Genomic DNA, 120,150 nt, shown 5'->3' on the forward strand with positions numbered 1-120,150 from the left:
CTTCTTTTCTGTCTAGATGATACAGCAGTATTATCTCCCTTTTACAGATGAGGAGACTGAGAAACCAAGTTCTTACCTGACTTGCACAAGTTGCCATAGGAAATTTGTTGCAATTCCAGGAATAGAAACAAGGGGTGAAATCCTGACCTTACCAAAGTTAATGGGAGTTTTGCTATTGACTTAAATAGGGCCAAGGTTAACCCCTGATCTTCCAGCCCCATAAGACATATCCAGTGTAAAAGTGCAAAATAGCTATTAAATTAATGAGAGATAGTGGATGGAATCCTATATCTGTTAAAATCAATGTCAAAACTCACAGGGACTTTAATAAGAACTGAATTTTACCCATTTTATTTTATTAAATTAAGATTGTTTCTTCCTCTTGGTGTGAATTTAAAATGGAACAGTCAAATATGTAAAATGGAACAATCTAAGGGTGCTTTGTTTCACAGTATGAAACACCCTTTGTGTAGACAACTATGAGGTTAAGGGAGTTCAGCTAGTGATCTGACTGGCTTTTATAATAGCTGTGAGTTTCACTTGTGAATGCTGAGGCTGATAGACCCACAGAGCAAAACTCAGTAGTTCTGGCACCCAGCCTAAGGGTGAGTGAAGAGATTTTTATAATCACAAGAGTACTCCCACAAATGTTTAGCAATAGATTATAATCCCTCAGTCTTTAGAATGAGGGCCTCTTCCAAGCTGACAGCCTAATGTATGTGTCAGAGGTCAAATATAATGCCCTCAAAGGGATTAGTGTAATTTCTTTTTCAGTGGTTGAAATAAACAATATTTTAAAGACTATTATATGTCTGTGTGGAAAGCGTAGCACAGAGGAGGTCTACACAGTACTAGGATTTGTACCCTCTCTGAAATGATTTGTATGCACACAAAGACGAACAGCAGATACTGTACAATACGGTCACACTTTCATTCATAGCATTATACAGCCTATAGAAATAAAAGGAATATGCAAAGCCTGAGCTAAATAAGTTATTTATTTATTTATTTATTACGGGCATTTATGTAGAACTGATCTGTAGTATCTGGGTTCAATGTAGCAGCCGTGTTAGTCTGTATTCGCAAAAAGAAAAGGAGTACTTGTGGCACCTTAGAGACTAACAAATTTATTTGAGCATAAGCTTTCGTGAGCATCCGATGAAGTGAGCTGTAGCTCACGAAAGCTTATGCTCAAATAAATTTGTTAGTTTCTAAGGTGCCACAAGTACTCCTTTTCTTTTTGGGTTCAATGTATATAGTTGAAACTAAGGCAAAACCTATTTCCATTTATAGGGAACTAATACACAATGACTCCCGTAAGCATCATGGCTTTAAAAGGATAGAGACAGGACAGATACTGTCAGTAGACCAGGTATGTGTAGAAAGAAGAGCTGGACAAATAGACATGCCTTACAACCTTTTCTGAAAGGTACTAAGCTCAGGCTGAGATCAGTTCCATGTGTTAGTGAAGAATCTGCTATTGAAAACAGTTTAGCCCTGGCTTCCTTGATATACAGTCCATATTCTCTCAGAATATTATATTTGATATTTAGGGATACTTAATGAACTGGCTGAAGCAATCTTGGAACCATTAGCAATTAACTTCAAGAAATCCTGGAGGACAGGTTAGGTCCCAGAGAACTAGAGAAGGGAAAATTAGTACTTATATTTAAAAGGGGGAGAAAAAGGACCCAGGGAATTATAGATCAGTCAAACTTCAGTACCTGGAAAGATACTGTAACAAATTATTTAACAATCAATTTATAAGCACCTACAGGATGACAGAGTTATAAGAAATGACCAGCATGGTTTTGTCAAGAACACATCATGCCAAACCAATTTAATTTCCTTCTTTGACAGGGTTACTGGCCTAGAGGATAGAGAAGAGGCAGTAGATGTGATATCTTGATTTTAGTAAGGCTTTCAACATAGTTCCATGTGACATCCATGTGAGCAAACTATCATAGGTCATGGGTAGCCAGAGCTAGTCGTCAGAAACAGAGTCCACACTCACAAGACAGGAGTCAGCATACCAGGAGATCAGAACCACAAATCAGGTGCCAGGAAATCAAGCCAGAGGAGCAGGAAGCACAAGTCATACAGCCCTGGAAAGGCTGAAGCTCACTTGTACAGACAGCTTCCCATTCCTGCTGCTGGCTTAAGTAGGGCCAACAGGCCAATCAGCTACTCTGGGACTCCGCCAATAGGACTTTAGGGCAGAGAATCAAACTGGTGTTGGGCTTCAAGGGTCCCAGGTAAGCAAGTATCAGCAGGCTTCCAGATGGAGAGTTGGAGTATCACTGCTGCCTGCTCCTAGAAACTCTCCAGACCCACATTTGAGACCTGTAGGGCATAATACAAACAAGGGAAATAAGATCTAGATGAAATTACTGTAAGGTGGATGCACAAATGGGTAAAGCCTGTACTCAAAGAGTAGCTACCAGTGATTCACTGTCAAACTGGGAAGTTGTATCTAGGGTGATCCTGCAGAGGTCCAGCTGAATATTTTCATTAATGACTTGGATAATGGAGTTGAAAGACTGCTTATAAAATTTGCAGATGACACCTAGCTACGAGGAGTTACAAGCACTTTGGAAGTCAGGATTAGAATTCAAAACAACTTTGACAAATTAGAGAATTAGTTGGAAATAAACAAAATAAAATTTAATAAAGACAAGTGCAAAGTACTACAATTAGGAAGGAAAAATCAAAGGCACAACTACAAAATAGGGAATAACTGGCTAGATGGTACTGCTGAAAAGGATCCTGGGGTTATAGTGGATCGCCAAATGAATATGAGTCAACAGTTACAAAAAAGGCAAACATCAGTCTGGTCTGCAGTAAGAAGACTATTGTATGTAGGATATGGATGGTAACTGTCCCACTCTACTTGGCACTGGTGAGGCTTCAGCTGGAGTACTGTGTCCAATTCTGGGTGCCACACTTCAGGAAAGATGTGGATAAGTTGGCTAGAGTCCAGAGGACAGCAACAAAAGTGATAAAAGGTTTAGGAAACCTGACTTATGAGGAAAAGTTAAAAAAACTGGGTATGTTTAGTCCTGAGAAAGACAATGGGGGTGGGGAGGGAGGAACCTGATAAGCTCTTCCAATATGTTAGGGTTGTTATAAGGGATCAATTGTTCTCCATGTCCACTGAAGGTAGAACAAGAAGTAGTGAACTTGATCTGCAGCAAGAGAGATTTAGATTAGATATTAGGAAAAAAACTTCCTAACTATAAGGGTAGTTAAGCTCTGAAATAGGCTTCCAAGGGAGGTTGTGTTGGAGGTTTTTAAGAGCAAGTTGGACAAACACCTGTCAGGGATGGTCTAAGTTTAATTGGTCCTGCCTCAGCACAGGAGGTTGTACTTGATGGCCTCTTGAGGTCCCTTCCAGGCCTACATTTCTGATTCTATGGTTAATACTTAGCATATGTCCAAAGTTACCCAATGCACCTTGTGCTCGGTGGAGAAAGCTGAAGGCATGTTTGCTATATGTTGTTGACTTGCAAAGACATTTATCTGAACTAGGGGCCCTGTTTCTTCAAGTTCAGTGCTATTTACATGGTAGCTGAGGCAGAAAGGCAGATTACATTTTCTGCATCCAGCCAGATGCTCACTGATCAAGTAAAAAATGAAGGCCAGACAGTGAATAGCCCTGCATAGTCATGCATAGGGTGTGGGATGAACCCTCCCACATTAGCAGTCCCTGCACTCTGGCAAGCACAGGAACCACTGCTGTTGAGCAAGTGACTATAAAGGGTCAGAAAGAAGTAGAGGGCTTGCCTCCCCTGCTCTCATACCAGCTCATACAGTAGTGCAGAGTGGAGGAAAGCCTGTGACATCCCAATGTCATCCATCTGATGGATGGATCAGATTAAGTACTCCCCCATGCTCACTAGCAGACTGGGAGAAGCTGTGCCTGCCTAAGGCACAATTTCTACGGTGCTTCTCGTTGGATGGAGCAACTTAGCACAGCTCCCTATGCAGGACTGGGTAGAAGCAGGCCTGGACTGTGATTCAGGAGACCTGCACTCTATTCCCAGCTGTGCCACTGGGTTAGGTGACATGTCACCATTCCGTGCCTCAGTTTCCCCATCTATAAAATAGGGGAAATGATACTTACCTCCTTTTTAAAGTGCTTTGAGATCTGCTGATGAAATGTGCTATATAAGAGCTACATACTATTATAAAAACCACAACCTAGCTCAGAGTGCCCAAATAGGAATATGCAGGCATGGAAGGTCTCATTCTGTTCACAGAAGCCAGATTTTAGGTGCTGAGAAACTGATTTTAAATCATAGTAGAACTTTAATTATTTGTCTTACAACATGGGCTAGGAAAAATCCTATTATTATGGCAGATTCTGGCAACTAAATACAACCAGTCCAGACAAAGTGAAATGTACTTACTCTCTGCCTGCTGGATATGTTGCTGGCAAGCATTTATAGATCTGGACCAACTGGTTCAGATGATCTGAGGTTGATTACACAAACTGGTTCTATCCACCGTGCATCACGTGGGGCACTATGGATGCTCAATGCTACTTCCATGGAAACTGAGGCAGGAAGTCAGATTTCATTTTCAGCCTCAGGACAGATGCTTGCTGGTCAGCCACTGAACCAAGGATTTTTAAATTCAGGTCACACCTGACCAATAGCTTGTCCTTGAAGGAGCAGATCACAGCACACATCACAATACTCAAGACCGGATATATTTATAAAATCTCTGCTCTAGTTCAAACAGGAATTAATTCAGGGAAGTCCAGTGGCCTGTGTTATGCAGGAGTCAAACTAGATGATCACAACGGTCCCTTCTGTCTTTATAATCTATGAAACTGTGGGGGAGTGGGGAACTATTAAATTTAAAACAAACAAATATAAATTTTGGCTACAAATAGTTGTGACAGCCATATTTTCTTTTTGAACGCCCACATTTACGATCCAGGGGTTTAAGATGCTGCAACCCAGATTGTACTGCTTGCACCCATCCTCCCCGAGCCAGTCCTCCGTAAATGGGGATGGAATAACATCAGCTATTCATAATCCATGCTCCACTCAGGGACTTGGAGCCAGCCTGTGGATCCCCAAAAATGGGTAGGATTGGTCCAGGAGAGGGCAGGAAATGCCCCAATTCGGAGTTAGTGGGGCTGCTGTAGAATCCCATGTTAGCATTAAAGTTGCCCCTCTTAGAGGTGAATCCTCTTTTTTGCAGATGAGCTATCCCTGTGCAAGTTGCACCCTGTGGATGGTTAATCTGGCCTGGAGTTGTCCTTAAAGAAATCAATGACTTAGTCTGCTGTTGAAATGTCCTGGGAATACCCCCTCCAGTACAACAGAAGAATAGAGTGACCCCCAAACAATCCATCAGGATATTTAGACAGAGCCTAGTACATTCTAGACATACTTTTGAGAATTAAGTGCTATATGGTTTCTCATGCAGTACAAATACAATCAATAATCATTCTCAGCACTTTGATGGAAAGAGATCTTGGGAACCTGGGGCACAACAGTTATCAGCTTTGTTGGCTGTGTTTGATACCTTTGAATTGCAACCTAGTGACACTGGGAAAACTAAGAATTATTTTGCAGTGCAGAACATACAGTATAAATATACAAAGGAAATATAGTGTTACTTGCCTTTGTATATATACTGTGGTTTGGGGGAGTAGTTTTATTCCTATACCTGCATATGTATTATTGTATAAATCTTTATATATATTTTTGTGTGTATGGATCGGATTTGGTGCATTCTTTTGTGTATCATTTTATTTTTGAGATTAGGATTGGTTTTCATGTTTCTAATTGTTTTATTGAAAATTCTGTTTGTGATGTAAATGAAAAAAAGAAACAATTGAAAAAAAAAATCATAGCTAAAGGGGGAGAAATAATACTGTGTCCAGCCAAATCACACAGACTGCAAAGAGGCCCTAGATTGTCAGATTTGTAACAGAAAGGATACAAAAGTAATTTATTGGCAAAAACAAAACAAAAAGGAAAGGAAAAATCACTATGGGAGGGTATCTCTATGTACAAATGAAGAGATACAGTTTCAACCTGTCAAAAATATTTTCAGATGGGACTAAAGACTTTGGGCAGAGTTGGAAACTTCAAGCCATTTATCAGAGAACAAACGTACAAAGTTAACTTTGCTTCTTTGTTGACACTTCATATTTTTGCTTATCAGTATTTGAATAAGCATGATGTCATTCTGGATTTAGCAAGGCCAGTCTTTGGTTTTGGAGTTCTGTGTCCAGTTTGCTCCCAACCTATAGCCAGGTCCTTAACCTCTGCATATTCACAATTCCCTCCACCCCCAAGATTAATCCTAGTGAAAACCTTATCCATAGTGAAAAAACCCAGCCACAACCCTATGGCTAACAAAAACCCACAAACTGGTCCCAACCATACACCTAAACTGCCCCCAACTATGATCTTAGCTAGCACATGCTTGCAATCCTGCATCAACTCAAAACCTAATCCAAAATTCACTGACAAACATCATCTTAGATCTGAGGCACTATTTACAGAATGGTTCAAAGGAATTTGAATTCGCTTTTCCTCATTGACTTTAGTACTGTACACAGATAATCAAAACTAAGGGTATTCAGATCTTCTTCCCATTTTATCCAAGCTGTTCAAGACAGGGAGAAAGGATAGATGTTGGATAAATGGCTCTGGTTTTGGTCCATATCTTATGGGAAATGTTGGAGTCGTTTGGTATGATCTGAGTCTCATTTCATCTGAAGTTTGGGAGTTTTAAGGAAGTGGCTGTCTCTGTGCACTGTGTTATTGGGTATACTAGTATTTCCCAACCAGAGTGACTGAAGTGCCCAAGGTAGCCCACTTCTGTCACTGTCATCAGTGAGTTTTCTCTTTCCTTCCTGCCACTTGTGCATGAAGTCTTTGACAGTGTATGCAGTGAAGCTAAGGCTGTTACATTTCAAAATGACATTGTTTATTCCCACAGGAAAATTAAACTCAGATCCAGCATTTACTTTTCAGTGAGGTGAAGTCAGGGCCTGCTTTTTTATCCAGCTTTCCAGCCAGATTGTCATGAAGCACATGAGCATCTTAATGATTGGTCCAGTGGCTCAAACTGCTTTGCCCCTACTGGCTCCCCACCTAGTGCTCAGCACTCAAAGGGCTCAGTCTGATCAACACCCACTGTCCAATACCGTGCTGCTCAGCACACAGAGCTCAGTACCCAGTGGCTTTGTCTCATTAAAACCCAGAGATCTCTTGCTCCTAGTCCTTTGTGCTGACCATTAATAAAACTACCTTCATAAGAGGTAGACATTAACCAAAGATGTTCCAAAATAGTTTTATTACTATGTTAGATCTATATTTATTTACTAAAAGCAGATTATTTTATAATTTTATGTGCATTGTACATAGAAAGTACACAATGGCTGATTCTTCTGATAACCATTGTTATTTATGAGTGATGAAAGGATGGGTTGTGTGAAGACACTTTCCAGTATCCCCATCATAGTTAGGACATTCATAACATTACACTGTAAATAATCATATTATTTAAGTAAATGAATACATGCCTTCTTACACATAAATACCAGGGAAGTTGATTCCACAGGTATCCTTGATATTTACCAGTCTGTTTTAGGTATGATTCTCATGTGGAGATAACTTTGTTGTCTATGGTTTGATCAATGTTCTAGCAATGGGCACTGGCAAAGTGTTTGTTCTGGTTTTACTTACTGTAAGAGCTGAGTTTGATAATGAGATTTAATTGGTTTGGTTGTAAGAGTGAATGGAGCAACCTTCATGTTGGTACATTCTCTTTTCTCTGAAAGTTCCCAAAAGGTAGTAACAAATATTTACTTTTCCATCCCAAGAACTTGTATACACATGTTCTTGCAGGGTTTCCTTCTATCACCCCTCTTGTTCAATGTGCATGGACAGCCATTGAGAAGACAACAAAGCCCTATGGTGTGCAAAACTATCAATATGAAGATGCAGGGCTATCTTACTTTTTCATGAATGCAAGTGCTAGTGTCTGTGCTTAGAGAACAGAATTTTGTTCCCATTGGAAATTACAACATTTTGAAATTTGTTTTCCGTTTAATCAAAACAAAAAGTCAAAATAGAATAGAAATTCTGGAATAAATAATTAATTTGGAAACATCAAAATGTTTTGTTTCAATAATATTGAGACTTTTGTAAACAATGTCAAAACAGTATAATATAATATAAACTATTAAATGTAATATATAATATTAAAATAAGAGATCTATATAATAAGATTCCAGGATTGTTATTCTGGGTGTTACTCTGAAACCTAGAATGTCTGACTCATTGCGGAACAATGGAAACAGCTACAAGTATGGCTGAGAGCTCTTTTTTGTTTAAAATACCACCAGGTTCAATCATGATGGGGATTCACGGTAAGTTACTGTCCAATTTTTAAGTTCTCAGTCATTTTCAGCTTTTTTATACTTTATGACTTACACTTGAATTACACTCGGCTTCCATGTAGTATACAATGATGGGTTCCCCCAGCGTGCCACCTGGAACTGGGGTACCACTGAGCCCACCTGGATTCTCTTTATACTGTACTGCTGTGACAGGCTCTAAAGCCTCCTCCAGCACACATACAGGTAGGGACACACCCAGCTGCAGCTACACACAGATGCTGAGATCAGCTCTGTTCAGGAAGGCTTAGCTAAGAAACTGCCCAGTTACTCAAGTGCACACACCCCTTTGGAGGGTAAACCCAAAATTAAGAGGGTAAACCCAAAATATTTGATTTCAAGGTGTTCCTTATGCTCCACAAAGTCTTAAATGGATGGGAACCAGTCATTCAGAGATTGCTTTGCTTCCACTCATGCATCCGATGAAGTGAGTTGTAGCTCATGAAAGCTTATGCTCAAATAAATTTGTTAATCTCTAAGGTGCCACAAATACTCCTTTTCTTTCTTTTTTGCTTCCACTCTGTGTTTTGCATTTCTGGTTACAGTCTACTAAACTGATTTTGCAGTCAGGTTTTAAAATTCAGCTCTGGAGGAGCAGAGGCCGAGCTTTCTCTGTGGAGTACCCACACCTCTGGAATTCACTTTCTGTGGCAGTTCATCACCCCAGGCTTTGGCAGCTCCCAGAAGCAGGCAAGCCTTTTTTTGTTTAGCCAGGTGTTTAGTAAGCCAAGGAGACTGTCCTTGAAGCTGGTTAGGAGGATATTTTAATTCTGATAAAATTTGTGTTTGTCAAGCCAAGCCAGCTGTTAACTGCACGTGGGAAAATATGCACCCGGAATTTCTGTGCACAGTGCCAGGACTGTGTGTTTGCAAATCAGTGTGTATAACTGGCCATTTGCAATTACAGCTTCCACGCAGGGGCAATATGCATATGCAAGTGTGACCATCCAATCCATACTATAGTCAATAGCAATCCTAGTCTGAAATCTTAACAGAGAAGGGGATTCTGCAGGAAGGGTAATAGAAGATTGGACCCAAGAGACGAGCCTGGCTGTTGAAAGAAGAGGAAGATACTGCATGGGGACAATGGAGAGGAGGAAGGGGAAGAGAGACAGATCTCCTGATCTGGGGAAGGAGTGGAGTGGGGTGCACCATGGGGTGGTGGGGAGGGTCCCTGGTCCTGTGGTGGTGGAGGGAGAGGGCATACACATGTGGGTGGTGGGGAAGGACCCCGGTCCAGTGGTGGTGGAGGGAGGGGGATATACATGGGAGTGGTGAGGAAGGTCCCCTGGTCCTGTGGTGGTGGAGGGAGAGGGGATACACATGGGGGTGGTGGGGAGGGTCCCTGGTTCGGTGGTGGTGGAGGGAGGGGGATACACATTGGGGTGGTGGGGAGGTTCCCTGATCTTGTGGTGGTGGAGGGAGGGGGATGCTGCCTGGGGCTTGAAGGAGCAGGGAGGCTGGAGGTGGGCTAAACCCCTAGTACTAGGACCCCCAGGACTTCTCGGAGCATCCTCTCCCTGCCCGAACTACGAGTCCCAGCGTGCTCAGCACTCGGCGCTGGGATTGAGGTTGCGCAGCCGCCTAGCTGGGGAGTGACCTGCCTGTTGACAGCGCTGTCTTGGGGAGGGCTGGCTCCGCGGCTGGGGCAGACGGACTGACGGCTGGCTGCACACCCGGTGACAGGCAGACAGAGACACTGCAGAGGGGTAAGCCCGCGATCCCTTGCCCAGTGCCGCGGGCACGCTGCCTCCCCCTCCCGGGCAGGGATGCATCTCCGCCAGCCTCCCGCAGAGACACACAGGCACCGGTGCGGTCCATCCCCGCGCGCTCTGCCTGGCAGAGCATCTGCCCTTTCCGCATCCCGGGAGAAGCCGTGTCCCGGGTGCCGCGCGGCGTAGGAGGGGTCTTGCAGCGCCCTGAGCTGTACGCAGCCAGCTGGGCGGTGCTGCCCCTCTTAGGATGCTCTAGTTGAGCACCAGCTCCGGCTGGAGGAGACTGCATGGGTGTGATTGATTGCCACCGACCGGCTCGGCTGATTGCATTGCGGGGGAGAGAGAGAGAGAGAGAGAGAGAGAGTGATTCTGCAGGGATGAAAAGGGAGCGATGGTCGGACTGTACAATTAAAGGACCTTGCAGGGACTCCTACCTTGGTATAATTGCCGCCCTGCATCGTGGAGTGGTGTCAAACCCTTTTCAGACATTCCTTCTGCCTGGAGCAGAGCTACAATCCCGTCTCCCTGTGCTGAAAGCAACATGCTTAGTTCCCTGATGTGTTAATGGTGGAGCGGTCGGTTTGGTACAATGAACATTGCAATGTCTTGTTTTTAAACTCCATCCCCAATCCCCTGCAAATACACTTTCACAATATAATGTAATGCTTTCAAATTAGAGTGACTGATTTAAAGTGTTGATTTAAAAAAAAATTAAGGTTCAAATCAGAATGTCCTTCCTTTAAAAATATAGGCAGAATAAGTAATAATTTATTTTTAAAGGGTAATTTTAAAAATAAAAATATATTTAAATTTCCTCCCTGCATGTATCCCAGGTACTAAGTGCCTTACAAAACTTAGAGCAAACAATGTTAAAATATGAAACATAGTGAAGTTTTTTAATAAGTGAGAATATATCTGCCTTTCCTTGATGCTCATATTCCTTTTATACGTAAAATCGGACTGATATACTGTCTTTAGATCTGGTCTCTTAGCTTGGAACAATTAAGAATATGTGTATTTAAAGACAGGACTCAGTAATGTGATATTGGGTTAATGATATTTCTAAGTGTTTGATGAAGGAATGTTTTCCCCTGCTTCGGACTATTCTCCTCATTATCTGGGACTCTCCTGTATTTCTGCTATCTCCTTTTTGAGATATGGTGACCAGAAAAATGAACACGTGATTCAGGTTGAAGTGTACCACTAATTTAGATAATGGCAATATTTTCAGTATTATTCTCCACCTATTTGCATCCTAATAGGCATTTGCTTTTTTGATTGCTGCTGCACATTGACTAGAGGTCTCCATTGGTCTATTCACAGTGAGGCTCAGGTCTTTTTCTGAATTGTTACAGTTAATTAAGAAGCCAGTAAGGTATGTGCGAGTAGTTCAAATAATTCCTTTCACTGTGAATGACTTGCTATTGCCAACATTAATTGCATCTGCTATCATGTTGTCCATTCACCTAACTTGGCTAGGTCCCTCCCCAGAGTCCTCTGAAAATGCTGCCACTCATTTGCTCAATTCCTCTTCCACATCATTTTTCATCTTCAACATTTTACAGTTCCCAGCAGACAAACTCTGTGGACGTTTGCTTACTTACCTTTGCAATTTGTTTGCAGAAATTGTAAACAAGTATGGGGTCAGATTTATTTTCACTTGGTTCCATGTTTCTCTGTGTCTGGTGATCCTCCTGACTTGAGGTTGAGGTGGCTTGGCAGGGTCTTGGGTTGAATGGCATCTGGTAGCTACCCTCATCAAATACAATTGCATATGCTGGGGCTGTGATGGAGGTTAACTGGTAGTCTTCATCCAGTACACACAGCATGCCTCCGCCTGTGAAGCAATGTGATCATAGGTTCTGTTTAATGTGGAGTTTGATCTACATTAGTTTGTAAAAGACAAATTATACTGGGATATTTGTTCATCCATCTTTACTATAATTATCTCAGCGGCAGCTGGATCCGGAAGTCTGACAATTGTAATTATAAGGCAGGGGAATCTGGGGATAGCCATGGGCAAACAAGCAGCACTCTTTAGATAGCTAAGGTCAGTGAGAGTAGAACAATAATTATAATATTATCATGATACATTTTTCATATTAATGTTACTAACACGGACAAAAATCAATAGTCTTGTCTGTCCAGGACCTGCCATCTCTGTTAAAAATTTAAAATTTAATTTAATTTAATTTAAAAAATAAAAAATAAAATTGTAAATTCAATCATTGTGAATTGTGTAATTCAATGCAGAGCTCCTCATGCTATTTATTGCTGTAGTTATCAAGTTGTACACATCACAGATGGTTTCTATTTGGTGATTAGCAGCTAAAATGCACAAAACCACATACAGTAACTTCTTGCTTAATGTGGTAGTTATGTTCCTGAAAAATGAAACTTTAAGCGAAATGATGTTAAGTGAATCCAATTTCCCCATAAGGATTAATGTAAATGGGGGGATTAGGTTCCAGGGAAATGTTTTTTGCCAGACAATACATATACACAGTATAAGTTTTAAACCAACAATTTAATACTATACACAGCAATGATGATTGTGAAGCTTGGTTGAGGTGGTGGAGTCAGAGGGTGGGATATTTCCCAGGGTACGCCTTACTGCTAAATGATGAACTAGCACTCGGCTGAGCCCTCAACGGTTAACACATTGTTGTTAATGTAGCCTCGCACTCTACAAGGCAGCAGGAATGGAGGAGGAGACACAGCATGGCACAGAGAGAGTGTGTGGGTGTGAGAGAGAGAGTGACACACACACGCATTTCCCCTTTAAGTATGCTGACCCCACTCTAAGTACACTGCCTTTTTAACTAGATCAGCAAGTTGAGACAGCAGCTGCTGCCCGGAAGCTCCCTCCTTCTTGAGCCCTGTGGTGTGGTGCGGTGAGCCCCGAGCCCCCATCTCTGTGGAGATAAGGTACAGGAGCCGGGGGGAGGGGGACACCCTGACTTTAGCACCCCTCGTCCCCTCCCCACCGCACATCAAGCAGGAGGCTCCCAGGAGCAGCTCCAAGGCAGAGGGCAGGAGCAGCACGCAGGGAGGGGCGGGGGAGGGGCAGCTGAACTGCCCAGCAATTGATAGCCTGCTTGGCGGCTGCGCAGAGGGAACTTAGGGGAGCTGATGTGGGGCTGCCGGCTCACCCTGGTTCCAAACTAGCTCCAGCGGCTGCACTTTCTGCAAGCAGTGGAAAAAGAAGGCAGCTGCCAAACAACGTTATAAGGGAGCATTGTGCAACTTTAAACGAGCCTGTTCCCTAATTGATCAGCAACGTAACAACGAAACAAAATGTTAACCGTTAAGTGAGGAGTTACTCTAATGAGAAGTGAGCTGTAGCTCACGAAAGCTTATACTCAAATACATTTGTTAGTCTGTAAGGTGCCACAAGTACTCCTTTTCTTTTTGCGGGTACAGACTCACACGGCTGCTACTCTGAAACCTGTAATGAGAAAGGAAAGCACAGGGGAGACACAATAACTTTTTTTTTTAGACGTGATCTGATAGTTATCTTTATCGATGATCACTTTTCTGCTGACAACAATGTATAGTAATAGCCCAGTCTTTAGTTCAGGATCTGTTCACCTTCTCAGATTGAGAAACTTGCTGAATGAGTAGGTCCATTGAAATTACTGAGACTACTCAAGGAACAAGGTACTACTCAATGAGAGGAAGGATAATCCAATGGGTAGGCTGTTCTCCTCGGACTTGGAAGACCTGTTCCCTGCTCTGCCACAAACTGCCTGTGTGACTGCAAAAGAGAGATTATAGCACTTCTCTACATCAAAATTGTGAGAATAAACACACTGAAGGATGTGAGGTGCTATTTAAGTGCTATGGTAATCAGGACCATAGAAGTGTGATAGATAGATAAATAGATAGATAAGAGGAGCAGAATCTGGCTCTGAATTTTTTGACAATTCTTGTTTAAAAAGCTGTTAATATCTAATGTACATGCATTTGGGGTAAGTGTGATCAGATATAATTCTTTTTACAACACAGTTAGAATTTGGAAGATAGGAAACTGGACACCAGAGCTTTTCTTCTATGGATCTCAGGTACTTCAGTGACGAGTGCGGTATAAGAAACTGTATAGAATAGACTAGAATAGTTCAAATCTAGTGCAGACTGGCAGTGACTGAAAGGTCTTAGCATGTTATAGCTGGCGTTACCATGTTTGGTGGCCCATGTGAAACAAGGGATGGCTTTAGTTCAGTTGCTATGGAACATGCATTCACATCATAAAAGCCGCCATCAGAGGTGACACTCTGAGTAGTTCCTCAGGGCTGTGCACAATCAAGCTTGATGGGATTAGTGACAGTGGTTGCAGGACTCATGTTTTTGTGTTTTAGGCTGTTCTGATTTCTCTGTGGTATTTCTAAGAGCCAGGCAGTACGTAAAAAGGTAGATGGGGTAAAGAGAGACAGTTGCAGGGGCTACACAGCGGCAGCCCCGCTTTGCTGTTGTGCATCTGCCAACACAATGTTCCATTGTCCCCCTCCCTCATTTATGGGTTGGAGTAAGAACACGGGGGGCAGCCCGCCCAAAGCAAGTTAATAGTGTTCCAGCACCTGCTTCACTCTAGCAAGCGGGAGAAGTGGCGTAGGGATGACAGACCCTGGCCCCGCTTCCATGACAGTCTGTGAAATCCACGGGAGCTTTGCCATTCGCTTCAATGCCAGCTGCACGTCTCTGCCCCTGCCTGCACACAGCAGGGAAGGACGCAGCCCTGCAGCAAACATTATTTTTCTCCTCTTACAACAGTCAGAGCTACATTGGCTGCAGTGCTGCCCCGGTGTTGTGTGCATGGTTACTATGGGAGGTACAGCAGGGCCGGTTTTTCCAGGTCACCCTGGAAGCCAGGCCTTTGCTCCTCCAGCAGGAATCCTGTGAAAGTAAGAACCTGCAAGTGAAACTGACTCCATAACTAGTCCTAGCCTAAACCCACAGAGCTTTCAGTAGGGGAGCAGATTACCATGAAGAATGACATGGGTTTTCCAAATTCTTTTCCTTTCAATAGTTGATTGATGCTGCATGATCCCAACCACTCCAGGCTGAAGGGAGTGAAGAGTAGCACGTGCATGCGCCGTCCGGAGGAGGGAGTGGTGCGCTCCAGCAGGCCAGGATAGCGTGTTCATCATCACCTTCAGTTTCTGCAGGGAAGTGTTTGCAGCCACTGTCCTGAGTCTGTTGTGTCTCCTTCCTCCTGCCTCCATCTGTGCTGCCTTGTAGAGCTTGAGGCTACATTAACAACACTGTATTAACTCTTGAGGGTTCAGCCGAGTGCTAGTTCATTTAGCAGCAAGTCATTCCCTGGGAAATATCCTACCTGATCTCAACACATTGCTTTAGGAGACGTTCATGAGCCGATCCACAGAGAATCCTCCGATTAGTAAATGCAGGGAGATTTGGGGAAAGGGGAGCTGCTGCTAACGTGTGTGAGCAAGAAACTGAAGGGGCTCAAGAAGCTGACATAGGACATTGTTCCAGTGACCCTGTGCAAGTCTGTTTTAAATGTAATGGTGGAGGACTCATTGTGATCGTACTGTACAGTATCACCTAGCATCATGAGTCAAAAATGCCGAGCAAGTCATAGTGGAGTACCTAGTGGTAGCAGTACCACTAGCAGTAAGAAAACCAGGAAAACCATTAGTTTGGGTACTAAATTAGACGTTTTAAGGCATTTTGATGCAGGTGAGCGTGCGGTAGACATTGGTATCACTCTAGGTCTTACCCCGACCACTGTGAGAACAATTCGGAGTAATGCCGACAAGATCAGAGCTAGTGCTCGGTGTGTAACACCGCTTAGTGCTACTAAAATAAGTCGATCAAGAAGTAGTTTGATGGAAAACATGGAGCGTCTTCTCTCAGTGTGGATAGAGGACCAAAACCAGCGGAACATACCTCTAAGTTTGCCAGTGATACAAGCTAAGGCCAAAAGTTTGTATGACAAATTAAAGAGAGACCAAGGTGAAGGATCACAGACAGAGATGTTCATGGCAAGTCGGGGATGGTTTGATCGGTTCAAGAGGCGCTTCCACCTGCATAACATGAAGATGTCCGGTGAGGTGGCTAGTGCCGATCCTGCAGCAGCTAAAAAATTCCCCGACTATCTCAAGAAAATAATTGAGGAATGTGGCTATTCACCAAAGCAAGTCTTCAATGTGAATGAAACAAGCCTCTATTGGAAGAAAATGCCTGAACGGACTTACATTTCCCGAGAGGAGAAGACAGCGCCTGGATTTAAAGCAGCGAAAGACCGCCTAACCTTGCTTCTAGGTGGTAATGCTGCCGGAGACATGAAGATGAAACCACTGACCGTGTACCAATTCGAAACACCACGAGCTCTCAAGGGACATTCAAAGGAACACCTTCCGGTCATTTGGAGATCCAATAAGAAGGCCTGGATAACTGGAGCTATTTTTTCAGAATGGCTAACTCTCTATGCCATCCCTGCATGGAAGGAATACTGTGCCAAGGAAAATCTTGATTTCAAGATTTTATTACTTATTGATAATGCACCAGCTCATCCAATCAACCTGGACGACCTGTGCGAAAATGTCAAAGTTGTCTTTCTGCCACCGAACACCACATCACTCATTCAACCCATGGACCAAGGAGTCATTGCTGCATTTAAGGCATATTACTTACGCCGTACTTTCGAGCAGCTCATCAGAGGCACCGATGGAGAAGGCAAGCCTACAATTCGGCAATTTTGGCGTGACTACAACATCCTCAAGTGCCTGAATAACATCGGTGAGTCCTGGGCTGAAGTTACTCAGGCATGCATGAACGGTGTGTGGTGGAAGTTGTGGCCTGAATGTGTCAATAACTTAAAAGGATTTAATGATATTGTTCCCGCTATGAAGAAAGATATTCTTGGCTTGGCCAAGAAAGCGGGTTTTGATGAGGTGGAAGAAGCCGACGTTACACAACTTCTGCAGTCACAGAGAGAAGAGCTAACCAATGAAGATCTGATGCAACTAGACATGATGAGAGCAGTGGAAGACGAGGGCCAAGAAGTAAAAGAAGAACCAATCCATCAAAATTTGACTGCCAAACGGCTTTCTGAAGCTTTCCAAATGATTGAAGCTGGCTTGCAAATCCTTAGTGATGACGATCCTGACAGGGAACGCAGCTCCAAAGTTATTAGGGGAGTTGGTCATCTAATGACTTGCTATAAAGAAATTTACCAAGAAAAAAAAAGGAAAGCAAAACAACCATCTCTAGATATGTTTTTTCGAGTTGTGACGGTTAAGGAAGAACAGCAAGAGGAGCAGCCGGACGATCCACCCTCTTCCACGTCTGACTTCACCACCTCAATCAAGCTTAATAATTATCATTGCTAAGTACAGTATTAAATTGTTTGTTTAAAATTTATGCCTGCATTAAATTGTTTCTTTAAAATTGTTTAAAACTTATACGGTATATGTATATAATGTCTTCTGTCTGGCAAAAAAAAAATTTCCCTGGAACCTAACTCTCCCATTTACATTAATTTTTATGGGGAAAATGGATTTGCTTAACATCGTTTTGCTTAAAGTCACATTTTTCAAGACTAACAAATTTATTAGAGCATAAGCTTTCGTGAGCTACAGCTCACATGCATCCGATGAAGTGAGCTGTAGCTCACGAAAGCTTATGCTCTAATAAATTTGTTAGTCTCTAAGGTGCCACAAGTACTCCTTTTCTTTTTGCGAATACAGACTAACACGGCTGCTACTCTGAAACCTGAAATTTTTCAAGAACATAACTCCAACGTTAAGCAAGAAGTTACTGTATAATCATATGATTACCATTCCCTGCTGAATACAACATTAAATATGGAATACATGATGCAGCTCTCCTCTGTTTTACATTTTCTTAATCAGTATTTCTAAGCTGATTTTATATTTTAAATGTACTCTTAAACCTTCATAAAGTAATCATTCCAGATTACTACATATTTAACTCACTAAAACAAAGACATTATTTTAAATCAATCAGTCACAGAGGTTTAGTCTGTTCATAACAATATTCATTGCTTTTAGAAAAAGGGAACACTAATTTACCTTGTGTGATCTCCATAACAATAAATAGACATGTTTATGAAGTTTCACCAACTTTAAAAAATATGTTTCCAAAGATTTTAGGCATAACTAAGGATTTTATATCTTACTAAGGTATCGATTTTGCTAGAGGGTTCTCTTAAAACTACTCCATCAAATAGTCAGAAGTAAAGAAAGGGAAACTTATTTGTCCAAATATCTGGAAGGAAAGGGGTGTTGTCCCTTTAAGGGCTCTCTTCAACAGGGGGGTGAAGAGAGAAAGGGATGGACAGAAAATACAGGAAGATTTTGGAAGCAAGTTTTTGGTACTATAGTAATTAAAATTAAAGTATGTATTTTCGATAAGGGTGGTCTTTTGAAGGATTTATTTTAAAAACTATATGTCTGAAGATCCAAGCATTTAAGGCTAAAGATGAATACTCAGATTGTGCATCTAAAAATCTATGCAAGGATTTTTTAGAGATGTGATTTTATAATCTTCAGCAATCTTCTAATGAAATATTTTAAAGCAAATTTTAAACTAAGGTCCTGTACACGAACATGTTCTGAGTAAATATTACAGTAATGCGCAACGGGTTTTTTCAGTAAATTCAGAAACCAACAGTATATACCTAGGGGTTGGCAAATGCCTATTAAATGACTTCATTACTTGAATGGCTCTTTAACTTGAATGGCTCTTTAACAGTTTGTGCTAATGTTGTGCTAATACAGGGGTGGACAAACTTTTTGGGCAAACCAGAGGGCCACATCAGGGTATGGAAATTGTATGGCGGGCCAAGAATGCTCATGCAATTGGGGGTTGGAGTGCGGGAGGGGGTGAGGGCTCCGGCTGGGGGTGTGGGCTTTGGGGTGGGGCCAAAAATGAGGAGTTCAGAGTGGGGCAGAGGATTGGTGTGAAGGGGTTGAGGGCTCCAACTGGGGGTATGGGCTCTGGGGTGGGACTGGGGATGAGGGGTTGGGGTACAGGAGGGTGCTCCAAGCTGGGACCAAGGGGTTCAGAGAGTGGGAAGGGGATCAGGGGTGCAGGCTCCAGGAGGTGCTTACTTCAAGCAGCTCCTAGAAACAGTGGTATGTCCCCCCCTCCGGCTCCAATGTGGAGGTGCAGCCATGTGGCTTGGTGTGCTGCCCCGTCTGCAGGCGCCACTCCTGCATCTCCCATTGGCCATGGTTCCAGTGGGAGCTGCATGGGTGGCACTCGGGGCGGGGGCGGCGTGCGGAGCCCCCTGGCTGCCTCTATGTGTAGGAGCCGGAGGGGGGACGTCGCTGCTTCCGGGACCTGTTCAGAGCTACAGCACGAGTGGAGTGGGGCAAGCCCCTGGCTGGAGCACTGGAGCGGGGCAAGCCCCGGACCCCACTCCCTGGGGGAAGCTCGAGGGTCAGATTAAAATATTTGAAGGGCCAGATGGGGCCTGTGGGCCGTAGTTTGCCCACCCCTGTGCTAATAGGTCTGGCAGGCTGGAAGATTTTTTCACTTTTAAATTGCTAGATTCCCTCTGGAGGAAGACTCACCAGGCTGCAGCAGCTCGCTGTGAGAAGCCTGCAGGAAGGGTCAGAACAGGGATAGGAAGAGGTGGGAGGGTGGACATTAAGACCCAGGGGTGCACCAAATTTTCGGGTGCCCTACCCAGCTGCCTCTGCTGTGTATGCCTAAGGACGGCCCTGTGTGTGTGAGTGAGAGAGAGAGAGGGAGAGACAGAGACACACACACCATGTGTGTGTCAGAGAGAGAGATGCGCTTTCCTCTTTAACTAAGCTGACCCCACTCTAAGTACAGGGCCTTTTTAATTAGCTCAGCAAGTTTGTGACAGCAGCTGCTGCCCGGAAGCTCCCTCCGTCCTGAGCCCTGTGGTGTGGTAAGCCCTGAGCCCCCCTCTCTGTGGAGATGAGGTACAGGAGCGGGGGGAGGGGGAAGGGGACACCCTGACATTAGCAGCCCTCTTTCCCGCCCCCTGCACATCAAGCAGGAGGCTCCCAGGAGCAGCTCCAAGGCAGTGGGGGGAGGGGCAGCTGAACTGCCTGGCATTGATAGGCTGCTGGGCGGCTGTGCAGAGGGAAGGACGGGGAGCGGATGGGGGGCTGCCGGCCCACCCTGGTTCCAAACCCCCCCCCCCCACACTAGCTCCAGCGGCTGCTCTTCCTGCAAGCAGTGGAAAAAGAAGGCGGCTGCCAAGCAACCTTATAAAGGAGCATTGTGCAACTTTAAACGAGCCTGTTCCCTAATTGATCAGCAACGTAACAAAACGTTAACCGTTAAGTGAGGAGTTACTGTAATGAGAAAGGAAAGCACAGGGGAGACACAATAACTTTTTTTTTTTTAGACGTGGTCTGATAATTATCATTATCGATGATCACTTTTCTGCTGACAACAATGTATAGTAATAGCCCAGTCTTTAGTTCAGGATCTGTTCACCTTCTCAGATTGAGAAACTTGCTGAATGAGTAGGTCCATTGAAATTACTGAGACTACTCAAGGAACAAGGTACTACTCAATGAGAGGAAGGATAATCCAATGGGTAGGCTGTTCTCCTCGGACTTGGAAGACCTGTTCCCTGCTCTGCCACAAACTGCCTGTGTGACTGCAAAAGAGAGATTATAGCACTTCTCTACATCAAAATTGTGAGAATAAACACACTGAAGGATGTGAGGTGCTATTTAAGTGCTATGGTAATCAGGACCATAGAAGTGTGATAGATAGATAAATAGATAGATAAGAGGAGCAGAATCTGGCTCTGAATTTTTTGACAATTCTTGTTTAAAAAGCTGTTAATATCTAATGTACATGCATTTGGGGTAAGTGTGATCAGATATAATTCTTTTTACAACACAGTTAGAATTTGGAAGATAGGAAACTGGACACCAGAGCTTTTCTTCTATGGATCTCAGGTACTTCAGTGACAAGTGCGGTATAAGAAACTGTATAGAATAGACTAGAATAGTTCAAATCTAGTGCAGACTGGCAGTGACTGAAAGGTCTTAGCATGTTATAGCTGGCGTTACCATGTTTGGTGGCCCATGTGAAACAAGGGATGGCTTTAGTTCAGTTGCTATGGAACATGCATTCACATCATAAAAGCCGCCATCAGAGATGACACTCTGAGTAGTTCCTCAGGGCTGTGCACAATCAAGCTTGATGGTATTAGTGACAGTGGTTGCAGGACTCATGTTTTTGTGTTTTAGGCTGTTCTGATTTCTCTGTGGTATTTCTAAGAGCCAGGCAGTATGTAGGAAGGTAGTTGGGGTAAAGAGAGACATGCAGAATCCAAAGGTTTTTTCCACCAAATAACAGTCCTTGGTACCTTGATCATCTCATCATGGTAAATCCCAAAGGGATGGGCTCTGGGTGGTTTCCCTTTAATCATTATGGAACTGCTTGGGAATAGGGCGCTATACTGAACGCTTGTGGAGGCTCCACCCGAGGCTACCAGCCGCGGTTTCAGGGGCTGCACAGTGGCAGCCCTGCCTTACTATCGTGCATTTGCCGACACAATGTTCCATCTTCCCCCTTCCCCCTTTGCGGGTGGGGGGTAAAAAACAGGGGGCGGCAGCCTGCCCAAAGTAAGTTAATAGTCTTCTAGCACCTGCTTCACTCGAGCAAGTGGGAGAAGTGGCGTAGGGATGCACAGAACCTGGCCCTGCTTACTTGAAAGTTTGTGAAAAGCATGGGAGCTTTGCCATTCACTTCAATGCCAGCTGCCTGTCTCTGCCCCTGATGCACACAGAAGGAAGGGGTGCAGCCCTGCAGCAAACGTTATTTTTCTCCTCTTACAACAGTCAGAGCTACGTTGGCTGCAGTGCTTCCCCGGTGTTGTGTGCATGGTTACTATGGGAGGTACAGCAGGGCCGGTTTTTCCAGGTCACCCTGGAAGCCAGGCCTTTGCTCCTCCAGCAGGCATCCTGTGAAAGTAAGAACCTGCAAGTGAAACTGACTTCATAACTAGTCCTAGCCTAAACCCACAGAGCTTTCAGTAGGGGAGCAGATTACCATGAAGAATGACATGGGTTTTCCAAATTCTTTCCCTTTCAATAGTTGATTGATGCTGCATGATCCCAACCACTCCAGGCTGAAGGGAGTGAAGAGTAGCACGTGCATGCGCCGTCCGGAGGAGGGAGTGGTGCGCTCCAGCAGGCCAGGATAGCGTGTTCATCATCACCTTCAGTTTCTGCAGGGAAGTGTTCGCAACCATTGTCATGAGTCTGTTGTGTCTCCTCCCTCCTGCCTCCATCTGTGCTGCCTTTTAGAGCTTGAGGTTACATTAACAACACTGTGTTAACTCTTGAGGGTTCAGCCGAGTGCTAGTTCATCATTTAGCAGCAAGGCATTCCCCGGAAATATCCCACCTGATCTCAACACGTTGCTTTAGGAGACGTTCATGAGCAGATCCACAGAGAATCCTCTGATTAGTAAATGCAGGGAGATTTGGGGAAAGGGGAGCTGCTGCTAACGTGTGTGAGCAAGAAACTGAAGGGGCTCAAGAAGCTGACATAGGACATTGTTCCAGTGACCCTGTGCAAGTCTGTTTTAAATGTAATGGTGGAGGGCTCGTTGTGATCGTACGGTACAGTATCACCTAGCATCATGAGTCAAAAACGCCGAGCAAGTCATAGTGGAGTACCTAGTGGTAGCAGTACCACTAGCAGTAAGAAAACCAGGAAAACCATTAGTTTGGGTACTAAATTAGACGTTTTAAGGCATTTTGATGCAGGTGAGCGTGCAGTAGACATTGGTATCACTCTAGGTCTTACTCCGACCACTGTGAGAACAATTCGGAGTAATGCCGACAAGATCAGAGCTAGTGCTCGGTGTGTAACACCACTTAGTGCTACTAAAATAAGTCGATCAAGAAGTAGTTTGATGGAAAACATGGAGCGTCTTCTCTCAGTGTGGATAGAGGACCAAAACCAGCGGAACATACCTCTAAGTTTGCCAGTGATACAAGCTAAGGCCAAAAGTTTGTATGACAAATTAAAGAGAGACCAAGGTGAAGGATCACAGACGGAGATGTTCATGGCAAGTCGGGGATGGTTTGATCGGTTCAAGAAGCGCTTCCACCTGCACAACATGAAGATGTCCGGTGAGGTGGCTAGTGCTGATCCTGCAGCAGCTAAAAAATTCCCCGACTATCTCAAGAAAATAATTGAGGAAGGCAGCTATTCACCTAAGCAAGTCTTCAATGTCAATGAAACGAGCCTCTACTGGAAGATGATGCCTGAACGGACGTGCATTTCCCGAGAGGAGAAGACAGCGCCTGGATTTAAAGCAGTTAAAGACCGCCTAACCTTGCTTCTAGGTGGTAATGCTGCCGGAGACATGAAGATGAAACCACTGACCGTGTACCAATTTGAAACACCACGAGCTCTCAAGGGATTTTCAAAGGAACACCTTCCGGTCATTTGGAGATCCAATAAGAAGGCCTGGATAACTGGAGCTATTTTTTCAGAATGGCTGACTCTCTATGCCATCCCTGCATGGAAGGAATATTGTGCCAAGGAAAATCTTGATTTCAAGATTTTATTACTTATTGATGATGTACCAGCTCATCCAATCAACCTGGACGACCTGTGTGAAAACGTCAAAGTTGTCTTTCTGCCACCGAACACCACATCACTCATTCAACCCATGGACCAAGGAGTCATTGCTGTATTTAAGGCATATTACTTACGCCGTACTTTCGAGCAGCTCATCAGAGGCACTGATGGAGAAGGCAAGCCTACAATTCGGCAATTTTGGCGTGACTACAACATCCTCAAGTGCATAAATAACATCGGTGAGTCCTGGGCTGAAGTTACTCAGGCATGCATGAACGGTGTGTGGTGGAAGTTGTGGCCTGAATGTGTCAATGACTTAAAAGGATTTAAAGATGTTGTTCCCACTATGAAGAAAGATATTCTTGGCTTGGCTAAGAAAGCGGGTTTTGATAAGGTGGAAGAAGCCGACGTTACACAACTTCTGCTGTCCCACGGAGAAGAGCTAACCAATGAAGATTTGATGCAACTAGACATGATGAGAGCAGTGGAAGACGAGGGCCAAGAAGTAAAAGAAGAACCAATCCATCAAAATTTGACTGCCAAACGGCTTTCTGAAGCTTTCCAAATGATTGAAGCTGGCTTGCAAATCCTTAGTGATGACGATCCTGACAGGGAACGCAGCTCCAAAGTTATTAGGGGAGTTGGTCATCTAATGACTTGCTATAAAGAAATTTACCAAGAAAAAAAAAGGAAAGCAAAACAACCATCTCTAGATATGTTTTTTCGAGTTGTGACGGTTAAGGAAGAACAGCAAGAGGAGCAGCCGGACGATCCACCCTCTTCCACCTCTGACTTCACCACCTCAACCAAGCTTAACAATCATCATTGCTGAGTACAGTATTAAATTTTGTTTAAAACTTGTACCTGCATTAAATTGTTTGTTTAAAATTGTTTAAAACTTTTACGGTATATGTATATAATGTCTTCTGTCTGGCAAAAAAAATTTCCCTGGAAGCTAACCCCCCCATTTACATTAATTTTTATGAGGAAATTGGATTCACTTAACATCGTTTTGCTTAAAGTCGCATTTTTTGAAGAACATTACTCCAATGTTAAGCAAGGAGTTACTGTATAATCATATGATTACCATCCCCACCTTGTTAATTTGGATTCCATGCTATTAGCTTCGGGCATATAAACAGTGCCATCCCCTTTTCGTGATGCTGATCACCCTGTTGATTTTTTGTGTGTGTAAGATTTGGTTTTGGAGATTCCATCCAGTTTGTTTCCTTTGATCTAATTATTGTATAAAATAAGCCTATTTAAAACTCATTATTGTTATTGAATTGTTTCATTTTACAGCATCCAATAGCATATTAGGTGCCTCACAATACAGAGGAGACATGGTCCCTGACCGGAAGAGTTTAGAATCTAATACAAGAGTTTACAGTCCCTCAAGATTACTATAGAAAATTCTTTCCTGGGTATCTGGCTGGTGAATCTTGCCCATGTGCTCAGGGTTTGGCTGATCGCCATGTTTGGGGTCGGGAGGGAGTTTTCCTCCAGGGCAGATTGGAAAGGCCCTGGAGGTTTTTTTGCCTTCCTCTGTAGCATGGGGCATGGTTGACTGGAGGGAGGCTTCTCTGCTCCTTGAAGTTTTGAACCATGATTTGAGGACTTCAATAGCTCAGACATGGGTGAGGTTTTTCATAGGAGTGGTGGGTGACATTCTGTGGCCTGCGCTGTGCAGGAGGTCGGACTAGATGATCAGAGTGGTCCCTTCTGACCTTAGTATCTATGAATCTAAGATTCATTCTTCCAAGACTGAGAGGAGGCGTCTTTAACTAGACTGCATAAGAATTTTACTCCTATACACATTTTACATCTGCTATGTTAAACTCCTTCATACTATGGTATGTTCCCAAAGTGCCTGCTGTGTTATAATCCTTACAGGCTAGTGAAAAGGGTCCTCAACAATAAGCAGTTTTTAGTTTTTGATGGTGCCACAACATTGTCAAAAGTGTTAAAACAGAAACTGTTAACCTCAAAAACTGTGATGTCGCCAACGTCCTGTAGCACCAAGATTCCTACAATGCAGATGATGTGAATCATAGAATCGAAGGACTGGAAGAGTCCCGAAAGGTCATCTAATCCGGTCCCCTGCACTCAAGGCAGGCCTAAGTATTATCTAGTCCATCCCTGACTGGTGTTTGTCTAACCTGCTCTTAAAAATCTCCAATGATGGAAATTCCACAATCTCCCTAGGTAATTTATTCCAGTGCTTAACTACATTGATAGTTGGAAAGTTTTCCCTAATGTCCAACCTAAACCTCCCTTGCTGCAATTTAATCCCATTGCTTCTTGTTCTATCCTTAGAGGTTAAGGGGAACAGTTTTTCTCCCTCCTCTTTGTAACAATCTTTTATGTATTTGAAAACTGTTATGTCCCCTCTAAGTCAGGGGTCCTCAACCTTTTTCTTTCTAAGCCTCCCCCCGCCAACATGCTATAAAAACTCCATGGCCCAGATGTGCCACAACAGCTGTTTTTGTGCATATAAGAGCCAGGGCTTATGTAGGGACAGGGTCTCAAACTTAAATGACCACGAGGGCCAAATGAGGACTAGTGCATTGGTCCAAGGGCCACATCACTGACACCCCCCTTGCGCTGCCCCTGGCCCCGCCCCTACTCCACCCCTTCCATGAGGCCCCACCCTTGCCCCACCTCTTCCCACCCCTTCCCTGCCCCCATTCCAACCCCTTCCCCGAAGTCCCCACCCCAACTCCGCCCCCTCCCTGCCCCCAGGGGGTGCAGGAGGGGTGCAGGGTGTGGCGGGGGCTCAGGTTAGGGAGTTGGGATGTGGCGTGCAGGAGGGGTGAAGGGTGCAGCAGGGGCTCAGGGCAGGGGGTTGGGGTGCAGGGTGCAGCGTGCGGCAGGGGACTCAGGGCAGGGAGTTAGGGTGCGGCGTGTGGCAGGGAGCTCAGGGCAGAGAGTTGGGGTGGAGGAGGGGTTTGGGGTGTGGGCTTCAGCCTGGCGCCACTTACCTAGAGCGGCTCCACGGTGGCAGCAGCGTGCACCGGGGCCAGGGCAGGCTGTCTGCTTGCCCTGGCCTCTGGCCCCGCTCCGCTCTGCTCCACTCCAGGAAGCAGCCGGAACCACGTCCCGGAGAGGGGGTAGGGGGGAGGGACAGAGGGCTCTGCGTTCCTCTCGCTTTCAGGTACCTCCCCCAAAGTTCCCATTGGCCGCAGTTACCCGTTCCTGGCCAAAGGGAGCTACGGTTGGCGGTGCCTGGAAGCGAGAGCAACGCATGGAGTCCTCTGCTCCCCCACTTCCCCAGGGCCACAAGGACATGGTTCCGCACGCCACAGGGGGATGATCCTGAGGCCGGATTCGGCCCGTGGGATGTAGTGTGCTCACCCCTGGTCTGGAGATTGGCAGACGGGCGGGGGGGAGGGGGTGCAGGGAGCTTCGTGGGCCACACAAAAGAATCCAGCAGGCCGCGTGTTTGAGACCCCTGTGTTAGGGGGTATCAAGGAGGGCAATTGCCTGGGGCCCAACACCATAGGGGGCAACGCGAAGCTAAGTTACTCAGGCTTCAGCTTCATCCCCAGGTGGTGGGGCTCGGGGCCCTCAGCTGCAGTCCCACAAGGCAGGACTTTGGCTTTCTGCTCTGGACCCTAGTGAGTCTAATGCCAGCCATGCTTGGCAGACCCCCTGAAACCTGCTCACAGCCCCCCAGAGGGCCCCAGACTCCTGAGAACCACTGCTCTAAGTCTTCTCTTCTCCAGACTAAACAAACACAGAGTTTTCAGTCTTTCCTCATAGGTCATGTTTTCTAGACCTTTAATCATTTTTGTTGCTCTTCTTTGGACTTTCTCCAATTTGTCCACATCTTTCCTGAAATGTGGTGCCCAGAACTGGACACAATACTCCAGTTGAAGCCTAATCAGCGCCGAGTAGAGTGGAAGGAATACTTATGTCTTACAACACTCCTGCTAATCCATCCCAGAAGGATGTTTGTTTTTTTTGCAACAGTGTTTTACATATTACATATTTAGCTTGTGATCCACTATGATCCCCAGATCCCTTTCCTCAGTACTCTTTCCTAGGCAATCATTTCCCGTTTTGTATGTGTGCAACTGATTGTTCCTTCCTAAGTGGAGTATTTTTGGATTTGTCCATATTGAATTTCATCCAGTTTACTTCAAAGCATTTCTCCAGTTAGTCCAGATAATTTTGAATTTTAATCCTATCTTCCAAGGCACTCGCAACCCCTCCCAGTTTGGTATCATCCGCAAACTTTATAAGTGTATGCCATTATCTAAATCATTGATGAAGATATTGAACAGAACCAGACCTAGAACTGATCTCTGTGGGACCCCACTTGATGTGCCGTTCCAGCCTGACTGCAAACCACTGATAACTACTCTCTGGGAACAGTTTTCCCAGCATGCTAAAATCCTCCACTTTTGCTACTGTTCTATAAACAAAGAACAAAACTTAACACAGTGTGAAACATTGCTTTGGGAGAAGGACACATGCACTTTAAAGGAAATAATTCAACAGGATTTTTCAAATTTAGTAGGGAAAAAATGTTGATTTTTATGCTCAGACCTGAGAAATTTTTCATTCATTTTACAAATTCCTGAAAATACATGCTTAAAAATGAAAATACTGCTTCACGCCAACTACAGCAGCACCAAGTAGTCTGTCCCAAGGACCAGAACAATAATATATTTTAAACTATTCCAGTATTATTAGTGAATGTTTCTCTTATGAATGCTGACATATTTGAAAGAGTAGAAACATTCCTTACTTTCTTTGAATACCCTCAGACTGCTGAACAAAAGAGTATGAAACAACAGGTGGAACAAATCAGTTACTTAGATACTGGACCCAATAAATGGGGTTGGGTCCATTATCATTAAGAGCAGTATTCTTGTAACACAAACAGATGTGCAGTAAAACTGGGATGATTGTTCCACAATCATCCAGCAAATGGAACTCTCCAAAGTATACAGTTAATCCGGCTTCAGACAGATTGTTTTCTGATCTCCAAGAACAGCTCTGAAAATCAGGTTGTTGAAAACTGCATGTATTGAGGAATTCTAAATTGACACTTGCTTTTTCCAAATAAAGTTCCTTATTTTGATAATTTTTAAATGTAAACACAAAAAGCAGGATTGAGATTAGTTTTGCAACCATTAGCATAAGGGAGATACACATAAGAGATCACTTTCAGCAGTACAAAGTTGTGCCTTGGTTTTGAACCAGGAATATTTCAGATGCCTCAGGAGAGTCAAAATGGAACCATTTGGCCCAGCCTGTCACAGATGTATATCCCTGATGTACGGGGAAGTGTTAAAAGGAGCTACACCTTTTTTTCTCTGCATGATCAAAAATGACTTTAGTTACAGATCCTGCCACAACAGTAAAAAGCAAGGAGGAAGAAAATGAAAGAGAACCTCAGAAAGGCACCAAATGGAAAAAAGAGAAGGCTGATCATGTGAGATGTCTTTTTAATCAAGGCCCCTGTGGTTCCAATATAATACATTAAGTGAATGAATAATCTAGTATTATACATAATAATACACTAACTTTGTCAGCCTTACCTTTTTTTCTGAGGGCACTAAGGATTGATCCTCTAGGATCCTCTTTGATTTTCTCTTCTGTTTGCTTCCAGGTCTGCAAAAACCTTCCTAGGAATCTGCAAATTAAGGAAACTGTATTGATATTTTCCTCTGGCTCTTCCAGTGTGATTTGTCTTATTCTGGCCCCCATTTCCGACTCCAGTCATTCCATTAACAGGAACAGGACTACTTAGTATGTCAAAAACTAAGCAACTATGTAAGGATTTACAGGAGGATCTGGCTCTTAGAACGCAAGTCCCTCAGGACAGAACTGTCTTTTTATTTGTCTTGTACAGCATGAGCAGAGTGGGGACACTGAGCAAATGATAAATAATGTTGTGTAACTTATTTTTTCCCCAGACTAGTTTTTCCTCAGTCTCTAAACTGATTTATTAGGTATTCCTTTAAAATGTTTATTCCCTTAACACGTGTTCATTGAAGAGAGCTTCTCTGTGCTGCTTCTGTTTCTGTTAGCTATCTTTTAGCAAATGGATGTGTCCCTTTGCTCAGTGGCTACATTTATAGAGAAAAAAAAATCACAGTTAACTACTGCCTTCCCTATCTGAGAATTCAGGTGGATGTTTTAGAGTTCAAGCGTAACCAGCTGAAGTTACATACCTCCTGCACCAATCTCTCAATTCAAAGCAGGTGCTGAAAGTTATCCAGATGTATATAAACATGGCTTTCCCCCCTACAGACAAATTAGAACTAATATGCATTAACACAGTCAGTCTCTGGGCTTGCAACTCCAGGTCTGTGAAGCATTGCTTTTTATTTGACTAATTTATTACAATACTAATTTATTATGTACTAACTTGTTAGGTATTTGAGTATTAGTAAGAACTTAAATCCTGGCACTGTGGCAACAAGGTAACATTTCATGTAAAAAATAAAGGGTTCCTATTTTTTTCTCTGAATTATGTCATGAAAATTTTGATTGATATGTTTAAAACCTGTTTGACGGAAACCTGTTTGTCTTTAAATAGTGTTTTTTTCCCCTTAGGGCAAGTTTAGTGTTAGCTTACATTATCTTCCTAGTAACTGTTTTAGTTCTACCTAATACCTAACTAATGGCTGCATCTGTAATGCAGATGTTTATGGTCGCTCTGGTCTACAGATGACTGGGGCCATTGTCCGCAGGCAGCGCCTTACACTTTTTGGACATGTCGCAAGGATGCCACAAGACGTTCCAGCGAACGCCGTTCTCCACGTGGCTTGTAACATCCAGGATAAAATTCCATCAACCAAGGGGTGGAGGCGGCCTAGAGGCAGACCCCATAGTATATGGGTTCATAAAGTCTTTTCTGATGTTGGACTCTCAGGACATCAAGCCTTTGCGGTTGCGCAGAAACGGACCAAATGGCGAACAATTGCTACGGCGAACTGTCTGGCTAAGTGTTGAAGAAAGAGAGAGAGAGAGAAGACCTGGTAGAACTTGGAGAGTAATTTTGTGGTGATATTAGACGAGGAATAGATTTTTAGTCTGAACATTCAGAGGTCAAATATGCTATTCCAAAATCATGCAGCTGCTTTGTATCCTGGTAATGCATCTGTTACTTTGCAATTTACATGACAATTAGTTTCTTTATGTAGGGCTTGACAGCTCCCATTAAAGTCAAATGAAAGACATCCATTTACTTTAATGAGAGTTGGATCAGGGCCTTGATAAAGAAACTAGCCGTCATGTAAATTGCAAAGGTATCCATGTGAGTCTCTAGCTATTTATAGCAATCAAATTCAAACTTTCTTTGATCCGGATAAGATGAAAGACAATCATTGGGGAATAAAAGAAGGAAGATGAAACATCAATGGATCCTCTCCCTTTGATGTAGAAGAGGTTTCCCATGAAGTCATATACTAATTTAGATTTTAAATTTTTAAAATAATATTAAATTTATTCATAACTCTTGAGACGTGAAAGTATCTACTGGAAACAAAGTAATTTTCTTTACTATGTCTGATCAATTTATAGTCTTCTGTAGGTTGTGATGATAAATTAAATTTTACTGATTGCAATTGTTTCCTTGTTATGAATTAGGATGAATAATTATGCATTGACAATATGTGGACTTCTTTTAAGTTGATATTTTTCCTTTTTCAGTTTAAATGGCAAGAGTAGGTTCACTAGATCTTCCTTTAAAAATATTTTTCATAGACTATAAAATCAGAAGGGACTACTGTGATCATCTAGTCTGCCCTGTTTATACCACAGGACACAGAACTTCCCTGAATTAATGTCTGTTGGAATTAGAGCATATCCTTTAGAAAAACATCCAATCTTGATTTAAAAATTACTAGTGATGGAGAATCCACCACAATCCTTGGTAAATTGTTCCAATGGTTATTACCATCACTGTTAAAAATGTGCACCTTATTTCTAGTCTAAATTTACCTAATTTCAGCTTTCAGCTTTGGATCTTGTTATATCATTATTTGCTAGACTGAAGAGCCTATTATCAATTTTTTTGTTTCTCATGTAAGTACTTATAAACTGTGATCAAGTCACCCCTTAACAAAAGGAAGATTAAGCTAATCATTCACATATTTCTTCTCCGTGCCCTCTCCAATTTAAAGTAAGAATGGAGGAGTGTGGAGATTGTAGGGCATCAACAGAATGAAGTTGCAGTGTGGTTTATTAGTAGTCATCCCATAAGAATGGAGATCAGCTTTCCTGGGTTCAATTTCCAATTCTGCTGAGTGATCTAGGTAAGGTCACTTAACTTTTCTGTGTCTCAGTTTCCCCATCTCTAGAACAGGGATAATAATATCCACTTCACAGGGTGCTGTGACATTTAATTAATTAATGTTTGAACAGTGATTTGACAGCTTCATTTGAGAGTCGTTTAGGGTTCAATCCTGCAAGGTGCTGATCAACTCCTGGAGGTTATGAGCACCCTCAACTCCCACTGACTTCAGAAGCTTCTCGGCACCTTTCAGGATCAAGCCCTTGAAGAACTATGGGTTAAATCCACCTCGACATGGAGGACCTTCCCTACCACTTAAGAGTTGTGTGCAGGATGGGGTGCAGACGAAGTGACTATACAACTACTACAGAACATTACAGCACATCTCTTCAGCAACACTGGCTATTGCAAACACATCAAACCTGTCCCCTACTTTCTAGATTAGCATTCCATAGAATATCGAATCAAGTTCAAGGTTATCTTCATAGCGCTCCATGACCTGGTCTACTATATTTAAAAGACTGACTAAAGATCTGGGATGAAGGCCGTGGTCGACAACTCGCTCTTCTGACACAATGTACTTTTCTACCGGAAAGGGAAAACTCATCTATGCAGGAGACAGAACTTTCTTGGGACCTGATCTCAGACTGTGGAATGAACTCCTTTAGGAAGTAAGGACATCAAAAACAAACAACCCACCTTACTAAAACAAAACACTCCACTGCACACATTTCTCCCCTGCAGAGCTGATGAGAGAACAAACCACATGGGACCGAAGAGAGTCATCTTACTTAATACAGTACTGGAAAATGCCCAAATACTACTGTGATGTGCTTGGTTTAAGAAACTATTTCCAGTAATTCCTCACTTAACGTCATCCTGGTTAACGTGGTTTCATTGTTACATTGCTGATCAATTAGGCCTTGGCTACACTTGCAAGTTAGAGCGCATTAAATCAGCCCCGGGCGTTCTAACTCCTGAGGTGTCCACACTGGCAAGCATGTAGAGCGTCCGGACTCTGTGGCTCGAGTGCTCCTGGTAATCCACCTCCACAAGAAGCATAAAGCTTGCTGCGCCCCGGCTGGAGTGCTGCGGTGCCAGTGTGGACGCCCTGGTCTGTTAGTGTGCTCTGATTGGCCTCCAGAAGTGTCCCACAATGCCTGTTCTAGCCACTCTGGTCATCACTTTGAACTCTACTGCCCTGCCCTCAGGTGACCAACCATCAGAACCTCCCTTTAAATTCTCTGGGAATTTTGAAATTCCCCTTCCTGTTTGCTGAGCAAGGCATGTGGTGCTCTCAGCTCATCTTTCCAGGTGACCATGCCTCCATGCGCCAGGCAATCCCCAGTATGGAGCAATGGCAAGGTGCTGGACCTCATCAGTGTTTGGGGAGAGGAAGCTGTCCAGTCCCTACTGCGCTCCAGCCATAGGAATTACGATACCTATGGGCAGATATCAAGGGCCATGATAGAAAGGGGCCATGACCAGGACACAGGGTTAAAGTGAAGGAGTTGTGGAATGCCTACCACAAAGCCCGTGAGGCAAACTGCCGCTCCGGTGCTACCCCCACGACCTGCCGTTTCTACAAAGAGCTGGACGCGCTTCTTGGGAGCGACCCCACCTCCACGCCAAAGAAAACCATGGACACTTCAGAGGCCATAGCAGCACAGAGTGCAACAAGGCAGGAGGAGGAAAGCAGGAGTGAGGGTGCTGAGGAGGGGGGGCCCAGAGGCCAGAGGACGGCTTGGCATCCCGAGATGCATGCAGCCAGGAGCTGTTTTCAAGCCTGGAGGAAGGTAGCCAGTCGCAGCGGGTGGTGCTTGGGGAAGAACAAACAGCAGAGGAGGTGCCCGGTAAGTGGCTTTTATTTTGGGAAGGTAGTTGTTTGGTGCGGGCTCCTGGGGCGAGGAGGGTTGCAGAAAGAAGGGTTAGAGCTGCGTGCATGCCTAGATGCGGAATAGGGTGTTGATGTGCTCTCTCACATCGCGGTAATTGACCTCAGTGATCTCACTGAAGGTCTCATGTAGAAGCTGGGCAATGCGCTTGTGCAGGTTCCTTGGCGGAGTTACTGTGCTCCTTGTCCCAGTAAGGCTAACATGTCCATGTGACTGTGCCCTGAGGGGTGGGGAGACCATTGCTGCACACAGGCAAGCAGCATAAGGGCCAGGGCAGAAGCCGCATTGTAGTAGAAGACCCTCCCTTGCTTCCCAGGTCACCCTCAGCAGCGAGATATCTTCCAGGACGAACTCATCCTATGGAAAATGTGAGGACAGTGTTCATTATAGGGGCCCCCTGCAGTTGTTGGCTCTCCCCAGGGCACAGTACCCCAGAGGACAGTACAATCCTGAAACAATCAGTCCCCCCTTGCCCCTGTGCTTATTCACCATTTTGGGGCCCTTGTGGGTTATGTGCACTCACTTTGGCACTTTCTGCTATTGTGTGAACTGTGCTGGTCTTTAAGTTCGGCCAAGTCATTGCTCTGTCTGGTGTGAACAATGCTGCCTCTGTTAAGTGTTGCATTTTGGCTTTACAGATGCAACCTTGAGATTCCAGCCGTCCTTGTTATCAACGGCCGAAAGGCTGCAAAGAATCAGGAAGCAGCCGTGAAGAAGCAAGGAGGACCTTCTGCATGAAGTCATGCAGCAGTCCCTTACTGAAAATCAAAAAATACAGGAGTGGCGAGAGACCGAAAGGAGGCTCTGCCAGCAGAATGCAGATTGCTGGCACCAAAGCACGGAGCGACTCCTAAGCATTAGGGAGTGCCAAGTGGACTCGATGCAGGTGCTCACAAAACTGCAGATGGAGCAGATCCCCCCGCAACCCTTGTCCCAAAACTCTTTCCCTTGTTCCCTCATGTCACCGCCAACCCACTTCCCCCAATATCCTGTTTCTTATCGCCACCAGCTGCCTCCAACATCTGTAGCTTCACCACCCAGCCCTGCAAACTACAACCCTTACCCACTGCACTCAACCCCCATCACCATGCATTTTAGCCAGCCTGAAGTGCAGCACTCATTGCACGGCACTCCAGACAGGAAGGCTGAATATAATACCAGGACATTCGCAAATCTGAGATTGTCCCGTTCCCCACCCCGCTCCCTTCCCTCGTCCCACACAGCACAGATGTGTCATGCCATGTGTGTTTCCCCAGCAGTTGTGTTTCTTTTCAATAAATGATTTTTTTGGCTTTGCAAACATTCTTTATTGCATTAAGTGAAAGATAGTGTAGCCCAGGAAAGCAATAGGCACTGCAAGTCAGTGCATCATACGTAGAAAACACAGATGCCTCCTAGCACTGGAACCACTGCACTTCACTTCTGTGCAGGGCACCAGACATTACTGGTGGCTTTCAGCATCAAATTGCTCCCTCAAGGCATCCCTAATCCTTACAGCCCCACGCTGGGCCCCTCTAATAGCCCTGGTCTCTGGCTATTATCAAATTCAGCCTCCAGGTGTTGAATCTCTGTGGTCCATGCCTGAGTGAAGCTTCCATCCTTCCCTTCACAAATGTTATGGAAGGTATATCATGCGGCTATAACCATGGGGATGTTGTCATCGGCCAGGTCCAGCTTCCCATACAGACAATGCCAGCGGCCCTTTAAATGGCCAAAAGCCCACTCCACAGTCATTCTGCACTGACTCAGCCTGTTGTTGAACCTCTCCTGTTGTTGAACCTCTCCTGTGTATGGTTTCATGAGCCACAGCATCAAAGGGTAAGTGGGGTCTCCAAGGATAACAAGGGGTATTTTGACTTCCCCCATAGTGATCATCTGGTCTGGGAAGAAAGTCCTGGCTTGCAGCTTCCTGAACAGGCCTGTGTTCTGAAATATGCATGTGTCATGCACCTTTCCAGACCAGCCTGCGTTCATGTCCATGAAATGCCCGCAGTAATGGACAAGCACTTGGAGAACCATCGAGAAATACCCCTTCCGATTTATGTACTCGGAGGCTAGGTGGTCTGGTGCCAGAATTGGAATATGTGTCCCATCGATCGCCCCTCCACAGTTAGGGAAAACCATTTGTGCAAAACCAGCCACAATGTCATGCACATTGTCCAGAGTCACATTAATGGCGATTAATGGCCCTGCAAACTTGCATCAACACGATTCCAGCGGTTGACTTTCCCACTCCAAACTGGTTAGCAACCGATCGGTAACTGTCTGGAGTTGCCAGCTTCCAGATTGCAATAGCCACATGCTTCTCCACCAGCAGGGCAGCTCTCAATCTCGTATCCTTGCGCCGCAGGTTGGGGGTGAGCTACACATAGTCCCATGAAAGTGGCTTTCCTCATCCAAAAGTTCTGCAGCTACTGCTTGACATCCCAGACTTGCATGATGATGTGATCCCACCACTCAGTGCTTGTTTCCCGAGCCCAAAAGCGATGTTCCACTGTGGTGAGCATGTCCATGAATGCCACAAGCAATCTCATGTCATATGCATTATGCGAGTCGACATCATCGTCGGACTCTTCACCATCACTTTGTAGCTTAAGGAGTAACCCGACTGCAATTTGTGATGTGTTGGCGAGACCCGTCTGCATATTCCTCACAAGTTCAGGATCCATTCCAGACCGAAAGGGAAGACAGAGTGTGCAGTACAAAACTGTTGAAAGATGGCGCCAAATGTGGACAGAAGCACAGGGATTGCTGGGAAGAGAAGCGATGCATCACGGGGCATTGGGACAGGACCCAGAATGCCCCGTCTCCCCCTTCCCACAAGCCACAGCGCCAGAATGGGAAGAGGTGCTCTGTGGGATGGGATAGTTGCCCATAATGCACCATTCCCAATGCCACTGCAAGTGCCACAAATGTGGCTATGCCACTGCGCTTGCAGCTGACAGTGTGAACACACGGCAGCGCTTTTCCTGCTGCGGTCTCCGAGGGCTGCTTTTACTCCCGGTGCTGTACATCTGCAGTGTAGCCATGCCCTTAGAGAACATGCTCGTTTAAAGTTGCACAATGCAACCTTATAACGTTGTTTGGCAGCCGCCGGCTTTGTCAGCTGCTTGCAGGAAGAGCAGCCCATGGGAGCCAGCTGGTGGGGGTTTGGAACCAGGATGGACCAGCAGCACCGCATCTGCTCCCCGAAATTCCCTGTGTGGCAGCCATCCAGCAGGCTATCAATTGCCAGGCAGTTCAGCTGCCCCTCCCCCCGCCCCGCCATGTGCTGCTCCTGCCCTCTGCCTTGGAGTTGCTCCCCTGAGCCTCCTGCTTGCTGTGCGGAGTGGGGGGTGGAGGAAGAGGGGTGCTAATGTCAGGGTGTCCCCCTGCTTCTGCTCCTGCAGCAGGTGGGGGGGGACACCACACTAGAGGGCTCAAGATGGAGGGAGCTTCCTGGCAACAGCTGCTGATTTATTTAAAAAGGCAATGTACTTAATGTGGGTCAGTGTACTTAAAGGGGCATGCGCGTCTCTCTCTTTCTCTCTCTCTCTCTCTCTCACACACACACACACACACACACACACACAGTGTGTGTCTCTGTCTCTCCCTCCCTCTCTCTCTCTCACACACACACTCAGGGCCACCCTTAGGCATATGCAGCATATGCAGTTGCATAGGGCACCCGAAAATTTGGGGCACCCCTGGGTCTTAGTGGTCCACCCTTCCCTATCCCTGTTTGACCCTTCCTGCAGGCTTCCCACAGCTAGCTGCTGCAGCCTGGTGAGTCTTCCTCCAGAGGGAATCTAAGTAACTTAAAAGTGAAAAAACTTCCAGCCTGCCAGACCTATTAGCACAGAGGTGGGCAAACTACGGCCCAGAGGTCGCATCTGGCCCTTCAGATGTTTTAATCTGGCCCTCGAGCTTCCTCCAGGGAGCGGGGTCCGGGGCTTGCCCTGCTTCGCGTATGCTGTGCCTCAGTGGCATGTCCCCCCTCCGGCTCCTATGCATAGAGGCAGCCAGGGGGCTTCGCACGCTGCCCTCACCCCTAGTGCTGCTCCCACTGGAACCACGGCCACACACATACACGCACGCATGGTGTGTGTCTCTGTCTCTCTCTGCCTTGCTGGGTCTCCTCCCTCCATTCCTGCTGCCTTGTAGAGTGTGAGGTTACATTAACAACAACGCCTTAACCCTTGAGGGCTCAGCCGAGTGCTAGTTCATCATTTAGCAGTAAGGCATCCCCTGGGAAATATCCCACCCTCTGACTCCTCCACCTCAACCAAGCTTCACAATAATTTGCAGTGTACAGTATTAAATTGTTTGTTTAAAACGTACACTGTGTACATATATGTGTGTGTGTGTATATATAGTTTTTTGTCTGGGGAAAAAAAATTTCCCTGTAACCTAACCCCCGCTATTTACATTAATTCTTATGGGGAAATTGGATTCGCTTAACATCGTTTCGCTTAAAATAGCATTTTTCAGGAACATAACTACAATGTTAATCGAGGAGTTACTATAAAACAGAACAGATCAGAACAGAAGCGTATAGCATACAGGGGCACGTCTATCTCCCTTGCGTCCTGCAGAGCGGGGTCCCCACCCTGATTCCACATGTTGTTAATTTTTAGTTATAAAGCACTTAAAATAGTCATCTCCTATGTCTGTTTTTTTTCAAACTAATAATCTTTTGGAACTAAATAAAATGAAAAAATGGGACAAGTTTCTATACAACAGTCTCTTGCATCTCCATAATTTAGATAGCTAATCAGGAAATGAGCTGCATGCAGTGCTGAAAATTTAGCTTCAACCATTACTTAGAGTGAGTAATGATTTTCACCAATACAGTCAAAATAAAAGCCAAATCTAGCTCTCTGAATTCTTCCCTTTCTCCCTGGCATAATTAACTATGACTGCCTTGATAGGAGGGTCAGGCACATAGAAAAAAATACATACAGTTAAATGATCATTACTCACTAGAACATAGAATTAAAGGTTTTCACTAGAAACAAACATTTTGGGGGTTAGATCCCAAAGTAATTTTACACACCATTTTTTAAACTAGAAAAGTTATTACAAAACATTTACAATATTTGTTAACTTCTCTAATCTAAGAGCTGAGAATATGTTTCTCTATTTGTAAAACAAATAACATTACTCCAGAGTTAATTGAAGAAAATGTAACTACACCCACAAAAACTAAAATACTAATAGGAATTGTTCAACAGGTTATGTTTTTAGTATCTAAAAAAACCCTGTGAAATTATGTGCCAGTTCAGGCCCAGATTCAGGAAAGCATCTCTATTCAGAACTGCACTTTAAACCATATGCTTAAGCCCCAATGAAGTTAAGTACATGCTTAAGTACTATCTTTAATAGAGATGAATTTAAGGAAGTGCTGAATCGAGGCTGGTGAGAAGTGCTAGACTGATAATATTGAAGACTACTATGTTCTATTTACCCTTAGAACATAGACTCTGACAATCACAGCATCTACTGTCTTGCCAATGCACCTCAATCCTGAGGTGGACGGAGGGCCTCCACTGGTGAGAGGTGGACAGGCGGAGATGTGGTGATGGACTGCAGAGAGTTGTGTTGATGGGTGGTAGGCAGTGGTGAGGTTTAATTAGACTCAGCCAAGAGTATATCAACGAAGATGCCAAATCTTCACCAAAATGAATAAGGGTCACACAATCCAGCCCACTCTGAGGTACAAATATTTACTACTCAGAATGATAAAGGCACTGGGACCTCAGCAGTTGTAGCTGGTTTTGTTCCTCAAAGCAATCATTTCCTTAACTCTATTTGATAAAATATTCCAACCTTTGGATTACAACTCTGTCTTTACCAGGGATGTGATTAAACTCTAATGAAATCAGCCTTTAAACCACTAAATACAGTTTTAAAAAGCTGTAATCTCCTTAAAGAAGTTTTTCATCCCAATTAATTTTCATCCCTAGAGTGCTAGGAGTTTAATGAGTTTAACAACGAAACTTTTAGAAGGCTCCTTGCAATCTATGTACAGAAGTGCTGTACTCCATCTGAATTTGACTCAACAGTGTAAATGTAATATATTTGGCACAAATGCTTTAATTATCTAAAAGGGGATTTTGGTTACAATGTGAATTGCTTAGCCTTTTGTAAAGGTAATGCTGAATTCAGCAGCAAAAACAAAAGAAAAAAAAAGCAAATGATTTCAGTAAACCTCTTTGGCTGCTACTTTTGCATAAACTTTTCTAAAACTCACCATGTGTATTAGGATTTTGATAACAAAGGAATTTTTACAACTCTGAGAACTTTGTGACAGGTCAGAAGATTACTAAACCTCCTAAAAGAACCCTAAAAATGTGTCTAGTTGTACTCTTAAAGCCAGAAACGACTTTATGATATTGTTATATTGCAATGGAAGGTGGAGTATAATGAAAAAGTTCTCTTTCATGTGGCAGGATGATAAGGTAATTTTATTAATATTTTAACAGATTTGCCTTTATTTTATTTTTTTAAAAAGTCCAGACCCAACATGTGATATTTATATAATTCTGGAATTTTCAAATCTGTAACCTATCATATAAATTATTCTTTTCTGTCATGTGGACTATTGACTTCTATTTAGAAACTGGATCAATAGCCAAAAGAGATGTATTGAAAACGCTTATTGAACTCGTCTATTTTTCTGCCATGTACTTTTCTATTTTGGTTCTAATTCTCTCATTTAGTTTTTAGTTTAAAACTATAGGTGGAAGAAACATTGTAAGAGTATGATTATAATTAAGTGAACTCTTTGGTTAGGATTTTGGCTGAATAAAAGATAAAGGACCAGACCCTCAGCTGGTGTAAATTGGTTTCAAGTCAATGGAGTTTTGCCAGTTTACAACAGATGAGGACCTGGTCCAGAAAATTCAATGTTATAGTTTCCCTATCATATTTCCATACAGATAAATTACTCTCTTATGTCTTAATGGTCCAAAATTGCAAAAATTTAAATTCCTGAAGTCTCTGCACCTTTGTGCGCCTATATTTGTATGTGCACTAACTACATTTGGGGACACAAATTGTGACATGCCTAAATATGCATTCATACAAATGTCTGTTTTGTACATGCATTCGTAGTAACTGCACACACACAAAAATCATTGTGCAAATTCTCATGTAAAATTGCATAAAGACCACAGGGTTCATCTTTATAAATCTGATGAGTAAATGTCAGTTGCCTGACCATAACTTTGATTTTTGTGCATTCAAGAATCTCGGCTGTAATCTGCACAGCTAGTACCGTATATACTTCAGTTTGGGAGTTTTAATAGGTACGGTAGGGATCTGGGAGCCCTGGATTATGTTTTGGACTCTGCCACTAACTGTTTCATGCCTCATACATTTACTGCTGCTTTGAGGAGCAAGATTGCTCCCTCTTCAGCTTTTACGCAGTATTGCGAGCCATGCTACCAGTGCTAGAAAGAAGGGAATGAACAGAGGCAGGGGGCCACCACATACAAATCATAGGAGAATTATCTTATTAGTTGTGGCCACATGATAATAAATTACTTGTTTTTGTTATTGATCTGCTGAGAATCAACTGAAAATCGACAAGTTGAGTTTTAAAAACACGAGGTTCATGAAATGTTAAGGACTTACTGTGTTCGTCCCCGCAGTCTGAATGTTTAGAGGTGCACATGCAGTGAAATTATTTGGAAATGATGTTTTAAATTAAAATTGGCAATTTCCCTCAGCGGGATTTCTTGTTTTGCTGAAAAATGTTACAATTTGTAATGAAGACAGCAAAGAAGTCTAAAATAAGACTATAAACCAGTGTGCCGGAAAGCTGATTACGTTACCATGAGGAGATGTGAACTGTTTCTTAAAACCTGTCAGGAACCCAGGCAGAATGTGATGGGAAAGGTCCTAGACAGAAACTCTACAATGAAGCTGAGAAGAGACAGAGTAGCTTTAGGGATAATATTGCTTCCCTTATTCTAACAAAGTTCCTTGTTCGGTGTTAGAAGAAAATGAGTTTTTACCATTATAACATGACACTCACCATATTTTCCCTTTATTCAGGAGAACATAACAGATGCTTCTTTGTAGAAGCCACATAAAACAAATTCATCTCCCAGGTGAAGAATAATCTTGGTTCTCGATTATGTGATGCCCAAAGCTTCCTTTTGAAGCTGCAGATAGGCTGTCCTAAATTAATTCCTGTTGCTAGGATACTTGCTGCATAGGTTGGCATGGTACAGTCCCCACTCTTAGGCTACATTTGGAGCTAGAGTGTGATTCCCAGCTCAAGTAGATATATTTGCACTCTCTCATCAAGCTAGTGTGCTAAAAACAGTAGTGTAGCTGTGGTAGCCCAGGCAGTGGTGAATGGCTGCGTGGGCTAGCCATCCAGAGTACAAGCCTGCCCAGACCCCATAGGTACATACTCCTGGGTACCCCGCAGCTACACTACTATGTTTAGCATGCTAGTTTGGTGAGAGCCAGTGCGAATGTTTGCTTGAGCTGGAAACATATCCTTAGCTTCAAGTGTCGATGTAGCCCGACACCGCTGAGCCAGAGAAAATGTTTCCTTTTTTAAATTAATCCATAAATCAAATACAAATGGGATCCCCTGAGCTATAGGTATCCAGTGTAAAAGGAGACACTGACAGCTGCTTATTGTTAACAGTGAGTGGAAGACCAAGAAGATTGCCTCCTGAATGGTTGAAATTTCTCTGGAAAGCATTGAGTGACACCTTGCTGCAGGAGCCATGTCGTTGCCATTCCGAAAGGAGTTAGAAAAATATAAGAATATCAATGAAGATGAAATTCTCAGCAAACTATCGGAGGAAGAGCTGAAACAATTGGAACATGTTCTTGATGACCTTGACCCTGAGGTAGGTTAACAGGACAGAAATGGGACTGATGTTTCAAAATGAAGTAAAAGAGACTGAGGATTACTTATATTCCAGGCCCATAGAGGTGATCACGTGTTCTAAAGGATAAGGCACTAGACTAGGAACTCTGAGACCTTGGCTTTATTCCCTGCTCTGCCACTGATGTGCTGTCTGACATTGGGCAAGTCTTTGTGCCATCCCTTCTCTATTTAGACAGTAAGTTCTTCAGGACAGAGATTCTCTTACTATGTGTTTGTACAGTGCCTAGCCCAGGGGTCTCAAACATGCGTCCCGCAGGGTTATTTTCTGTGGCCCATCAGCTCCCTGCAGCCCCTCCCAGCATTTACCTAGAGCGACTCTGGCCTAGCACACACCGGGGGCAGGGCAGGCTCCCTCCCTGTCCTGCTCTCGTGCCGCTCCAGGAAGTGGCTGGGACCTGGGGGAGGGGGGGTATAGGGGTCTGTGTGTTGCCCTGGCCGCTCCTCCAGGTACCTCCCCCGAAGCTCCCATTGGCCGTGGTTCCCCGTTCCCTGCCAATGGGAGCTTCGGAGGAGGTACCTGGAGGCGCGGCCAGGGCAACACACAGACCCCTGTGCCTCCCCCTCCCCCCCCAGGTCCTGGCCACTTCCCGGAGTGGCACGGGGGCAGGGCAGGGCAGGGCAGGCAGGCAGCCAGGGCAGGCAGGCAGCCTGCCCTGCCCCTGGTGTGCACCGGGCCGGACCCGCCCCCCGAACCCCTCCTGCAGCCAAACTCCCTGCCCTGAGCCCCCTGCTTCACCTTGCATCCCTCCTGCACCCCCTGGGGCAGGGAGGGGGCAGAGTTGGGGTGGGGATTTCAGGGAAGGGGTTGGAATGGGGGCAGGGAAGGGGTGGGAAGAGGCAGGGCAGGGGCGGGGCCTCACAGAAGGGGTGGAGTGGGAGCGGGGCTGGGGTAGCAGGCGGGGGGTGGTCAGTGGTGCAGCCCTCGGGCCAATGTACTAGTCCTCATGTGGCCCTCGTGGTCATTTGAGTTTGAGACCCCTGGCCTAGCCTAATGAGGCTTTATTTTGGTTGGGGCTTCTAGGCACAGCTATAATCAAATCATCATCATTTGTTTGTGAACATCACATTCTTTTGAACTTCTGAAATATTTTGACTCTGTATTTTCCCACTTACAAATTTTTTTAAGTGGGGAAAATTTGCTTTGCCAAGACTTAACTGAGCCAAACACTAGTCATCTCAACTCAATTATACATCAGCCATATCGTTAGGGCTCTACATTAAGAAAATATGGTAGTGTTGCAGACCACATTCACAGTATGCTTAGAAACCTGTGACCTGGAGAAAAGATTACCTTTCACTTAAAGAAAGCTGGGGCTGAGGTCACTGATACGGCTGCTGTTGAGAAGTTTGCACTGTGGTTGCTTGCATAATATCAAAGCTTTCAAATTGATCTAGGAATTTAGCTATCAGTTTCCTAGTTTTCACCAAAAGAAAATACTGGTACCAAGATGTTGAATAAGATAGAATGGAATGAAACTTGAAAGTACTTTCAAGGACACTACAAATTATTCAAGGACATTCCATACTGCTAGCAATCCAGTCAACCCGGCTCCCTGGCCAGTAGAAATGATTTTATTTCCTAAACTAGCAGACCAAATCTGGTTCACACTGGAGTGAAAATAAGGATGAAGAAAAAGGTTAATAATTTCCAATTTCTTAGCGCTCTATCTGAAGATTAGCCAGTAATGGCAGTGACCAACCATATTTTCCAGCAAGTGCTTTCTGTACACTCAATTTATTTACTGAATATTAGACTCTTGTAGTCATCTGTACTGGGATAAAAGGGTGCGGGGAATGGAGAAAGAGGAGTGGAAATAGAAAACAACAACAACAACAAAAAGAGGGGAGAATTAGAAAGAGAAAGAGACACCAAGAAGAGTAGGTAAAGTTAGAAAGGGAGGGAAGTTAACTCTTTCCTCTACCCTTCACCTGTCCTGTTTATTTTGACTATCAGCTTTTCAGGTCAGGGACTGTACTACTCTATTTGTACAGAGTTTGCACAATGGGTCTCAGTTGGTCCTTTTGCACTACTGTAAAAAACTCAGTTAATAAGGGGTCAGATATATTTGTCTGAAAGTACTTGAGAATGTAATTTTAATAGTTACAGCTAGTCAATACATTGCTGCACATTATTTGCCACTGAAGAATATTATGGTAAAGAAATGGCTCCACTTAAAAAAAAGTACCCTATAGCAGAGTTTAAATTCAGAACATTATACAAACATGGCATCACTCTCTCTACAGTTTGTGAGCACCTATAGGATAATAGGTTTATAAGGAATAGCCAGCACAGAATTGCCAAGAACAAACCATGCCAAACCAAGCTAATTTCCTTCTTTGACAGGATTACTGGGCCAGTGGATAGAGGGGGTAACAATAGATGTGATATATCTTGATTTCAGTCAGGCCTTTGATGCAGTCCGACATGACATTCTTATCAGCAAACAAGGGAAATGCAGTCTATGTGACATTACTATAAGGTGAGTGTACAAATGGCTGAAAGACTGTACTCAAAGAGTAGTCATCAATGGTTTATTGTCCAACTGGGAAGGCGTATCTAGTGGGGTCCTGCAGTGGTCAGTCCTGGGTCTGGTACTATTCAATATTTTCATTAATACTTGGATAATGGAGTGGAGCATATGCTTGTAAAAAAAATGTGCAGATGACACCAATCTGAGAGTGATTACAACACATTGTGGGACAAGAAAAGAATTCAGAACAACCTTGACAAATTGGAGAACTGGCCTGAAATCAACATGATGAAATTCAATAAAGACAATTAGGAAGGAAAAATTAAAGGCACAACTACAAAATGGTGACTATCTGGCTAGATGGTACTGCTAAAAAGGATCCGGGGCTATAGTGGATCACAAATTGAATATGTATCAACAGTGTGATGCAGTTGTGAAAAGGGCTAATATTCTGAGGTGTATTAACAGGAGTGTTGTATGTAGGACATGGGAGGTAATTGTCCCACTCTGCTTGGCATTGGTGAGGCCTCAGCTGGAGTACTGTGTCCAATTCTGGGTGTCTCACTTCAGAAAAGATATGGATAGGTTGGCAAAAGTCCAGAGGAGAGCAACAAAAATGATAAAAGGTTTAGAAAACTTGACCTATGAGGAAAGGTTAAAAAAACAGGGCATGTTTAGTCTTGAGAAAAAGAAGACTGATTTTCAATTATAAGAGTTTTCTTTTGGGGCTGTTATAAGTAAAGGGCTGTTATAAAAACAACAGTAATCAATTGTTCTCTATGTCCACTGAAGATAGGACAAAAAGTAATGGGCTTGATCTGCAACAAGGGAGATTTAAGTTAGATATTAGGGAAAACTTTCTAACTATGAGGATAGTTAAGCTCTGGAACGGGTGTCCAAGGGAAGTTGTGGTGTCCCCAGCACTGGAAGTTTTTAAGAGCAGGTTGGACAAACACCTGTCAGGGATGGTCTAGGTTTAGCTGGTCCTGCCTCAGCGCAGTGATCTGGACTTGATAGCTTCTTGAGATCCCTTCCGGCCCTACATTTCTGTGATTCCCTGATTCTGTGTAATGCTACATACCGAAAGCTTCCTCATCAGGGACCAGATTCTCAGCTAGTGTAAATCAGCATCGCTCAAATGATGTCAGTGGAGCTATGACAATTTATGCAATCTGAAAATTTGGCCGCAGGTGTCTGTGTTTTAATAGTATCATGCTGTCATGAGACTTGAGGACTTCTTGAGGTTCCTCCCAGACCAACATTTTTATGATTCTGTATCTCATATATTTTGGTAGAATGCACTTCTGCCAGCGGGCTTCCGACAAAAAGACCAGACCAGTAAAGCTGCCACAGGCCCTTTCGACAGAGATCGACTCCTTTCATACTTGGAGAAGCAAGCACTGGAACACAAAGACAGGGAAGACTTTGTGCCCTTTACAGGGGAGAAGAAAGGTAATGGTTCACCCTCACCAATGCCTACAATAACGTAGTATTTGAACGTATTAATTACAAGCTGTGGGGCCTCTCAGGGAAATTAACCAGGGGGAGGTGGACGGAGGCCAAATCATAGGCTTTTAATTTAGAGCCAAAAATACTTTTTAAAGCTAACCTAATAAAACACTAGTTTTATCTATGGTCTAGTGTCCTGCTCACAAGACCAGGAGCCAACAGCTCTGGAGATCTAATCCCAGTTCTTATAGCAACTACCTCTGTGGGCTTGGGGAATATACTTAGGTGCCAATCCAGCCAGGTGCTGGTCACTGTGCCCCCAATTCAGCAAACCACTTAAGCACTCCCATTGACTTCACTGGGTCTAGTCATGTGCTCACAGTTAAGCATGTGCTAGATTACTATTATGGATTAGACCCTTATTTAGACACTGTCAACTCAAATATCACACTCCTTTCTGAATAATTGTTACCTGCTATTGCTATAAGTATCACCTAAGATCACTGTAAAGCAAAGAGATTAGAGCAAACAATTATTTTTCCAGTTGCTTTCTTTGTACATTTGACAGCACTATTCACACATTCAGTTTCATCATTCCTCCTGTTTTTACAGGGGTTTATAGCCACAAAGGAGAGAAAAACATTTTAAAACACAGGAAAGCGTGATTGTAAAACCCCAAACATTGGCAAGGTGACTTAGGCAGGAGTGGCATTTGGAACTACTTTTAAATTCACTCCTTAAACAGCTGACTAGATTTCAAATATACTGCATCCCTTTAACATCACTGCCTCATTTTCCTCATCTGTACATTGAAAATAATATTAACACTTGCCTAAGACCTCCTATCAGCAAGGTACTTCAGCATGTGCCTAACTCTGAGCATGTAAGTAGTTCCATTTATTTCAATGCGGCATGCTTAAAGTTAGCCATATGCTTAAATACCCAGCCAACTGAATGACTAAATGATTAACAACCTACTCTGACCCCCAGGGAAGTAAATGGCAAAATTATTGACTTTAATAGGACCAAGATTGGTCCCTAATTACTGTTTACAAAAGTGCTTGGAAGATATAAAGTGCTATTTATATGCTAAGTGTTGTTACTATTACTACATTTCATTTTCCTCCTTTTTTAAAAACAGACATCATAAAAAAATCTTTTCAAAGAGCGATGACACATAGATCTCTCTAACTGAAGCATTGTTTTAGATCATTGCACATTGTCTTTCCTATTTTCTTCTCTAGCACCTTATCCAGTTTTTAATTTTAATGACATAAGGCCTGATTCTAAGTTCATTGAAGTCAATGGTAAGTATCCCATTGACTTCAATAGGTCAGAATTGGGAACATATTGTTTAGAAAGGAAAAACCAGTCTATCTGAGAAGGGATTTATTACCAACCCCTCCTCTTGTGTGACCTCTTATGCAGAATCTGTTAATATCATGTTAAACTGTTACAGATTTCCTTTCTACTATTGACTAATGATTCTTCTTATAAGGCCAGTATATGGATTTAGAAAAACAAAACCAAAATCATATTTTTAATTTAAATATATTTTTCTTTTAAAAAATAACCCTATTTAAAATATAATTTGAAATTATGGCAACCTAAATTAAGCTATACATTTACCATAATCTATTAAAATTATTTAAATTAAATAAAAATAATATTAAGCAGTAAATGCTAGCTGCTAAAATTTTAAAACAAGTCAAATTGTTGAACCGGAGGAAGTCACTGGCTAAGCACTTGGAACCAGAGTTTGCTGAAGTGCTAAACCAGAGCTTTTGACACCAGTAACCTCTTCTGTAGAGGTGTAGAAAGAATATTTATTTCATTTCAGGTTATTCAGCAAGTTCAGAGCAATAACTAGCTCAAAGTTGAGAAACAGATTAGGTGCTGAAAAAGCAAAAAGCTTATTTTTCTCATCCAATCTATAAATAAAAACTAGGTCTGAAAGGACAAGATCTACTAGTTCTAAAATCTTGAAGGATATGGTGACTAGAAACAAGCAGTTCAATTCACTAACTACAGATGATACTTCCTTTATTTAATAAAGTAGTTAGTTTTAAATACAAAATGTATTTTGATAAACTTTTTTCTTATGTATCCAGCACATTTAAGGTACTATTATTTAACTAATAAAATAATTTTAAAATGCTGTTTTTGTGGATTTTTAACTGAATTCCAATTTACATCCATCTAAAGTTTGACACAGATCACAAGTAAAAAATCATCTATTAAATAACATATAACAACATTTTCTAACATAAAAAGTGTAAAAAATTAAGAATCTGAATAAATGTAGTAAGCTCTATAGTTACTTAAATAAAAGTATGTAGATGCTGCATATCCTTCCGGTTAGCAAAAAGAAGTACTAAATTCAGTGTAAAAGCTACATTTAGTTACAAATCAATGTGTTTTAATCAATGAGAATCAACCTTTCTTTAGGAAAGAAACTAAAAGGTACAAATACAAAACATGATTAAAATTGATACTTTAAATCAAGGTTTCCTGCTTGCTGATTTGAGTCATGATTCAAGTTGATGATATAAATCACTCTGCTTTAAATCAATCCACCTTGGGCATGTGTATATTCACATTGGCTCTGTCACAGGCATGTCTGATTTTTAATGATTAGTTAGTGTTGATTTAGAGGTAAGATTTGTTCCTTTTTTGTCCTGTCTATATTAGAGAATTTGAACTTCCACTGTTTGGATCCCTTAGCAGACCTGACACACACTATACACAAAATTGTACCAATGAGGCTCAGGATTTCACACCACCCTCAGGATTGCACTTGCTCTGTGTAAGGGTAATCATTGTGTTGTCCACCACGATGTCACTCTGCACTGTGATATTGGGTAGTTTTTCATCTTTAGGTTTTCTTTGGATACTCTTAAAAACATATGATTCTTCAACGTGTTCTGGTTGTATTAGCCCTGATTATTAATTTACAGCTTCTGTGATTTAGTAACATCACTGTTCCACAAACCACAAATAACTGTACTTCTCACCTGTCCCTCGGCATAGAACCAGCTCAGCCTCCCTTGCACACAAAGCTGCTCTTATCTTAGTTATTTAGTGTCAACTAAATACGTCACAAATGCTGATTCAGGGGGTTATTAGAATTGTGAAGTTATACCAGTGTTTTTATGCTAAGGCAATTATTCCCTTGATTTCTTGTGTCCCTCATTTGGGCTCTTTGTCCCAGATTGAGTCCCTAGTGTGAGCATTAGGAGATTAAAACATATGAAAAGAAACCTTATGACCACTGCTTTATGTAACTATTTGGCAATTATCTAAACAGGGAACTCTGCTCTACTCTCATTGAAGTTGGTGGCCAAATCTTTTCAAAATATCTGTGCCTTCTTTTATTAAGACTGACTATATTCCTATATTATTTTAAGACGTACCTATTTAACTACTGTAGATCAATAAAGACAATTATGTCCTGTTCAGCACCATAGCGTCTGAGAACTTGATGGTTTGTCCACCAATTTGTGTGCTGGTTTAAGAGTGCATGACTTCAGGAAAGAATCTGCCTACTTTAAGCCTGGCATTCCCTCATGCTGGGACTGCTGGAGCCTGTGTGCGCTGTCATCTGACTAAAGTGCATGTCTTAACAGGAGCATTCTATAGAGATTGTTTTCTCACACACACACACAAAATCCTGGCTACAGTGAAGTCAGTGGCTTAACTCTCATTGACTTCAGTGAGGCCAGAATTTCATCCTGTGTTCACTGCTTTAATTTTGTTGTCCTCCTTCCCTCTGTGCTACATAGGTGCGGCACTCTGTAATTTGAATCCAATAAAATGTTATTGAGACACCCATCTACCACGTAAACAAGCACTGCGGGATTTCTACAAGTTGTAAAATGAGTCTTTTCGAATGTGATGCTGATCAAATCTGATGAATGTTGCGTAAGAACTAGGAGCAATTAGGGCTGGCTGTAGATCTTAGCACTAGCGTTCCTAGTCTCAGACTTATTTAGCTTGGCAAAACTCATTGAATAAGTAACTATGACATGAATGTTTTGAAAGAGTAATGGCTTGATTCTCAATTACATTAGGGGCTTCTCTACATTGGGAAATTGACTGGAATAGCTATTGCTGTAAACTATTCTGCAATGGCTGTTCCATGATAGCTTCCCAGGGGGACACTCTTATTCTAGAATAAAAGTCACAAGCCCTAAGGCCCCTTTAAACTCTACTGCCAGCATAAAGGGGCTGGAAAGTGGGTGTGCATATAATTTAGACCCACTTTCCAGCCCCTTTACACTGCTGGAGCAGTATAAAAAGAGGCATTAGTGAAAATGAGAATCAGGCCCTAAAATTTCATCTTAATGTTAAGGTTACCCTGTGAATTAAAAATTAAGATCTTGGGCCTCTGATTCTGGAAAATTAGAAACGGAAGACACAGAATCCAATATGCCATCTAGCACAAGTGCCCTTTGAGGGATGTCTGTATGTAAGTGGGATTCAAGTGCATCAAGCTTTGTTTAAGCTTTTGTCACTATTTTGCACTTTGCTATTTGTCTTCCACTAGGAAATATATTCTTTCAAGATTAACCTTTGGAAGAAGCATTCCACTAGCTAAGTGAAATTTCTACACGTTGCTATGGGTGTTATGCAAAGCTTACCCTGCCATGGAAGATCTGTGGCAAGCTGAAAAGAAAAAAGAGATGTATTTTAAAATCCAGCTCCTCCCCCTTCTCCTCTGATTGTTTGTGGTCCATCAGTTTCCTTATCCAGTGTTTCTGCCTTCTTTTGTTAGCTTTTCATCAGGAAGTTCTTGACAAAGAAGCATCCAAAGATGAAATTTAGTTGCCTGCATTGGTTCTTATATGTTTAGTATTGCCATAAGGTTTTGATTATGCTACACAACAAGCCAAAACAAATTCCAAAGCTAATGGGGAGACATTCAGAGGAGTCAGAACACAGGAAGTATTAAACACTAGCTCAAAGGGGACTTAAGGGTATGGAGAGTTGCCTCGTAGCTTATTGTAATCATGTTTGCAGTATTTGGCAAAAACAACTGAGTGTATGGCTTGCATTATAGTTTTGGGCCTCTGCCATAGGTTAGCTTGTTAACTTGCTACATAAATTGCTTTAAGGAACTAAAGGTTCAATCCTGTAAAATGTTGAGTGCTCTGCACCCAGTTCAGTAAAGCACTTAAGCATGTGCTTAACTTTAAGCATGTGAGTAATCTAATTGATTTGAATGGGATTGCTCATGTGCATAAAGTTAAGCACATGCTTAAGTGCTTTGCTGGATAAGAGTCCGAGTATTCAGCACCTTTGAGGATTGCACCCTTGATGGCCAAGAATTCAGTTGCCACAGAAACCACGTGCCCCAAGATAGCAGTTATCACTATCCAAATGGTGTTGGTTGTCTGCCCCCAGATTTGAGCCTGAAGAGTGTAGAAAATGGGCACTGCTTTTGGAGATTCCTCAACTTTGGAATTTGTTCCCACTTGCAGGCTGCCAAAAGCAGAGGTTTGATGACTTTCAAGAGCTGATATCAAACATCTTTTTAGTTTGGCCGTCTCACAAGCAGGGGGTTCATTATTGTTGAGCAGCAGTGAGATGGTGGGAGATACGTCTGATTTTTGTAGCCACAGGGAATGACAATCTGTAATGTTTACTTTGTAGGTTTTTGGACTAGCTCCTATCTGTAACAGATGCTCTAGCAATTCTTATATTAGAGTCAATAAACTCCAATTCAGGAGACATGCATACTGACCCACTGCATTACATAAATACAACTGTATCGATGGTCAGCCACGTTTGTACAATTATGGGGCCTGTCCCTGCATCACTTGCAAGTTAATGAGAGTTTGGGTGCACAGGAAAGGCAGGATTAAGTCCCAAAATGTTAAACACTGATGATGATACTACATAGGCATAATCATATAAAAAGGAAGCCTTCGGGAGGACACAGGAATGAAACTATGTAGGGGCTGTGTTGTAGCTAAAATTGAACAGGTTTCAGGAATGGAAAGGATAATCCTGTGGCTCAGGCAAGTGAGCTGGGTTCAGTTCTCAGCTCTGCCACAGACTGCACAAGTCACGTCATCTTTCCTTTCCCCCATCTCCTGTATCTAAAAGGAGTACTACTAAAGTAGTATCTATCTAAAAGTAATTTTAGTAGATTTTATTATCTAAAAGTAATCCTACCTTTCTCTCTGCCTTTGTTTAGACAATAAGCTCTTCATGACAAGGGCTCTCTCTTACTCTCTGTATGTACAGTACCTAGCCTGTTGCAGCCCCGACCTTACTTGAGGTCTCTTGGTGCTACCAGAATATAAGTTTGTTTATTATTAACAACATTTCCCCTTCTGCTTCCCCTGCAGAGGTTGCCCCATGTGACACTAACAAACAGTAACTGAAAAATAACCCAGTTATTAAACATATTAAGATATGACCATTCAAATTTAGAATGTAAGTAGTAAAAGTTGGGTACATCCTTGCTTCCATCCAGTACTGTTATTTCCAGTCAGTCCTTCAGCATTATCCTTGTTTTCTATAATATCTCCTGCTCCTTGCCAAACAGTTTCATGTTGGGTCTGATCCAGCTCCCATCGAAGTCGGTGGAAAGACTCCAGTGGATCAGACCCAGGAGGACTAGTGCTGGGAAGGGAAGGGGAAATCCACACTCTTTGTATATGACTAAATGTGAACATTTTTCAATCCGCTGAAAAAACAAAAGAAAAAAGGAGGAAAATAATGACTAAACAAGAGCTTTTTTCACCAAACTGTTGTTATCAGCCCCCCTCCCAAGAAGAGACCATCGATCTTGCATGTACTCATAGTGCCAAGAATACTGTCAGCGTTCAGCAATAAAAATAATGACAATCCTTTTCGGAATGAATACGGGTATTTTTCCCAACCCTTTACTACAATAGGTGCTTTTCTGATAATGGATTCAAGTTTAAGAGTTTTTAGCCTTTGGGAGGAGAAACCCAACTAAAATATCAAACAGCTGAAAAGAGTGGAAAGTTTAAGTATTTTAATAAGAGATTCTGGCTGATGGAAGGTTTTGTTTGGAGGAGAGTATCTTTTATTTATTTTGTTCTGGGATGATAAACAAAAGTCAGTTTTTACTCTCCAAAGCTAAAATACTGTTGGCTGCTTTTCCTGAAATGTTGGCAGCTTCTTCAGGCTTTTTTGGAGCTTTAAGACCTATGTTCAGTATCGACTGTAACCTTTAGCAAAGACTCCCTTTACAATATTGTTAGCGGTGAAGCCTATGGTTAGGGTTGCCCAACACTTTCCATTGTAAGACCCTGTTTTCAGTTGCTTATAACTTTGCCAAACTTAAACTGTTCAGGCTGAAATTTCCCATGCTGAGTGTCTACCCCAGTGTCTGATTTTTTTTTTAAAGTTTCAGCTAAAGTGGTCTAGCTGTTTCCAAGAACAAGATTGGGAGAAGGGGGGAGACATTGTTTTGTTGATCCAAAGTAAATTTTCCAGCTGTTTAGTTGAGTCTCTAGGTTGTAGAGCAGGGATTTAAAATTGTATAGTGAGTGTCACCCTGGTGTCAGGGCTGAGCCTTTTGTGATTCCCATGAAAATTTGTCTGAGTTATAAGCCTCTGAAAATCTTAGTTTGCACATGCTCAGTAGAGACTTGCTAGAGTCTGTCAGCTAAATTCTCCATATGACTTTCCCTTTCCTCTTGCTCTGCCATGCTCATCTCCTTCAACATCAGAGACAGCTTCTGCCTATTCGATTGCCTCACCCACTGAGGCAGACTAATATTGCCTTACTCAGATCTGAGGTCTCATGAGAAGGGCAAAAGAACTGTTCCAGGATGACTTGGTCCATCATTTTCTCTACTGACCTGGTCTTAGGGCCTATCCACAAGCCACAAGGACCCATAATCTTTGAGCCACTACCTATTGTTGTGCTCCCCAGGGAAATAGTTCAACCCAAAACTGGATCCTACACATCTTTGGAGTCAGTCTCAGTCTATCTAAGATGGCAGCCTTCAACACAGGCTAGGTGCCCGCCTGCTTGTCGCTTACTGCTCAGTAGGCTTCCTGTGTCTTACCCATCAGGAAGGTACTGTGTTCATTCTTCCCCTGCTGCACTTGTCATTCTCTCAAAGATACGGAGGAAGGCCTCTGGGTCATCACCTGGCCCCAGCTTCACAAGACCAGTTACCAGCCACCCTGAGCTTCCCTCTCCATCACCAGCCACATTTCCCTATGTCCCTGGGCCCAGCCACTTCTGCAGCCACTCCTGTTGCTGGAAATGGGCCTCTTACCACTGCTGAGTGGCAAATTGTACCTTCGGTTGCTTTTACAGGCTGTTCATCAACTGCAGGTCTATAGCCTGGATCTGCCACTATAACACAGCTGTCTGCTGCTGCTGTTACACCATCACCTCATCCATCTTCTTAATTACCCAAGCTAGATGGGGTGAGTCAATCCTTGAGGCTTCACTTTCCCCCTTTCTTTTTTTCTTGGCACCAACAATCCTCCTTACTCTTCCCCGTATCAGGGACTGACTGCAGTGCCCGCGTTCTCCTCCACATTCGTTGCAGGGCTTCTCCCAAGCTCTCAAAGACACAGTGCAGCACCCGCAGTCCCTTTGAGACAAATTTCCTGTCCAAACTTAAACAAAACTGCTTCCCCTTCCAGAGGATTCTGGTAGTGACAGTGGTAGTGGTCGGTGATGCTGCTGCTGCTTCCTAAGCCAGTGCTGACTCACTGGATCGCTCTCTGACCCTTTATAGACTCAGACACAGCTCCCCCTCCATAACTGGCCCAACTGGAAGCACTTGTTCTGGCACAGCAGAGTTGGACCTACTTCAGTTTCAGGAGCCAGCCAGCCACCCTGTGATAGCCACTTTTGAGACTGTGAGAACTTTTGAGTGCTTAACTTTGCAACCGTTATGATCTTTTAACATAAGATTGTTGTGAGTTTTTTTGTATGTTTGTTTATTTGTTTTTGGATAAAATCTGATAAAGGGTAAGTAGTTCCTGATGGAAAGGTGTATTAAAGTGACAGGAGTTATACTAGGCTGTTTTTATATTGCTGGTTTGCAGCTTTCAACAGAATTGAGCCAGGCCAGTTTTCTTGTTTATAACTCAGTGTATTGCTGGTAAGAATTAATTTAATTACATTTTAAATAGAGTATTTTTAGAGAGGAATTTAAGTAAACATCAAAAGGAAAGAATACTTTACTTTAGATGGAAAATGTGAATCTTGTGTGTAATTCATGTAAGGCAGAGGTCCAAGATTAGTGAATTTCACATCAAAGGTCATTCAAGCATTCTGTAATCAAGAATAAATAGGACTTCATTTGTTCAATGATTCATCAAATGTAAGAAGTAATAACCAGAAAAATGTAGAGAAAGAGAACAAAAAAGACTCAGGCTGCAATCTGAGAATTACATATGCCTGATAAACGCTTTTTATATTTTATATATATAAATATACATACACACACACAAACAAACATGTATATATATATATGGTAGAATCTATCTATCTATCTATCTATACACACCCACATATACATACACACAAGCTGCATAGAAAAAATGTGAACCAAAACTCCCATTTGTATTTTACACAGTATTGTTTTCATCAGTATGGATTTCTCACTGTGCAACAGGACATTTGGCCTACACTAGGTGGCCTACGCTAAGTGGGGTGGTACACAGATCCAGAAGTGTGTAGAGAGGCACAAAAATCAAATGCACATTTTGTTTAGGTTATACAAAAGCTGAGTGTGCAGTAAGCCATTCAAAAGATTATTTCATCAGCATTTTATCAATATAGGACTCTGAAATGGCAGCTCTGACCTACTCTTAGGTCCTTATTATTGAACTTAATTATGGCAATGATTCCTCTTTATGCTACTGGAAGGTGGCTGAGAGGTTGAACAGTTTGCTAGGAACTATGGAGCCAGACAACTGGGACAGTTATTTCTGAGGTCTAGGGCTCTCTAGTCCCTCTGATAAGGGATATGAGGAGACCAGGCAAGAAGATATAGACAATATTGTCAACATTTGTCAGCCCTGCTGTCTTTGTTTGTGATTTCATTTCTGGAGTTTAGGGCATTGCCTGGCTAGTTCATGCTGCTCAGTGCAAGGTCAGTAGCCTACTGGTATCACCATCATGGATGAAGACAAGTCAGGTCCCCTCAAGGTCTTTAGTCTACTTAACGTCAATGGGCTTAAGTGGCTATCAGGTTTCTTTAAGGAAGAATACTCTACAGCCAGTGGCCCACTCTACTGATAGTTTACTTAGAAATTTTGATTACTTTTGGTCCTCTACCATTGAAAAATGTGGGTTTGCGTAGATGATTAAAGACAGATGGGTGCATGATGACAACCAGACATAAGTCTGATCAGCTATAGCCCAGGGGGATTTAAATCTTATGGTATGGCTAGGAGCATTTGCTTTTTCTTCACCATAATATCTACAAATCACATCTATCAGCACAGTTCTGAGTTGTGGATAGCCTGACAAATGTAATCTGCCTTCATTTGGAAACAGAGTTAAGAATTTCTTGCTGCAAGTTCTATGCACACAAAACTTGCATTTCTTTGATATTGCTGGGATGTCTCTGAATCATGTCATCTGTAAAATAAGGCTACTTAACCTATCTCACGGGAATGTACTGAGGGTGAAATACATTTATGCCTATAAAGTACTCTGAGATCCTTGTGTAGAACGTGCAACAGAAACACAAAGTATTATTTTATCAGTCACTCGTCAGCTGGCATTTTAAGCAATTCATCTTTTAGAATAGAGATTTTTTGTAATAAGAAGATGCCTTTAAAGAATGGAAGTGTTTGTGGGCAAGAAGAGAAATAAACTTCTGGGCCAGTCATCTTTGACAGGATGTCCTCAATATTCATTTCAAGAGTTTCTGAGCCCATTCAGTCTTTAAACTCATTGATAGAGACTGAGATTGGTGCAGGCAGACTTGCTGGAAGAGATAAATTAATCTGGGTATTATCTGCCTAAAAATGCTAATCAGGACTATCATGGAAAAAGATTTAAGCCACAGAAGCATGCAGCTATTGAAAAGCGAAAGGCACAGGAATGTGTAATTGAAAGGAGCAATATCAGAAGAACATTCATTTATGGTGACAAAATGGCATCACTGAGACAAATGAAAATAAAGCTCTTTCGGAGCAATGTCAGAAAGGCCCAGGATATACTCCAAGCATTTCATTTAGAGTGTCAAAACTTGCAGAAAATAAGACAATTTAGAACTGACAATGGACCAAATCCACCTCTACCCAAAGGTCATTGCAGTCTCAGTACAAAAGGATTATCTAAAGCCTGATATACATTTAGTTGTATTGGGCTAAGGTGCAAAGGGAACTGTTCAGCAGTATTTCTTCTAAATGAGTCTAAAAACATTATGGACAGTAACAAATTGGGAATCACTGATTTATCAGATCGATGGTATTATCCAGTGCAGTTACTCCACTGCTTATGAATGACAGTAGTCTGTTTTCAAAATTTAAATGAGTATAGTAGTGAATACAACAAGCTAGCGGCTTGGCTTTTAATGTTGCTCAGTTCCTTATGAAAGTGACCTAGATATTCCTCTGATGCAGCTGTCATAGACTGGAAGTACCTTAGAGATTGATGGTCTTGGCCTTTGAGAAATGCTACATGGAAACACCTCCTAATGCTTATATTAGAGCAGTATACAGTGGGGGAAGAATTGAAAGGGTCTAGGATAGGTTGTACAAGGGTCTGTGGCAGGGAAACTACTTGGTCCTTGGGGAATATGTGGTTAAATCCAGCTCAGCTTCCCCAGCCTTGCACAGGTGATCATATGGCTGATGAGACAGAGGGGGCAGAATGCCTTTGGGAAAGTTGGAAATTACACAGAGGCAGTTGCTGAATTGAATCCTCCTTCCCCCTGGTACCTATGTGATAAGCTCAAATAGTGGCCATAGCTTATGGGGAGAAGTAGCAAGTACATCTGCTTCACTCCTGGTTTTGTGCCCTGTGGTCCTGGGATCAGCATATGGGCCTTGGGAAATGTCCTTTACAATGAATATCACAGAGTGCTGGATTAAATAAGAAATCCACAGGGCTACTGAAGGAGGTAGTGCAGTCCCTAAGAATGGTTTCACAATTTATGTGCCCTTGAACAGGGTTCTGTTGAGTGAAAGGTTCCTGCAGAGGGATTTTTTGAATTGTCTTCAGTTCCTCAGAAAGCACGGTCCTTAAACAGACCCACATATCCCTGGGATTAGCACTCAGCACTGGCCTGGTTCTAGACCCATAGAAATAAATGCCCAATGGTGAGTACTTGAAAATCCCAACCACTGACACTGCAGGGTATCAATTTTATCAATAGCAGTTTTATCCTATTCAAAATGATAATGCAAAACACTTTTCCAGGTACCGATAGAAGTGTCACCTCTTGTAGCTGACTGGGCCATGAGTGGTCATGCCTAGTGATGGAAGCAAGAGTTCAGCCTACTAGTTAGAGCTGGGTCCAGGATGGATAGTGTACAGGAACAGGCCAAAGGTCAGTACCAGAAGACAGAGCCAGAGGTGGAGCCGGGGATCAAAGCCGGAAGTCTGAAGCGAGAGGGCAGCAAGGACTGGAAGCAGGCTGGAACAGGGTTGGAACAAGGGCTGAAAGAAAGCAGGATCAGGGACTGAACCAAGAATAAGTACAGCTGCAGGCCTGGTAGACAGTGAGAAGCTGTGGATTTGCTCTCGGGGCCAGTATTATAAGCTAAACCAGCAGCCAATCAGGGGCTCTGTCAGTTCCAAGGCATTGTAGCTGGGCTTATTGATTGCCTAGCAGCAAAGTTAGTCAGGGAGCAGACCAGAAGCTGGTCCTAGCTGATCTGGTCCCTGACACCCCTCTCTAGTTATCACAAATAAATGGATCCCCGTTTAGGGATATTGCAGATAACACTTCTGCAGTCTTTAGGCTGGATCTCCTTTCCTGAATCATTCTGTCCAACCTGCACTTGGAATCCTCCACCACTTTCTTCCCAGCTTTTAACATTTCAGCATCTATCGTAAGCCTGGTGCTTTCTAATTGTTCAGTTGGCTTATAGCCTTAGTTACTTCCTCAAAGGTGATTGCTTTTAATGATACAGGTAAGTCCACTGTTTCATCACATCTCTCAATGAGTGTTAGTGGTTCTGACTGGTTAAGCAAAACCTGGAAATGTTGCATTCAATGGGCTCTCTCTTCTTACTCTAGTTAAAATTGTATATCTCAAGCCTTCACAATGCCACAACAGTTCAAGAATTGTGATGTCAATTGTTTAGATACTAGAAAAAGCTTTTAAGCATTCTCTTTCTTGTATGCCTCCTCAGATTCTTTTACTTTATTTTCCATCCATTCTCTCCTCTGACTGATATTTTAACTTCCTTGTCTTTGTCTGCATATTCTTGTTGCAGAATAGCTCTTTTGCTGCGGTCCTGTGCTTGTTGAATTCTCTTTAATTCTTTCCTCTCTTCAACAAACCACCAAGGATTGGTTGGAGCAGTTCTTCTTTCTTACAGCTTTTCACCCCCACTGTAGTCCTGGCTACAACAACACTTGCTTCTTTGAAAAACTGCCAATGTTCTTCAATGTCATCCATCTGTGGCTTTAACTTTTCAAATCTATGGGTTTACGGTTGTTACTGGCATAAGGCAAGGTTGCATACTATCCCTACTGCTCTTGTGCATTGTTATAGACTTTGTGATGAGAACAGTGGTGGCTGCTGCTGAGAACATTGATATTGTTTGGACAAGAGATAATATGCGAGACTTAGATTTTGCAGATGATATAATATTGGTTCTCAACTTGGATGGAATGAAAAGACTCTTTTTGAGCATAAAAGCAGAAGTGGTCAAAGTGGGACTTTGTATCAGTACACAGAAGACCATGATCATGAAGGCAGGAGAGAATGCTGTCAGCCCTGTCAAATGAGTGACTGATGGAGAAGAGTTTAAAAGAGTTGATGACTTCGTCTATTTTGGAGGTACAATATCTGCTAACTGTCAGCTCACTAAAGAAGTGAAGGCAAGAACCAGCAAAGCCAGTGGATATTTTTCCAGTTTGTCAAACAGCTGGAAGAGTAAGAAGATAAATCTACACACTGAAATGAGATTGTACAATGTTATTGTCCTCTCAGCACTACTGTTGCCTCAGAAATGTAGCAGATGGTGGAAGTACATAACAGGAACTGACTGCATTCCACCAGTGTTGTTTAAGAATAATTTTGGGGATTCATTGGCGAGATCATCTAACCAATGTGGAAGTGTTGTGTTGCATAGGTCAGCAGACTGCAGACTCAATAATCAGACATAGACAGCTACAGTGGTTTGGCTGTGTCATCAGAAGCACAAGCTATATCTTAGATTGGATCCCCGCTGGAGGGAAGAGAAGGAATGGAGGACAAAGAATAACTTACTGCAGGATGATCAAAAAGAATGTGACCATCATGCAGACAGCTTACCATGGAGTCAAATATCTTGCTCTAGACAGACAGTAGTGAAAAAAATGGGTTGTCTCATGTGCCACTAGGCACAGAAGATTCCAAAGCTAAAGTATAGATTTTAGGACCTTTGCTTCCACAAAAATAAACTACCCCAACATACAGTAGAAATATGCTGAAGGTGTAGAAATTAATAGGGAAACATACATTGGTACACAATAGAGAACAATACTGTTTACACAGGTTTCCTCCTTGTACTGTCAGGATGGGGAGGAGTTGTCACAATAATTCAGTATTCACTTTTGGATTTTTTTCCCTCCTTAGGAAAAATATTTATCCCTAAAGAAAAGCCCATAGAAACCCACACTGAGGAGAAGGTAACCCTGGAGCCAGAATTAGAAGAAGCCCTGGCTGGTGCCTCTGATACTGAGCTCTATGATCTTGCAGGTTAGTTAATGTGTTTGTAAGTATAAAATCTTCTTGAGTCCAGTACTGCCTGGCCCTTCCACCAGGAGTTTGAGTTGCTCTATTCTTATACTGGTTAGACCTTGTTATCTTCAGCCTCTCTATCACTCACCCTATTTTTAAACCATTATGGAATCTAGGCCTCTAAAATATGCACAGATGTTAGAAATGTGGCACAAACACTGGTGCATAAGTGTTAGTATGGGCTCAAGCCTGCATCGTTCTAATGCACTTAGCTGTATGCACTTCGGGGGGGGGGAGGTGATTCGCAGCTTGAGGAGACACTTGCTACTTATCATCGAGCTAGTATGCTAAAAATTGAGTGTAGATGCCTTAGCACGAGTGGCAGGAGGGGTAAGTGCCCCAAGTACGGACCCACCCAAGACCCTAGGGACATTCTCAAGGTGATTAGCTGCTCATGCTGCTGCTGCTACATTCTGTTTTTAGCATGCTAGCTTGATGAGAGTTAGCATCAGTATGTCTCCTCAAGCTGAGACTCACACCCCCAGCTCGAGGAGTGGATATGCCCCGAGTATCTTTTCACTCCAATTGCATTTAATTCCCACCGTATCATTGGAGGTGCTCAGCACCTTTTAGAATTGGGCCTTCAATATCATTCAGAGCATTTGCAACTGTTTTCACTATTTTGCAAAAAAGACACAATGTTGTGTATCCGCAAACATCTTTCAAACAACCAGAACCCTGTCCAGCTAACCCAATGTGCATCTCACACAAAATATGCTATCTACAAAATTTCTGGTCCATATTCTACCCTCATTTCACACACTGTTACCAGTGGTGTGAATGAAAAGACTAAGAATAAAATGCAGCTCTATATTAGGTTTTTTGTTTGTGTTTTACAATGGTCAATACTACAGCTGGTTGGGAATTTTCCATTGAATTTTTTTTTTTAAACAGAAAGTTCAGTTTTCAGAGAAATACAATTTTCCATGGAAAATTTCAACTTTACTGATTTTTTTTTTCAATTTTTCATTGGGAAAATCTAAAAATATTTCAGTTTGTTGAACTGAGTTAAAACATTTTGTTTTGAGTCAGTTCAACATTAAACGACATCTGCCTAAGGTGGTACATTGCCACAGAGGAGTTGTAGTTCAGATGCTGCATGCCCCCATTCTCTCCTGTGTGCCCTTTGCCAGACTACGTCTCCCATGATGCACTGCAGTCTCTCCTGCGACCAAAGCCTGTGGTGAATCATGGGAGCTGTATGACTGTGGTACATAATTCAGCCAAAACAAATGTAGAAATATCAAAATTTGACCTGGGATGCAAATTCCAGTTTCTGCTCAGCTGTAGTCAGTACCCAACTCACTGTACTAGAACATATAGCACAAATAAAGACTAAGATATGATCGTATAATGGCCCTACTAAACAGAGGACTGCAAATAGCCCACAATGGCAGTCTAATAGTCACAAGTGGTATTATCTGTAGACAGTCACTCTCTTCAGTGTCTGTGTAAGGAAAATCTGACTGTAGAGGTAAAAATCCACAGTGAGTCATTCATTCTTGATTCATAGATACCTGTACAAAATAGAAAGGATCCCTCTGGTCCAAGCAGGCAACTAATCTGAGGAGAAGGATCAGATACCTAACCGTTTTGTTGTTTCTGATAGAATACTGTGGAAACTCCCCCTGTACTAAGATAATTTTTATTTGCTGCCTCTTTTATTGAAGAGGCATTTTATTTTATTTCTTCAGCCTATTTCTAGTTCTCATATAAATCCTTATTGTGGTGTCTTCCATTATGTTTAAATGTTTTCTTCCCCATGCCCCATACTTTAGCACCCATAGAAATCCCAAGATGGTTATGATGTTCGTGTATGAATGTAAGTGTTCCAGGATATAGACACATAATATGCATGCTCCACTGGTGCATTTGTAGGAAAGAACCTATAGTGAAGTTCTCCAAACTTTCAACTTACAGTATTAGAGGTTAACCAAGCCTCACCTATGAACACATATGAGCCAAGACAATAACAACTCGCTGATCGATAATCTAGCTCGGGAACTAAATTGGAATTTGAAAGGGCATGTTTCCTTTGCAAACTTTATTAACATTGGATTTTACTACTGGCATTTTTATGTTTATAGCTGTTCTTGGGGTGCACAACATGATCAACAACCCACAGTTTGATGAAGAAGGAACCAGCAGTAAAGATGGAAAAGGAAGTGTGAGAAGTAAGTAAACAGATTTCCTTTGCAGTCTGCTTGTGTTCTTAGGTAGTTAGATACATGTTGGGGATTGTTAGTCTAATCAGTATAGTATCACTGGACCAATCCTTGATTAACCCTCATTAATCATGAGGAGGAGCTCTTAAATTTAATATAATTTAAATTAAAAATTCATACTATCAATAGTGTGCTACACAAATAAATCACTCTAGCAGGGAGCTCAGCTTTCCTCAGAAGCAAGGCTTGCTCGATAGCGGTGGCAGAGAGGATTTGGAGTGCACAGGATCACAAGTGTGGGAGTGGAATGGGAAGCTAAGGCATCTATGTTTCCATGCATCCATGTGCATATGGATGTGGAGCTCCAAAGGCAGTAAGTAGAGCACTGGCATCTGCACAGTTACTGAGAAATGACCATGTGATCATTATGCAAGTCAGACCATCTCATCCAATCACAGTACATACCCACATCACACAGTACATACCCACATCACAGGGTCAGTCCTGGGGCCGGTTTTGTTCAATATCTTCATTAATGATCTGGAGGATGGCATGGACTGCACCCTCAGCAAGTTTGCAGATGACACTAAACTGGGAGTAGATAAGCTGGAAGGTAGGGATAGGATACAAAGGGATCTAGACAAATTAGAGGATTGGGCCAAAAGAAATCTGATTTGGTTCAACAAGGACAAGTGCAGAGTCCTGCACTTAGGATAGAAGAATCCCATGCATTGCTACAGACTAGGGACCAAATGGCTGGGCAGCAGTTCTGCAGAAAAGAACCTAGGGGTTTCAGCGGACGAGAAGCTAGATATGAGTCAACTGTGCCCTTGTTGCCTAGAAGGCCAATGGCATTTTGGGCTGTATAAGTAGGGGCATTGCCAGCAGATCGAGGGACTCGATCGTTCCCCTCTATTCGACATTGGTGAGGCCTCATCTGGAGTACTTTGTCCAGTTTTGGGCCCCATACTAAAAGAAGGATGTGGAAAAACTGGAAAGCATCCAGTGGAGGGCAGCGAAAATGATTAGGGGACTGGAACACATGACTTATGAGGAGAGGCTGAGGAACTGGGATTGTTTAGTCTGCAGAAGAGAAGAGTGAGGGGGGATTTGATAGCTGCTTTCAACTACCTGAAAGGGGGGTTCCAAAGAGGATGGATCTAGACTGTTCTCAGTGGTAGCTGATGACAGAACAAGGAGTAATGATCCCAAGTTGCAGTGCTGGATAGGTTGGATATTAGGAAAAAACTTTTTCACTAGGAGGGTGGTGAAGCACTGGAATGCATTACCTAGGGAGGTGGTGGACTCTCCTTCCTTTGAGGTTTTTAAGGTCAGGCTTGATAAAGCCCTGGCTGGGATGATTTAGTTGGGGATTGGTCCTGCTTTGAGCAGGGGGTTAGACTAGATCAGTGGTGCTCAAAGCCGGTCCGCCGCTTGTTCAGGGAAAGCCCCTGGCGGGCCGGACCGGTTTGTTTACCTGCTGTGTCTGCAGGTTCGGCCGATCATGGCTCCCAGTGGCCGTGGTTCGCCGCTCCAGGCCAATGGGGGCTGCGGGAAGGGCGGCCAGCACGTCCCTTGGCCCGCGCCGCTTCCCGCAGCCCCCATTGGCCTGGAGCGGCGAACCGCGGCCACTGGGAGCCGCGATCGGCCGAACCTGTGGACGTGGCAGGTAAACAAACCGGTCCAGCCCACCAGTGGCTTTCCCTGAACAAGCAGCTGACTGGCTTTGAGAACCACTGGACTAGATGACCTCCTGAGGTCCCTTCCAACCCTGATATTCTATGATTCTATGATTTGCATACCATTACAGCTGTGGGCCACAAACTGGGTAGTATCCCTAGCTGAGACAATTCCAGGTTAGTGCAACTTGATGCTTGATGTATTTTTAGCACAGTTCACAATATGTCAGGTCCACCAAGCTGCATTCAGCACTTTGAGGAGGGTACTTGAAAATAATGCTTTCCCTATTATTGCGTCTGATCTGTCGCTTGTGCTTTTTTGTTGGACTTGAAAAATAATACCCTGCACACTTTAAATGATCCTATTGTTTGACTGTTGTGTGTTCTTTGTGTGTTTAAGTACATTCTACAGGAGGTGTAAACACTCAGAAAAATAATAATAGTCATAATTATTAAAAAAACTAAACAGCATTCAAATCTTATCAATTGCTTTTCATCAGAGATGATCCTGAGCTGCAGAGTTTAGGTCAAGATCTGAACTTCCCCTAATGTTTGGAGTTCTTTGCTCCAAGGGTTTGGCTCATTTCTCAATAACTGTGCAGATGCCAACCCTAGGGAATAGCTGCAAAGTTTGGATCCAATGCCTTTGCACATCCTGAGTTCACAGATGTTCAGATCCAGGGTTCCAATTCTGCATCCTTCTGTGCATTTCAATACTAGATTGTGATGGGCCGTTGCCTGAGTACACAGGAAAAGGTAAAAAAGAAAAGGAGTAATTGTGACACCTTAGAGACCAACACATTTATTTGAGCATAAGCTTTTATGAGCTACAGCTCACTTAATTGGATGCATCCAGTGAAGTGAGCTGTAGCTCACGAAAGCTTATGCTCAAATAAATTTGTTAGTCTCTAAGGTGCCACAAGTACTCCTTTTCTTTTTTGCGAATACAGACTAACACGGCTGCTACTCTGAAACAGGAAAAGGTAGCCACACAAGAAGCCTCCCTTCTTGTATGGGCTGTGACAATAGCAGTTGTTGTCAGCAGGGACTTTTCATCTCCTCCCTTATCTGTGTGAAGAGATCACGCAAGAGGAGGGCACGGAGGTAGGCAGAACAGGATTGAGATATCTCTGCAACCCTTCCCAGTGGGAATCTGTTCAAATTGAAGGCTATCCCAGAACGTGCAACTGCTTATGGTACTAATTCACATAAACTTGAGATTATTTTTGTTGTACTGAGTCAAAATGTCAACTGTGTGGGTTTGCTAAACTATGCTCCAATCACAAATTTAACCAGCAGAAAGTTGCTCTGTGAGATCACTTTGTTCCTTGGTCCAAAAGCAATAACTTTTCCTAGCTAAGTGTAATTTTTCAGTAAAAAAGGGGAACACATTTCTAGAGCTGAGTGTTAACATGACAAAACAGTTCCCTAGTTAAAGAAATAAGATAAAATTCATGGGCAGTGGCAGGCAGCACACCAGGAGAAGAAAATCACTGCTAACTGCTCATGACATGGTAAAGTAGAAAGTCTACTCTGTGGACAGGGTTACAGTCTCTAACAAATAGTCCTTCAATGGCTGGGCCTTGGCTCTCAGCTTAGTAGAATACTGCTACAAATGCAAAAACATTTTGGTGTAATTTTTACTTTGAATCCAAAAGGTGGTGAATTCTCCAAGGGCATTTTATTAGCAATCTACAACAACATTAGTAACTCTCTGAAGGCTGCTACTGGAGTATTTATGGAGGCATTGGGAGGTCCTGTGGGGAGTGGACTGGGACATGCTCCATAGCAAAAGGAGTTGGAATCTGCTCAAATAGTGAAATCCAGCTCAAGGCTTATGTAACAATTAAGTTCTACAAAGAGCTTAGGTGTGATTTAATTGGTGTATTGGCTTTTTCCTAGCCCAGTGCACAGGGTAAGTGTCACTCATTGCACCTCATGGAAATGCATGTAAACTTTCAGGTTTCAACACAAGCCCCTTGAACAGAACATGACTTTTTGCACTACAAAATAACCATGTTTAAAACACAGTTGTGGTCAGTAACACTTTCCTTTCTTGACTGTAGCAGCTTGGGTGGGCAAGGTTTATTAATCATCTCCACAATTATAAACTGGGGAATTATAGGTATTAATTGTGTTGTATGCTAGGATTTTTATGCATCCCCTGGAATGATCGATTTTCTTTTATAGTACATGGCTGCCAACATTAAAAATTGTATCGCTTTGGAGCAGGGATATGCAAAGACTTCATAAATCTCTGTGTTGGCAGAGAACTGCTTTTCATGCTTTGATAGTTTTATTATTTAGAATGTGCGGATGTTGCAATTTTACAAGAGCTAATTGAATTTATAGCTGGGCTGCTAATGTCAGAGATGGAGGTGGAGGCTAAGGGGCCTCCTCATTGTAGTCTTTGATGTTAGCACTGTCTGTTCAGAGGGAAAGGGGCACTTTCTCAGAACATATTCAAATATTTTCACAAGTGCATCTCCTTTTGCAGGCTTTATGGCAGGACCATAAACCCTGGGTTCCTTTCAATATTGGTATTTTATATCCTGTGCAATAGACTTCATGCTTCCCTCAGAGCTGGATGCACATGGTTGGCTCAGAGTGACTGCATTGGGAGCTTTGCACATAAAGCTGAGGTCGGAATTTGTCCCCAATGATACAGTTCAGGACTCTGGTCACATACCATAGGTTAACATGCTTCCCTTCCCAAGGACAGATGCACAGAAGGGGCTGGAACTAACCTGACTGTGCCTGCAGGTTCTCCGGTGCAGACTTCCTGCCATACTCTCTCCTTTGTAGTGATGGGGCCAGAACTTCCAGGAGATGGCAAAGATCTGCAGGAAAGGCAACCCAAAGTAGCTCATGGGAAGAAAGGGTGACTGTCCACCCCAAAGAGCACAGTTTGGGTTTGGTTTTAATTGCAAGGAAAATAGGTGTTCATTAGATTTGCTGGAAGCTACTGCAAAGGGGATACATTGCAGCCAGAGTCTCCTCCTGGCAGCACCCTGGCAGAAGCATCTACACCAGAGGTAGGCAAACTGCGGTCCGCGGGCCACATCCGGCCTGCAGGACCATCCTGCCCAGCCCCTGAGCTCCTGGCTTAGGAGGCTCGCCCCCTGCCTCTCCCCTGCTGTCTCCCTTCCCTCGCAGTAACGCTGCTGCACAGCTTGCACCCTCCCATCTCCCAGGCTTTCCAATAAGCCTGTCCTGCCACTCTGAGTGGCATGGTAAGGGGGAGGAGGGGTTGGATAAGGGGCAGGAGGTCCCGGGGAGTAGTCAGGGGGTGGTTGGATGGGGTGGAGGTTTGGGTGTGGGGGGCAGTCAGGAGACAGGGAGCGGGGGGGTTGGATGGGGGTGGGGTCCTGGGGGGGCAGTTAGGGATGGGGGTCCTGGGAGTGGGCGGTCAGGGGACAAGGAGTGGGGCGGGTGGCCTGTCAGTGGGCGGGGGTGTGGATAGGGGTTGGGGCAGTCCAGGAACAGGGAGCGGGGCGGGTTGTATAGAGGGTGAGGGCCAGGCTGTTTGCGGAGGCACAGCCTTTCCTACCAGGCCTTCCATACCGTTTCGCAACCCCAGTGTGGCCCTCAGGCCCACCTCTGATCTATACCATGCCTAGAGGAGGTGCAGTTTATCCTCCTTCCATGCCAAGCCAGCTCTGCTGGCCAGTGTGGAGAGGGGAATGAGATGTGGCCATGCCCTTACCTAGCTCCTAACCTTTGTAAGAGCACTGCAAGGCACCAGGAAAGAGAAAGCCTGTGCTCCCAACTACATTGTAGCCAGCCCCTGCAGAGAGATGTAAGAATGGGGGAGAGGACAGCGCTGGTCACAGTTTGGTGTATAACACTAACTCTAGTGTATAAAGCACAGTGAATGTCATACCAGACACTTCATGTCACCTTCATCTGGCTGTGTTAATAGGTCTGCTAGAAAATTGCCCCCCCGGGAAAAGTATTTTCTACTACTTTCCCACAACCTGGGAAAAGAAGTGTTCTAAAATGTATCTCAATAATTATTCATCTCTGCACCTCAGCTGCACTTTCTTTCTTGCGTATAGCTACATAAACTAATAACAAACAGTGGGAGAGCCAACTGAATGATACCATTCTTCACTGGCCACAAAAGCATCAGCATCTCAGAGAAACACTAGTCAGAAATCCAGAACCCTTCCTCCACAATGCTTGACGGCTCACAAGCATTCATCACAAACATGAGATTCGTCACAGAAACATCCAGCTTGCCTCAACCCAAAAATAAGTGAGAGTTCAGAAAAGCCAGTTTATTTCTGATGATGCATGTTTAATTAGATCCTGTGTTTCAGATGTGGTCAAAGGTGAAAAGGTCAAGCCAATTTTCGAGGAACCACCTAATCCAACCAATGTGGAAGCAAGTTTGCAAAGGATGAAAGCAAACGATCTTAGCCTCCTTGAGGTCAATCTGAACAACATAAAGGTATTTGGATAGGGGTTGTGTCATTCTCTTTGCTGCAGGAGGGTTCATCTGAGATGACAAGATTTACAAAGTTTGTTTAGAAGCATGGGGTTTTGTTTTCAAACATGTTGCTGCATTTACAATATTTGGGAGGAACAGGACACTCAGGAGAGAAAGAGGGGCAGACAGGAATTGTCCCAGTTATTCCAAGGGTCACCAACACTTGACATTGAATTAGCTGCCAGTTAGAACTCCAAGCAAGGGTTCCCTTCTGCTTCATTTCTCTAACAGCTGGTAAAGCGAAAAGAAAAGGAGTACTTGTGGCACCTTAGAGACTAACAAATTTATTAGAGCATAAGCTTTCGTGAGCTACAGCTCACTTCATCGGATGCATTTGGTGGAAAAAACAGAGGAGAGATTTATATACACACACACACAGAGAACATGAAACAATGGGTTTATCATACACACTGTAAGGAGAGTGATCACTTAAGATAAGCCATCACCAGCAGCAGGGGGGGGGAAGGAGGAAAACCTTTCATGGTGACAAGCAAGGTAGGCTAATTCCAGCAGTTAACAAGAATATCAGAGGAACAGTGGGGGGTGGGGTGGGAGGGAGAAATACCCCATGGGGAAATAGTTTTACTTTGTGTAATGACTCATCCATTCCCAGTCTCTATTCAAGCCTAAGTTAATTGTATCCAGTTTGCAAATTAATTCCAATTCAGCAGTCTCTCGTTGGAGTCTGTTTTTGAAGCTTTTTTGTTGAAGTATAGCCACTCTTAGGTCTGTGATCGAGTGACCAGAGAGATTGAAGTGTTCTCCAACTGGTTTTTGAATGTTATAATTCTTGACGTCTGATTTGTGTCCATTCATTCTTTTGTGTAGAGACTGTCCAGTTTGGCCAATGTACATGGCAGAGGGGCATTGCTGGCACATGATGGCATATATCACATTGGTAGATGCGCAGGTGAACGAGCCTCTGATTGTGTGGCTGATGTGATTAGGCCCTATGACGGTATCCCCTGAATAGATATGTGGACAGAGTTGGCAGCGGGCTTTGTTGAAAGGATAGGTTCCTGGGGTAGTGGTTCTGTTGTGTGGTAAAGCAAGATACTTCATGGGGCATGCAGGGGTGCTGGCACAATTTGTATAGGGAGAGTGCTGAGAGTCATTGAACCAAACTGTAAACCCTGTATCTGATGGAAACCACTTCAAGCCAGCAGGTGCAGCAGCACCCCTTGTTCCAGCACCTATGGGGGTACCGCACAATTGTTGGCCTAATTCAGTTAGCCCACAGATGAAAAGGGAGAAGTTGGGATGCTCAGATGCTGAACATCCCCCCACACACTGAGCTGGAGAAGTAGCCTTTGTCTGCACAGTTCAGAGTGGTTGGTTGGATCTAGGAATAGGATAAAGCTTTGTTAGTATTTGCTTTGATTTCAGAGGTGGTGACAAATAGTAGCTCATTATTTTTTTCCCTTTCTTGTTTCATATTGTTTTAAAACTAAGTAATTTTCTAAAAGGACCAGCATGTTGAGTTGATTCATTGGATCCTTCTTTTTATAAGTACAGCTTGTTTGGTAGCAATCTCACCGCCAGGTGTCTAATTCCATATCAAAACTTAGGCTCATGCCCAAAGCTGACACTGCATGTTGTACTAAGGGTTTATGGATTGGTTATTCACCCCTCATTACACGGTTTCTGGGCACGAGTGTACATTTGAAAAAATAAGCAATACCAGTGATCCAACAGTACAACCACAAAATTATACCACAGGTCACCACTCACTGTCACCTGCCGGTAACAAATCCACAACCAATAGACCTCCTCACAGCCAGCAGCAAATGTGTGTTCCAGCTAAAAAGCCAGATTGAACAGATATATTTTATGCTCCATCCCATGGGGCCAAACTCAGGCTTTGTTAGATTGCAAGAGGGAGCCTATGCTGACGATGGGGGCCCGCCAATGAGAATATTATGGCAAGGCTTCAGGATTTCAACCCTGGAGACAGACAGCAAGAGATTGTCACCAGTCTGAATTTCCAGGATGGTGCATGATAGAAGAGATGCCTAGAGGATCATCAGTTCTCAGACTGTTTAGGACTTTACAAGCACCTTTCATTGCACCTAGAAATGAATATGAAAAACAGTGCAGAGCAGTGTTTTCACTTTGGCCTGCCTTGCTTACAAGGTGGTAGCTGCATTCTGCCCTAGCTCAAGGCGCTGAGCGGTCTTCAAGGGCAACCACAAAGCTGAGCAAGTTACAGTACTCTGGCCTGACGGGCTTTGTAGAGCACGGGGAATGGCTAAGGAGTTGTACAGAGAGGCAGGGTTAATTAATGTAGCAATCATCAAAATAAATGTCTGGTGATGTGATTGGCTGTAATGTTTACTGGATTTTGTCTTAATGTAGAACATCCCAATTCCGACACTGAAAGAATTTGCCAAGGCTTTGGAAACCAACACCCATGTGAAGAAGTTCAGCCTTGCAGCCACTCGAAGCAATGACCCCGTTGCTGTTGTAAGTTGAAACACAACTTGAAAAGACAGAATTGTTCACTAAGGCTGCATGTGTCTCTAGGAGGGGCTTGTTTTTTAGATGTCTCCTGTAACTGTGCACAGTGGCATTATAACCTGTTCTGTTCTAGGAATACACTCTACCTCCATGACTCTGTTTGCAATGCTTTTCTAGGTACTAACCACAATTCAGATTCTTGGTGTTATCTGAAGCTTTCAGAGTTTCAAACTCATACCACCTCTTCCCTGACTCTTCAGGCTTTTGCGGATATGTTAAAAGTGAACAAGACACTGAAGAGCCTAAATATAGAATCCAATTTCATCACTGGGGCTGGCATTCTGGCACTGATTGATGCACTAAAAGAGAATGAAACCCTGACGGAGATCAAAATTGACAACCAGGTAAGGAGTGGGCAGTAAACTGGTGTCTGCTTTGTTTAGTTTCTAGGTAAGTCCCATATGTTCTTCTATAATATTTTAGGTTTGGGATCCATCAAAGATGCAAGGCAAAATCCTATGGATCAGCCTTTCTGCACCTCATTCCCAAGCACATACTGCTAAGCAACAGAAAAGAAAACTGACCAATGCTAAAAAGAAAGCCCAGAGGAAGTTCTCCAGAGACGGGGTTTTCTCTCCAGTTTGTAGCACATTACTGAATGTAACCACTTCTCTCTCTTTTTTGAGAAGACATTTCCTTTTCTCTTCACTGTGTGTCACCCAACAGAGGCAGCAGCTGGGGACAGCTGTAGAGATGGAGATTGCCCAGATGCTTGAGGAGAACTCCAAGATTCTCAAATTTGGATACCAGTTCACAAAGCAAGGTCCAAGAACCAGGGTAGCTGCAGCTATCACTAAAAATAACGATCTAGGTAAGATGTTACAGACATTCATCAGCAATTCTTGCAGGCCAGCTCCTGCCCTCCTTATACATTTTGTAGACAAAAAATAGTCAAATAGTGCCAGATCCTGAGGTCCTTAATCAGTTTTTTACGGAGTCCTTTCTCAGGCAAACACCCATTGACTTCAGTCTGGGTTTGCCCCAGTAAGGACTTAACAAAAAATTAGCAAATGCATACTTTGATGCAGATACTTTATTTTTGGCAATACTTAAACATCCTGCTGAATTCCCATGATATACTTTATTTCCTGAAATTCTAATTGTCCCCAGCAGGATAAAGGCTGATTAAATCTCTCATCCTTATCATTTAGACAATTACACTAGAATTTTGCCTTTTCCAGGTTTACATCTATGCAGTTTTTCTGTTTTGGATTGGCAAATCATCACTGCCTATTTAGTACAATAGAATACTTCATAAAACCATATATCTGGAAAAGCAAAACATTGGAAGCAGAGGCAAAATGACGGACATTTGCACTGCAAAGGCTTTGGGATAATTCGGTCTGTTCGCCAAGAGCTTTAATGTTTGCATTAAAGGAAGTTCATAGCCAGACTGCAATGAGAAGTATTCTTCCAGCTCTGCCTATTTTGTTCTGTATTTCAGAAACCCAGCATCACAAACATGGCATCCCAGTGCAGTTTGGTAACGCCAAAGCCTATCTAGTATGAACAGCATTAATCTGGCCTTATGGCTCAGTGCAGACTGAACAGGGTTACAGAATAGCTAATGCCGTGGAATGCAAGGAGCACCAGCACAATGGACTAGTTAGAACTTCCCAGGCCCTCTTACAGTGCATTGCTGAGTGCCAGGGGACTCCTCCATTGTATTGCAGGGAATAAGACGTCACCCGGAGTAGCGCTGCTCAGGACACAATAGTAGAATGTCATTGATCCATGCTTCATTAAACTGCATCCCCCCCCAAATAATCCATTTTCAATGCAGATCTGTGGGTTAATTAAGGTTTACTGTATTATCCAATGGTCCATGAGATTTATTCTGAGACTAAAATGTTTCCTTTTGGGTCTGATTTGATATTTTCCTTGTTGTTAGTAATCAGTACCGTGTGAAAGTATATCATAAAAAGTCTGATTCTTTCATACAGATATGTTTCTCACAAAGACATCAGATGACTTAACCATGCATATTTGCATATAGTGTTACCATATGGAACAGCTGTTGATTTTTGGCTACATCACACTTAAATGAATCCAGTAAGAAGGATCTAGCACTCCCACACACCCACAGTACCTGTATCAATTTAGTTGGAGCAATATGGCCTTTAAAAAAAACAAAAACAAAAACAAAATACTTTATACAAGCCATACTGATAACCTAAATTTAACCATTGGAACAAAACACCAAGGGGAATGGTGGATTCTCCATTTCTTAAAGTTTTCATATCAAGACTGGATGCCTTTCTGGAAGATATGCTTTAGCCAGACTCAAGTTTTGGAGTTCAATACAGGGATAACTGGGTGAAATTCTGTGGCCTGTGGTTACATGGTTTCTCAGACTAGATGACGTAGGCCCCTTTTAGCCTTAAACTATGAATCTGTGAAATCTCTGGACACAATCCTGTACCTCCTAGAAGATACTGATGGGCAAACCCTCCCGTTGATTTGAGTGAGAGTTAAGGGTACTATGCACTTTCCTTAACTGGGTCCTTGAGAAGGGAAGTACGAATAACCCAGTTTTCTAGTCCCAAATAGTGTCACATTGAGACATGTGCTTGGGTGCTTAGTAAGTTAACTCTGAGAGATGGTTTTTGATTTTACTGGCATAGTTCGTAAAAAGCGAGTGGAAGCAGACCGGCAGTAGCCAGGCCTTGGAGGATACGAAGAGGTATTGAAGGCAGCCAACACACAGCAATCTCACAACATCCACTGGTTAGAAGGGAAGACACTGGAAAATCATTGTAATGAAGGTTGCTCATTTCCGTTAATGTCCCCTTTAACCATAAAATTGTTAACTTTCATATTTAATGTTTATGAAAATATGATTGTGTTATTGGAATATATGGAGCTGATATCCACAACTTAGGGGTAAAATATGTTTTACTGAGCATCAGCTGGAATCACATTGAATCTTTTACATTGATAAAGGATTCTTTATATAAAATGGGCCTTTACCATCCTGTCCTGCAATGCCTTAAGCATGTGAATAATCCTCACTTGTGTGAGTAATTCCATTGAAGTCAATGGGCTGCTCAGGTGAGCAGAGACTACTTATACCAATACTGGTTTGCGGGATCACACCCTTAGGCCCCAATCCTGCATTCAGATCTGTGCAGTTGGAACTGTGCACTTGTACAGATCCCCGCTGACTGCAGCAGGGTTCTGCCTGTGTGGATCCAGATGTGGAATGCATTTGTAAGTATTGTCAAAGCCTATTGTTTACATGTGTTTTAAGTTAGGCTGATCATGTCATCAATATTACACTGACATGTATTCTTATTCCATGATGTAAAGTAAATATATTAGTGTTGCCAAACCTAAAATACCTTAACAAATGTCACTTTGTTGTTTTTCTAATCCATTGAGGATTTTAAAAAAAAAACAGAATGCCAGGTTTGCAGCTATAAATCTCATTAATCTCTATTAGTCTCAGCATACTGAGCAGAGCTCTATTTGATTTGAACCACACTGTTGACTGTTTTTTAATTTATGTGCATTTATTAGTATAAATGACAGAATTGTTCTCAGGACCTGTTAGATAAAGAGTGAGTAAAATATTTAATCCAGGGCTGCAGCAGTTCTACCCAGAGATGGACAACAATCAGAAGAGTAACGTGTACCAACCACCTAGTTTACATTTTTAGCATCCGAATCAACACTAATTCTCTGTGAAGCAAAGTGCTTAAGCCTGATTCCAATGGGACTTTAGCAATAGTACTTAAACACTTTGCTGAATAAGGGCGGACGTAAGCACGTGTTCCAATGCTTTGCTGAAGCAGGGCATTAACCCAGAATTCTGTACATTGTGCTGAACACATGGAAGATACTTGTACAGCAGCAATTAAACCCAACATGCAACAGCATTAGAACAAGTCAGTGGGGTATTGTGAAAAGATTGTGTGAAGCGTTTAGTTTGCAATATAATTTCATTGTATTGTGTATAATTTTATAGTATCAGACATTAATTTCTAGCCATATATATATATATATATATAGTCTTTGCCAACATCTGAATCTGTTAAATAGCCAGTTGTTCACTTTGATCATATTTAAATGTAATGCAAGAATTAAGGAAGTATGCTATTAACGGGTTTAGCTATACTAATTCTTTCAGAAAGCTAAAGGTGTTTAACTGGGGCCAACAACCTGCGGTACCCTTGAAACATTAGCCTCTCTTCCCTCTTTCTGGCCTACACACTCCCCATCATTTGTGCTGGCAAAAGAGTTCTTGCCAGGGGAATATGGAAAGGGAAAGAATGGTGCTCTGGCATCTTTGATCCCGCAGAAGACATTGGGCTGGGATCTGTAAATCAGGAGGGGATGGAGTCTGGGGAGCAGTCAGAGTGTGTGGGATATTCCCCCTAAGAACCTGGGAGATTCCTGAACAGAAATCTGCCTGCGAGTCAGTGCTGCTTCAGACAGTATAAATTCACCCTCTATGCCATCTATGCCTCTTGTAAAATGGGTGGGACCAATGGCAGCACTGCTCCTGAGGGGTACAATGGGGGAGGACTGGATCTCTGCACTATTGCCCTGGTTGTATAAAGCACTTAAGCACATGCATAAGTCCTAATGACTTCAAGATAAACATGAGTGCTTTGCTAAATCAGGGTAGTATCTGCAGTACAACCGTCTTCCCTGAGGAGTTTAGGGTTCTGAGGGGCTTTCAAGGCCCTCTCCCTCCTCCAGTGCAGGGTTAGAAACTCCTACTCCTCAAGGGAAGAATGGGAAAGAAATTCTATGAGAGGACCTTGTGGAATTACCAGGGGGTTTTCCCCACCTCCAGGCAGAATTTGCTGTAAGAATGGACATTGACCCACATAGTCTTAAAAAACAAAGGGAGACTGAATTCCTTCACATGATCCGATATCGTGCATACCCTTATGTGAGCAGTCCTTAAAGCCAATGGGGCTACTTGCATGCGTCACAACTGCTCTCGCATGATTGTGGGTTTGCAACATCAGGCCCCAGATAGGGGAAGAAATTTGATTCAAGTATCCTTATCCCCAAAGCCAAAGATTTCTGATATGGACAATCTTCAGCCTGAAAAGAAATCTGTTCTGACTCTGACCTTTTCCCTATTCCCTTCTTTGGGTTTGTTTTTTTGGGGTTGTGGGGGAGGATCAGGGGGTTTCCAAGTACATCTGGCTGTTTTTTTTTTACATTTTAATGATTTTTTTAAAATCAGTTACGTTTTTTAATGGGATCCAGTGTGTTCAGAACAAAAACAAGCGTGATGTATTTATAGTCTGATCCTCCACTCAAAGTGTAAATGACACTGTATTTGCATGCAGCAGTTATAGAACAGGTGGATTGGTATGATTGCTTTGTGATGTATGGCAGCATGTCCCCCTGTGTCTATTTGAGCAGAGCCATTGTGACGTGACTACATTCATGTCATCAACGGTTTGTAACATTCCACTTGGTAGGCTAAACAAGGAAACAGGCTTTGGGAAATGCTGGTAGTCTCGCCTTCCTTCCATCGTCCATGACTGCAGGCACCATGAACAGATAGCTGTTTTCTAAAAGTAAGACTCTTCAGGCACTTGAGAGTTTCTCCTATTAAGAGCCAGATGGTGCCCAGGCTGGGGGTGGTATCAGGACACACAACTCTGGGTGTGGGGTAGGAAAAGGATCGGGGAGGCATTGTGTATACTTTCCGATATACACGGGGGTGCTCCCAGCGTATGACATCCCTTCTCTGGCCTGCCAGCTCTGCTAGCTGGCTTGGGGTCATAGCTGCGCCTCCCTTCTGCCCCTTTTTATCTCTTTTAGAGGGTTTGCTCCCCAGGGGGCATTTGTAGGGAACAGTCCTTGGCCTCAGGAAAGCATAGGGATTGCAGTGGCGACAAGTGACTGCCCAGGAGTCATGAGGGGACCTCCCCTTCTTTCACATCCACATGACGGTTGGCCATGATCTAGCCTTAAACATTTCATAGTGAACATAGTGACAATGTATGAAAATATAAGGGTTATTCACTATAGTTATAGCTAATCTAGTGCAGTTATCGATGATCTAAATATTAACCTTTTCAGAAGCAGTTGGCCAGTTAAAATCCCCTCTACTAGTATTAAGGGGGTTAATATTTGACTAGGTCATTTTTAAGTTCAATTCCAAGCAGATGTCATGTTCCCAATCAAGTAGCTCTGACACCGGGGTATAAATAGAGGCCTCCCTTTTTAAACAAAACAAACAACTGGGAGTAGCTGGGCTCATTTGCACATTGCTTGTCATGTTGATAGTTTGGGTTTTGTTTGCATTTTTTATAACATTTTTCATGGAAAAACTCAACATGTGCATATCCTAACATTTGTGTGTGTTGTAGAGTGCACTAAGGAACGTAAAGTGTATGTGTTAAACACTAGAAGAAAATGTTTGATCTGGAATATAAATGGTTGCATGTGCACAGCGTGGTGCATTTTACACAAGGGAATGGGAATCACCAGAATATGTAGCAGTGACTCCCAAACATCTTGGCTTTTATAAATAAACCTTCATAAGGAAATTGGCTTTCTGTGTTTACTTGCAGCTGTGCTAAGTGGCTGTCAATGTATTGTCACAGACCCTGGAGTAAGCAACTTTCCTCACCCTCATGGCTTTCACTTGCTCTTGAGAATTAGGCATGTAGATGCTTTTGAAAATCCTACAAGGGGCTTATCTGCATCTTTAGGCATCTAAATACCTTTTTAAAAAATGCCTATGTCACTTTTAAAAATGGGCCGTAGGCTCCTTAGCCACTTAAGCACTTTTGAAAATGTTACCCTAGAGCTATTCCAAGGCCAAAATGTGAGTTACTGACCTTTTTAAAATGGCATGGGTCCTAGATTAAGTACATCACAAAAAACAGAGGAAGCAGGAAAAAGAGGGACTCTTTTGTAGAAGCACAACTAATGTTTTCTATAACCTCAGCTTCAATAGTCTGCATTTATGATCCCAATAGTTTGTAACCAAGCAGTGAATTATAATAGTAGGTTTATACACAACAGTGGTAAGTATTGGTTCAAAGAAAGAAGTCCAATTCATAATAAGGTGCTTGTACAAGATCTCATCTAAGCTAAAAGGTGGCTAGATTGTTAGAAGGTTTAGTTGTGAACTCAGTTTGGCCCTGGATGGAATTTCCTCATTTTAGTGTTGTGCAAGATCTAAAATCCAATTCACATTCTTGGCTTTGGGATTTTAAAACAAATCTCAGTTTGTTCTCTTTGCAGACTTCACTGGCCTCAGCAGATGTGTTAGTGATCGAAGTTTCCCAACACGTCTCAGCAGGGATGAAAACTGATCCAACAAAACAGTCAAAAAGAGCTTTCTAAAATCTAAGAAGCAGCTCTCGTATCCCCTTCAAGATTAATCAATTATTTATCAGATTAGCAACAATAGAGCCTCTCTCTGGTCGATGGCCTCAGTGACGACTATGACATTATTTTCTTCTGTAGAATATTTTTATACAGCAAATAGCTCTTTGTATTCACAGCAATTATATGTGGTGACACTCTGGTCAGTAACAGCCTCATGCGGGTTATTGCTGATGTGCGTGTGTGGTTGTTAGCACACAGTTGCTATTGCCAAATCAGGAGCTTGCATCAAAAACGTACAGCGTGCCATACTTCACCTTGGAGTATCCCTCCATAGCTCATTTTATGGAGAGTCTGCAAAATGGGCTCTCCATGGGTTTTGGGTGCAATACATCTGCCCTATGACTCTCCACTGAGTGTGATCTTTCAGAGGTCATCTGTGCGGCCCCCTGCCAGAATTTGCCCCTGTTATTTTATACTGGTTTCTTCCAATGTGTACAGATCTCTACAGGTGTTCATTCAATGTTCTACGGGCAATGGGATTTAGGCACTGTATCTGCTCAGGTGCTTCTGTAAATCCCACTAGAAACCAAGCTGCAGCTTTTAGCAAATAAAGGACTGTGTAAATCTGGCCCTAGGGGCCTTCCCAGTATCTTAAAATACACAATACAATATCAAGGACTGCCCTTACATAAATAACTAGCCAGAAAAACCCTCCAGCCTCCTAGCCAATGCCCTCCCACACAGCCCAGTGAGGAGTGCAGCATGCCCGGAAGGCTATCAGAGCCGAGATCAGGCAGAGCAAGGTGGGAGCAAGTGCCACATTCGAGGAACCCACTCCAGGAATGCCCTACAGCACTGAAATAGCTCTGACTGAACCAGAGCATGTACTGTGCTACAGATATTTTCTCAACAGAAAAAAAAATCTCAGAAACACTTTCCAACTGTTTGGGCTCAGATTTCCAGCCAAAGCTTTTACTCAGTCTCTGGCCTAAATAAATCACACTCATGCTAGCTGCAGCGAGCCTTTTCAAGTTCATGTCACAACAGGCTCAGCAATTCGCCCCACATGATGTTCATAACTAGTGAACAAATGTTCAAAACATTCACTGATCCTCCCTCAGTTCAACCACCAGTCGATTTTATTTTGCCTGCAATAGTGGGATGATGGGCTGGATTTACTTGTATAATAAGGATGAGGGCAGCTGCGGTTTGTCCCTTTATTGCAAACCGAGTGCAGCCCTTGGGTACCTGACAGGCAGCCAGTGCAGCTTGGATGCCCCAGTTTAAAATGCTAAGACAAATCCAATTCCTGCTCCCCCTCTTGCGAGCATGCAAGGCAGAAATGCTGCTTTTCCGTTGTGTGAGGGAAGGGAACGACGGAGTGCAGGCAGCCAGGAGCCAGCACAGGGAGCATTCCCATCCCCATGCGAGTCCCAGGGTGGGGGTTCATACTGCTCACTAGGGCTGGTTGTCAGAGCATGTGAACAATGGGGTCACATGGGTCACCTCCAGGTCTCTCAGTCTCCTTAGTGATACCGTAGTGGCTTGGAGTGGCAGCAATAATGTAAGCTTAAGGGAGAAGATGAAAGCGCTGCTTGCAGTGGGAGCCTTGTAGGGGTTCCTAGAAGGAAGGGGGAAAGCGGGGAATTGAAGTTGTCCCCATGCTGGCTGAATGGGTCAGAAGGAAGCAGTGAAGTGCTCTGTAGAAACACAAACTATTTCCTAGTCTCTGTAACTAGACCCAAATGGACCCACCTGGCCTAAGCTTTGGCAGTGTCCGCCAAGATAGGTCACTAGCCATTTATTTTGTTATCTGATCTCTCTCTATTCTGAGTAACCCTCGTTTTGAATTGGACCAGCTGGGTTTTGGATTCTTTGTGGACTTCATACAGGCAAGCCTTGTAGAGGCAGAACAACCTGCCAGCTCTCCAAGATAGTGCAAGGGGAGGTGTCCCAGCTCAGGATTCTCAATTCACAGGGCATGTCACTTGCAGGGCTGTGTTGACAGATGCAGGGGAATACTGAATGCCTGTAGAGGAGCGTAAGGGGCTTTAGGAGATGCCGTCACCTCCAAGCTTCAGCACAGTTGCCATCACCTTTTTACTGCAGCTTTGCTTGAAGGCCAAGTTTTACCCTTGACCAATTAACGTTACTCCCACCCACTTGCCCAGACACAGACTATGAGGAGACAGACATGAAAAATCTTCACTGGCCTTCTAATTTCTGCCTTTAGTCCCACCCCTACTTTTACTGCCTTCTCCCTTGCTTTCTGTCATCTCACAGCACAGCTACTATGTCTTTCGATGAACTTCACAAGAAATTACAGGAGGAGCACTTTTTAATGGCAGAAAACAGTACTAATGAGACAGCTGCTGCAAACAGCAGCACAGAAACAGCTAACACAAGGGAGAGTGAGTTGTGAGAAGAAATTGGTGAGACAAGTGCTTTGAGATCTTTGAGTATAAGAGGATATAAAGGTCAGAGGATTATTGCTCTCTGCCTTTGGTTTTTTCACACAAAAGCAAAGGGCTCTTTGGAGAGTGGTGCTTGGTCCTGCATCCTTTTCGCCACATGGCTCCTTTTGAAGTCAGGGGGAGTTTTGGCTGTGAATGGGCTACAAGACTGGGACCAAAGGTTATTCTAGCCCATGCTCTCAGTCTGAGTTTCCATTTTAGAAGTCAACTTCTCATCCTGCTCCTCTGGCTTTTCAAAATTAAAGAGTAATGTAAAAACAGCAGAAGATTCTTCACTTACAAAAAGAAAAAGGGATTGAAGCTATTTCCACATAATCTCTGAGCATGTGTCTTGATTGCTTGGCCCTCATTCCTGTTGACTCTAAGGTCTGTCCAATATGGGGCCTGAGCACCAGTGATTACAGGCCAAAGTAAAATCAAATGGGAGTTTTGCCCCTACAAAAGGTGCAAAATCCTTCCCATACGAGTGAAATTCATGGCAGCATGTATGCAGCAAGCTGAATTTACCTGTGGACCTTCGCCTCCCTCTGCTGCCATTCACAGCAGTAAGGGCTCCCCACCCATGTCTTTTTGTGTAATGATTAAAAAGACAAATTTTATCAATTTGTATTGACATGAAAATGTTTGAATCCAGCATTCCAGTGGCAGGGCTGTGACTCTGCCAAGGCTTCTGTGACATTTAAAGTAGCTTTGGTTAATTTCTCTCTGTGTGTGTGTCTCTCTCTCTTTCTCTCTCTCTCTCAATTTCTCCATATGCATCCGGGGCACCACTTCTGTTCCCAGGGACAAGTTGCAGACCACCCCTCTGAAGGCTGATGTCCAAAAAGCAGCTCTCATTGCTGCTTGTTGGGGGATGGGGCAGAGAGAGGGAACGTAATATTCCTATAAATATTCTAATATTTGTATCTTTAATTAACACAATGCCACTAGGTGCCAATATCTCCTCCTAGAAATCAGTAAATCTCTCTGTTGTAACAGGCTTTTTCTTCACCCTAACATCCATTTAGAAACTGATGAACATCCACTACAGCTGAAACAGAGGAGACTGAGCTAACACTTGGTTTTCTTCTGAGACAGCAAACCCCCCAAACAACACCCCCCACCTCCATCTCATTCCTGCCTGAGTGGCATTTTTAAAGCAGAGTTTTGCTCAGAAGGATCCAAGCCACAATGAAATGCTTTAAAATATTCATTCTATGCTTGTCCATTCTAGTAAAGCAGATGAGCACAAACAAAAGCAGGATGGGGGGAGGGACTCCCTTAATGAGGGTCTGGCTGCCTCTTAGAGCCAGCTGCCTGATTTAATTGAATCTTAGACATTAGAGAGAGACTCTGGTGAGCAAGAAAAGGCAACTAGGCTAAAGCAATTGCACAGATCATTTGCTTCTCTGGTCTTTGCTGATTCCAGTTGGTATGGAAAGCCCTTCAACATACTGAATAGTGTAGAATCCAAAAGCTAAATTTCAAATCGTGCAAATTAGATCTTGCACCACTACAGGCTCTGGCCCCCACTCGTATGCCCTTGGAGTGCGAGTCAAGCTGTACCAGTGAGTGCTGAATAAATGAACAAAGATACGAAGTTATCCGCTGTTAACTCCGTCCTGTTCCCATCGGCACAGAACATGAATGTGAGACAGCATTCGGAGCTGCAGAAGAACGAGGGTACAGAGCTAGGAAATGACTGAGTGGTCCTTATCCAGTAGGCCACTGTTAGCATTTCCTGATGGTCCACACCCAAGGCGGCAGCTGCACACACTGGGGCTCATTTCACATGCTGATTAGAGTTTATTGGAAGTCGAATGGGCACTTCAACCATTGCACTAAACCTCCACACTGCTGGGTGGAACAGAGGGATAACAACACAGGTCTGCAGGAACCCACCTTGGAGGGATTTCCTCCTCACTGTTACTGGACAAAGATTTGTTGGTATCTACCTTTGTCCACTAGAGGGCATACTATGTATGTTTTCTAATTTGCTTGCTGGTTTTTTGTTTTGCTAACATTTCTTTAGCCTCATATTGTCCAATATATAGAGTATGGGACCAGGAACAGCCCAAACTTTAGAAAGTAAGGGGGATCCTCTGAAAAATAATCACCTTCTAAATAATTTGCTCAACAATTATTGCTGTGTGTCCCTGTTGGATGTCGGGTGTATTAAGAAGTGCAATTGAGGGTAACAAAAGTAATAAGTTTCAGAGTAGCAGCCGTGTTAGTCTGTATTCGCAAAAAGAAAAGGAGTACTTGTGGCACCTTAAGTACTCCTTTTCTTTTTGCGAAAAGTAATAAGCTTTCCTTTTGATCCATTGGCTCTGCTGTGCATTTCAAGTGACACAGTACCTGTGCTGGGGGAGACCCTGGACCAGATTGCATTATGGTGACTTAAGCAGCACTCCAATGAAGTCAATGGCATTGTACCCTGTTACCCCAGCTCTGAATTTGCCCCTCTATGTCATGTTTGTATCACTAATCTGCACTGATGTGGAAGAACTGATGCAGTGGATCATACAAGAAAATGAAAGTCTGATATACATAAGCAAGTCAGACAAAAGTACCCAACGTCTGGCAAAAATCTAGAAAGAAAGGCAATGGGAGGTTATGCTACATGTCTCTTCCCGTTACAGGTGGCCATCACAAAGACTGGGAGGGTACATCTTTTGAAAGATTATTTCTACAGTGCAATCTATGCAGGTTAATGAAAACCAAAATGGTAAAAAGTTTTAATTCAGATGTCATCATGTATTGGTGTCTGTATGTTATAGCCATAATATTAAAAGCAGTTTGACAGTTACTAATGGAAAGTTCACAATTGTGCTTAGTCTCTAAGCAGATGTTTGCATGGTATACTGCAATTTTAGTGGAGTGTTCATCTGAAAAATCGTAGGTGGTCTCTAATAACATGGGAGTCTCATTCTTTTGCTCCTCTCCTTCTGACTTCTTAATCAAATGAGTAAGTCAGTGAAAGTTGTTTTAATAGCTGTCTAATACAAACACTGTCCTTGATCAGGAGTTAGAGGGCATGATCCTGCACTCCCCTAAAGTCAGTTGGGGGCACAATCCTGCACATGCTTAGTGTTAACATCATACATAGTTCCACTGACTTCAGGGGGAATATCGACAAGCTTAATGTTAAACTCCCACTTGAGTGCTTACTGCTTTGCCAGATTGAGGCCTCAGAGTTTCAGGTGCCAAGGAAGACAGGATCAGGTCCATAGTTTGCAATTATAGGACCACAACTTACAAAACTGCTCAGTTCCTGATTTTGTGCACACATTCACTGCATAGGCAAATGTCCAGTTAGCTGCCATTCAAAAATCAACGGTCAGCTGATCCATCTAAGTGATGCTTTGCATACATAATTACAACCATTACCCATTCCCTCGCTGTAATTGTGCATGCACATATCTGGATTTGTAAGCATCTATAGTTCTGACCATTTGGGCCACAGCAATGCTGTTTGTATCCTTCTCACTTAGGTTTTTGTTGAACAACCAACTGTTCCTGTTTTCAGGATGTTTAATGTGAGTTTAAACATTCTATCCTAGCTGGAATATGGGGAGTGAGGGCTCAGCTTGCTAATGAATTTGCAAGCAAAGTTTGACTCTTTTGATCCTGCCATCCTAAACTAGGCAAATCTCCCACTGAAGCCAAAGGGAGTTTTTGTCCAAATCAGATTTAACTGCTGGATGGGACCCTGAGGGTAAAAATCTCATCCCCAAGGCACAGCAGAGTTTGGGGCAGATGGAATTCCCCACCCAACCTGCTGGGCACCTGCATAGAGGATGGTGATCTAATGACCACTGAAGTCAGTGGGAGCCTTTCAATTGATTACAAAGGGTGTTGGATCAGGTCCCAGACCCTTGGGGCCTAATAGTGCCCTGGCCTATTGCACCTCTTCTTAAGGGTTCAAAATAAACCCTTCCTGCTGCTAGAGCAGAGGAGCCTGCATGGATTTCCCTGTTACCAGGCTGCATGTGAATCTTATGTTCATTAACTGCAAGGGGAAACCAAGCGAGCACCAAATCACTGCTTGTTTTCTGCTATTCATTGTCACAGGATAAATGGTGACGAGCCTCTGGGGTTTTCAAATGTGGGATTCATGCATATGGAATCCCCTTGGAGTTTCACTTTCACCTAGCATTAATTAATGTCTCCTTATTGGAAAGGGAAACTGGGAAGGAATCAGCTCGGCACATTTAGTGAACAGCAGGCCTGAGACAAGAAGGACCAGCCTTGAAACAAATGCTGGGGTTGGTGTCTAGTCTGGCACCAAGCAATCTACAGTTCTCTGGGCTCTCAAGAAATGATTCCTCGGGGCAGCTGGGAGTGGGGTTTGGTAGGTGGGGGCTGGTCATTCATTCTGCGGGACAAAGCAGCAGCCAGGGCAGGATTACAGAATGTGTCATTATGAATTAATGAGGGGCGGGGGGAGATATGGGACAGAAATGGGACCCGGTTTTGAACTCAGCATGCTGTTTTCTAACAGGTGCAACAAATAGAGTGAGTATCCTAGGCTGGAAATATTCCCTCTTGCCTTTCCGGTATCAAGTCCAGCTATTGAATGAAGAGGTAATAACTGAGTGTATTTTCTGGGGACTAAAGACTGGTTTGAAGGAATGGATGGAAACCACCAACTCCAGTTGGTCATCGATGCCTAGGACACAGCCTCTGACGAGGGCTATATCCCTGTAAGATCAAAGACAGTTTTATTTTTTAAATGCACTAGAAGAGGAGGCGACTCCCTGTGGTACTCCCCATTTTGGCCATGTGATTGGTTGATACAGGCATCGGGTCACACAATTCCAGGCATGCCTAGATCATTAATAAATACTAATCCTTTGCCCTTTGTGTAGCACTTTTCATCAAAGATTTCAAAGCATTTCACAAAGTTGAGTACCGACCGTACCCTTCCCTACTACAGATGGGAAACTGCAGCATAGAGAGGTTTAATAAATTTGCTCCAATTCACATACTGAATCACTGATAGAAATCTGTGAATACAAGCCAGCTCGCTGAAACCCCATTCCCTGCTCTCGCCACTAGATTGCGTTGCCCGGTATCTTACCCTGTCAGACTAAATTCAGTTACCAGCCATCCGTTTGTTTCCAGTAGAATTATTCCAGATCTCAGCCATATTTTCTCTTTTTCTCCCTCTGGTTCAGTGAAGCCTGTGCCCACTGTACACAGTTGAGCTGGGAGATGAGCTCCCATCACATACATATGCAAGCAGCTTTTGAACATAAGTTTAACAGTAAAGGGAGAGTGACTCATCCAAGAGCATCTGGGGGCGACGTCGTCATGACAACAGAGCTTTTAACTTGGTATCTTTTTATTATTCAGACTTCAGAGCTTTTAATTAATGGCTGGATTCCTCTCCCTCCATTTTCCCAGACTCTTAATATTTCCACCTCATTCACAGTGCAAGGGAAGCCTCGTCCAGATTGCAAACAAGCCAGCGAACAATCAGCACAACAGAGAGCCAGTCCACGAAAGAAAAGAGGGCAGGCCCTGGGGTTTAAAGAGAGACACTACATAGGGGACAGGCTTTCCACATGAGGCCAGGTTTAACTATCATCCCAGTTAAAGGGCTTCCCCTGCGAGTCACTGCTCCTTGAATCCTCTGTAAATGGGGGGGCTAATCATGGAGGCACTCTCCACACAGCCGTAAGGACAGCCCCTGGCCTGGAGCAGATTCCCTGCCAAGTCAAGGGGGTGAATGAATGTGTTCAATGCTGTCCTTCCCACAGCCACTTTGTCCTCTCCCAAGGCAGGATCCCAGGAAGGGAAGCAGCTGCAAGGAGGCAGCTACAAAGACAGGGAGAGATCCAGAGTTGGTGTGTTCCCTCCATACATGGATCCGGAGGGAACAATCCTCTCGGTGCTTTGGGCTGCAGTTGGCCCTTCATTAAAAGTCACTAGGGAGCTGTGAGTATGGATGTCGCTGGGAATGAAGCACTCTGCAGGTGGGAAGTTCTGTGCAAAGGCACATGTTGGGCTTGGTGTACACTACAGAGTTAGGGCAATGCAAGGAAGCTTACGTCAACCTAACTCTGTAAGCATCCACCCTAAAATTTCACTCCTGCTGCTGTAACTCACCCACTACGCTGACTTAACTCCACCTCTGTAAGGGGTGTAGCATTTAGGTCAACACAGTTGGGTTGATGCATCGTTAGTGTACACACTGCATTACTTACATCATCTTTAGTGGCCTCCAGGAGGTGTCCCACAAGGCCCCACCTTGACCGCACTGGTCACTGTTTTGCACTCTGCTGCCCTGCAGCCAGGTACACGCCCCTCCCCTTTAAAGGCCTGCAAATTTCTGAAATTCTATTTTCTGGTTGCCTGGCTTGCAGAGCTTATCTCGCAGCTCTCGAGCACACCTAGCAACTGCCTAGCTGACCATGCTGACTACATGCTGCAGACACACTCCTGCCTGGACTACGCAGGAATTTTTGGATCTCCTAGGTCTGTGGGGAGAAGAAGCTGTGCAAGCACAGCACCGATCCAGCCATAGAAATGTTGACATCTATGAGAAGAATGCTTGGGGCATGGAGGAGAAGGGCTACAAGAAAGACCAGCAGCAGTGCTGCGTGAAAGCCAAGGAGCTGTAGCAGGTGTACCAGAAGGCAAGAGAAGCCAACAATCACTTTGGTGTGCAGCTGCAGACCTTGCTGTTTTTACAAAGAGCTGCATCCCATCCTTGACGGAGATGCCACCACCACCCCCAAGAGCCTGGTGGGTACCTCAGGGGAGCTCAAGTCACAGGTCCAGCCATGAACAGCGAGGCAGAAGTGGAGGAGGAGGAGTATGTGGGACAGCCAACTGGTGGATCCAGCAGGGCAGTGAGCCAGGACCTGTTTTTGACTCCTGGACAGTCCAGTCAGTCCCGAAAGTCCAGCACAGGTGAGCCTGATGCAGGGGAAGGAATCTCTAGTCAGTATGCAGTTTGCTTTGAAATTGCACGGATAGAACCCCCAAAGTAGTAGGACACAGCTGTTGATTTACTCTTTTTTACTTGCACTGGAAGAGGTAGTGAAACAACCAAGAGAGGTAGACTTGTTATCTGCTTCTCATTCCCTTGTAGAGTTAGGCAGAGACCCTGCGGAATAGTTTGTTTATGTGCACTGGGGTGTCCTATGAATCCTCCATGGAGACCTCAAGGAAATTTTCCTGCAGCTACTCTGCAATCCTTTGCCCAGGTTTTTGGGCAGGGCTGCCTTACTTCTTCCACTGTGGTAGGACACTTTCCCATGCTATTCAACAATTACTTCAGCAGGCACCATTGTAGTACACAGGCTTGCAGCAAACAGTCTTGGTCTGCAGCGAGACGCCTGCAGGAGCTGTTCCCTTTCAGCCTCTGTTTCCCTCAGGAGTGAGATATCAGCTAAAATCACCACCACCTGTGGAAAACAGTGCTCATATTCAGTTCAGTTGCCCTATCTGCATACACTCATGCCTGCAAGCTATCCCCCTAAGCTCTTCTCATAGCCCTGGATCAGCTGCTCAAAATCAGCAGAGAGCCGTACCACCTCTGCCCTGCACCCAGCAGAAACTTTTCCCCCTTTGCTTCACAGATATTATACAGGACACAGTAGGAAGCTATAACCACTGGGATATTTTTTTCCGTAAGGTCCAGTCTCGTGAGTAGACAGTGCCAGCGACCTTTCAAACGTCCAAAGGCACATTCAACTGTCATGCTGCTTCTGCGAGCCTGTAGTTGTCGAGTGCTGTCGAGGTGGCCGACTTCATGAGCCACAGGAGTAAAGGGTAGGCTGAGTCTCCCATGATCACTATTGGCATTTCAACATCTCCAGTGATAATCCACCAGTCTGGAAAGAAAGTCTCTGCTTGCAGCTTTCTGAACAGTTCTGTGTTCTTATAGATGCATATGTCATGCATCTTCCTTGATCAGCCTGCATTGATGTCAGTGGAGCGTCCCCAGTGATCCACCAGCACTTGCAATACCATAGAAAAGTAGCCCTTTCTGTTGATGTACTCTGTGACAAGGTGGTCTGGTGGCAGAATAGGGATGTGTGCGTCATCTATTGCCCCTCCGCAGTTTGGGAAACCCATTGCAACAAATCCATCCACTATATCCTGCATGTTGCCCAGAATCACAGTCCTACATAGCAGGAAGCAATTAATGGCCCTGCACACTTGCATCACAACAACCTCCATGGTGGAATTCCCAACTCCAAATTGATTCCAAACTGATTGGTACCAATCAGGTGTTGCAAGTTTCCACAGAGCAATCACCACTCACTTTTCCACTGTCAGGGCAACTCTCATTTTGGTGTCGCTGTACTGGAGGGCTGGGGTGAGCTCAGCACACAGATCCAGGAATGTGGCCTTGTGCATCTGAAAGTTCTGCAACTGCTCGTCATCTGGAACCTTGCATTACGATGCAATCCCACCAGTCAGTGCTCAGTGCTTGTTTCTCAGGTCCAGAACCAGTGCTCCACCATCTGCAGCTGCTCTGTGAATGCTGCCAAAAACTTTGAATTGTTTCAAATGTCCCATAGCAATCTAGCTTCCAAGGAACTGTCATGTTCCCTGTGGTTCCTCTAGCAGCTCTTCAAATACTGCAGGAACAGGCGCTGCTCTGTGCTCACAACAGTCATCACAACAGTGCAGAACTGTGCAGGATCCAGGCTTTTGACACAGGTGCCGGACAGTGAGGAGGAACATGCAAGTTTGTGGGGATTTTTGAAAAGAGGTGCAAAAAGTTATGGGATGCAGACAACATTAGGAGATGGAGAACAAGGCATTATGGGACATTGCAGTCATGTTCCCAGTCACCCCTGCGTGACTTTGTGTGACCCCATGAGGCTTTGCAAAACCTTACCAAAACACCCTGAGCTAGATGGTGGGGAGTTGCACAGTAGGATAGCTACCCTTGGTGCATGGCTGTCTGCATCGTTGCAAGTGCTGCTAGTAAGGACACGCAAAGTCGACACAAGGAGCATAATGTGGACACACAAAAGCGGTTTAAATACTGCGGCAGCTGTGTGGACATAATTCTGTAGTGTAGACATGGCATTAGTTTCTCAGCTCTGATCCTGGTGGCCAAAAGTGACACAAACCCTCTCTCCTCATCATCAGGTTTATCTCCCTTCCCTGCCTTTTTGTTAGGATTTTAAACGAACACTCTTTCCCCAGGGATGTTTCCATAAACACTCGAGATCTGCATGAACAGTTTCACTTTACCCATCCCTGGCCAATCGAAGATCCAAACTCTACCCTCTAACAGGTGCACATGGTTCCATCATTGTTCATGGGGGCAGGGGCATCTCAGGGCACAAAGTGGCCTGTGTCTGCCCTTCTGGAATCAGCACCTCCTGCCAGTCATTCAGCTGCCCTTAATTCAAGAGCACACCCAGCAGTTTGCAAATAAACAGTATCCCAGTTCTGTGCAACTCCCCAGAAAGTTTGGATTTAACCACCAGCATGAGCGGAATAGCTGGGATTCTCGCTTTTTTCAATTGCTGTAATAATTTGGGTTCTTCACAGCAGATTCAGCCTGAGACACAGCTCCTTCAGCTGGGATTTAGTCTACCTCTGGGACAACTGGCAATTAAGTGACTTGCACAAGGTTAAAGATTTAGCACAATCCTTGGAGATATTGAGGGCCCATTGTCACTAGCGAGAGACAAAGGCGGCTCAGGATTGGGCCCTGTATTTGACATCCCCTCATTGTAACATTTTCCTTTTGGTAGCAGCAGCGTGTTGGCAGAGAGTTCTGTGAACAATGTGAAACAAAATGGCGTTATGTTCTCTTTGAAATTTAAATCATGTCCAGAAACACTGGCTGCTGACAAGAAAGAGACTGCACTCCGGGGCCTTAGATGCTCACCCGTAACCTCCAGGCAGGTCAATGGGAGCTGGGCACTCACAGCTGAGAGCAGGGTTTACTTTACATGCAGCATCGCCAGGGGTTTAAAAACCAGCATCAATTGCCTATTACTGTAGGCAACACACATCTGTTATGGCTTGTTTTCTGCGAACTGTACTTTTAATTGGGAAGGCCCCACACTCTGCTGCTATTTCATGTTCAGACGCAGTATAATATGCTCTGTGCTCTCGCAGGAAGCCCTTAGTTTTGTTTGAGAGCAGCCTAGCTAATTATTGCATAAAAAGGAGACATTTTGTGGTGGGGGGTGGGGGTGGAATACACTGCAGAAAGTCCCATTACTGGGAGATGATCACCATCATCTTTTGACTGAAGACTATTTCTTATTTATTTGAAAGTTGCAACTAAACCAGCTAAGTTGTTATTAAGCACCAGGGGTGGGTGGATGTGTCTATATAATACAATACAGCACCTCCACCCTTTATTCTCATATCACTAACACCAGTCTTAGTCATTCAGATACCGCATGTAGAAAAAGTTCCTCAGTCACATAGAACACCCCAGCTGCCCTCCTCCAATATCTTCACTAATTCTCTACATTTTTCTTTTTTCCTTCCCAGGTTAGATTTCCTACTGCCAGCCACTCTCACACTTCCCAAACCAGGGCTGCAGATCAGCCAGCAACAATGCATCCGATGAAGTGAGCTGTAGCTCACGAAAGCTTATGCTCTAATAAATTTGTTAGTCTCTAAGGTGCCACAAGTACTCCTTTTCTTTTTGCGAATACAGACTAACACGGCTGCTACTCTGAGCACTGTCTAGTGGTCCACTTTGGCATATCCCTTCCATTAAAGTGCTCAGTCTGCCATGGCTTTAAACGTGCATGATATCCTATTCAAAAAGACACTACTGCTAAAAGTGTCATGGCCTCGTTCTTCCACATCCTGAGACATGCACAGTGCATTTCCCCTGTATACCCCTTAAATACACAGGTAAAGAAACAATTTGTTGTGAACAGACTGGGTGACTAACTCAGCTACTGGTGGAACAACATGATTCAACAGGAATAGCAGCACCATTATTTTGCTTCCAACTCTTTATTTTCAGGTTTGTGTGTTCACAGCTTGTAAGAAATAAAAATTCTTCACTCCTTCAACTCCCATTGAAATTAATGAGAATAAGAGCACTTAGCACTTTGCAGGAGGGAGCCCTCTGCCAGCTCTGGTAATTACCAGTCCTGGAGCACAGCACAGCTATTGGGGATGGATGGAAGGAGCTGTCTCAGAGTGGTATCATCCAGAATCCTTTCCTCACCTTTCTTATTCTTTTGGTTTCCCCTTGACCTTCCTTGGGGCCAAAAAGTGCTGCAAGTGTCTCCCTCCAGAGTTGAGCAGTGCCACTTCTTAAGGCTACCGGAAGGGATGGCTAGAGATGCTGTCACTAATTTCCTTCATCCTAGGGGCTGAGCATGCCACCTCCACTGCACTCACAACCAACGGATGAAATGGACATTCACTACTAGTGCAGCTGAAGAAAACTTTTTGCCAAAGTTAAAGATTTAGGAACAGATTCTGATCCCAGTTACACCAGTGTAAATCAAGAGTAATGCTGCTGGCTTGAATTACACTGGATTTGCACAGGTGTAAAAGGGATCAGAAGCTAACCTTTATTCTTCATTCAGTTCACAAAGGATTTTATGAAAACATATTTTGCAGCATAGGTGAATCACAAGATATGTTTGTGACAAAACACGAAATGCAGAGATAGGAGGAAATTGCTCAAGTACACTACTAAAGTGTCAGAGATAAAATGGATGTACTCGCTTGCAAAGGCAGCAGGAAACCCATTGCCTTAACATGACAAGTACTACCTTAAAACGAATCCTTGTGTACAACTAAAAGGCTATTTTTATACATAGGTAGGTAGGAGAAATTAATGTAAAATTTCAAGCATAGAGGCTTGCAAACAGGATAATCATATTTGTAAACTAATGTGTTTGCCACTATGGTAGTTGTTCAATGAATGCAATTAGAAAGGTGACTAAGAGATACAAGTATTGCATGACGATATCCATTAAATAGAAATGTATTTTACTCTCATCATTTCTTGGAAGACTATATTCAATGGCTTTTCTAGTGTTTAATCCCAAGAGACTTTACCTTTAAAATCCCAAAGTCATGGCAGATAAACACACTGAATTTGCTTTAGTCACTTGCAAGGATTAACATTCAGTATGGGAAGCTTCCCTTTTTATACAAACAGGTGACGGAGTTCTTGCTGCAGAGATACTGTTGTGTACGGTTACAAGAATCCAATCAGTGAGACAGCCGAAGCAAGGGTGAGTAATGATGCGTATTTCCTGGGATGAGTGTCAAAAAGAGCAATCATGAAGAAGCTTGGACTGTAAAAATCTCAAGATTTGCAATGCTGTTAAATGAAAAATTATTCAGCGGCAAAGGTAGGTATGATTTGTACAAAGCTTTTAAGGAGATGAGCCCAAGCCCTACACTGGAGCAGCCCAGAAGGTGCTCAACAGTCCAGATAATTGCTTGGATCAATTCAAAGTGCATAGCTACAAAGGCAAGAATACAAGTTTATGAACGCTATTTGTGCATAAATAGTGCCTAGAGGCCCCAGCTGAAATTGGGGGCCCCTGGACTGGGCATTACATAAATACATAGTAATATACAAGACAGACAAAAGGGTGAGAGAAAGGCAGTATTATTATTTCCATTTTACAGATGGGGAACTGAGGCACAGAGGGATTAAGTGACCTGCCCAAGGTCCCACAGGAAATCTCTGGCAGAGCCAGGAAATGCACTCCAATTTCCTGAGTCTGAGTCAAATGCCTTACACACAAGACTATCCTCCCTCTCTGTCTGACATCTTTGTCATTAGAACAAGAAGCCTTCTAGATCAAACCACTGCTATTATAAAAACACATGGAGAAAGTTGCAACAATATTTGGAAAAAATGGCCTGCTTAAAAGAGAGAAATCTCATTTCATGCCATTCATTTGCACGTCCTGATTTACTCTAGTTATCCCAGAATGCATCAGATTCATTTTTTAAGAGAGAGAGGTGATAAAAATGTTGCAAGTTTACAAATCAAAACTGAATATTATTTGTTTTTCACTGCCCTTGCTGATGTATTGGGAAAAATCCTATCCTTATAAGACACTAAAATAAAACCAATAACTGGAAATTAGCATGGTCTTTAATCTGATGCTGCTATATCTGGACAGAAGGGTGTTAAGTTTTTGCAAATAGTCCAATCCTGAAAACAAGTTTTTATTTATACTTAAACAAACCTAATAGCTGTGATTACTATGGATTGCAAAGGTCACTTTATAAACCAGTCCCAGTAATTACGGTTATTTGTTTTTCTTTCTACAACAGTATTAAGAGAACAATTATAATTTACAGAATGATTAAACATTTCAATTAATATTACTTCCTCTTGTCAAGTGCATTCTTGAAGGACTGATGTGCAATTTATGCGGTTTTCTGCAGGGCACAACTCCGTTTCCTACACAAAGGTTTACTTTACTTGTTGAGCATGGAACAAATCTTCATTTTAAAATCTATGTTTTTTGTCACTCATAGAATCATAGAATCATAGAATCATAGAATATCAGGGTTGGAAGGGACCCCAGAAGGTCATCTAGTCCAACCCCCTGCTCAAAGCAGGACCAAGTCCCAGTTAAATCATCCCAGCCAGGGCTTTGTCAAGCCTGACCTTAAAAACCTCTAAGGAAGGAGATTCTACCACCTCCCTAGGTAACGCATTCCAGTGTTTCACCACCCTCTTAGTGAAAAAGTTTTTCCTAATATCCAATCTAAACCTCCCCCATTGCAACTTGAGACCATTACTCCTCGTTCTGTCATCTGCTACCATTGAGAACAGTCTAGAGCCATCCTCTTTGAAACCCCCTTTCAGGTAGTTGAAAGCAGCTATCAAATCCCCCCTCATTCTTCTCTTCTGCAGACTAAACAATCCCAGCTCCCTCAGCCTCTCCTCATAAGTCATGTGCTCTAGACCCCTAATCATTTTCGTTGCCCTTCGTTGTACTCTTTCCAATTTATCCACATCCTTCCTGTAGTGTGGGGCCCAAAACTGGACACAGTACTCCAGATGAGGCCTCACCAGTGTCGAATAGAGGGGAACGATCACGTCCCTCGATCTGCTCGCTATGCCCCTACTTATACATCCCAAAATGCCATTGGCCTTCTTGGCAACAAGGGCACACTGCTGACTCATATCCAGCTTCTCGTCCACTGTCACCCCTAGGTCCTTTTCCGCAGAACTGCTGCCGAGCCATTCGGTCCCTAGTCTGTAGCGGTGCATTGGATTCTTCCATCCTAAGTGCAGGACCCTGCATTTATCCTTATTGAACCTCATTAGATTTCTTTTGGCCCAATCCTCCAATTTGTCTAGGTCCTTCTGTATCCTATCCCTCCCCTCCAGCGTATCTACCACTCCTCCCAGTTTAGTATCATCCGCAAATTTGCTGAGAGTGCAATCCACACCATCCTCCAGATCATTTATGAAGATATTGAACAAAACGGGCCCCAGGACCGACCCCTGGGGCACTCCACTTGACACCGGCTGCCAACTAGACATGGAGCCATTGATCACTACCCGTTGAGCCCGACAATCTAGCCAGCTTTCTACCCACCTTATAGTGCATTCATCCAGCCCATACTTCCTTAACTTGCTGACAAGAATGCTGTGGGAGACCGTGTCAAAAGCTTTGCTAAAGTCAAGAAACAATACATCCACTGCTTTCCCTTCATCCACAGAACTCAAAGTATAGTCTGCGATTTGTTACTTAGGTCATTTTAAATTCACAGTCTGAGTCTTGAAACAACTGCTGAACACTGTCTACCTGGCCTCCTATTCCTTTTTAATGCACTTATCACTGCAATGTCTAACCCCAGGCTCTCTGAGTCATTTTTATAAACATTTATAGAAATTACTAAGTGCACTTGGTTTCCATGAGGGAAAAACACAACTTTACAAAATAATGTTCTCATCAGACCCATTTTATATCCACAGCACTTCCAGCCTTCAGTGATAATGATGTTCTTGGAAGCAGTTTCTTGGAGATTTTAAATTAGGTTATTGAATGTACGTCTCCTCTGATTCTGCTTGGTCTGATCACAGGAGCAAATTTTACTTTAAAGTGGAAAGGTCACATATATAAAACCTTCCCTTTAAAAACATCCTTGTTTTTTGATTTCTCTGCCTTCAGAGTTAAACTCCTACATTACTATCGATTAGGTATGTGAGACATTACATGGATTGGGTAGAACTGTACATGTAACAGAAGAAATTAACACATGTGCGATAGCTGAAGTTAGAGCAGTAACTGACTGATGAGAGCATACGGGAAGTAGGTCCCTTTTAACCACTTAAGGAGGTTACTATCTTCTGTATATTTTAGTCTTCAATTTATGGCTTCCATATTATCTTCTCTAACAACCTTCCCTGCCTAATATAGCCCAGATATCAAAGTCCATGGGATGGGGTTCTGAAGGAAGACGATGCTGCTAGGATCTCCTTGCAGCAACCCCCTTACACTGCAGTGAAAAGGTCACACAGGGGCCATCCTTAAACCTGGCAGATCGCCCAGGATCTATGGAAGGCCTGGACCAATCATGCAGGGACTCTGCTTCTGCAACAGTTGAGCTCCCTTGTCTCCCTGGCCTCATGGCTCCATTGGAAGCCCACTGCCAGAGACCCTCCCTGGCCACAGCTCCAGAGATGGGATTATACAGACCTAGGCAGTAGTATCTTTTCAGTGTAAGGCCCATCTCAGCATGCTCCCCCCACCCCCAAGCTACACTGCATGCTCCTCTGCTGCAGTGTGTGTGTGTGTATGTGTGTGTACACGACGTAGTTAGGAACATCCAAGGGAGAGATTCTGACCCAGCGTTGGCGGGGAGAGAATGATGGCTGAATAGATAAGTTCAGCCCCTTCACTTGCCCTACCCACAGCTCCACCCCAACATATGTTATAGCTCACATTATACCCACTGAGCAATGCAATGACAATGAGTGTGTATGCACATGCAAGAGCATTTAAAAATATTAATATATAAGCAAATACTTATGTGTTCTCTTCCCAGGCTGGGAGCTCTGTGTACTCCTCCTCTCCCATCCCCTTTTCCCAGGCCAGGAGCTCTGTGCACTCCTCCTCTCCCATCCGGTCAGGGTTCTGGGTACCTCGTGTTGCCATCTCTGAGGCAAAAAACTTGAGGACATCGAGATGATCCTTAGCTCATAAACTGGACAGCTGGCACCATGTACAGAGCACCTTGACAGATACCTTAAGAAAAGAACGGCCCTGGGAAAACCTGGAGAGGTGGCAACAATACGGGCATCCTCCTCCCACACTTCCCATCTTGGGCAGGGCTCTGGATACCCCTTCCTCTCCGCCTCCAATGGGGACAGAGGACTCATCCTCTGGCAGAGGTACCTTCCCCTCTGGATTCCAATTGGGACCTCTCTCTTTTCCCGCCTGTGAGGAAGTGGGAATTTTTTGTAATTTTTTTTATGAATCCCATGTGTGCCTCAGGTTCCCTTTATATTGCTACCCATTTTTTTCTTTGATGTATTTTTCTGTACTGGGATGCACAGGCAACCAAGTTCTTTCCTTACGCTCAGCCTAGTTCCATAGGCCACTGCATCTTTGTACTTTTAAGGAGTTGCAAAAGCACTGGAGGAAGCTCAACACACAATGTTGTAGGTTTCTCCCTCCTCTCTCCCTCAAGGATTTTAAATCCACTTCTTAGCAGGCTATGATAGAAGACTGGTTGAATAGGCTAAAGGCAGGTTCTGTCCATTTGCTGATTCTCTAGCAGTTCAATCCATCATAAAAAGTACCTCACATTTGATTTCTTTCGTTCAAAAACTTTCATTCAAAAACTTAGAGCTAAATGAACCTGAAGTTGGTCCTCATTTTTCTGCCCCAACTCAAACTAATTTCTTTCCCAAGTGGAAAACGTTGGGTAAGCATGGAATGAGCTTTGAGAATGGAACGAGAACACAGGACAATTCCTGCTGACAATTACAACTGTGTAGCCTTATTGACTTCAGGGAGAACAGATTTTTATACAAGAATAGATTTTGGTCCCTTCTGCTTTTTCACACCTGGTATCAGCAGAATTTCATTCACTTTCCTCCCCTAAACTCTGAGCACTTTAAGTGGGGGGAGAGGGGAAAGCAAGGTCTGCTTGATTTACACATGCAGATGAAACAGGAAGCTCTCCCTTCATTCTACACCAGGCTTAAACAAAACACCAGACCGGATGTAACAAGGGTGTCACTACAGCAGCCTTGGTTGGACTGTTCTTTTGAAAGATCCTTAATGGTTCTTTTAAGATGCCGATTTTCAGTGAAAGTCCTTTTGTTCAGAGGGGCAGAGAACACAACAGGAAATAGCTCTGTCTTGTCAACTCCTAGTCATTTAAAAGCTGAAAGGCTTTAGATTAAGTTTGTTTAATGTTTGTACAGTGAGTTTGAAGAGCTAACATAGTACAGAAGTGCTAAATATTATGACTGGGCACCCATCTAAAGATCTGTGTCATTTCTAGTTGTTACTTTTCTCTTACAGAAAGCTTAAAACAAACAAATGAAAATCATAGGGGGCTGGTGCACACAGAATTCATGCTTAAAACACCTCATGTCAAAACTGCTGATCACACATTCTAGAATATATAATACTTAGTCCTGCCATGAGTGCAGGGGACCAGACTAAATGACTTCTCAAGGTCCCTTCCAGTCCTATGATGCTAATTGTGGAAGAGCTGGTGACATATTGGCCCGATGTCATGAATCACTGGAGATTAACTACACAAACTGGGTATCATCCCACAAATAATATTTGGGTTCAATGTGAAAACACATTGTCCTCAGCCAGTGCAACACTGGGAGGCAGCTTTCAGAGCAAGACAACAAAATACAATGCCACCCCATGTAATTTTCCCACTACTACTTCCTCTACTTCAGTGGATTTTAAACCTGCGTGGTTTTCTTTTACATAATAAAAGCTGGCTGCCTCCCAGACTGCAGTCAGAGGGAGATAGGGCGTGTGGTGTAGAGCAGTGCTACTCAAAGTGATGATCTGTGGACCAGTGCCGGTCTGCGAGCCATCGGCTGCCGGTCTGCCTGCACATTGGAAAAAAAAAATTGCCAGTCCGCCACATCAGATAGCTTGAGAAGCACTGGTGTACAGGCCATAGCTTGGGGAAAAACACCTGCAGGGCTTGGCTTTGCACTGTGCCATGTGGAGAGCTGAGGGTAGAACCAGGCTGAAAGAGGTGAGCAGGATGGGGAATGTTGCAGCGTTCATCCTCATACAGATGAGCCCCACCACTACCTAGGAGAAGGACAGTGTCGCATCCCTCATGCTACCTCTTACTCCAAAGTATCTGTTTGAAGAATTGTAGTGAGAGTAGAATAAACTTGTTAATTTTACATAAATAAATAATATGTAAATATGTGGGTAGATAAATGTTTGATGGTTTCATAATTTTTTTTTGCAATACGTAATTCATACATACGCCTTTCCCTCCCATTAGCCTTAGGCTCCTTATAATCTTATCCGGACCTGCCTGTAGAATCTGGCAGATTGCAGGGGGTTCCTCCAAGAGATGGTCCAACGCTGGGGGCATTGCACTGATCCTGTGAATCCGTGACACCTCCGCAAACACAGCATAGGCTAGTGGGGATGCAGTCTGTTGGCAGATAGAAGCTCTCCTCTGCCTTCTAGCTCCCCGTGATGGCTGAGTGTGGCACTGCTGAGCAGAGCCCCGGCACAGAACAGGGGAAAGAGGAGACTGTTCAGAGATCTGAGGCAGTTTTGGTCTTCACCTCTTCCCCTTCCCCTTCCCTCCCTTCAGAGCTGGCTGAAAGTTGGAGGGAAAGGTCCCTTCTGGTTCCCCATTAAAATTACAGCCATTGGAATATCTGTTACAGAAAAGCGAGCTTGACTCTGATTCTCTAGTCCTACACCTTGTGCAGTCCTTGGCACCCAAGCTAAATTAGGAACATGTGGGTATGAAACGCTACCAATAGAATTCTCCCTATGCTTACAGCTGTGGTAACATTTACACCCTCTCTGCCATCTCTTTCCGTTGGAGTCAATGACTGCATGTGGGGCAAAACAGTGCAGAATAAGAACTTCCCACCACTTTTTGCTTGAAGCCAAGACAGTAAGGGTCAAATTCTTCTTGGTTACACCTAAAGCCAGTGGAGTTGGACAGGTGTAACAGAGAAGAATTTGGCTTCCAAATACCTACACTGGTTCTAATCTCTGCTCTGACATGGACTCCTTCTATGGCTTTGGACAAGTGGCCATAATCTTTGGATCTCTGTGAAACATGTTGTAAAACCATAAAGTTGTGTCTAAAAATGGAACTAACCTGACATATTAGAGAGACAAGGTGGGTGAGGTAATGTATTTTATTGGACCAACTTCTGGTGAGCAGAGAGACCAACTTTCAAGCTACCCATAGCTCTTCTTCAGGTCTGGGAAACAATTTGTTCCACCTTGTATTTAGCTGTGACTCTCTGAGTATGTGTCCCAGACCTGCATAAGAGCTCTGTAGAATCTCAAAAGCTTGTCTCTCTCACCAACAGAAGTTGGTCCAATAAAAGATATTACCTCACCCACCTTGTCTCTCTAATATGTCAGGTTAGTTCCATGTCTTTAGACACAGATGTCTTTACAAGATGTTTCACCACAGCTACAACAACACGGCATATACCTGCTTTCACCCTTATCGCTACTTGTCTGATGGAACCCTCTCTCCAGGGTCTGTATGCTCTTTTAGGGAGCAGGGATGACTATGTAAACCCAGTGAAGCCCCAATCCTGTTTAGCTGCTACTGAAATATTAACAATAAATAAAATAATAAATAATAAAAATAATAATAAGTGAGGGAGTCTCTCATCAGAGATAAACTGCGGTGCTGCTAGTATTAATGGCATAATGCACTTTTTGATGAAGAAAAAGTGCTCTGGAATTTCCAGTTAAGGAAGGTGTTTTATACCAATGGCTCTCATCTTTTTCAGTACAATTTTTCAAAGAAAAATACTGTAAGCTCAAGTTTGACACTAAATGCCAGTGAGTTCAGTGATTGTTTCCTGCTACATGAAGTGAACCTGTCAGGTCAACTAATCAGGAAACAGCAGAAAATTAATACTGAGAAATAGAAAACACCTTTTCAATCTCATAAACCAATTCATGTGGCCTGGGGTTAAGAAACTAATTCAGAACAGCCGGAAGGAATTCCCTAAAAGGGAGTTAAGACATGAAGCAGGTTACAGAGAGTATCTGTTTGATTATCTACAGCACTGAAGTTTGCATAAGGTGAGTTTGGATTCTATCAGTTAATTCTTGTGATGGCCTTACAACTTTGAAGACAAATGAAAATATCTATTCAGCTGCTGAGAGCTATTTGACCAGATACCACAGTAATGAACTACTCCTTGTGGACAACTCCGTTCAGATGAATTAGTTAATTGTGGCAAAAAGAAAAGGAGTACTTGTGGCACCTTAGAGACTAACAAATTTATTAGAGCATAAGCTTTCGTGAGCTACAGCTCACTTCATCGGATGCATTTGGTGGAAAAAACAGAGGAGAGATTTATATACACACACACAGAGAACATGAAACAATGGGACTGGGACTTGGTCCTGCTTTGAGCAGGGGGTTGGACTAGATGACCTTCTGGGGTCCCTTCCAACCCTGATATTCTATGATTCTATGATTCTATGAATGGGTTTATCATACACACTGTAAGGAGAGTGATCACTTAAGATACGCCATCAGGAGGAAAACCTTTCATGGTGACAAGCAAGGTAGGCTAATTCCAGCAGTTAACAAGAATATCAGAGGAACAGTGGGGGGTGGGGTGGGAGGGAGAAATACCATGGGGAAATAGGTTTCAGAGTAGCAGCCGTGTTAGTCTGTATTCGCAAAAAGAAAAGGAGTACTTGTGGCACCTTAGAGACTAACAAATTTATTAGAGCATAAGCTTTCGTGAGCTACAGCTCACTTCATCGGATGCATTCCGATGAAGTGAGCTGTAGCTCACGAAAGCTTATGCTCTAATAAATTTGTTAGTCTCTAAGGTGCCACAAGTACTCCTTTTCTTTTCATGGGGAAATAGTTTTACTTTGTGTAATGACTCATCCATTCCCAGTCTCTATTCAAGCCTAAGTTAATTGTATCCAGTTTGCAAATTAATTCCAATTCAGCAGTCTCTCGTTGGAGTCTGTTTTTGAAGCTTTTTTGTTGAAGGATAGCCACTCTTAGGTCTGTGATCGAGTGACCAGAGAGATTGAAGTGTTCTCCAACTGGTTTTTGAATGTTATAATTCTTGACGTCTGATTTGTGTCCATTCATTCTTTTACGTAGAGACTGTCCAGTTTGGCCAATGTACATGGCAGAGGGGCATTGCTGGCACATGATGGCATATATCACATTGGTAGATGCGCAGGTGAACGAGCCTCTGATAGTGTGGCTGATGTGATTAGGCCCTATGATGGTATCCCCTGAATAGATATGTGGACAGAGTTGGCAACGGGCTTTGTTGCAAGGATAGGTTCCTGGGTTAGTGGTTCTGTTGTGTGGTGTGTGGTTGCTGGTGAGTATTTGCTTCAGATTGGGGGGCTGTCTGTAAGCAAGGACTGGTCTGTCTCCCAAGATCTGTGAGAGTGATGGGTCGTCCTTCAGGATAGGTTGTAGATCCTTGATGATGCGTTGGAGAGGTTTTAGTTGGGGGCTGAAGGTGATGGCTAGTGGCGTTCTGTTGTTTTCTTTGTTGGGCCTGTCCTGTAGTAGGTGACTTCTGGGTACTCTTCTGGCTCTGTCAATCTGTTTCTTCACTTCAGCAGGTGGGTATTGTAGTTGAAGGAATGCATGATAGAGATCTTGTAGGTGTTTGTCTCTGTCTGAGGGGTTGGAGCAAATGCGGTTATATCGTAGCGCTTGGCTGTAGACAATGGATCGAGTGGTATGATCTGGATGAAAGCTAGAGGCATGTAGGTAGAAATAGCGGTCAGTAGGTTTCCGATATAGGGTGGTGTTTATGTGACCATCGCTTATTAGCACCGTAGTGTCCAGGAAGTGGATCTCTTGTGTGGACTGGTCCAGGCTGAGGTTGATGGTGGGATGGAAATTGTTGAAATCATGGTGGAATTCCTCAAGAGCTTCTTTTCCATGGGTCCAGATGATGAAGATGTCATCAATGTAGCGCAAGTAGAGTAGGGGCATTAGGGGACGAGAGCTGAGGAAGCGTTGTTCTAAGTCAGCCATAAAAATGTTGGCATACTGTGGGGCCATGCGGGTACCCATCGCAGTGCCGCTGATTTGAAGGTATACATTGTCACCAAATGTGAAATAGTTATGGGTGAGGACAAAGTCACAAAGTTCAGCCACCAGGTTAGCCGTGACAGTATCGGGGATACTGTTCCTGACGGCTTGTAGTCCATCTTTGTGTGGAATGTTGGTGTAGAGGGCTTCTATATCCATAGTGGCTAGGTTGGTGTTTTTAGGAAGATCACCAATGGACTGTAGTTTCCTCAGGAAGTCAGTGGTGTCTCAAAGATAGCTGGGAGTGCTGGTAACGAAGGGCCTGAGGAGGGAGTCTACATAGCCAGACAATCCTGCTGTCAGGGTGCCAATGCCTGAGATGATGGGGCGTCCAGGATTTCCAGGTTTATGGATCTTGGGTAGCAGATAGAATACCCCAGGTCGGGGCTCCAGGGGTGTGTCTGTGCGGATTTGTTCTTGTGCTTTTTCAGGGAGTTTCTTGAGCAAATGCTGTAGTTTCTTTTGGTAACTCTCAGTGGGATCAGAGGGTAATGGCTTGTAGAAAGTGGTGTTGGAGAGCTGCCTAGTAGCCTCTTGTTCATACTCCGACCTATTCATGATGACGACAGCACCTCCTTTGTCAGCCTTTTTGATTATGATGTCAGAGTTGTTTCTGAGGCTGTGGATGGCACTGTGTTCTGCATGGCTGAGGTTATGGGGTAAGCGATGCTGCTTTTCCACAATTTCAGCTCGTGCACGTCGGCGGAAGCAGTCTATGTAGAAATCCAGGCTGCTGTTTCGACCTTCAGGAGGAGTCCACCCAGAATCCTTCTTTTTGTAGTGTTGGCAGGAAGGTCTCTGTGGGTTAATATGTTGGTCAGAGGTGTGTTGGAAATATTCCTTGAGTCTGAGACGTCGAAAATAGGATTCTAGGTCACCACAGAACTGTATCATGTTCGTGGGGGTGGAGGGGCAAAAGGAGAGGCCCCGAGATAGCCCAGCAGAAGAATCTGTCCTAAGAGTATAGTTGGATAGATTAACAATATTGCTGGGTGGGTTACGGGAACCATTGTTGTGGCCCCTTGTGGCATATAGTAGTTTAGATAGCTTAGTGTCCTTTTTCTTTTGTAGAGAAGCAAAGTGTGTTTTGTAAATGGCTTGTCTAGTTTTTGTAAAGTCCAGCCACGAGGAAGTTTGTGTGGAAGGTTGGTTCTTTATGAGAGTATCCAGTTTTGAGAGCTCATTCTTAATCTTTCCCTGTTTGCTGTAGAGGATGTTGATCAGGTGGTTCCGCAGTTTCTTTGAGAGTGTGTGGCATGTACATTGGCCAAACTGGACAGTCTCTACGTAAAAGAATGAATGGACACAAATCAGACGTCAAGAATTATAACATTCAAAAACCAGTTGGAGAACACTTCAATCTCTCTGGTCACTCGATCACAGACCTAAGAGTGGCTATACTTCAACAAAAAAGCTTCAAAAACAGACTCCAACGAGAGACTGCTGAATTGGAATTAATTTGCAAACTGGATACAATTAACTTAGGCTTGAATAGAGACTGGGAATGGATGAGTCATTACACAAAGTAAAACTATTTCCCCATGTTATTTCTCCCCCCCATCCCACCTCCCACCATTCCTCAGATATTCTTGTTAACTGCTGGAATTAGCCTATCTTGCTTGTCACCATGAAAGGTTTTCCTCCTCCCCCCCCGCTGCTGGTGATGGCTTATCTTAAGTGATCACTCTCCTTACAGTAAATGCATCCGATGAAGTGAGCTGTAGCTCACGAAAGCTTATGCTCTAATAAATTTGTTAGTCTCTAAGGTGCCACAAGTACTCCTTTTCTTTTTGAGAATACAGACTAACACGGCTGCTACTCTGAAACCTCTCCTTACAGTGTGTATGATAAACCCATTGTTTCATGTTCTCTGTGTGTGTGTATATAAATCTCTCCTCTGTTTTTTCCACCAAATGCATCCGATGAAGTGAGCTGTAGCTCACGAAAGCTTATGCTCTAAGAAATTTGTTAGTCTCTAAGGTGCCACAAGTACTCCTTTTCTTTTTGCGAATACAGAGTAACACGGCTGCTACTCTGAAACCTGTCATTAATTGTGGCAGTTAGTGCTGTAATTCTGCCATTCTGGTAGGTTCCCTGCCAGCATTAGAGTTCATCTCCAGAAAAAGCAAACTCCTAGTGCCAAAGAATAGAGCAGGCATAGTAGGGCAGTCTATTAAAAAAAAAATAGCTGCCATATATTGTTAATATCATTTGCAGACACACCACACAAGAACAGATGGATGCTGGACTCTGTGGAAATTAAAGAGAGAGGTTGGAAAGGGTTTCAGCAAAGAAAGGGGCGAAAAAAGGGCAGACTTTTGGCAGTCAGTCTTAGAATCAGCATTCATACTCTTATTCATGTGCTCCCTTTTAAATTACCCTTCTAGGGACACCAGATGCCAGGAGTAACAACACTACGAGTATGTTGTGGGGCTTGAAATTCAAAGGAATTGCCTGTCACCAACAGTAAGCAGCAATTTCACACAAGTCTTACCAGCAAACATCTTCTGCCATCAACATCTCCACACCCTACAGCTGTGAAACAGAGCTCAAATGCAGTAATCTCTCTAGAAAACCCTAAAATGGAGTGAAAATCCAGAGCAATACCATGGTAAACAGTCATGGGAATTAGAGCTGGTCTCTCCATTTCTTTCACTGAATTATTAACCTTTCCCTTTGTACAATCAAAAGGAGCATCCCCTTTCTGTTTTATTTCAGATTCTAGTATTCCCCTCCCTGTATGTTGAAGCACAACTCACTCCACGGAGAGACTGATCTATATTATTCCTTTCCTTTTGGCTTTAATCTTGTCTCAGAAGCCCAGGTGATAGCTTTATGTCCCTTCATCACAGGGACTGGAAACTCAAATTTCTAATGACTGTTTGTGCCTTCCAGGTGACCTCATTACTCCCCTATCACACTATTATTTACTATCCTGTGGTACTGTATATTCTACAGTTCAGGTCTGCTTGTTGCTTTGCTTGCTTTACTCTTGTGTGTCTGGGCACATTTCTGGAATCCCCATATTGTTAGGCTTACCTGCAGCGTTGTTTAGAATATCTAGCTGGGAGGAACATTTGTCAGCAGAGGCAGCTCATGAAGTTCCAGTGATTTAACATTAATAAATCCCACCTCTATGTAATTAAGTAGGGTTGGGTATTTTTAATTTCACCATGGTGACAGTGATTGAGTTTATCTGAATATTTTGATTTGATCATTGGGTTCCTGTTCTGACATCTTTAGCTCATTCACTTTCAGTGTAAATCAACCGTGATTGGTTTATTTTAGCTGAAATAATTCACCAAACTCTAAAGAATTGGGCTCAACCAGAGCTCTGGATACAAGCATCCCTAAAGGTTTGAGAAGTTTGGGTCTGGTTCATAGTGTTGTGGCCCTAGCCTGTGTCTAATATTGTAAGGCAAGGCAGGTACTCTCATTTTTTGAGTCTGGTGAATGAAATATAAGCTGCCAGGAACCTGTTCACTCTCTCCTTCAATAAGGGTGGCAATGGCAGCGGCAGCCAAACCCCTACATGCAGCAATACTTAAATAAGCAAGATCGACACTTCTCTAAAGCTCCCAAGCTGTTGCCATGGACTGATTGGCTGGACAGTAGCTAGCACAGCCCAGAGTAAAGCTGAGTTTTACAGTGCATGCCTCCTGGAGAAACACTGGTCCTTCTGAAAGATAACACTGCTGACTGGCAAAAACTGGGGAATAGGACTTTGCTTAATATTTGGATACAACACAACAAACAATCCCTAGCTGTAGCCTAACTTCACACAATACACACAGTCTACAGCAAACACATCTGCCTTAAGAAAAGGAGTACTTGTGACACCTTAGAGACTAACAAATTTATTTGAGCATAAGCTTTCGTGAGCTACAGCTATGCTCAAATAAATTTGTTAGTCTCTAAGGTGCCACAAGTACTCCTTTTCTTTTTGCGAATACAGACTAACACGGCTGCTACTCTGAAACCTGTCATTATGCAAGGCACTGAATTTAGCCGTATAGAGTGGAAATCTGTCCACTTCATGAAAAAACTCATACAGGTACAGACAGACATCATCTTCCTCTCCAAATGCAAACAGATGGACATCATACCGAAAGGACTGAAGGTAAATATCCATTACAATCTACATACCACACAGACTATGCTGACAGCTTGTGCCACACACTCTCAAAGAAACTGCGGAACCACCTGATCAACATCCTCTACAGCAAACAGGGAAAGATTAAGAATGAGCTCTCAAAACTGGATACTCTCATAAAGAACCAACCATCCACACAAACTTCCTCGTGGCTGGACTTTACAAAAACTAGAGTTTTTTTTTTTTCCACCAAATGCCTCCCATGAAGTGAGCTGTAGCTCACGAAAGCTTATGCTCAAATAAATTTGTTAGTCTCTAAGGTGCCACAAGTACTCCTTTTCTTTTTGCGAATACAGACTAACACGGCTGCTACTCTGAACCCTGACATCTGCCTTAGTTATTTAATATAATTATTGCTACACTACACCATATGTAGTTACTAGAACTTAATTTACACTTTAATATTAAAGAGACAAGGTGGGGGAGGTAATATCTTTTACTGGACCAACTTCTGTTGGTGAGAGAGACAAGCTTTTGATAGAAGATATTACCTCATCCACCTTGTCTCTAATATCTGGGAACCAACGCAGCTACCACACCACTGCATACATTAATATTAGTGAATCAAACAAAATCAGCAGGATCAGACTACAAAACCTCAACACTGTAATTGTAACTGTAACTTTCTGGGCATTTCCTTTTTATGCTCCTGACTTTGGAACAGCTGAGAGACAGAGGCTGCATCACAGAGAATCTATCTCCTGTTTACTCTCAGCTTGGACAGAACTTCAGGAGTTTAGTTAGTGCCGTGTAAATATCATGCTGGGTAGAAATGAGCAATGAAGGTCATATTTTCTGTACATCACCATCTAGTCTCAGGGCTTTGATTTAAGGTGCTCCCACTAACTGGGAACAAGCAGTAACCATTTCTGAGGCAGTGACACAGTATTTGTTGCCTTCAGCTGAGCCAGATTAATGAGGAGTTATTTTATCAGTAACATTTGACATTTATATTTCATCCCAAACGCTCACAGAAAGCTTCACGTACTACACACAAGGCTTTGCATAGAGAAACATGCACATATAAATAATACTCTTCAATGTAATATTTTCAAAATCAAAACTGGCCCAGAACAAATAGAGTGGCAGATTAAATTTACTATTGATGTGGGTGTTAAAAGAGAACTGGAATCTTGACTCCATAACCTTTAATAAAAACCAAAGACCTCTCCATTCCACACTGTTGCTGCAAAGGAAATTAAAGCTGCTGTGTCATAAAGGCACAAATGGACTTGGAACACTATGTGGAAACTTCTGATTAATTACTGCACATGCTGGTTGGGTACAGATGGGTCCAGCTTAGGAGTGATATATGAACCTCGATACACTAAGAGAGAATTTCCAGACACACTCAATATAAGAACATTGATCCTTCAGATGAGTCCTGGGACAGTAGCCGTGCAGAGAAATTGTAGCTCAGAAACACTTCGAAAAACTACCAGTAAATACAAATTCTAGTGAGGAAGCAAATGGGATGAATCAGCTGCTCCCTAGGCACCTACTGGGGGACAGTATTTTGCTAAGGCTCAAAGTGCAAAGGGATAAAAGGAGGGAGGAGAGATGAGACAGTGATAGTTTATCAGTTGGAGGAGACCAAAGAATGGTAGCCAGATAGGGTACCAATGTGGGGAAGTAGTCAGAGTCCGGGGGACGAGGTTCATCTATTTGTGGCCTGCAGCACATGAATGAGGTTGCACCAGTCAGAAGCTTTTTATTCTATCCCTTCTTTTCAACTCTTGCAAAGTGCATCGCAAGGGCCCTTCCAAATTCATGGCCATGAAAAACCCATCATGGATTGTGAAATCTGGTCTCCCCCCAAGAAATATAGTCTTTTGAGTGCTCTTACCCTATAGTATGCAGATTTCACGGGGGAGACCCATGTTTCTCAAACTGGGGATCCTGACCCAAAAAGGGGGTTGCAAGATTATTTTAGGAGGGTCATGGTATTGCCACCCTTACTTCTGCATTACATTCAGAACTGGGTGGCTGGAGAGCAGCAGCTGCTGGCTGGGCGCCCAGCTCTGAAAGAAACGCCCCACCAGCAGCAGCGTAGAAGTAAGGGTGGAAAGACCACACCGTGCCATTCCACCCTTACTTCTGCGCTGCTGCCTTCAGAGGTGGGTGGTCAGAGAGTCGCAGCTGCTGACCAAGGGCCCAGCTCTGAAGGCAGCAGCACAGAAGTAAGGGTGGCAATACCATACCATGCCGTCCTTACTTCTGCACTGCCGCTGGTGGTGACTCTGCCTTCAGAGGTGGGCTCCTGGCCAGCAGCTGCTACCTTCTGGCCGTCCAGCTTTGAAGGCAGGGCCACCGCCAGCAGCAGTGCAGAAGTAAGGGTAGCAGTACAGTACAATAACCTTGTGACCCTCCCTGACCCCTCCACAACTCCTTTTTGGGTCAGGACCCCTAAAATTACAACATTGTGAAATTTCAGATTTTAATATCTGAAATCATGACATTTATGATTTTTAAAATCCTGTGGCTGTGAAATTGACCAAAATGGACTATGAATTTGGTAGGGCCCTGTGCATAGCAAATGACTGTTGAGTGGGAATGACTGAACCACTCTTCTGAGGGTCAGATCAGAAAGATTTGCACTTCCTTGTGCTGCTCCTTTTTTCAGCACCCAGCAGCAGCTTTTCACTATGTGACATTCCTCATTCATTGATGCTATCAAATTCCTCACTAGGTTTAGCATCTTCCTTTAACACCACTGCATAACCACCACTAGGGAAGGTAAAGTATCCACTAAAATCTGATTCCTTCTGAAGCAGCTATTCAGGACCAGACAGGCCGATACTTTTCTCCAGGTTCTGCATTTTGCTTTGGGTCGAAAAACCAGATATACAGTTTATTTCTGCCTCTTATACTCCAGTGAGTAGTTCAACTGAAATCAATTGACTACATGGCTGGTGAGTATATTACAGTCCACTGAACTTAGTACATCATGGGAGTGAGTTGAAGTCGATGCAACTACTCACATTAGCAATTTTGGGCCGTCTCCAAGGTGCCAAAGGCATGTGCAGAGTCTGTGGGTCAGCAGCCATGGAATTTACAGTATCATAGCATTAGATTATGATAGATTATAGCATTACAACTGGAAGGAAGGATTGTCTAGTAGTTAGAGCATTAAGCTAAGATTTGGGAGGCTTGGAGTTCAATTCCCAGCTCCTCTGCATACTATGTGACCTTGGGCAAATCACTTAGTCTCTCAGTTCTCCATCTGTAAAATGGGGATCTCACAGTGATGTTTTTAACAAGATGTTAAAGATTGTGAGACATAATAGGGACCATGTAAGTACCTCTGTCTGGTAGCATAAATGTTAAGATTTTTGGGAAAATTAAAACTAATACGACTTGCTCATAAGTGTCACGTACGGGACTCTGCTATTAATAATTTATATTTAAATATTATCCCTATGTAGTGGAAACAACCAATGAAACAAAACAGGAAGAAAGTCCAGAATGGTCTATTCCTGGGGGGTGTGTGTGTAGGATGGGGCACGGGGTTTCCATGTAATTAGGCATGTTTCCTCTTATCCCACTGCCTCTTGGCAGAACTGACTAGAGCCTCTTTCGTAAATAAGGTGCATAACAGTACTTCAAAAACACCCACTCAGAAAAGTTAATACATGAAATGTATATATTGTCCATGGGAAAAATAAAACATTTCTTGTAGTGAATCATCTGCTTGCCACATTGTCAGCTGAGATATTTTGTCATCAAAAAGGTTAAGCTAAAAACAACCCTCTTCAGGTACAGTAAAGAACAAATGGGGTGAAGAGGGAAATCTATTTCCATATTTCTTTTCTTCTAGCTATTTTACATGGGCTGTTCCCCATGACACAGCTGCCTCTGTTATGTTTACTGCTCATTTACATTTTAATGGAGGTCCTGTTGAATATCCAATTACAGCCAAATTTGTTTTATTTATTAATCTTTCTAAATGAAAACTGCCGTGAGGTCAGAAAGGTTATTTTCACTGAAAACATACCTCTGTGCATGCTTAAATTTTCTGTGGGACATAAAGGCATTATGTTAATCCAGAGCACATCTAACTGAAAGGATTAGTAACTATGGTGCAGTGGGCTGATATTAAAACTATTGTGGGTGCATGGCTTAACTGGGAGGCAGGCACTCATGAACAGGCTACACTGGGAAATTCAGTTGCAGGGAGGATGAGGCAATGTGAAAGCAAAGATCTGCAATCTAAATTAAAGACACATTTAAACTTTTCTCTACTGCACAGTAACCATCAATGTTCTACATTTCCAGGGCACTCTTAGCGTGAGTTCTCATGGATCAGTCCTCTTTAGAAACAAAGCCTGCAAAATGGTATCATGGGGTTCCATATTATTATTAGAAATGGTCAAATCTGGGAAAAATTCCCAGGAAAATGTTCCCTTTCTTTGTCAAAAAAGTTTTGCTTCAAAATGTTCAACCTACTCCATTTATTGAGCCTCTGTCTCACTACCCTGTGTCTGGGTAGTCATTTTCTGCTATCTAAAGTGGGTGTAAAACCCTACCACTCAGATGCAGGAGCATGTTACACTCACTTGGCACAGGTGGAGATGATGACACAAGGTGTGCCATCATGAAGAATCAGGCACATCAGGTGGAATAGGAATTAGGAGTCTAAATACCTTTGTGAATCCCACCCACCATCTCTCAGTTACTTCAGTTTGAATTGGCTCAGTGTGCAAAGAAAATGATACTATTTTCTAACTGCAAATCTGCAAACTCAGCTTGGGATCTGAATGGCAAAATGTGTTATTTCTAATATATTCCCCATCACCAGTAACTCTGAGTCAACCACAGAATGTTGTACTAGAAGTGTATTTAAGAATTAGTTGAAGTGTGCCCCTTTAATACATGGCAGGTGATGATACATTTCCAGTGATGATGCATGAATCCAGGAAAGAACTCAGCGGACTATTTTAGTTGTAAACTGAGCACATTTAGTCCGCAAATCACTGAGAAACAATACACATGGAATCCCAGAGTGCCATTTTAACAATCTCTTCTCAGAGTAGAGCAGCACTTTATGTGGTTTATGGGGCAAAAGAACATACGCTGCCTCCAAACACTTCCTACTTCTGCTCTGTTGCCATCTTCATTTGAGGACTCATTAACCAGAAAAAACTGTAAACTGTCTAATATCCTAGGAGTTCCTGGCTCAGATGAAAGGTTGGCAAGCAATAAAATGGCAAAAACACACACACAAAAATACTGAGTGTACAGATCTGGAACCACAATTCTGAAAAAACACATGGGTATCCTAGTGATTCCTACCCAGCGGCAGTGCCAGCAGCAATCCCCTCACCTACCAAGCTATGTCAGTAGTGGTGCCCTGAGTACAGCCCGCAGGCCCAGTGTGACCTATGAAATTTTACAGGGTGACCTGTGCTTGGCCTCCTCTGTACTGCAGAGGTGCAGACTTACAGGGATTCCATCTTGTTTGGAACCAAATGGCTGTGTTGATTAAGAGGCGGCATTGCAAATGTAGACTAAATGAACTGAACATTGTACTTAAGACAAGGGCAAATGTAATCAAGCCTATTTTAAGCAAACGTAAACTGAGGCCCCATGTGGCTAGCTAGCTGCCAGTGGGGCCCTTATTTGGGTAAAGTTTGACTACCAGTGCACTAACACACTTGATTCTATAATCTTTTGTGTCCTCTTGGACCAGACCCTGGGACCAAATTCCCATTGACTTCAATGGGAGCACCATTAAACCCTGTGCAGGTTCTTCCAGGCAGGGCCTGGAGTGTAAATGAGATGTGAAGGTGATCTCTTGCTGTAGGATGCCTCGAAGGACAGCTTTAAAATCAATTTTTCAGACACTCTTAATATTTTTGTACCCACCTAGGTGCTGCCCCCTATTGCAAACATTTAGCATTCACATAGTCATTTGTGTGCTCTCCAAGCATGACAGGGAAGAGAGGGACATCTTCCCAAGAAACAGTCTCCAGCAGAGGATGAAGAGTGGGTATGGATTTAATGAGGGTCCTCATGCTATCTTCAACCAATATCACTTCACTTGTCCAGTCAATTGTTTTGGTTTGAGAATTAACCTAAAGAAAATGCCATGCTATACCAACCTGTGCTGGGGGATGGGCATGTCCACCCATTTAGTAAAATAAGCATTGCTCCTTTTGGACCATTGCTCCAGGTCCCTGGAGAAGTTTTGCTACCTAAAGAGTATGCTGTAACAGCATGCCACAATTGATGATGAGGGTACCCATCGCAAAGTCAAGGCCAGCTCTGCATGTCATACTGTCTGTGGACTGATAAGGGCATCAAAATAAGCACTGAGCTAAATGTCGGGTGCTTGTGCTCCCAACACCTCCATATGGTTGTGCAACATGGACAGCATATCACCACATCAGGAAATTTGGTCAGCTCCAAATGTGCTGTATTCAGTCTATTTGCAGAGTCAAATAGGGGGACAAGATTCCCAAAATTGAAATCCTTAGTCATGTTGGATGTTTGGCATTGAAAGCATGCTCATGAAAGCCCAGCTGTGTTGTATGGCTAGCTAAAGAATACCCACGGCCATATTTTATGGTCAGATACAGCAAGGCACCTGTTCTCAAGGGTGGCCAGCACAAGCGATATAAAGACACACTGAAGTCAAACTTGAAAACATGTCAGACTGACCCCAGCAACTGGGAAGAAACAGTCCATGACAGAGCAAGGCGGAGGCAGATCTGTCATGTCACAGTTAATGGCTTTGAAGCAAGGCACATTAACAGCTTATATGAAAAATGTGAACAGTGCAAAACAAGGATACAACCGCCTGCAATGGTCATGAACAACCTTATCTTTCCTACAGTAGGGAGCGTTAGAAGGAGAGTTGGCAGAAATGGCAGTTAGGGTAGGCACCTACATTTCATTGACTTTCAGTAGGTGTCAGATACTTAACAGTCATTTTACCTTTGAAAATCTCTCCCTTACAGATCAATATGCACACACTGGAACAGATTCTGGCCTCAGTTAGTCCCCTGTAGTCTGGAGGAATTCCACTGAAATCAACACACTTTTGTGTAGCTGAGATCAGACTCTGGCTCCTAGAATTTAACAGGGAGGCAATTAGTGAGGAGAACACCTCATTTTACTTTCTTTTTGTAGAAATCCTTGAGGAGAAGACTTTGCAGAAGGCTACTTCCCCCCTGCCCCATTTCACATTCCACCCACCTATACATCCACACTTACATATTCTATTTACAGGTGGTGCCTATATATAAGTAACTCTGCCTTGAACCATTTGAGAAAGCTTTTTGGAGCTGGGACCATGCCCTCTTCTCTCTATGAGCAGCACCTGTCACATTCTGGGTGTTACGATAAACAAAAGAGAAAGAACCATTACATTGCAGTTACCCAGTATCATATAGAGCAACTGGTATGATTTGTGTTACCTTTGTGTTTACACGAGAGCAGTGGTGAGCTGGAGCTGGTTCGCACCGGTTTGCGCGAACTGGTTGTTAAATTTTGAAGCTGGTTTAGAACCAGTTGTTAAAGGGGTGGGCAAACTCTGGTCTGCGGGCCACGTCTGGCCCGTGGGACTGTTCCCTGTCTGGCCCACGGCACTTCGGCGGCAGGCCCTTCACTCGCTCCGGGTCTTCAGCAGCACTGAAAGACCCGCCACCGACATCACAGAGCAACTGAAGGACCCGGTTCTTCAGATTTTGGCAGCTCATCACTGCACGAGAGTCTAGCTTGTAATACCTTACTCACCTGAGTAGTCCGACTGATGAGTAAGGGCTACTTGCATGAGGAAAGGCTGCAGTATTTGGCCCCGTAACATCATTCCTTATAGAATATCCTCACATCTGTGAAAATGTGATGTTTTGAATTAAAATCTGAGTTAAGTTCTCGGATATTACTAATGCATCTCTGACCTGACTACCAATGTAGAATACAACCGCCATAAAATCATGCAGAAGAAGTGGAAAAAGAGATTCCCCATTCTTCTCTTTCCTCTTTTGAGACTCAACACTTAGGGAGCCTCAGACTAGGGGTGTCAAATACAGCCCACATGACATACTCAGAGTCTCTAGAAACTAAGCTTTCATTTTTAAGAAAGCCAGTTTCTAGCTCTCACAGTTGCAGAGAAAACTTTCCAAATGTGACACAAGTGTAACCGATGCAGTGATGGCTGCCTGAGCCCGAAGTCAGCTCAGACAATGACTCAGAGGAGTGAACTTCCCCATCTCATACAAACCTGGTTAGAGAGACAACTCTAGAGCCCAATGATGAAACTTCAGTGTAAACATTAATTATGTGATCCCTCAATATTGTAGAGGAGGAAATGGGATTGGGCGAGTGAAGCCCATTGGTTTGGGAATTGGGAGTTGCTGCAGGAAAGAACATGTGGAGAAAATAACAAGGATATTGGAGGGAAATAGAGAAAGGAGGCTGGGAAAGGGAAAGAAACAAAAGGTAGGGATAGCAATGCCCGTGGATTCTCCTGCTGAGGAGTGAATGCAATAATAAGGAATTGAACAAGAAATAAATAATACTCAACCTTTAGTTACTACTGATGTGGTCACAGTCCCCCCTGGATCTCTATGCAAATGTCTTACTGACATCAGTGAGCATTCCACTGTGTGGGCCTGGGTATAGTCCTGAATCTATACCCAGGCCCAAAGATCCTAATTAAGTATAGAATTCAGTCCACTCTTACAAATAAGTTTGACACCCCTGCCCTAGATATAGAGAGAGCCTAGTGTTCTATCCAGGCATGAAAGGATAAGAAAGCACCTCTGCTCGTTCCTCAGAAAATCCTTTCTTCTCTTACATTCTTAAACTAAAAAACACTGGCAGCAATCAGCCCATTGCAGCATTCTATACTATGGTCTCTATAGTTTACAAAAAGAAAAGGAGTACTTGTGGCACCTTAGAGACTAACAAATTCTGTGGCCTGCGTTGTGCAGGAGGTCGGACTAGATGATCATAATGGTCCCTTCTGACCTTAGTATCTATGAATCTATGAAATGTATTTGAGTCCGATGAAGTGAGCTGTAGCTCACGAAAGCTTATGCTCAAATAAATTTGTTAGTCTCTAAGGTGCCACAAGTACTCCTTTTCTTGTTGTAGATACAGACTAACACGGCTGCTACTCTGAAACCTATAGTTTACAGTAAATTGAATGTGATATCATCACTGCTAATAATACATACACTTTTTCTTTTTTTTTCTTAAAAATACAGCCTCATGATCAAAGCAATCTAGCATCTTTTATGCTGCATTTTTAGGATATAAGGATACTTATTACAGCAAAAAACGGTTTAGCAAACAGCTCTAGTTCAAATATTGTTTTCTGTAATCCTCTGTTTTCCTGTGCATTTACCTTCTTCTGTAGAGGAGGTGAGAGCAAGTCAGATCAAATATCATTGCTACATCTTAGATACAAAGGTCCCTCAGGAAATAACATGGATGGAAAGTTCCTATTGTGCATTTCTGAAAATACTCACTAAGAGTGAAAATCCACAGTGTAATTCACGTTATTTTGTAACTGGAGACAATACCAACATTTACCGGAGAACAGACAGGGTAATCATTTCAGAGTCAGAAACAACAATCTCTGCAAACTGCACATGCAAAGACTTGTGTGACACATCCAGAAAGAGGAGGTCAAACATCACCTTCAAAAGGTTTATTACTAAAATAAATTTGTCAGTAGTAAAATACCTTCTGCACCTTTGCACTAATGTAAAGGATGATGTTATTCATACGGTTGTGACAGATGATTTTAAAAGAATATTGCATGTACCTAACCTATGAATAAAGCCTCTTAAGACAACTGAATGATATTTGCTCTACCTATCAAACACCTTTTAACATTGATTCCTATTGCATATTCAGCTCACTGACTCAGCACTATTAAACAACTTTTCTATTTTGGCTGATTCTTGCTGAAAGCTTCTTTAGCTGAAGTAATTGGTCTAAGAGTAATTCCATCTCCAGGCAAGTGTCCAGAAGTTTGTAATATCCATTGATCAGCCCAAGAGGTAAAAGCTGAGATGAGAGATGTGGTGCTGCATACACAGTAAGCATTTTTAGTAAATGCTAGGGAGCAGTTCTTCAGTACATTTGGTAGGTCGGGTGTGGTTGAGCTGCAGAAATTCTGGTCAGGCTGAATTTAGTGGGAAAGTGTATAGTAAAAACAGTGCACGAAGTGATAAGTTAATTTCTTGCCATCTCTTTGTTTGGCTGGCACACTGAACTGGACGACACAGGGAAAGCCTCATGTTTCCTCAAACTACAAAATACAATGTATGACTGAGGATAAATTAAATAACTGCAACCAGGCTGTGTCCATTTGGCCTTTTGTGCTGCTCTGCTACTGCACAGCTGTCTTAACACTGGCTTATTTAGCCACAGGGGACTTAATCACAATGAGCTTTTGGGGTGATGCAGAGCTGCTGTAGTGACTCCTGAGGCATCCCGCTCACTATCGCTGGTGCAGATTAGCAGAGCAGCCTTTAAATTCCTCTATCTTGTGCCTGAAGATTTGAATGGTACATACCAACTCTAGGATCAGCATGGGTGAAAGGTCACTTTAAGTCACTTTTGACACACATATCTTGACTTATGTGGAGTGTTCCTAGGTTCTGGACCAATAAATGTGATTCATTTCAAACCCTACAGACTATTTGATGTATACTGATGCACTTGATTTTTCCAAATAGTGTATTTATGTGAATGCACAGTTATATTTTATATCAATGTCCAGCCAGACACTTGGAGCTCCATCTATGAATCAGCCTATTCCCACTCTGGTCAACACCACATTCTGATTGCCACAACCTCGGCTGTGAACAAATTTCTGCGTTAAGATCCCTGCACCTCAATGTGCGCCAGTGGAAGCCAGGATATCTTTGGGCTGAATCTAGCCTCAGGACTCTGTGTGAGCAAGAACTAAGCATGTCAGAGGTACCACATTTGCTTATGCTGTCACTGCACTTCCCAGGCCACATTCACTATTTTGTGAAATGCTATATATTAGAATACTTTCAGCTGGAAAGGCAAAAGGCAATATATGAGACTGCATTCACAGTGTGCTAGGAATAAAGCATGTTGTGCATTAGACCAGTGGTTCTCCAAGCCGGTCTGCCGCTTGTTCAGGGAAAGCCCCTGGCTGGCTGGACCGGTTTGTTTACCTGCCGCGTCTGCAGGTTCAGCTGATCACATCTTCCAGTGGCCCCGGTTCGCCGCTCCAGGCCAATGGGGGCTGTGGGAAGCGGTGCGGGCCAAGGGACGTGCTGGCTGTCCTTCCCGCAGCCCCCATTGGCCTGGAACGGTGAACCGCGGCCACTGGGAGCCATGATTGGCCGCACCTGCAGACGCGGCAGGTAAACAAACCGGTCCGGCCCACCAGTGGCTTTCCCTGAACAAGCGGTAGACCACCTTTGAGAACCACTGCATTAGACAGATTTTTACTTAAAATCTTAAAATTTTTACTTAAAAACAGTACTTAATAAATTGTGAATCCATTGCTCCCATATCAAAAAAGTG

General features: G+C 43.4%; 3 protein-coding genes across 6 annotated transcripts; all 3 read left to right on the top strand.

Moving 5' to 3' along the window:
• Window positions 1-9,998: 9,998 nt before the first annotated feature.
• Window positions 9,999-78,491, top strand: LOC119862719 (tropomodulin-2). Its single transcript, XM_038419920.2, has 10 exons — window positions 9,999-10,137; window positions 42,517-42,724; window positions 46,532-46,688; window positions 61,442-61,564; window positions 63,694-63,780; window positions 69,773-69,903; window positions 72,298-72,405; window positions 72,660-72,803; window positions 73,126-73,270; window positions 75,084-78,491. Exons 2-10 carry the CDS (start codon window positions 42,599-42,601, stop codon window positions 75,116-75,118), a joined length of 1,056 nt encoding a protein of 351 aa, XP_038275848.1. The 5' UTR covers window positions 9,999-10,137; window positions 42,517-42,598; the 3' UTR covers window positions 75,119-78,491.
• On the top strand, window positions 12,883-17,587 carry LOC119862718 (tigger transposable element-derived protein 1-like). Its single transcript, XM_038419917.2, has 2 exons — window positions 12,883-13,071; window positions 15,170-17,587. The coding sequence occupies exon 2, from the start codon at window positions 15,717-15,719 to the stop codon at window positions 17,496-17,498; it is 1,782 nt and encodes a 593-aa protein (XP_038275845.1). The 5' UTR covers window positions 12,883-13,071; window positions 15,170-15,716; the 3' UTR covers window positions 17,499-17,587.
• On the top strand, window positions 19,668-24,995 carry LOC119862716 (tigger transposable element-derived protein 1-like). Of its 4 annotated transcripts, none has more exons than XM_043493638.1 (2): window positions 19,668-20,084; window positions 22,225-24,995. In XM_043493638.1, exon 2 carries the CDS (start codon window positions 22,774-22,776, stop codon window positions 24,553-24,555), a length of 1,782 nt encoding a protein of 593 aa, XP_043349573.1. In that variant the 5' UTR covers window positions 19,668-20,084; window positions 22,225-22,773; the 3' UTR covers window positions 24,556-24,995. The 4 variants fall into 4 exon arrangements, with proteins under 4 accessions (XP_043349573.1, XP_038275843.1, XP_043349572.1 ...); XM_038419915.2 differs by having other exon boundaries at window positions 19,668-20,050; XM_043493637.1 differs by lacking the exon at window positions 19,668-20,084 and adding an exon at window positions 20,336-21,080 and having other exon boundaries at window positions 22,225-24,585.
• Window positions 78,492-120,150: the final 41,659 nt, after the last annotated feature.

This window comes from Dermochelys coriacea, chromosome 10, assembly GCF_009764565.3.
Source record: "Dermochelys coriacea isolate rDerCor1 chromosome 10, rDerCor1.pri.v4, whole genome shotgun sequence".
NCBI classification, from domain to species: domain Eukaryota; kingdom Metazoa; phylum Chordata; order Testudines; family Dermochelyidae; genus Dermochelys; species Dermochelys coriacea.

What these genes read in the sequence shown, in the direction of transcription:
- LOC119862719 (XM_038419920.2), top strand. Translation starts at nt 42,599, where the DNA reads ATGTCGTTGCCATTCCGAAAGGAGTTAGAAAAATATAAGAATATCAAT. An exon ending in TGAGCTCTATGATCTTGCAG is followed by an intron (nt 61,565 to 63,693) that starts GTTAGTTAATGT and finishes TTATGTTTATAG; the next exon opens with CTGTTCTTGGGGTGCACAAC. An exon ending in TCAATCTGAACAACATAAAG is followed by an intron (nt 69,904 to 72,297) that starts GTATTTGGATAG and finishes GTCTTAATGTAG; the next exon opens with AACATCCCAATTCCGACACT.
- LOC119862718 (XM_038419917.2), top strand. Translation starts at nt 15,717, where the DNA reads ATGAGTCAAAAATGCCGAGCAAGTCATAGTGGAGTACCTAGTGGTAGC.
- LOC119862716 (XM_043493638.1), top strand. Translation starts at nt 22,774, where the DNA reads ATGAGTCAAAAACGCCGAGCAAGTCATAGTGGAGTACCTAGTGGTAGC.